This window comes from Oryx dammah, unplaced genomic scaffold (assembly GCF_014754425.2).
Source record: "Oryx dammah isolate SB20612 unplaced genomic scaffold, SCBI_Odam_1.1 HiC_scaffold_25, whole genome shotgun sequence".
Taxonomy (NCBI): Eukaryota; Metazoa; Chordata; class Mammalia; order Artiodactyla; family Bovidae; genus Oryx; species Oryx dammah.
Genome location: NW_024070209.1, coordinates 1,664,376 through 1,808,092, shown reverse-complemented (window position 1 = coordinate 1,808,092; position 143,717 = coordinate 1,664,376). Strand labels below are relative to the sequence as shown.

General features: G+C 46.2%; 3 protein-coding genes across 8 annotated transcripts; all 3 read right to left on the bottom strand.

The window, feature by feature from the left end:
- Positions 1 to 4,568: 4,568 nt before the first annotated feature.
- Positions 4,569 to 37,322, bottom strand: MALL (mal, T cell differentiation protein like). The gene is made up of 4 exons (XM_040267554.1): positions 36,992 to 37,322; positions 13,703 to 13,870; positions 8,657 to 8,779; positions 4,569 to 6,139 (listed from the first exon to the last, which is right to left on the bottom strand). The coding sequence occupies exons 1-4, from the start codon at positions 37,094 to 37,096 to the stop codon at positions 6,077 to 6,079; spliced, it is 459 nt and encodes a 152-aa protein (XP_040123488.1). The 5' UTR covers positions 37,097 to 37,322; the 3' UTR covers positions 4,569 to 6,076.
- Positions 37,323 to 50,827: 13,505 nt separating this feature from the next.
- Positions 50,828 to 116,290, bottom strand: NPHP1 (nephrocystin 1). Of its 6 annotated transcripts, none has more exons than XM_040267548.1 (20): positions 116,141 to 116,290; positions 112,924 to 112,997; positions 108,970 to 109,030; positions 107,668 to 107,792; positions 100,629 to 100,854; positions 100,199 to 100,300; positions 96,990 to 97,090; positions 96,622 to 96,664; positions 95,439 to 95,526; positions 93,553 to 93,647; positions 93,328 to 93,456; positions 76,901 to 76,975; positions 74,016 to 74,126; positions 72,535 to 72,617; positions 70,205 to 70,281; positions 68,897 to 68,996; positions 56,886 to 56,998; positions 54,802 to 54,875; positions 53,661 to 53,705; positions 50,828 to 51,650 (listed from the first exon to the last, which is right to left on the bottom strand). In XM_040267548.1, the coding sequence occupies exons 1-20, from the start codon at positions 116,207 to 116,209 to the stop codon at positions 51,378 to 51,380; spliced, it is 2,064 nt and encodes a 687-aa protein (XP_040123482.1). In that variant the 5' UTR covers positions 116,210 to 116,290; the 3' UTR covers positions 50,828 to 51,377. The 6 variants fall into 6 exon arrangements, with proteins under 6 accessions (XP_040123482.1, XP_040123485.1, XP_040123483.1 ...); XM_040267551.1 differs by having other exon boundaries at positions 93,385 to 93,456; XM_040267549.1 differs by having other exon boundaries at positions 95,439 to 95,523.
- Positions 116,291 to 121,048: 4,758 nt separating this feature from the next.
- MTLN (mitoregulin) lies at positions 121,049 to 122,100 on the bottom strand. The gene is made up of 2 exons (XM_040267547.1): positions 121,756 to 122,100; positions 121,049 to 121,157 (listed from the first exon to the last, which is right to left on the bottom strand). Exon 1 carries the CDS (start codon positions 122,061 to 122,063, stop codon positions 121,893 to 121,895), a length of 171 nt encoding a protein of 56 aa, XP_040123481.1. The 5' UTR covers positions 122,064 to 122,100; the 3' UTR covers positions 121,049 to 121,157; positions 121,756 to 121,892.
- Between the last annotated feature and the right edge of the window lie 21,617 nt (positions 122,101 to 143,717).

Here is a 143,717-nt window from a genome sequence, read left to right as displayed (position 1 = left end):
ACTCACTGTGGTCCAGAGCATGCTGGTCAGGGGAAGTTTCCACCCTGGTGCCCTCCTCAGAGCAAACCCCTAGCTCCTCGCTCAGTGTCTTTTCCCTGGTTTTTCAGAGTCTGTGAGCTCCTCAATAGCAGAGGCCATTTCTTATTCATCTCAGCATCCAGTGCCAAGACTGGATGCCGTAGGTGCCTCAGACTTGTCCAAGAGCATCTGAGACAGGGTCCTGGGTTGGTGGGAACACAGATGGTCCTGACTCAGTGCTTTGACCTTCCTGAGATTCAAACTCTTCTCACTCTGCTCCTTCACATCTCCAGTGACCTCCAATCAGAGCCTGCTGTGAAGAGCTGAATCATTAGAAAAGACCTTGATGCTGGGAAAGATGGAGGGCAGGAGGAGAAGGGGACGGCAGAGGATGAGATGGTTGGATGGCATCACCAACTCAATGGACATGAATTTGCACAAACTCCAGGAGATGGTGAAGGACAGAGATGCCTGACGTGCTGTGGTCCATGGGTCACAAAGAGTCAGATACTGTTGAGTGACTGAACAGCACCAAGGCCTCCCAGCCTCCTTGGAGACTCAGGCTCCAAGTGGACTTGGAAGAGGGCCATATTTGGAGCAACCCCCAACCCCCTTCTGAGCTGAAGCCTCCTGGGAGCTCCGATGTGGGGGTGCATCCGGGGGCCTTGGTGGTGTGGTCCTGGTGTGAGCCCTCACCTATACCTGGAATCCCCAGGCAGGGGATGGGACTTCCCACTCACTTGCAGTGAGGGTGGCACTTAATACCTGTCAGGTCTCCTCACAAGGAAGAGGCGGCCATGTGAGGGCCTGGGTCTACCAGCTTCCATGAGAGTGTTGGCCATTATTCTTAATTACTCGTATAAATGACCAATTTATTACTAGTATGAAGAGTGTGATCCTCCTTGTAGTTGTACCATGATGGGGAATCCAAGGTAGTTGTAGTGTTTTGTTTTTGGAAAATTCAAAGATACAGATTATTTTTTGTTTTGGTCACACCTTGCAGCTTGTGGGATCTTAGTTCCCTGCCCAAGGTTGAACCCAGGCCCTTGGCAGTGAAAGTGTGATGTCCTAACCACTGGGCTACCAGGGAATTTCCAAGGATGTTGTTGTTGTTTAGTTGCTAAGTTGTGCCTGACTCTGCGACCCCATGGACTGCAGCCCACCAGGCTCCTCTGTCCATGGGATTTCCCAGGTCTTAACACTGGGATTTCCCAGTGTTCTTAAGAACACTGGAGTGGGTTGCCATGCTCTTCTCCAGGGGATCTTCCTGACCCAGGGATCGAACCTGGGTCTCCTGCACTGGCCGGCAGATTCTTTACCACTGAGCCACCAGGGAAGCTCCATTCTCAAGGATATAGACTCTTAATGAAGACACGTCTCTAAAGATGCTCTGGTCGCCTCCTGAGAGGGTGGCCACTATGGACACAAGGATCTGTACTCCTTGCTTAACCCCCAGTTCTTCCCCCAGCTCTTCATCTCGGCAGGAAAATCAAGGTCACAGCTAATATCTGCAAGCCCAGGCTTGCTGATACTACCCTGGACCGGCTGCTGTTGGCTCCTGAACCTTGGCTGCTGTTGGACTCAGAGCCCTTCCTTACACTGTTGCCTGTGCTGACTGCCCTCTCCACCTATGACTGCATCTCCCCTTTAGACCCCCAGCCTGTGACTCCAGGCAGGGGAAGGGCAGGTGGCTGATGGCTCTGATACCTTCCTGGAGGTCCCATTTCCTGGGAGGCCTTTTGTAAATCCCTCCCTGCTTCTTCCAGTTTGGGTCAGTGCCCCATTGCTCTAAGACACGAACCCTCTCCCCCCAACACGCCCCACTCCCAGTCCTTGAGAGCAGAGCCCTGCCCAGGCACAGAGCAGACGCTCAGCAAACACTCAGGCAGCAGAGCCAAACCTGTGAGACACGCTTTTGGCAAACATGGAGGCTGTCCCGCAGAAGGCAGGTGCCCTGGCGCGAGACTCTCTGCTGCTCCCACTGGTGTCTGCTGCGTCAGCACCAGAGGAGCCTGGCTTGGACGGGAGGGCTTTGTGATCTACCCTCCCACTGCACAAAAGTGGCCTGGGGAATCCCTCCTCGATTTTCTCCTCCGCCTTCCCTACCTCTCTAGGAGGAAGCAGTGACCCCAGAGGGTCTTTGAAGGTATCTTTGCCACAGAGAAGCAGGCCAAGGCCCAGAGAGCAGGCAGGCGTCCAGGGTTGTTGGGTGTTAGTGCACTCTGGGGGCCCCTCTTCGGGTACAGCTGTAGAATTTCAGCAAAGGTGGGGCTACATAGCAGGCGTGTGTGTGTGTGTCAGTCACTCAGTCATGTCCGACTACTTTGCAACCCCATGGACTGTAGCCCACCAGGCTCCTCTGTCCATGCAGTTTTCTGGAGTGGGTTCTCCAGGGGATCTTCCCGACCCAAGGATCAAACTCACTGGGGCCCAAAACCCCTACATAAAGGTTTGGGGTACTGGAGGAAGCTGGGGAGCTGGGTGGGCAGGGTCAGGGGTGCCCCTGAAAGCTTCTGGAAACGTGGGCATATACCTGATGGGCAGAAGCTGATGAAAGGAAAGGTTGGGTATTAACACTGTGCCTTAGCCTGGGCTCCCCCACGCTCTGCCCCACCTCCTCAGTGGTCCCTGGGAGCAGTCTTGGGTCAGCTTGGGCCAGCTTGGGCCCTTCCCCAGCACAGGTGCATCACTCCAGGGCCCAGGAGTCTGTGTGTCCCGGTGAACTCGGCCAGGCAGAGAGGGTACAGTGGGTAGTGACGGCTGTACGGATACCAGACAGAAATCCCCCCCGCCCCCACTCCCCTTCAGGGGGAGCAGACCTGTGCCCTGGCTCGGGTCCAGCCATCACCCGGCCACAGCGATGGTGGATGGACCGAGGGCCCCTCCGTGTGACACCCGCCCCCTCACCTTCAGCCTCAACCCAACAAGCAAACTGTGCCAAGGCAGGACCCCGGGCCTCTTTTTCCACGGAAGCTCCAAGGACAGGGAGCATCCCTGTCTCCCCCTGTGGCAGGGGCAGCCTTCTCTGGCAAAAATCCCCAAGGACGCCACTGGGGTCGATCAGGATTTTCTGCCGCCTCCCGCCCTGACCACCTCCCACCACCAGGAAGGACCTCTGTCTCCGCATGGGAGTGGAGCCCGCGCGCCACCCAGTGGAGGGCTTGAATAACTGCACCGACCTCTCAGTTTCCCACCTCTATCTGGCCCCTTAATTATCTCCCCTTTAAAGGCGTCTTCGGAGAAGGCAATTGCACCCCACTCCAGTACTCTTCTGGAAAATCCCATGGATGGAGGAGCCTGGTGGGCTGCAGTCCATGGGGTCGCTAAGAGTCGGACACGACTGAGCGACTTCCCTTTCACTTTTCACTTTCCTGCATTGGTGAAGGAAATGGCAACCCACTCCAGTGTTCTTGCCTGGAGAATCCCAGGGAAGGGGGGGCCTGGTGGGCTGCCGTCTCTGGGGCCACACAGAGTCGAACACAACTGAAGCGACTTAGCAGCAAAAGGCGTCTTGGGCTTCCCTGGTGGCTCAGTTGGTAAAGAATCTGCCTGCAGCGCAGGAGACTCGGGTTCGATCATGGGTTGGGCGGATCCCTTGGAAAAGGGAACGGCAACCCACTCCGGTATTCTTGCCTGGGAAATCCCATGGACAGAGGAGCCTGGCAGGCTATAGTCCATGAGGCTGCAAGAGTGGGACACGACTGAGTGACTAAACCACCACCACCGCAAAAGGCGTCGTAACACTGAAAAGAGAAATAATTTCACGACCTTAATGGTGGTGGAGTCATTTCCTATGGTTGCTGAAGAAAAGGACCTTAACTCAAGGGGCCCCTGGTGTGTTCCTGCCAAGTTTGATGACACAAGTCTTTAATGATCCCACTTACAGGGATCACAGGGTCCATCCCGCTGCTGCACTGCGTCTACAGGTGCCCCAGAGCTGACCTACACCTTGCAATAACTTGCTATAAGTACACCTGAACACAGGTATATCTTGCTACAACTCCTCTTAATCCATCCGCACCTTGACATAACACCTCTTGACATATCTCAATCTTGCATAACTGCATCTTGACGTGATGCAGCTTAATGTTGCCCCACTTCCGCATACTTACACCTTAGCCCAGCTGTGCGTATGTTAGTTACTCAGTCGTGTCTGACTCTCCGTGACACCATGAACTCTAGCCCACCAGGCTCCTCTGTCCATGGGCTTTCCCAGGTAAGAATACTGGAGTGGGCTGCCATGCCCTCCTCCAGGGGATCTTCCCCACCCAGGAACTGAACCTGTGTCTCCTGCACTGGCAGACCGGTTCTTTACCGCCGAGCCATCAGGAAAACCATTCTTACTGAAGTGGAAATGATGCCACAAAGCCAAGTTCTGGGGCCAGATGTGGCATCGTGGGGCAGCTGCCCGTGAAGCAAGGCTGGGTGGGCTGGGCCTTGGACCCCTCCCACGGGTTGGGGGTGTGGGGCCTCAGTACAGCTGCCACTGGGACCTGTGCCGTGGTGGCCAGCCCCAGTGGTGAGGCCACAAAAGAGATGAGCTCCAGCCGTTACACTGTAGAAACCACTTTTATTTGGATGTGACTGCTCAGGAAATACTGAACATCCCAGACAGATGACAGGCCGGAAAGTCACAGATGAATGGTGGCTTTTAAAGCTATGGGGTGATTAGAAGGTGAGCCATCAAGGCATGAAGCCAATTTTCTCTCTGGTCATCCCCCTGCCTCCCTGACCCTCTCTCCCCCAGGAGCAGAAAAAAGTCGATCCAAAACTTTAAGCCCTCGAACCGGCTCAGACAAATCACTCCCACATAATAACTTATTGCATTTCAAAATGGCAGCAGGTCCACGCAGCTGGGGGCTGAGCACTGATTCTCTTCAGAGACTGAGCCAGACAGATGCCTGGACCCCCAGCTCAGGGCCAGAACCGTCAGACAGCACAGCCTTCCTTTGAAAACAGTTCAGTTAGGGATCCAGCACGTGAGTTTACGTTTCTCTGTGCCTTTTCTTTGAGAATGCCCTGGAGCACAAATGCCTTTGGACTTCCTGGCCCCCTGGAAGCCCTTCGCTGCAGGAGGCTGGCTGGACGGTCCAGGCCCCACCCAGCTGGACCACTGTGAGGAGGAGCCTCGTGAAAGAGCAGGGACCCTGGGATGGGGTCCTTTCCAGCCTCCTTGATATCCTCTGTGTAACCGGAGCCCAGAGGAGAATCCTGGCACGTAATGTCCTTCTTGCTTCCTTGATGGTCTTTTGTGAGGGACAAGGAGTGGGGTCTGGAGGCCTGACCCAGGCGTCCTGCAGCCCTGAAGTTCTCTGAGCAGCCTGACTTACTGAGAATCGGAAAAATGGGTTACAGCCTTCCCTGTCCGGCCCCTCCTCCCCTCCCTGGTCTTGGTATATAACAATGTTGCGGTCAGTCCCTTATTTTCCCCACAAACCTACCCTCAGATTTCCCCTGGCTCCTAAAACCATAGAGGAAAGAGCAAGGGGACATGACTTGGATTCAGGCAGTGTGGGAGGGGGTAGCGGGTTTGTACCGCTACTGCGATGAAGAGGCAGGATCCCGGGCCAGGAGCAAGGTCTGTGGTTCTTCAGAACTGAAGACATTGACAGCACCATTTTGATTTTAAGAAAATAATGAAGGTTCTCATCAGTCAGCTGTGGGGGAGCTCGTTGCCGAGGCAGACCCCCAAACGGGCAACATGGTGGTAGACCTGGAATTTTCCACATAAGATGTTAGTTTTCTAGAAGAGTGAGGGTCATTGTCAGATAATCCCATGAGACAGTTACTTTCCCTGGGCGAAACAAAACAAAATGAAACAGCAACCGAGTCCTCCCCCCACCAGCCTTTTCATATTCATCACAATGAATTAAAATGTCCAAACATCTGCCAGCGCGTGATTTCATCGCTCAGTCTGAAAAGACGGTCTGTGGATGCCGTGATGTCATCGATGGCGAGCTGTTTATCATCCAGATGGCGAAGGTTGAAAACCAGTTTTGGAAGCTGACACTCCTGGTTTTGAAAGAGCATCTTCCACGTGGCCTGGGCCCCTGCTTCTTCAGTGGTAATAGATGCTGAAGGCATGCAGGATATAGAGCAGGGTGGTGATGAAGGCAAAGAACTGGAAGAGCCGGGGAGTTACTGCCTTAGAGATGCTGGCAATCACTACCCACTCCCAAACCCCACACAGGCCCATGGCAGCCTGGATGGCCCTTGTTTTGACCCTGCTTCACCCGCTGTCTGCCCGAGCCCTGCCTGGCCTGAGGGCAGCAGCCATGGGGCAGCCCTTCCACCCGCCCTGAAGCACTCCACCCCCTCGTCCCACGGTGGCTGGGCAGCAGCTCTCTCACCTGCAGACCTGGGCCCCTCTACCTGCCATAAAGTGGGCCCGTCTCCATGCCCACCCTGGGTGCCCTCGCCTCTTTCTGGGCACTCTCCCCTTCCTCCACCTTCAGCCACAGTCTGTGTTCAAATGACAGTTTCACTCACAGGTCCAGAACTCGATTCTACGCACCACCTCTTAGATCTTCCGAGGCTCAGAGGCCCCACAAGCTCTATGGTCAAACTGAACTCCTGAGATTCCCTCACAAGCCCAGTTGATCCCAGGATCCTCATCTCGTCCAGCTACCTAAGCCCAAAACCTGTGCTCCCCCCGGCCCCTCCCTCCCCAACGGCCGGGTCCAAAGCCATCCCCAAAGACACCCGGCTGCACTGTCTAATGGTCTCTCGGTCCAGCGGAGGACTCCGTCTTCCCTTTGCCCGCCCCGTCCAGTCACACTCTGTTTCATCCATTCATTCAACACATATCTTGTAAGCATCTGCTATGGGCTTCCTCGGTGGCTCAGTGGTAAAGAATCTGCCTGCAAGGCAGGAGACGCAAGAGAAACAGAAGACGTAGGTTCAGTCCCTGGGTTGGGAAGATCCCCTGGAGGAGGGCATAGCAGCCCGCTCCAGTATTCCTGCCTGGAGAATCCCATGGACAGAGGAGCCTGGCGGGCTAGGGTCCATGGGGTCGCAAGAGTCGAACAAGACTGAAGCTACTTAGCATGAGCACACATGCTTCAGCACAACCACGGATCTAAAGGTGAACAAAAATTCAAACTTCCTGTCCTCATGGAACTTGCATTTTAGCGGCACATGCAGAAAAGACCCAAGATAAACCAGGAGAGAAGTAGGAGCTACCACTCTGCGTGGGGCCGAGTGGCGGCCTCACCGAGAGGTGACAAGTGAGAAAAGAACAGAAGGAGGTGAGGGAGCTGGAAGCCGAGGCCCAGGTGAGAGGGGTCCAGGGACAGCAAGGAGGCTGGTGTGACAGGGGCCCCTGAGCAGGGCGAGCAGCACCCCGAGTGGTGGGAGGCAGAGTGGTGCTGGGCTGGGGGGCAAGGAGGCAGACAGGCAGGAAGGGCGTCCTGGAGGGTCACCGCGTTGGCCTGGTATCTTTCTGACAAGGGCGGCAGCACCCCATATCACACCCCCTCCTGCTGCTGCCCGATCCCTGGGCAACCCGACTGACACAGGACTTTTCTGGCCACAGAGACTGGAGCTGATGGAGTGGGACCCAGCCTGGGCCTTAGATCTTCCTGAGAAGGAGTAAGGAGGGTTAGGAGCACTTGTGGGCTCACAGACTCACACTGGAGGAGCCCACCACCTGTCGTGTGAGCCACCTGCCACTTGAGGGCGCCATCCCCCCAAGAGAGGGAAACAGCCACACTCAGGCCTGGAAAGGCTGTCGGGCAGGCAGGCAGTGACCCCGGGGTCCAGAAGTTCTGCTCGGCCCACAACTCGTCTGGACCACCTTGCCTTGGATTCCATCAGCCAATATGTAACCCCATGGAAATAGGGGGACTGAAATAGAAAGACGCAGGAACTTGAGCAGTGATGAGGAACTGAGGTCCATTCCACCAGAAAAGGGAGCCCCTGAAAGATTTTCTTTCATTTTTTTAATAAATTTCTATGTGGACCATTTTGAAAAATCTTTGGTTAATTTGTTACAATATTGCTTCTATTGTTTACGTTCTGGTTTTGGGGCCATGAGGCATGATGGTCTTAGCTCCCGGACCAGGGATTGAACTCACGCCCCCTGCCTTGGAAGCTGAAGTCTTAATCACTGGGTTGCCAGGGAAGTCCTAAGGATTTTCAATAAGAGATGTGCATTTTGGAAAATTTATCTTTTGAAAAAACATATTCTGAGGGCAGTGTAATTGGTGTGAGTGAAGTGTTAGTCCCTCAGTCATGTCCAACTCTTTGCGACCCCATGGACTGCCAGGCTCCTCTGTCCTGGAATTCTCCAGGCAAGGATACTGGAGTTGGTAGACATGCCCTTCTCCAGGGGATCTTCCCTACCCAGGGACTGCACCCCGGTCTCCCTGCATTGAAGGCAGATTCTTTACTGTCTGAGCCACCAGGAGGGGAGATGACACCTACACGTGGGCTTGGCACCCTGTGAACTTGGGCACACCTGACTGCCAGTGCATCTGTGTGCACGCACACGCTCTCACACACACACACACACACCCCTCCCATCCCGCAAGGCTCCTTCAGTCTGAGGATGTAGGGTCATCTGTTCCAGAGGAGACAGAACTGAGCCCCTGGCTTCCCCTCCCTGGTGCTGCCCGCCGTGCCCTTGTCCAGCACTCACCGAGGCTGCAGTGTTTATATAGTAGTTCTTCAGGTCCTGGGTCTCTGACACGATGGTGGCGTGCACTTGTAACACGGCGGCACTCATGTACAGGATGCCCGTGGTCCCGTGATACAGGCTGTCCTGGAAAGATGCAGCAGAGGGCATGCAAGCGGTAACACCTTCTCCTCTGACTCAGCCTCTGGCCAGAGGGGGCCAAAGAGACAAGCCTGCTCCCGAAACTCCCGCTTTTTGCTTTCACAGTGTTCCTAATGCGATTTCTAGGTTGTGAGCAATAGTGGATTAAATAAATGTCAATACCAGTATGAACCAAGATTTATTGAGTGCTTCTTCCCGGTCAAAATGTAGGCTAAATCTTTTCCTCATTTATCTCATTTAACCTTGTGAACTATGAGGTTGGTTCTATTTATTGTTAATGACATTTTGAGGAAATAGAAGTCCAAGGTTAAAGTCAGTGACTAGAGGCTGAGCCAGGATTTGAAACCAGGCCACATTAACACCAAGCTTGTGCTCCCCAACTGTTAGTGCGATGAAGGCCTGCTGTTTGCTAGGTGTTTTCCTAACTGTACACACTTGTGTCATTTCATCTTCCCAGCTAATTTCATAAGGCAGCTACTATTAACATGCCCACTTTAAAGATGAGAAAACCGAGGCTTAGCTAACACATGGCAGAGTCGGGCTAATCTGACTCTAGATTTCCATCCATCTTTGAACCTTTGTGCTAAACTCTCAGCAGTGTTCTTTAACATCATAAGAATACCATAGTATTCTGGAAGGAATATCATAATAGGCAAATTGGCATTTTGCAACCCCTAAAGAATATTCATCAGAAGATGAAAGAGGACATTGGAGAAAAGAGTGAAGGGGTAAGGTTGTCACAGTGAAAGAAGGACCACCAGTCACCATGTGTGATGTGACTTGGAGACACTCATGAAGCATCCTTGCCAGAAAGGTTTAACCCATTTCAGTTTAGCCTTTAGATACTAACTTCTGGCTTACTGAAAATTCAGGGACTAGAGGAGCAAATCACACCAGGAAGAAGCAAACAAACCAAAATGTGGGACCTTCTACAGCAGTGGTCCCCAGCCTTTTCGGCACCAGGGACAGGTTTTGTGGAAGACAATTTTTTTTCAAGGACCATGGGTGGGGGGTTGGTTTCAGGATAATTCAAGTGCATTATATTTACTGTGCAATTTATCTCTATTATTATTATTGCATCAGCTCCACCTCAGATCATCAGACATTAGATCCTGAAGGTGGGGGACCCCTGGTCTACAGGACAGCTGACCACCCAGTTTTTTCATCAAGTCACTGGCAGGGAGAACCATGATAGTGAGAGGGTGCAGGAAGGCCAGGGGTCTCCAAACGGAGGAAATAGGCTGCAAGTGTCAGACAGTTGAAGGCAATGGCAACCCATTCCAGTACTCTTGCCTGGAAAATCCCATGGACGGAGGAGCCTGGTGGGCTGCAGTCCATGGGGTTGCTAAGAGTCAGACACAACTGAGCGACTTCACTTTCACTTTTCACTTTCATGCCTTGGAGAAGGAAATGGCAACCCGCTCCAGTGTTCTTGCCTGGAGAATCCCAGGGACAGGGGAGCCTGGTGGGCTGTCGTCTATGGGGTCACACAGAGTCAGACACGACTGAAGTGACTTAGCAGCAGCAGTAAGCGGCAGGAGGAAACAAACAAGTGTTAGATTTTTCCCCCTTCTCTATACAAATTTAAAAAGAGGTTTCTTTTAAAATTCTCTGCTGCCATGAAGACAACAGGCTCCACCTGAACTTAACTTTTCTCAAACCTGGAGCTGAGCAACGCGTTTTTCTCTTGCAAATGTTTGTCTTACGCTATGTTAACGAGCTATGTATTTATTTACCCTAGACTCCGTCTTCAAGTCGGTTCTGCCTAAGACTCAGAACTGACTTGACAAACCAGAATGTTTTACTCATGCAAGTGCTCTCTTAAGCTACGTTACTGAGACTGTTTTTGCTTGGAAACCTGCCTCTCTTCAAGATTCATGTCAATCATTTCACGGCTCGGGACAACTCACCTTGTGTCAATGTTCCCTCAAAATGCATGTTGGGGGTGAGGGGCCTGGCGCCAGTCTCTGAGTTTTGAGACACCTCCTTTCTCTAATTAACAGCTTGCTGATAGGCATATAACATACCACTTAAAGGCTAGCAGGGGTCACTCTTTCTGCCCCCTTCTGATGTCTATGTCAGAAGCGTTCTCTATCTCTTTTATACTTTAATAAAGCTTTATTACACAAAAGTTCTGAGCGATCAAGCCTCGTCACTGGCCCCGGATTGAACTCTTCTCCCCCGGAGGCCAAGAATCCCGGTGTCTTTCGTGGTTCGGCAACCACCTATTGAAAAATAGAGTAAAGGTACTCAAGAATCACTACTACCAAGTGCAAGTGGGCCTGGTGAGGACCCTGATTCAAACAGGTCGACTGCAAAAACATATTTCAGCCATAATGGGAAAGAAAGTGAAGTCGCTCAGTCGTGTCCAACTCTTTGCAACGCCATGGACTATAGCCTACCAGGGTCCTCTGTCCATGGGATATTCCCAGGCAAGAGTACTGGAGTGTGTTGCCATTTCCTTCTCCAGGGAATCTTCCCGACCTAGGGATCCACCCGGGGTCTCCAGCATTATAGGCAGATGCTTTTACCGTCTGAGCCACCAGGGTAGTGACTGTGTTAGAATGGGGGACAGTTATAACTTTCCAGAACTGTGACCTGTGCCTTTGATGATAATGAGGAATTACCATTAACTTTATGTAAGTTTGATAACGTAAGAAAGCTTGTGTATTTTTTGGAGGCATTCTGCAGTGAAGTGTGTATGAAGAAGGAACTCATAGTGCCTGGACTCCGTCTTAGGCCTACTCATGCTGATCATGCTCGGCCACCTTTCCAATGGACTCTGAACTTTGTGTTCAGTGCCTATGAACACAACAACAGAAGGATAAGACCCCCTCCAGACAGGGGAAGCTTGAAGATCGTATCTAGGTTACTCATCGCCTAAGAGAAAATATACACTAATCACCCCTTCCTCCAGACAGGCCATAAATTTTTCTGTATCTATCAGAGTGTAACCTCGGGCTTATTGATTATTGGCTAACTGTGTGAGCACATGAGCACATAGCACGTGGATGATGGGCTTATTGGGGTTGTATTTTCCTTGGTTTATGTAAGTCTCAAGGAATTTGGAACGGTGGGTTCAGACACGTACACATGGGGTATAAAAGATTTTCATAAATGCTGGTCGGGGTCCTTGGCTAAGAGGAGACTCTGCCTTGGGCGCGCCCGTGTAATAAACTACACTCTACTATCTGCATTGTCCTTGTGAGTGAGTTTGTTTCCCGGAATGTGTGGCTACAACATGTAGAATGGAATGACATGGTGTTGAGGATTTACTTTAAGATTCTTTAGGGGAAAAAAAGCTAGGTGAAGCAAATGTGATAAAGTCTTGAAAATGCTGGAATCTGGGTTATGGTTACATGAGGACCCATAATATCAATACAATCCTCCCTACTTCTGTTTTGAATTGTTCGATAGAGAAATATTTTAATGGTTGTCAGGATGGTGTGATGACATGAAAAATATTTAATGGATGGCATAATAATAAATGAAAGACTCTACATCTAAAATGATTGGTTCAGTGAGATTTATACATTTTATACGAAATTTGCCAGGAATAGGGAAGAACGAATTGTGATAGGTGATTGTGGTTAGACGTTGAGATTGGGATTATTCTTTTCCTACTATATTTCTTTCAATACTGCTCAAATTATTTTACCATAAATTAAAATCAGAGGGGAAATGCATCAGAATGTGCTTGCTACGGGAGGAGCTGGGCTGTGCGTGTGTACCTATAAAGGGAGGCAGTGGAGGGAATACAAAGCAGGATCCGGCAGAGGAATCCCATCTAATTGTTGTTGTTTAGTAGCTAAGTCGTGTCTAACTCTGCAACCCCATGGACTGTACTCTGCCAGGCTCCTCTGTGCATGGGATTTCCCAGGCAGGAGTCCTGGAGTGGGCTGCCATTTCCCTCTCCAGGGGATCTTCCCCACCCAGCGATTGAACCCAGGTCTCCTGCATTGCAGGCAGACGCTTTAACCTCTGAGCCACCAGGGAAGCCCCTTTTACTCCTGAAGCCCTTTCTAATAGTTGTTGTTCAGCTGCTAAGTCATGTCCACCTCCTTGGACTGCAGCATGCCAGGCTCCTCTGTACCTCACTATCACTTGGAGTTTGCTGAAACTTATGTCCATTTGAAGGAGGAAACAGACAGAACAGGCTCCACCTTGAAAGCAGGACTCCATCTTGGGTTGGACTGTGGACTTTGAGCTACATGCCCAGTATCTATAGAAACGACATACCAATGGAAAACTAGACGCCCCGGATGAAGGAGCCTCTGGACTCATACCTAGACTCTCTGTCACCTAAAAGAGTATGGTAATTATCTCTGTAACAGAACAAAGTCGTAAATCCCATTATGCTTATGGGGTATCGCCACAGGCCTATTGATAAAAGTCCACTGTTTAACTCTCTAGGCTTATGACACGTGAATCATGGGTTAACTTTGATCTTATCTCTCTTTTACTTTGTCCAGACTAGTTTCGGGGCATTTGGGGAGGTGGGTTTGGGCATGTACACTTAGGATATACAAGGTTTTACAAAAACTGGTCGGGGTCCTGGGCTAAGAGGAGACTCTGCCTTGGGCGCGCCGGAGTAATAAACTGCACTCCACTATCTGCATTGTCCTTCTGAGTGAGTTTGTTTCCCAGGATTCATGGCTACAATCCTTTGAGTCGATGGTGCCATCCTACTATTTCATCCTCTGTCGCCCCCTTCTCCTCCTGACCCCAGTCTTTCCCAGCATCATGATCTTACAGTAAACACATTCAGATGAAATGTCGAGATTCCCTAGGGGCCCAGCCCAGGAGGCCTCTCTGGTTCCTCCTCCCATCCGTGTTTGTCCTCAACCACGCCCAGGACGTCGGTCTGGGAGGAGCCTCAGGCCCTGGGTCTCTCTCCCGGATTCTTACCAGAATTTTCCAGGACTCATATCTTTTGTAAAATCCAAACACGTAAGACAACAGGAGCATCAGGGAGATGAGGAAAGAGGTGAGCGAGACGTACATCACCCATCCTTGTAGCAGCGGGCTGGCTACCTGCGTGGCTGCCACCAGGATCCAGACCCAGACCCCAAATATCTGTAAGAGAAAAGCACAGAAGAAGGCGCGTTATTGGCTGGTGTGGAGTGTGATGCTTTTTGCATATTTCCCATCTCTGTCCTCCTCTGGCTTTGGCTAAGCTCTCTTCAGGGGCTTCCCTGGTGGCTCAGATGGTAAAGAATCCACCTGCAATTTGGGAGACCCGGGTTCGATCCCTGGATCAGGATGATCCCTTGGAGAAGGGAATGGCTACCCACTCCAGTATTCTTGCCTGGAGAATCCCATGGACAGAGGAGCTGGTCCATGGGGTCACTAAGAGTGGAACATGACTGAGTGGCTAACACTTGCACTTTCATTTTCGGTCTTTTCCAGTTTGTGCAATGGTGATACAGTGTGCTGAGGTATGGATATCTTTTTACTAAATATGCTTGTATTCATTTTATATTCAATCTGATGATCCCTTTGTCTTGGTCCTGAGAGCCTGATTCTGCAGTTTGTGGCTTCTGTCAATGTTCATTCCTGTTCACCTTTTCCCTCCTATATTTGTTGAAGGTTGATTGTGATCATGACTGTAGGCTTAGCTCAGTTCTAAATGACTCTCTTGGAGACTGTCTGTATAAACGGCTCCACTTACTTCTGTCTAGCTCGGATGAAAGATACACAACTTTCAGGTCCTTCCTGGGACTAGCAGCTCTCATCTTATGAATAAATGACACATAGACACAGATATGGGCTTCCCAGGTGGCTCAGATGGTAAAGAATCTGCCCATAATGCAGGAAACCTGGGTTTGATTCCTGGGTCAGGAAGATTTTGCTAGAAAAGGGAATGGCTGACGACTCCAGTATTCTTGCCTGGGAAATGTCATGGACAGAGGAGCCTGGCAGGCTACAGTCCATGGGTTGCAAAAGAGTGGGACTTGACTGAATGACTAGCACTCTCACTTTCAGACATAAACAAGTCACCCCATCCCTTACGGGGCTCCCACTGCTGCTGTCCTGGAGGCAGAAGCACTTTTGAATTTATGGAGAATTCTCAGGCTCTTCCACAGCAAAAGGCAACAAGAGGAGGAGCCAGAAGAGACCAGGGAGTGGGGCCACAGGGCAGAGCTTCCCAGCCTCCTGCAGGGTTGGGAGCATCCCCGGAAGCCTGGCTGCCTCTGACAGCACGCTGCCCCAGGCCTCAGAAACAATCTCCAGGTGAACTGCGGATATCCTAGGCTGGACCCGGGACTGCCCATGAGCGAGCTGGGGCTGCCTCGTTCCGAGCAGGAAGAGGAGAGGGACAAGAGCTGCTGTCCTCCCGAGCCGGGCTCTTGCGTGTTGATTACAGTGGCCAGGTGGCTGATGCTGAGGGAGGTGCCAGAGCATGGCTTGGGGGCACCTGCCAAGCACCTTCCCCACCAAGCCTTGAGAAATGCCTGAAGATGCTGGCCCACTGCCAGTACCCAAACAATGCTGGTTGTTAGCGGCAACGGCGTTCAGGACTTGGTGACCGTGCAACCTATAAAATTTTACACTCACATGAGACCTCTGAGGGCAGAGAATGGTCTGTGCCATTCACCGATGTATTCCTGGTGTCCAGCCCAGGGCCTGGAGAAAAGCAGGCAGAGGGGGTGTCAAAGAGCATTCCTTGGAATGACTCAGTGATAAACCCAAGGGCTTCCCTGCTGGTAAAGAGTGCGCCTGAGGCAGGAGGCCCAGGTTCAGTCCCCGGGTGGGAAGACCCCCTGGAGAAGGAAATGGAAGCCCACTCCAGTATTCTCACCTGGAGAATTCCATGGACATAGAAGCCTAGTGGACTACAGTCCATGGGGTTGCAAAGAGTCGGACACAACTTGGCAACTAAACCCCCATGATGATAAACCCACCACCACTACCTCTCGTTCACGAGGGGCTTTAGAGTTTATAAAGTGCATTCACAGAGGTGCATTCACCCCTGGTGGTCCAGTGGTTAGGAATCCAACTGGATATTCAGGGGACATGAGTTCTGTCCCTGGTCCAGGAAGACCCCCAAAAGGTCTGAGTACCCCGACTCCTGAGCCCCATCTTTAGAGCTCGCACTCTGCAACAAGTGTAGCCCCCCATTTGTTGAAACTAGAGGAAGCCCTCACACAGCAATGAAGACCCAGCACCAAAAAAAATAAATCTATAAATAAAATGCATTCACTCACATGGCCTCATTTCATCTGTACAGGAATTCAAACTCCCAGGGGCTTTCTACAGAGAGCTTCCACTTGATACCTGCCGTCTCTTACTGCCAGCTTCCCTGCCTCAGCCCTACCTGGCCCATCAGTGCTGGCACAGGGTCTCCCCACCCCGGCTCCTGCCCTCAGAGGCCGCTCTGGGCAGACACTGCCACACGCACACCATCCATGTGTCCGCACTTCATTCTCGAAGCGTGTGAGACTCTGCCCTCCTGGGAGCATCTGGAGAAGGAAATGGAAGGAGGGACTGAGGTCTGAGGCCGCGTGGGACACAGAGCGGGGCACGGGTGGGGCTCTCCTCCTCACCAGATTCCATGCCCCAAGGGGGGGCCCCTGAGCATTTGGGAGAATCTACCCAAATTGCCCTTTCTTCTTGGCATAAAGGTTGCACAATCAGCTTTACGCAAAGGAATGTTATTTACTTTTTATTTCCACACCCTCTATCTTCTGAACATTAGAAGGGAACCAAGGCCAAGGCCAAACTCCAGGTGAATTTAAAACTGTTTCTGTCTCAAGCAGCCTCGGTTGGATTCATTACAGGGAAAACAATTTTGAATATTTGTCTTGACTTTTTTTTTCTAAATTCATATTTAGCTTTCCAAATTTGCTTGGCAACCTAAATCATTCTCTCCTTTTAACCCTCATTTTTTGTTATCTCAAGAGTTGGAGATATTTTTAGATGTTGAGGGCTGGCCTTCAACATGGAAGATTATATTAAAGGCAGATATTTCAAGCAAGTGTATTTCAGGTACAATTTTGGCAGTCTGTTTCTTAAGAACAAACACAGATTACTCACCTGTGTGTTTTCTAAAGGTTGAACTGAAACTGGAAGGGATCACTTAAGGGAGGGTAGAGCTAACAATAAATTTATTTATTACTCATTCTTCTCTAAAACATGGAGAATAGGCCCCTCACATTTAGAGAGCTGGTTATAGAGCTAGAAGATGAGAACTGGGGTAATAGCACCCAGATGCAGTCAGGAGGAATAGCCAGTTCCAGATCCAGGCTGGGGAAGCTGATATATCATCAGAGCAGACAGCAAAATATTTTCAAAAGCTCTTGGGGTTAGGTCAGAAGGATTCAGAAGGCTGCTGCTGACTAAAGATGGGGCAATTTGACCTTCAAATAAATATAATAACTACTGTGGATTGCGCCTAGTCGCTCAGTCTTGTCCGAACCTTTGTGACCTCATAGACTGTAGCCCTCCAGGCTCCTCTGTCCATGGGATTCCCCAGGCAAGAACACTCAAGCGGGTTGCCATTTCCTTCTCTAGGGGATCTTCCTGACCCAGGGATCGAACCCGTGTCTCTTGCATTGGCAGGCGGGTTCTTTACCACTGCACCACCAGTGGATTGGACTGTATCAACCAAGCTGAAATCCATGAATTGAAAATGACGCTTTTTAAAAGCCCTACTTTGGTCATTTTTGGAGGATGCTTATTATTTTGGAAGGCAGCCATGTTCACCACTATACTGCCAATAATTATTACTTTGAAAAATGCTTAATAAAGGAAAAGAATTATGCCAAAACCATGGCATAAGGGTAAGGTGCTTTTAAAATACATAAATTCCTGAGCCTTAACCCTCTGAGCCACACCCTGAGTCCTGCTACTCCTGAGACCTTCTGGGGACTTTGAGGAAGCCCCAAGGTCTGGATGTTGCCCCAGAGATGGTGAAGGAGGCTGCACTGTTAAAAATTTCCCAGATGAAGCAGTGAAGACTGAGAAGCCCCAGGGCCCATCCTGTTGCTTCCAGGCTCTTCCACTCCAGTTCATGCACAAGCAGTACTGATGCTTCCCGGTTCAAATCCTAGCTCTGCTAAAGGGGCAGATTATTTAACCCATGTCTGCATCCATGTGCTGGCTCATCAAACAGAGGAGGTGGGGAGGACTCCTCTTTCCTGGTTCCTGTGAGCATTAGATGAGTCTCTCATGCACAGGGTGAGTGTTGAGCAACCATTGTTGGCCGTGTTATTGGCTATAAGGACATGGGGTGGGGGGGAATCTTCCCCGAGAAAGACTCAAGAGAGGGAAAGTCCAAGGCCAGTCTTCCTGAGGGATAGGAGGTTGACTTCTGGAAGAGCTGGGACACCAATCGGCGAGGAGATAAGATAGCATTGAGGGGGCACAGACCCTTCTAAGGAGTCGATGAAAGCATTGGTCAACTAGAAAAATGTACCTGCGTACACGCGTGATTTTATCTACAGATGTGGGGACTCACAGTCCCTCCAAGCCCACCTGCAGCCCCCAGGTTGAAGTCCGTTACCATTTCCAGGATAGATAATGGTGCCATCAGCCAGTCTACTATTTTGATGATGTTGATCAAAATATTAAATGCATATACTCTTCGACCCAGTAATTTCACTTTGGGAATCTGTCCTACAGACAGCACACATGCACAAAATGGTGAAGGTACAATGTTGTTTGTTGAAGCCTGCTGGTTACAGAAAGACAAAGAAGCATCCCAGATGCTTCATCCGGTGTGAGCGGGGGTCGTGAGAGCAATTATGTCATACAGTGGAAAACTCGGCAGCCTTCAAAGAGAATGTAAAACTCTGTGTATCAGAATAGAACAAAGCCTAGAATTGTACAAGGCAGAGAGCAGCATGCCCAGTGTGTTCTGACTTACACAGAAGAAGAAGAGAATGTATAAGCGTATGTATGTATATATGTGCATTGGTTTGAATATTTCTGGAATGAGACCCAATAAACCAATCATGCCCTGACCTCCCGGGAGGAGGAATTCTGGGCTCAGAGACAAGATCTTTTAAATTAATCCAAATCAACATACACATTGAAAAAGAAAGAAGAAAGACACTGGGCTGGATGATGGGGGCTCACTTCAAAAGTCAAAAGATTTTGCAGCAAAATGAATGGACCTAGAGACTGGCATACTGAGTGAAGTAAGTCAGAAAGAGAAACACGAATATCATGACACCACTTATATGTGGACTCTCAAAAAATGGTACAAACGTATTTACAAAATAGAAATAGAGTCACCGATGTAGAAAAGAAACTTATGGTTACCAAGCGAGAAGGGGGAGAAGGAGAAATAAATCGGGAGATTGAGGTTGACACATGCGTACTACCATATATGGACAGCTAGCCTGGAAGGCTACAGTCCGCAGGGTCACAAAGAGCCAGACACGACTGAGCGACTGAGTGCAGGGCGCTCGACTCAATACTCTGTAATGACCGATGTGGGAAAATAATCTGAACAGAGTGGATATACGCTGTGTATAACTGATGCGCTTGGCTGTACACCTGAAACTAAGGCAACATTGAAAATCAGCTATACTTCAACAAGGACTTTTGAAAAGATTTTGAATGGCAGTGACAAGAAGAGAACTGCCTTTCCTTTGGGAAGAGAGGGTCTGTCCTAAGAGGACAGAGCAGGAGGGGAGCCAGGGGGCCTCCGAGGGGCTGGGGCAGGGGCTGGGTGCACTGCCCCCGGGGCTGGGAACTTCACTCTGATGCCTGTGATGACAGCTGCCCTTGCAATGACCCCGCATGAAGGGGGAGCAGCTGAAAGACACCAGGCTCAGGGCTGGGCTCCTGGCCACTCCCGGGAGGCGTGGTCCCGGTGGGGCCAGCCATGGGGCTGGGAATAGGAGGAGATGCTGGCCATACGATACTCTGGCTGATACCAGAGGCAGGTTTTTCTGCATAGCTGGGCGTTATTTCAGCCTGGCTGGTCCACTCACCACCTACACTGCATTCCTTTCCTTACCACTTGGCTTAATCTTCACAAAGCCTTGGTGGCCCCTCCTCCCCTTCACTGGTACTCAGGTGAACACAAGCTGCAGGAAAAAGATGTGACTCGTGGGACTTCCCTGGCAGTCCAGTTGTTAAGAATCCACCTTGCAATGCAGGGGACGAGGGTTCAGTCCCTGGCCAGGGAACTAAGATCCCACATGCTGTGGAGCGGCTAAGCCCACACACTGCAGCTACTGAAACTGCACACTCTGGAGAACCGCAGCTACCGAACCCGTGTGCTGCAACATGAGACCCAACGAGGCCAGATCAAGAAACAAACGTTCAAAAAGCGAAAACGAGAAGGCCAGACTCGAGACAGGGAGGCCCGGGAGGTCAGTGTGGCCAAATGAACTGGGGGGCTCCTGCTCCCTCTGACGGCCCGGGAAGAATGAGCTGAAGGGAGAACAAGGTCTGGCTTGTCCATGATGGGAACCAGGACCATTTCGGGGCCCCTTCCGATGCCGAGATGTTTCAAGATGAAGAAAACTATTGTCTCACACATTCAAGTAGCCACGGCCCAACACCGTGTGAGTCCAAGTCCCTTGGGCATTGTTTACCTTCCCAAAATTGTGATAAAATACACTGAACAAAGCGTGCCACTTTAACTGCTTTTAAATGTACAGTTCAGTGGCTTCCCGAGGGGTTCACACTGTAAAGAATCTGCCTGCAGTGTGGGAGACCTGGGTTCGATCCCTGGGTCAGGAAGATCCCCTGAAGAAGGGAATGGCTACCCACTCCAGTATTCTTGCCTGGAGAATTCCTTGGACAGAGGACCCTGGCGGGCTACAGTCCATGTGGTCGCAAAGAGTTGGACACGACTGAGCGACTAACACTTACCTTACTCAGTGGTATTAAGAGCATCCACAAGGTTGTGTACCATCTCCACCATCCATCCAGCCATCTCCAGGACACTTTTCATCTGGCAAAACTGAAACTCTGTCCCATTCAGCACTAACTTACTATACCCTCTCCTCCAGCCCTTGACAACCACCATTCCTCTGTCCCTAAAAGTTTGACTACTCTACTTTGTATGAATGGAGTAATAGAGTATTTGTGCTTTTGTTTCTAGCTTATTGCACTCAGGATAATTCCCTTCCTTTTAAAAGCTGAATAATATTCCATTATGGGGGCTGCTCAGATGACTCAGTGGTAAAAAAGTGTATATATATCTGCTTGCCGATGCAGGAAACACAGAAGACTTGGGTTCCATCCCTGGGTTGGGAAGATTCCCTGGAGAAGGAAATGGCAACCCACTCTACTATTTTTGCCTGGAAAATTCCATGGAGAGAAGAGCCTGGCAGGCTACAGTCCATAGGATCACAAAGAGTCAGAAAGAACTCAGTGACTGAGTGTGGCAACATTCCATTATATGAATATACCACATATCTATTTTATTTTATTTGCAAAATATGTATTTACTTACTTATTTTTGGCTGAGCCAGGCCTTAGTTTTGGCATTCAGGCTCTGGAGTGTAGGCTCAGTTGTCCCACGGTATGTGGGAGCTTAGTTCCCCAACCGGGGATGGAACCACTGGACCACCAGGGAGGCCCCCTCATATCTATTTTATTTACTCATCCTTTGGTGGACACATGGGCCGCTTCTGCCTTTCAGCTACTGGGGGTAGTGCTGCTGTGAACGTGAATGTGTAACTCTACGTTTGACGCACGTCCTTTAGAAGGGAAAAATAAGACGAGCCCCATGCAGGAGCTGCTGTTTGGAGCCCATCTGGAGATTCTGGTACAAAACGCCCCGAGAGTCACAGCCCCTTCAAACAGCACCCCCGTTCGTGTCACCGAGGCCAGCACGGGCATCCCTCAGGACTTTGGTAGTGCCCACTCAGAATGCTTCGACCCCAGGGTAATTTAATGGTTTAAATGGCACAACAGGAATTAGATCTCTGTCTTATTTTCTGATCGTGCGCCACGTGGAGTCTTAGTTCCTAGACCAGGGATCAAACCCGTGTCCGCTTTAATGGAAGCGTGGAGTCTTAACCACTGGCCCACCAGGGAAGTCCCTAGATCTGTTAATCATTCTTTCAATCCTAAGATTTTAAATCGATTGTAAAATTAAGGTTAATGTTATCAGCAGAGGAATTCTTTATTATGTTATGTTCCTTTCGGGGCCGAGTGCTGGTTGCAAACTGTGGGGAACATACATTTTGTATTCAATTTTTTTTGGTATTTTTTCCGTTTTGCTCCGTGGCTTAATGATACAGTCGATTCTTGTTGTTCGAGGTATGTCAAGTTGTCCTGAACACTGGTGTGTTCAGGTGTGAATCAGGAATCATTGCTCCTTGGGAAATACAGACTACATTCCTACAAGCTTGTGGTCAAAATATCGTCATCAACTGATCAACAAATAACTTTGTTTTATGTATCTTTCTGTTTAAAGACACATTATTCAATATAGTTAATATGTAATGTTAACCCATTAATATCGAGCTGTCACCAACAGCTCTATAACTATATGCTTACCTAACACTTACTTTCTAGGTAAGGCAAGTCACTGCCTTGCCAAACTTAGGAACACTAGACGTAACTTCAGCGGTGTACTTGGACTATTTTAAATACTGAAATCACCAACAAAAAGCCAAGCACAAAAATTAACAAGATGGGACACTAAACAGACTTGGGAAAGGACCCTGTTAACACTATGAGCTGTAAGAAGGCAAGGCCTTCCCCACTGGCTCAGTGGGTAAAGAATCCACCTGTGATGCAGGAGACATAGGAGCTAGGGATTCAATCCCTGGGTTTGGAAGATTCGCTGGAGGAGGAAATGACAACCCACTCCAGTATTCTTGCCTGCAAAATCCCACGGACAGAGGAGCCTGGCAGGCTCTAGTCCAAAAGGTCAAAAAGAGCTGGGCATGACTGAACAACTAAGCATGCGTTTAAGAAGGCAGGTATTGACCTCAGGTTGAAATGTGTGTGTCTCAGACTTGTGACTCGAATTTTTTTCTGCACTACCTCCAATGACACATGTCCTCGAATCTGCATGACAACACCTCAAGTATGGATTGTGGGGTTACAAATAACGTTTAGTGAGCAAGGGAACTTGGAAACGCAGAATCCGTGAGTAGTGAGGCCCGCCTGTACTTTCAAAGGCACCATTACATTCCATCACGATGATAAAACTTCATTTAGTCAATGAGGCCCCAGGGCAAAGAGGTGTGGATTTTCCCTGATATAGATGATGCCACAGTAGGTAACGTTGCAAAGAGAGTTGTCTTTTTTTTCATTCCTTCCATGGGGCTTCCCTGGTGGCTCAGTAGTAAAGAATCTACCTGCCAAGGCAGGAGACACGGGTTTGATCCCTGATCCAGGCCCGTGCACCACTACTGAGCCTGTGCTCCAGAGCCCGGGAGCCGCAGCTGCTGAGCTCACGTGCTGTAACCACCGCAGCCCGCCCACCCTGAAGCCCACGCTCCACAGGAAAAGAAGCCCCCACGAAGAGCAGCCTGAGCACCGTAAGGAGAGGGTAGCCCTGCTTGCTGCAACTAGAGAAAAGCTGGAAGAGAGACAAGACGAATGAATAAGTCTTCCCTACAGAATAAGCTGCCCAACTGGGCGTACTGGTGGGCAGTGGGGTGGAGTGGGGTAGGGGATGTAGCAGGTGACTTTCCAGCATCCGTTAGGCTCAACATATCTCTTGGCTGGTACACATACGTGACCACCCTGGACAATGAGATGCAAAGCTTCTGGGTCCTGGGAAGGGTTTCTTCCTGCCTCGGGGATGAGACAGTTCTGCCCTTGCTCTGACCGTGGCTTGTCTGGGTTTAGGCCTGGAGCTATGATGAGGAAGAGGAGAGATGGGAAGAGGCTGGGTTGGATGACACAACTGTGCTGCCAAAGAACCAGCCCAGGCAGAGCCCGCCAGCTCCTCCGGGCTTCCGGGGATGTGAGGTCTTCCACTTCCCTTCTGTTCCAGCCGTTCTGAGCCAGTGGCAGCCCTCGTCACAGCACTGCTAAGGACCTGTGATAAGAGTCTGCTCACATGACCTATGCCCTTCACCACCTCTTAGAACTCTCCCCAGTTGGCTTCCCGGAATCCCCAGGCCAAACCCGGCCAACACCCAGCAGTCTCCCCAGCCTGTGCAGTGCCCCCAGCACCCAGCCTTCCAAACGGCGGCTGAGATCTGTTAGTGGCTGATGAAATCCACCTGCTCACTACCGGCATTAAAAGGTTAAGTAGGGACTTCCCTGGTGGTCCAGTGGCAGGGGGCCCGGGTTCGACTCCTGGTCAGGGAGGTAAAGATCCTGCGTACCACGATGAAGACAGAAGACCCCACATGCCACAACCAAGACCTGGAGCAGCCAAATAAATAAACAAATAAATATTTTTTAAAAAGTGAAATAGACTAGCAGCAACATGAATGGACCTAGAGATGGTCATACTAAGTGAAGAGCGTCAGACAGAGACAAATGTCCTATGGTATCACTTACACGTAGAATCTTATAAAGATGCAAATGAGTTTATTACAAAACAGAAACAGACTCACAGACATAGAAAGCAAACTCACGGTTGCCAAAGGAGAAAGGGGTTGGGAGGGATACATCTGGGGTTTGGGATAAACAGATACACAGCACTATGTATGAAATGGATAAACAACAAGGACCTACTGTATAGCACAGGGAAAAACTATATTCAGGATCTCGTGAAAACCTATGATGGAGGGGGACTTCCTGACGGTCTAGTGGCTACTGTTCACCTTGCCATACAGGGGACGTGGACTCAATCCCCTGTCCAGGAAGATCCCACATGCCTTGAGCAGCTAAGCCAGTGCTCACAGCTACTGAAGCCGTCTCGCCAAGAGCTTGTGCCCTATGAGAGGAGCCACCGCTCGCTGCAACTGGAGAAAGGCCACCAGAGCACCAAACACCCCACTCAGCCAGAAGTAAATGAAAAACTCTATCTAAAAAAAAACATAATGGGAAAGAATCTGAAAGAATATATATGAATCACTTTGCCCTACATCTGAGGCTAACACAACATAGTAAATCAACTTTACTTCAATAAAAAGTAGTTTGTTTTGAAACAAACAGGTAAGTAGGCTAGTGAAGAAAATACAGCGCCTTGTTCATAGGAAAGGGCAATACTGTTTCCTGAATCTTTTGTTTTAATTAGTCACACACAGACACACACACACACACACAAAGTTGCCACGGAAATGCATTTTTTTCGTGCATCACAGCCAGGAGTGGACCCCTAACTCCAGTCTGCCTCTTTCCGTCCGAGAGCCTCAGTCCAGGCTGGTGCAGGCCCCCTGCCCCCCACAGCCCCCGTGCCCTCCCTGGCATCAGCTTGCAGCTGCGGTGGCTACGGCAGCAGGAGCCTCAGCCCTGGTCCTGGGGGATCACGCTGAGGTCTGTGGGAAGCGTGAGCCTCTGAGAGGAAGCGAGAAGGGACGAGGGGCTGTCAGACACTCGGAGGAGTTCGTGGAATGTCCTCTGTCTGCGGTGATGGAACTTGGCATAAAGGCACCAGGGCCTCCACAGCTGGAGGGTAGGGGCCCAGCCTCTTTCAGGCCCTCCCAGGGGTGGGGGCAGGCACCCCTGAAGTCCTCACCTAGCTTTGGCCCTCCCTGTGGGCGGCGCAGGAACCCCAGCGCCCATGTGGGTTCTGATTACCACCATCTCTGCAGCCTGTGAAGCTCTTTGGGCTGGCATGTCACCTCCTTTGATGGAGGAGGAAGCCAGTTCTGAGAGATCAAGTACCCATGAGCAGGGGGCATGTGGCAGGCCTGGGCTGCAATCCGGGACTCCCAAACCACCGGCTTTATGTGGAAGCTCTAGGCACCATAATTCAACCCAGGATCCTTCCAAAGACCAGTCACTACATACTGACTCTTGCAGTGAGAATTTTCTCTCTGCGGCTTTAAGGGTAACAGGAAATTGCCTGCCCAGGCCCCTTGAACTCCCACGAGGACCCCTGTCTTATCCGGTCCACTCCAGAAACAATGGTGTGGGTCAAAGCTCCGTCCACCCGCCCCCCGCAGAACAAGCCATATTATGAGCTCCTGGTACCCTCAAGGGCTCTCAGGCCTGGGCTGGCCCTGAGCCAGGGAAATCGGTGCCTGCCCTGGGGTGTGAGCCCGGGAGGGGCAGGATGCTGGCGGGAGGGGCTGGTGAGTCAGCGGCCAGGCCTCCATCGCTTCCTCCCCTAGGACCGCACCCGCCCATTTAGAGACCCCCGCCCCACTTCCCACTGGCCCAACTTCTCATTGACTCAACAGCACAGATTTACAATGTAGCATGAACTAGGATAATAAAAACATTCTTATTCCTCCAAAGTCTAAAGGGCTTTTCCTTCCAGTCTCAAAAAAAAAAAAAAAAAAACAAAACCGAAGCATTTTGGGGAACACATTCTCCCCCACGTTTTTAAAAAAGCTTGTGTACCTTAGAAAAGTTAGAAAGTATGGGAAAGATGTAAAGAAGCAGTATAAATGCGTACTGCTCCCCACAGTGGCCTCATAGACAGACTTCCCCATTCCCCAGCCCTACCACCTCTCTTGGCTCCACTATGCTTATTAACCTTGTGACCCTTCCATTGTCCCCAGGAAGGCCCCCAACCCTGGGCTCAGGGGAGGTCCCCACCTCCTCCCTCCCCCAGGAACCGCAGACATCTTGTGACCAGTGGCCGTATTCCTGCCCTCAGTCGGGCACTGAGGACCCAGGAATGTCACCATTCACTCTAGTCCCCGGGGACTCCTGCCCAGCTTGCTCCTTCCCTGCTAGTCTAAGACCAGATCCTCAAAATCAGGGGCTGGACCAATGTCGCCTCCTCCAGGAAGCTGCTCTTGTTCACTCCTCCCTAGGTCCTGGATGGAGGACTCTGCCCTGTGGTCTTCGAGTCCTTGGTGTGGGGCAGGGAGCCTGGCATGACCCACAGGTGCCCAGCATGTGCTGTTGATTGCCTTGAACAGGAGGCAGGAGGTAGCCTGCTGGACTCTCCACTCACTGGCAGCTCAGGCTCGCCTTTGTGGGCCTGATGCCCACTCAGCTGGCTGCCCCTGACGCCTCTGGGCCAGTGGCTGGCCCAGACACGGACCGGCATTTCTGCCAGGTTGCTGTTGTTTAGTCCCTAAGTCGTGTCTGACTCTTGCGACCCCATGGACTGTAGCCCACCAGGCTCCTCTGTCAGTGGACTTTCCCAGGCATGAATATTGGAGTGGTTGCCATTTCCTTCTCCAGGGGATCTTCCTGACCCAAGGGTGGAACCTGAGTCTCCTGCCCATTTCTGCCAGGAGCTGGGACCAAATGGGAACAAACACCCTTCTGTTTTATCCTCACCCTTACCCTCACACACAGGAAGGACTAGCCAAGAACGTGCTGTCCAAGAGGACAGTGTTCAGGGAATTCCTTGGTGGTCCAGTGACTAAGACTCTGAGCTTCCAATGTAGGGCACCTGGGTTTGCTCCCCAGTCAGGGAACTAGATCCAACATGCCGCAACTAAGACCCAGCGCAGCCAAATAAATTTTAATAAAAGAGAGAGGGGAGGATGTTCAAATAAACACATCACTCCTCCCACCCAGCATCAAGTGGGCAGAGAGAGAGAGTCAAATGGGCAAGTAGGGGCAGAGACTCCCTCCAAGGGAAGGGGCTGGGGGAGCGGGTGTGTGCGACATCTTTGAAATAGATCAGAGGACTCCGGAGCCCCACACCTGTGTTATCTGGCCCCCCTGGGTGGGAGTCCATGGAGACCCCACCCTGGGCTGCACTCTGGGTCCAGCCTGCGGCAGGAGTGACAGAGCTGGGCACCCGAGGAGCCGTGGGCCTGGGGTCTGCTGCAGTAGAGCTGGCGAGACAGAGAATATCTGACTAGGTAGCGGCAGCTGAGGGGCGGGTCGGCTCATGGTAGAGGAGGAAGCAGGGAAGGGCTGGTAAGAGCAGTCAAGGCCGGGAACCCGCGTGGGGCTCCTCCATCCCGCCCCATTCTGTTCTACTCCCTACCCCTGCCAGTCTGGACAACACTCTAGAAACCTCTCCTTGCCCTGGGGAAAGTCCTCCAGGCAGAGCACCCCTGGTAGGGCGCTGGCTGCAGGTGGGGCCTGCTTATCGCTGAGACTTCTTATCTGGGGCTCCATGGTCCAGGAGGACTTCGGGGTGCCAAGGCACCCAGGTGTTTCCTTCAGGGCATCTGCTGTGAGAGGAATTCTCTGGGGACTGGCCTTCCAGCAGCGGGCTTGGCCGCCTGTCTTGTCTGAACTGAGAGGGGCCACCAGCTCAGGGAAGGTTGCATGTGGTTCAGCTGAATTCTTGGAGGAAGAACAGGGCCTGAAGGAGGGGAGTGTGCAGAACTGACGATGGGCTGTTAGTTTCGAGGGTCCCTCAGCTCAAATCTGTCCTGCTGTGGTCTGCTCTGCCAAGCGGGTTGGACTCTGCCAGCCACAGCTCCCAGCTCCCTCCAAAGCTGGATTCTTTTTCAGTTTTTAAAAAATATTTATTTATTTATTTACCTGCCCCAGGTCATAACTAGGGGCTTCCCAGGTGGCACAGGGGTAAAGAATCTGCCGGCCAATGCAGGAGATGAAAGAGAGGCTGGTTCGATCCCTGGGTCAGGAAGATCCCCTGGAGTAGGAAATGGCAACCTGCACCAGTACTGTTGCCCGGGAAATCCCACGGACAGAGGAGCCTGGCAACTTATAGTCCATGGGGCCACGAAGAGTTGGTCACGACTGAGCACGCACGCACACAATTTGACTTGGTCCTTAGCTGCGGCATTTGGGATCTAACTCCCTGACCAGGGATCGAACCTGGGCCCCCTGCACTGGGAGCGTGGAGCCAGCCCCTGGCCATCAGGCAAGTCTGGAACCTGGATTCTTGCAAGGTTCTGGCACGGGGAGGACTTGAGGGGGTTCCTGTCACCATCACTCCTTGGGGTTTTCTCCAACCTTAAGGTCTCTGTGCCTCTGCTCTGGGGAGACCACTGGCCTCAGCACACCCCCTCCCCACAAGGCCCACAGCCCGCTGGGCGGGGCCCCCCTCACGGGACTCCTGGTTCGTGGCAGTCGCTTTGTGTACTCATCAGCGACTGGGGCTTCAGCTTCTTCTCTCTGCCCTTTCAGCCTTGCAGCAGTGGTGCAAACATCCCCTACGCTGCATCCTATCTGCGGGCAGAACTTCCTGGGCATTCCATTCTCTCCCAAACAGGACGGGCACCACTTACGGTCCTTCCCACCTAGCCTCCATCTGCCCCCGTCAGGCATCAAAGTCCCCAAGGCTTCCTCTTTATAGTCCTGTGGTTGCCATGGGGTGAAGTGAAGTCGCTCAGTTGTGTCCGACTCTTTGCGACCCCATGGACTGTAGCCTACCAGGCTCCTCCGACCATGGGATTTTCCAGGCAAGAATACTGGAGTGGGGTGCCGTTTTCTTCTCCAGGAGATCTTCCCAACCCAGGGATCGAACCCAGGTCTCCCGCATTGCAGGCAGACGCTTTACCATCTGAGCCACCAGGGAAGCCTTTTGTTGAGTAGATACATGGGATTTAAGTGGGATTGTCTTCCTCTTTCCTTGCAGTCTGAGTGTACACGTTTGTATACATTTCCTTACAGTCTGAGTGTATACACTCCTCTGAGTCCTGGGAAGCCCTGGTCTGAACAAGCGAATATCTAATCCCTTAATCCAAACCCTGGAAAGAATACCAAATTCTCACCCTGAGCAAGCTTGTCCTGACAGCATCTCTAAACTCCAGGAGCCTTTAACAGGTGAGGCTGTGCACCCTTACTTTCCCCCTGTCTTGGGGTGCTCTTTAGTATTCAGGCATCGCTCCTTTAAGACAGGATCCATGACTTACCATATCCATTTTATTATTGTCTTTTTATTCTTGTAACCCCCTGAGAGCAAAGCATGGGTCTAAAATAATAGTAACACCTCAGTAAATATTTCTTGGTTTGCAACTGAAATTTGTTCATGAGAGACTCACACTTTCTAAAAAATTGTATTTATTCATCTAACTGTGCCAGGCCTTTAGTTGTGGCACACAAACTCTTAGCTGTGGTGTGTGGGATCTAGTTCCCTGACTGAAGCGTGAACCTGGGCCCCCTACACCGGGAGTGAGGAGTCTTAGCCACTGGACCACCAGGGAAGCCCAAAGACCCGCGCTTTTTCGTAAGAGGTTTAGACAACCACCACCAATAGTGTGGTGCATGCTCACATTTCTTGTGCGGATGCTTCCAGGAAGGTCCTTACTGCAAGCCCAGGGTTGTCTGAGGAGACCTTTGCTGATGCTGCCCTGCCGTTGAGGCTCAGAGTGGTTAAGTCACCTGCCCGGGGTCTCACAGCCACTAGGCAACAGAGCCAGGCTTCTCCCTCTCAACTGACTCTGTGTGACTGAACCTAAACACATCGGGAGCCTCCGAGGGTAAGGGCTGGGCCTGGGGCCAGGAAGCCAAAGTGGATCCAGGCCCCTGGGGAGGTTGGAATCTGGGTCCTTCTTACATGGCCTGTCTTTGCTCCTGCCCCGCTCCTGCGCTTTTCTTCTCAGGAGCTTTGCTCTCCCCCAGCCTCACACTTTTTCCTCCCTGTTCTCTCTTCCTATTGCAGCTTCCCAGGGCCTCCATGGGCATCATTTCATTGGGTCTCAGTGGTGCCCTGGCCATGGAGGCCTTTGATCCCCGGGTCCTGCAGGGGCTGGGCGAGGTCAGAGGGGGCGAGGCCGGGGACCAGGCATGGAATGAAGCGAAGGACAGACGCCCCGCCGATGAAGAAAAGCTGGGGCAACCTGAGTTTACTTTGCTGCTTCCCGGAAGCATAGAAAATTGAGAGCGGAGCAGAAGGGAGCAGGAGGAACAACTTTTCCTTTTGGAAAACTCAGCTTCTGAAGAAGTGTTATAATAAAGAGGAAGGAACCTGCTTGTCCTAAGCCAGGCCTGAGCCGAGCCTTACCTCCCTCTCTCAGCCCCACGCAGCTGACAGATGGCTCCAGGGTCCAGGAAGTTCCCAAACAGGCTTTTACATACAGCCTTGCCTTACGTGTGTGCTCTGCTCTGTTGTGTCCAGCTCTTTGTGACCCCACGAACTGTAGCCCTCCAGGCTCCTCTGTCCTTGGGATTTCCCAGGCAAGAATACTGGAGTGGGTTGCCATTTCCTCCTCCAGGGGTTCTTCCCAACCCAGGGATCCAACCGCATCTCCTGCCTGGCAGGCGGATCCTCGACCGCTGATTGAGCCATCAGGAAGGCCCATTTACGTATAGACAGAGTAGAAAAAGAAACCGGCTGAACTGCAGGAGAAACTGGGGATGTGGATAAGACAGCAAGGTGAGCTTCCCAGCTGGAAGGTTCTGGAATGAGCTTCTGGGGGAGTGTGGGTTGGGAGAGGGGGTGGGGATGTCAGAATATTTCCTTTTGAGCATTGTGCAGGCAAGTTAAAAAGCTGAAAACATTGAACACTGAACAGAGTGTTCATCTTTTCTTTTAATCAGCTGACTCTAGAAACCTCAGCTGTTTCTTTATAATTAGTCAAGTATCTAATTAATAAGTGAACTAGTGAAAAGGTTAAACGACTTCCTAAAACTCTCCCTCAGTTGTAGTCGCTGGGGTCAGTTCTATGTTCACCCTTTCATCTTGTTAAAAAAAAGCTGATGAGCCAGCTTAGAGCAGGCAGGGACTCAGGGGGCCCCGTGCTCCCTGCCCCAGGCCGGACACAGGCACAGTGTTTGCTCTTAAGAGCCAGGCAGCGAGACTGTGAGTCACCTGGTCCCCTGCCCACCCAGCGCTGGCACCAGAAGACTCCCACACTAACAGAGAGATGGAGAGAGGAAATAAACAACGTCTGCTCTCACCTTAAAATGCACTGATTCAAAGCCTCCTCAAGCTTGGAATTTAGGTTTTGAAATTAATACTGTTTTCAGATGAGAAATCTGAATTCAACCATAAATCAAACAAAATGCAAACTTAAATATTAAACTCTCTAAAGGCTCATCCATTGCCCGTGGAAATGCAAAATGGTCCAGCCACTCTGGAAAACAGATTGTCTATTGCTTAATAAAAAATGAAGCAGACACAGAAATCATACTCACTCTGGCATTTACCCAGAAAAGTGAAAATTACATCAACCCAAAAGCCTATGTGTGAACGCTCATAGCAGCTTTATCAGAATACCTAAACATTGTGAAAGACCAAAATGTTTCTCACTGCGTCAGTGGTTAAACAAATTGTGGTAAATCCACACTGTGGAATATTACACAGCAATGAAAAGGGACCCACTACAGAAATGCACATGATTGGATGGACCTCAAAGGCATTATGGGGCTTGTCAGGTGGCACAGTGGTAAAGAATCCACCTACTGATGGAGGAGATGCAGGGGACCTGGTTCGATCCCTGGGTCAGGAAAATACCCTGGAGGAGGAGACGGCAACCCACTCCAGTATTCTTGCCTGGAAAGTCCCATGGGCAGAGGAACTTGGTGGGCTGCAGTCCATGGGGTTACAAAGAGCTGGACACAACTGGGCAATTGAAGCATTCATGCAGACATTATGGTGAGTAGAAGAAGCTAATTGTTAAAGACCATGTACTGTATAATTCTATTCATTTCTGTGACTTTCTTGAAATAAGAAAATTACAAAGATGGAATTAGTGGTTTCCAAGGGTGAGGAAGGGTGGTGAGAGAGGATAAGGTAGGGTGACCATAATATGGAAGCAAGGGTTGCCCTGTTGGTCCAGTGGTTAAGACTCCATGCTTCCACTTCAGGGGACACAGGTTCAGTCCCTGGGCAGGGAACTAAGATCCTGCATGCCACCCAGCGTGGCCAACAAAATTTAAAACAGAAGCAGAAGGGAGGTCTTCGTGGTGATGGGATGGTTCTGTGTCTTGACGGTAGTGGTTACATCAATCTACACGCGAGAAAACGGCATGGAATATGGACATAGCCTAAGAACATTAGTTACCTGGTCGACATTGTATTAAAAAGTAGAGAGTTATTATGAAAGCTGTGACTACTGTGTGGGAGACCTCTCTGAAATGTCTTTGCATTTGCCTGTTAATCTAAAATCATGACAGAAGTTTTAAAATGTGCATTTGAGGGTGAAAGACTCTAAAATAAAGTTATTTAGGCAAAGATCTGTAAAAGCAGTCTTCGGGGAGCAGAGCTAGCGGGGAGCATGCCGGCCCCCAGCGTCCACGCTGTCCTGCTCTGTCATCATCGCCGATACAGAAGAGCCAGAGATTCTTGGCCACAGAGGTGGTGCGAGGACTCAAGGACCCTTGTTGAACTCTGCACACCTAGAGTTTTTGGTCCCTCGCTCCATGGGAAGACCCTCGCTGTCTTGGGGTACAGTGGATGGAAGTACGCCTGCAGTCACCACAAGTGTACACCCTGGCCACCCCATTATGGACCACCTGTGAATCCAGGTCACGAATTTTGCCTTCTCTGCCCCTTTTTGCTGTCCTGAGCTCTCCATTTTAGAATCCACTCTCTGGAAAAATCCGCTCTCTGCCTTAGAAAAGCACATGGCTGTCTGTGATGCCTTAGGTCCACAGACTGAGAATCTGGGACCCCAAGGCCTGGGGCTCAGTGGTCAGCTCTGTGGGTAGAAGCGGCCAGCATACTCAGGGGGCCCAGGACAAAGGAACTTCTGCTAGGCTGGCCCTGCTCTCTAGCCCAGCACATCTGCTCATGGAGATCAGAATCAACCACCAAGGACTTCCTTGACCATCCAGTGGTTAAGATTCCAAGCTTCCACTACAAGGGGGCTCAGGTTCGATCTCTGGTTGGGGAACTAAGATACTGCGAGCTGCTTGGCGTGACCAAAACAAAACAAAACAGAATCAGTCACCAGCTGGAATTCTCCCCTCCTCTCCTGTTTACCTCTCCATCCACGCCCCAGATATGCATGCTTGGTCTTATATTCCATGCTGCTGCTGCTGAGGCTCTTCAGTTGTGTCCGACTCTGTGCGACCCCATAGACGACAGCCCACCAGGCTCCTCCGTCTCTGAGCAGAAGCAGGAGGGATCCCTGGGATTCTCTAGGCAAGAGTACTGGAGTGGGGTGCCATTGCCTTCTCCGAAGTTCCATGCTAGGAGCACTCATTTAAGGAGCAAGCAGATGCAGAAGAGCATGTACAGAATAAATCCATTAAGTACACACATATGCTTATAAATGGGCTTCCCTGGTAGCTCAGCTGGTAAAGAATCTACCTGCAATGCAGGAGACCCTGGTTTGGGAAGATCCCCTGGAGGAGGGTACCCACTCTAGTATTCTTGGACTTCCCTGGTAGCTCAGATGGTAAAGTATCCACTGGCAATGCGGGAAACAGGGTTCAGTCCCTGGGTTGGGAAGATCCCCTGGAGGAGGGCATAGCAACCCACTCCAGTATTCTTGCCTGGAGAATCCATGGACAGAAGAGTCTGGTGGGCTACAGTCCATGGGGTCACAAAGAGTCAGACATGACTGAGCACACATACATACATGCATATACATGGGTTATATTTCTTTCTGTAATCTTCTAAGTGTTCAATAATGCATAAGGATTCCTTGAGAATTAAAACTAAATTTGTGATGAGGAAACATCAGACAAGGCTGAATGGAGCGACATGGTACACCATAACTGATCAGTATTCTTCAAAATACTCAAGACAAAGATGGTGGGAATTGGCCCAGATTAAAATAGATGAGGGACTTCCCTGGTGGTCCGGTGGTTAAGACTTCACCTTCCAATGCAGGGGGTGCAGGTTCGATCCCAGGGAGACTGATTCCACATGACTCGTGGCCAAAGAGCCAAAGCATAAAACAGAAGCAATATTGTAACAAATTCAATAAAGATGTTAAAAATGCTCCACACCAAAAAAAAAAAATCTTAAAAAAATGGTCATGTACCCATGGCTATGTTTAAAAACGAAAACCACAAGGACCTATTGTGTAGCACACGCAGCTCTGCTCAGCGTTATATGGCAGCCTGGATGGCAAGGGGGCTTGGGGGAGAATGGATCCATGTACGTGTAGGTCTGAGTCCCTCACAGCTTGTATATGGCTATACCCCAATACAAAATAAAAAGTTTATTTTTTTTAATGAAATGCAATCAGAAAATCAAGTTAAAATTAAATCTACTTAATAATAATAATAATAAAAAAAGAGTAGATGAAGGAATTATGGCCACCAAATGCCACTCGGAATTCTGAGCTGGATCCTGGATCAGGAAGAAGACACTTGTGGGGAGTTCAGGACAATCTGAACAACTGATAGTCTAATACTGATGCTAATCCCCTGATTTTGACAGTTGTACTGTGTAAGATGTGGGCCTGAAGGGAAGCTAAGTAGGGAGTACCTGGGAGCACTTGTACTATTATTGCCAGCATTGCTATAAATCTAAAATTATTAAAAAAAAAATAAAAGAATGAAATGCAATCAGGGACAGTACCCCACGCCCTAAGATACTTAAAGCCCTAGAGCCCGGCACAGTCCTGCACTTTTCTCTCCCCAGAAATTCCATCTGCAGGAGCCCAGTATCCTGGGGGTGACTGACCAGATGGCCCTGCATTCCTTACTCTGGAAATCCCATCCCTCCAGCCTTCTGACAGCTGGCCCCTCCTGGAGTCCAGGCCCTTCCCCCTCCTGCCTCTCAACCTGGAGATTCAGCCTGTCCTTTGAGGTCTAACTGCAAAGTTGCCTCCCAGGGGATAGGCCGGGACTCCTCCTTGACTTGACAAGGTTGGATGGCCCCTTCTTGCTTGTACCCGGCCCAGCACAGCGGCCACCTGCCAAGCATCAACTGACTGTATCATGGAAGCGCTCATGGGCCTTCCTAGGCAGACGGGGAACCTGCGGGGCAGTGGTCCTGTCACCAGTGGCTGGTGTGACTGACACAGAACACGTGCTCCAAAGAAGTCGGGGAGCCCACCCCCACCCTGGCCATTCTTGTGGTTGTTCCAAGGTGAGGGGCACACCCGGTCCAGAGAACTCTCGGGAGCACAAAGATGCATTAGTCTGGTAGGATGCCCTCCCTTGCACACCCAGGCCTGGCAGAAACCTGTACTTGGCTGAGGTTTCAGCTGGAGCCACCCAAACGCCGGACCCACCCCGCCTGGCTTCCCTTTCTTATTGCCACCAATGGGCATCCTTTAGCCAGTTAATGTCAAAAGGTGCTCAGTCAGGCTGGCCTTCTGGGCAGACGACAGGATGAGAGGACCTTCCCGCCCAGCTGGAGGCTGGAACCACTCTTTGTCTTTTCCTCCCTGCCTAGGGCCAGCGCTGCCAATTCAGAGCAGCACCACAGAGGTATGGAGAGAGTAACACGGCGACATACATTGAAACATACATTACCATATGTAAAATAGAGAGCCAATGGGAACTCAAATCAGTAGCAACCTGCGGGGTAGGATGGGAGGCAGGTGGGAAGATGTTCAGGTGAGGGGGGACGTGGGTAAACCTGTGACTGATTCATGCTGATGTTTGGTAGAAACCAACGCAATACTGTAAAGCAATTATTCTTAAATAAATTTAAAGAAAGAAAGAAAATACCTTCCACAAGCTAGACGTTTCAGAATGTGTTCAAAGACTGAAATAAACTCTGCCCTAAATTGCTCACCAGGCCTGTGTCCCCGTCAGTGAAAAGGACGTGGTGACAACCGGCTCAGAGTGGACTCAGGTTCTGATGAACATGCTGTACTCGGCAGGCGCGGGGCCAGTTCGGCCATAGAGATCCGGAAAGGAAGGCAGTGAGAGGTCCAGAGAGCACCCAGGGCATCTCACTGCTTTATGGCCCATGTTGTCATAAACAACCTCCCCTGGGGAGTCCACGCAAGCCAAAGTTCACTGTCAATTAGGAAAATACTGGAAGGGTTACTCTCAGCAGAAAAGACAGAGTGCCCCTCCCTGTTTTGAACTTTTAGAAAGTACAGAAGGCAAGTAGTTGGAGGAAAGAAACCACAAAATAGAAGTCCATTCCTAACATCTTCTTGAGGATCCAGGACGCTTTAGCGATTCCTCCAGGCCTCCGATTACCAGGTGGCCTGCCCACTACCCGAGCTGGTTTCGTTTCGGGAGGAGGAGACCCACTCACTCTGCAGAAGCCCAGAGGTGCTCTGGGAGGGACTAGGGGACCCCAGGCCCTGAGCTCCACAGGAGACCAGAGGCCACGGCAGCTCTGGACCCAGTGCTCCTTCCCCAGGGGCCTACTTCCAGCTCCAGGCCAGCCCCTCCTTGCTCCCTCCCACCCCTCACCCGGCCACACTTTGTGCAGGTAGCCCCCGTGGCCGCACTCACCAGCTCGGGCAAGAAGAAGGCGTAGGGGATGGAGAGAAACAGCGAGACCCCGGAGGGCACGTCGGGGGGGGCATGGCTGGTGGCGGGCGGGTCCCGGGAGGCCATGCTTTCACCCTCTGCCTGGCGCCCTGGCTTGGCAGCCCGTGCCCGCAGCCCTTCAAATATCACCTCCTGCCCGACACACCCATCAGACGTCGCCTGGAAGGGAAAAAAAAAAAAACGTTCCAGCCAAGCAGGTCCTTCCACTGGCTGCGGCCAAGAGAATCCTCAGTGAAATGCGGTTTGTGCATCAGACAGGCCTTCCACCAGCTGCGGCAGAGCCGCTCAGGAAGGCGAGCAGGAGCCTCTTCCTAGACTTTTTCCTCCAAGGAAGTTCTGAATCCCAGGCATGCTATTCCAGGGGAGGCCAGCTGCAGGAGCTGCTTCCACCTGGTGCCCAGGACAGGCTGAGCTGCCCACTGTGACAAGGACCGTTTACTGAGGACCTACTGTGCACTGTGCTCAGTCGCTCAGTCGTGTCCGACTCTGCAACCCCACGGAGTCTAGCCTGCCAGGCTCCTCTGTCCATGGAACTTCCCAGGCAAGTATACTGGAGTGGGTTACCATGCCCTCCTCCAGGAGATCTTCCCAACCCAGGGATCGAACCAGGTCTCCCGCATTGTAGGCATATTCTTTATTGTCTGAGCCACCAGGGAGGCCCTGAGGACCTCCCAGGAACCACAGAAACTTCAGACACCTCTGGGACTCCCTACAGCCCGACTCGTGGCTGCTTTGCTTCTTTCCCAAGCACGGAGGCCCAGACTCTGCCCTGTCAGGTAGAGGTCACAGCTTGCTCTGCTTGCCCCTGCTCATCCTTGAGGACCCCACGCTGGTCCAACTCCTGCCCGGCCCTGGCAATGTGGTGCTTCCTTCTCTGTCTGGACTCTGGCACGGTCCGTCTCTCCTAGTTTTCTCACCCAGCAGATGGAGGCCTCCGTCTCTGGGATGAATCTACCCCAGTGGGAACCAGAGCCCTCCTCCCCTCCCTGCCCTGGACCCCCCACCGAGCCGGTGCCGGGAGCCAGGCCAGTTCCTTCCTGTCTCCTGCTTGCCTCCAGGGCTGTGACCCAGCAGCCAAGAGGCTCCTTCCCCACTAAAGACAGGGCCTGGAGATGTGGGCCCTTTGCCTGTCTGCCTTCCACTCGGCCACCCTGGAGAGTGGCCTAGCGCCCCAGAGTCCGATGGGGACACTCAGGGTTGGGGTGGGAGGCTCCTTCCCACTGGAGTGGAGGGCATGTGAGGGCCACCCTGCGCGCTGGGGTCAGGAGGCATCCACCATGAAAGGCTAGTTCCTGATCAAGGACAGTGCCTGCCGGGGCCTGCCTCCCCCCACCTCCCCTGGTCAGGGAGAGTTGGGAAAGAGGCAGGGAACAGGAGAGATGGATGAATGAGCCTACAGCAAAGGCACTGCAAAGACAGACAAAGTGTTCGTGGAGCAAACGTCGAACCAGTCTGGCTGTGCCCTCCTGCAGGCCTGCAGGGATCTGGCAGGGGAGTGAGGCCCTGATCCCACCGGCCTTCCAGCCCCAGCTCGTCTGCAAGGACGGATGCCGCACGCAGGTGCTGCCTAGGACTCCCACCTCTTGCCACCTCTCCCGACGGCTGTAACTCACCCTGGCCCCTGTCTTCAGCTATAGGATACCTTGTACTTGGCCACTGACAGCGCAGCATTCATGGAAACAGCTCAGGGAAGGCAAGAAGGATAAGAATCTTTCTCCGGCTCATTTCTCATCTGCAAAGTGAAGCTAATCCCTGAGGTTGGAGCTCCTGAGAGGTTGACAGAGCCTGAGCCACTTCTACCTTCAGAGACAATTCGTATGTTAAGAAGTGAAGATGTGACAATGCAAAGTTGTAAAAAAAAAAAAAAAAAGGCATATTTAAAATATTCTATAGTGCTTTCCTGGTGGCTCAGTGGTAAAGAACCTGCCTGCCAATGTGGGAGACGCAGGTTAGATCCTGGGGTTGGGAAGATCCCCTGGGGAAGGAAATGGCAACCCACTGTAGTATTCTTGCCTGGAGAAGCCCCATGGACAGAGGAACCTGGCAGGCTACAGTCCATGTGGTTTCAAAGAGTTGAACACGACTTAACAACTAAACCACCACCCACAAACATTTTATATTTAGCCAAGTCATGTTTTATTATATGCAACAAAGTATGTATGGCATATTCACTGGGATTATATGTATTATAGATGCATATGTTGAAAATCACTTCAGATAATGTTATGATTTTTGCTTTCAACCATCATACATATTTTAAGAGAAAAAAATAGGCTCATTTTAAGAGAAAAAAATATTTACCCGGAGAAGGCAATGGCACCCGACTCCAGTACTCTTGCCTGGAAAATCCCATGGATGGAGGAGCCTGGTGGGCTGCAGTCCTTGGGGTCGTGAAGAGTCGGACACGCCTGAAGCGACTTCACTTTCACTTTTCACTTTCATGCATTGGAGAAGGAAATGGCAACCCACTCCAATGTTCTTGCCTGGAGAATCCCAGGGACGGGGGAGCCTGGTGGGCTGCCGTCTATGGAGTCGCACAGTCGAACATGACTGAAGCAACTTATCAGAGCAGCAGATGTTTACGATTTCTGCTGCTATGCCTTCATTCCAGATGTTCCAAGCCCTTCTGCCCAAAGAACTTTCTTTATTAATAGCATTTCTTTCAGAGCAAGTCTGTTGACAATAAATTCCCTTAGTTTTCCTTCATCTGAAAATGCCTTTATTCCATCTTTGTTCCTAAACAGTATTATTGTAGAATATGGAATTCTGGGGTGTCAAATTTATGTTTTCTTTCGGCACTTAAAAAATGTTCTACCACCTTTGACTTCTGGTTTCTGATGCAAAATTCTCAGTAATTCAAACTGTTGTTCCCTATATTGAAAGTACTGTTTTCCTTTGGTTGCTTTCAAGACTGTTTTTCCTTTGTCTTTCATTTTATGCTGTGATTTTGTTATGGCTGGGCATGGCTTTCTCTGAGTTTATCTTGTTTTGGTGTTCACTAACCTTCTTTAATCCATAACTCTAAGTCTTTTACCAAATTTTTAAAGTTTTCGGCTATTATTTCTTCAAAAAAATTTTTTTTTCTGCACCACACTGTTTCTGTTCTTCTACCGAGACTCTCGTGATGAGAATATTAGACCTTTTGGAATTGTCCCACAGATACTTAAAGATCTGTTTATTTTTTCAATCTATTTCTTTTCTTTTGTTCAATTGGACAATTTGTATTTATCTATCTATACTGATTTATATTTATCTATTGAACTATAAGTTTACTGAGTTTTTTTAATCATCTCTATTCTGTTGTTGAGCCCATCCAAATTGATTTTTTCACTTTGGTTTTATTTTTTATTTCTAAAACTTCAGTTTGGTTCTTTCTGTATCAGATGTTTCTCCAATGAGACTGTCGATCCATGTATTCATTTTGAGGGGTTTTGCTCTGACTTCTTGGCGCACGATTCTCAGTATCTACTTCAGTGTCTCAACTCGACTGTGTCATCTCAGAGCTGTTGTCTCTTACTTTTCGTTGCTTCCTTTTGAAAGATATTGAGATTTTCCTAGGTCTTCAAATATCAAGTCACTGTGGATTGTATCCTGGAAAATTTGAATATTATGTTATGGGATTACGGGTCTTCCTTAAATCCTATAGGAAATGTTGGGACTTCCCTGGTGGTCCAGTGCTTAAGAATCCACCTGCTAATGCAGGGGACATGGGTTTGGTCCCTGGAATGGGAAGATCCCACATGCCACAGGGTGGCTAAGTTCATGCGCCACAACTGCTGAGCCTGCGCTCCCCAACGAGAAAAGGCGCCACAACGAGCAGCTCTTGCGCTGCAACTAGAGAACAGCCCCCACTCGCCTCAACTAGAAAAAGCCCGTGCGCATCGACGAAGATCCAGTGCGGCCAAAAAGTAATTAATTTTAAATACATTGTTTTGTTTGTTTTAGCAGCAACGGGCCTGATTAGATGCAGGCTGCAAGTTCCTGCCTACCTTCTCTGGTATGAAATCCTAGCAATGTCAGTTCATCTTTTAAAGTTGTGCAGTGCTTTTCAGATCTGTTTGGTGTGTGTGCTAGTCTTGGACCTGGGATCAGTCTGGGCTGTGCTGCTCAGTTATAAAGTCCTCTGGTGTGTTGTTTAGGGGCAGCTATGCTTCCCTGGTTGCTCAGCTGGTAAAGCATTTGCCTGCAATGCAGGCCAAAAAGCAGTAAGATATATTTATACAGAGAGAAATCGAGAGGGGGAGAGAGAGGGATTTGCCACCATGCTATGAGGACCACGGTCCCTTTGGTCAGAGAGAAGGGCTCTCCTCCTCAAAGTTTAGACACCTGGGCTGCCACTGCCCAACAGTCACTAGATTGCCTAGGGTTGAGGGCAGGGGAAAATGTGGGAAAAAATACAAATAAACAGAGGTTTTCTGTACTCTGACCAGTGGTGGTGGTGGTGGTGGTGGTGGTTTAGTGGCTAAGTCATGTCTGACTCTTTGTGACCCCATGGCTTCTCTGCCCATGGGATTTCCCAGGCAAGAATACTGGAGCGGGTTTCCATTTCCTTCTCCAGGGGATCTTCCTGACACAGGGATAGAACCTGGGTCTCTTGCATCACAAGCAGATTCTTCAGCGATGAGCCACCAGGGAAGCCCCCATCTGACCAGCACAGGCTCTTTCCCAGCCCTCAGCCCAGAAATGGAGCACTTTTTTGGAGATGTGTTTTTTCTGTATCCCACGCACATTCTGGACTTCATATTGCTCTGAGCCCAGGCCTGGAGATACTAGAGGGGAAAAAAAAGGGGATACTACCCACCACTGGTTTGGTAGTACTTGGGGTTCTGTTTTCCTTCCCGAATCTTCCCACTTCTACTTACTTTCAGAGTCCTCAGAAGGCTGTTCCGTGCATTGCGTCCAGGACTGCTGTTGCATTCAGTGGGAAGAAAGCGCTGAAATACTCATCTCTATTTGACCAGAACCCAAACTCCACCCAACCTGTTTTGATTCTCTGCATAGCACTTACTCAAAATTTTTTCAAAATTTATGTTTTTATTTATTTGGCTGCATTGTTGCAGCATGGAGAATCTAGTTCCCTGATCAGGGATAGAACCCAAGCCGCCTGCATTGGGAGCTCTGAGTCTTAGCCCCTGGACAACCAGGGACGTCCCACTCCCTCATATTTTTGTTTATTGATTCATTTGCTTATTGCTTATCTCCCAACCTGCCCCTTCCTAAGATGTTAGCTTCAGAGAAGTCATGACTTTATTCATATTGAATATTTCTGGGCACAAAGTAAGCACTCAATAAAGGCTTTCAAATGACTGACCCTACCCTCTTGGTCAGAAAGACTTTGAAGACTACTGCTTCTCTCTCTCTTTTTTTGTCTCTTCTTCCTTAAACTGTCTCCCTGTAAGTAAGCTACCTTATATATTTTTCAGAAAAGATTTATTGGTTGCCCAACAGATAAGGGGCAGGTCAGGAGAAAGTCAGAGATGCTTGGGGAAAGAACAGACATTGTACCCATTCCTCCTACTACAAATGTTAGAATAACCCATGCCAATTGGTTTTAACAACCAAGGAGACTTATTACCTTGGGTAGGTGAGAAGTGGAGGAAGTGTTGGCTTCAGGTGAGGCTTGATCCAGTGGCTAAACAATGCTACAGAGGACCCAGCTCTTCTCTGTTTGTCGACCCCGCCTGTTGCTGGCATACCGTTGGCTTTCTTCTTGACCTCACTCGGTGCACCTCCCACGTGCACAGCTCTAGGCTCTGGATTTCTGGAAGTGAAATTGCTGCAGGGACACTCATGTCCCGCAGGCTCTGGCCTGTTCACTCAGACACAGTTGCATTGCAATTACTCTCTCAACCAATCAAGGTCTCTTCAACCTTCAAATGAGGGAGTTAGAATACACATGCCTAAAGGACCAGGCTTGCGAGGAGGCTGTGGTTACTGCTGCGTCTGGGGCCATCTGGTTCCCAGTGCCCTTTCGGTCTGGGCAGACACAGAATTCTTCAAGGTCAGAGGGCAGCTGGCAGGAAGAGGACAGACTCATGGGACAATTTTGGGGTTACCCAGAGAGCCCTGCCCGCTGAAGAGCTCAGAAAGCCCTGAGTCCTTTTTGTTATCGCCCCAAGTGGCCTCTTCAAAAGGACAAAGGTCTGCAAAGTTAATCTTCATTGGCAAAGTCAGGCGCAAATGAGATTAAGGTTCAGTCTGTCTCCAGAGCATGAGAAACGGACTGCACGTTAGCCGTGTTTCCAAAGTCCTGAGTTTAAACTGTCACCCCCCCCCGTGATTTCTGATCCCCACCCCGCACACTGCCTGCACCCCGACGTACTCTCATTCAGTGTCCGCCACTAAGGCGTAAAATCTGAGGCTTCCATTGTCTCACCCGACACAGCACAGCTCTTCACGCACCGTTCATTTATCACTTCTCCCACTCCTCCCTGTCCAGATCTGAACGATTACTCAATTACTGCCTTCAAATGTCAGAGTTTCAGAGGATGAGATGTCTGGATGGTATCACCAACTCAACGGACATGAGTCTGAGCAAACTCAGAGAGCGAGTAAAGGACAGGGAAGCCTGATGTGCTGCTGCAGTCCATGGGGTCGCAGAGTCAGATACGACTTAGTGACTAAACAACAATAATCAGAGAATTTCAGCCAGCAGGTCTGGCTCCTGTTAGTAAATCCATGTATTCCTGAATTTCAGACAGCGAATGGTGGGAGTTCAGAGAGCGAGGGTTTCATTCAAACTGAGCAGATGGTGGTCCCCAACATGGGATGGTGGTGTTTGGAGAGCGAGACTGCAGTTTAGAAGGATCACCTATGCTGACCCTTACTTAGCGCCTATTGCAGGGCTCTTAATACCCCAGCTACAGGACTGTTAGGATTTTAATGCGTCAGCAACAACAGAAAGACACAGCGGGAGGCCCTCTGGCAGCCTGTGCCCTTCTTCACTTCTCACGCACGATCACTTCCACACTGTGCATAGTCAAGTCAGGACAGGGATCCCATTGGGGGCTGCTCCCACCACGTCGTCAGAGCCAAATGCTGTGCCTGAAGGGTAGTGTGTGCTGAGTCATTTCAGTCGTGTCCGACTCTCTGCAACCCATGCACTGCAGACCCCCAGGCTCCTCTGTCCCTGGGATTCTCCAGGCAAGAATATTGGAGTGGGTTTCTAGTCTCTTCTCTAGGGGATCTTCCAGACCCATGGATTGAACCCAGGTCTCCTGCATTGCAGGCAGCTAGTAGCTGTTCAGCAAACACGGAGTGAATGAATGAATGAATGTACAAATGAACAAACGGGCGATTGTAAACCTCAGACACGAGGTGTCTTGAGTTAGTAGGCTTCTGCCTCGGATTCTCAGCTTTGAAGAAACAGAACACAAAGCAGCTAGGTGACAGCCAGCTCTAGTCACCTCCACGCCCCGAATAAACCTCCCAACTTGGAGCGCTTCATGCCAGAGGAAGTGAGCGAGTCCGCGGTGAAGGACGTCTTGTAGCACTGTGAACTGCCAAAGCCCTGGGCTGGCAGCTGACGCCTCCAGCGCCCACATGGTTCCCTTGGGGTTACCCAGATGCTGACTGCATTGGCAAGTCAAACCTAATCCGTTTGTATGAGGTGTCACGTGTTTCAACCAGCCCCTGGTGAGTTGTCCTGGCCTCAATCTTAGACCATAAAACCCACTGGGACTGAGGTGGTACCTGCTCTGAGGTGCCCCACCCATCATCGTGCAGCCCAGGCGAGGGAACTGCGGTATTTCCCAGCACCTCCAGCAGACCCGTTGGATGTGACGCTCCATCTGAGGCTGGAGGTGGGGCGGTGGGTCGCATCGTTTACAGTTTAAACCCTGCTCCCCCACAACGGTTCTGATGGGGGGACTCCCCTCACAGGGGCACCCTGCACCGGGTGTCCCTCCACCTTTCCCCGAGCTGGGTTCACAGTTACCTCGCTGTGTTGCCGAGTCACACTCCTGGACACAACCCCCCGCCCCAGGACTCGTTTCCAGGATGTTTTTGGCTCCTTGACAACCTCTTCCTGTTTTGGAAGCTAAAAAGTGGTACTGGAAAGCCAGAGAGGTTTCATTGTTTTGTTCTCTTTTTTTAAGAATCCTCCGCCGACTGAAGCGAGAACTTCAGCCTTTCCCTGGCACAGCCGCCCTCGCCCCTGCGGAACCGGCACCTCCGCGTAGGCTGACCGCCCCTGAGTCTCGCTTCTGGGCCCAAGCCTTACTGAAACTGTTTGCTCTCCTCTGTTTTTCTTATGTGTCAGAAACACTAAAGTTGGCTACATTCGTCAGTCATGACACATTTCAAATGAACACAGAAGACGGTCTGTGAAAACACCCTCTAAAGAAAGCTCCCTCTCTCTACGTTGTGCATTCATTGAAAGGAATTCACCGGCCATCATTTCTTTCATAAAACGCCCCATCTTTGACTGGATGCTAAGAATAACCTAAATGATTAGAAAGATGAAAATGTGGCCATTAGGAATGAAAGATTCTATACAAAAATGACCTTCACGGTGCAGTGATGGGGTTTCATGTTCTTGCATATAATAGGGGCCTAAGCTGAGACGACCCTGACAGGATGGGAAAACTCTGTACACCACCTCCATTTGCAAAGGTGGGAGCCCCTTCTTGTCACAGGAGCTGGGGAGGGTCATAGTCTCAGAGCGGGGCAGGCATAGCCTAGGGAACTGGAGAGGCAGCTAGTTATGTTAGACAGATGAGTGGTGCCTGGACACGCTGCTTCCCACACACCACCGAGGGTGGGGTTGGGGGGTGGAGACATAGTGAAATCTCTTTTCCAAGGCCACATTCTCATGACATCTGTGCCCCTTTCACACATGAACATCTGAGATGAAGGCCCAGACTGTTTCTCTTAAGGGTTTAGCAGAAGCTAACTGAGATGTTAGCTTCCGAAATCAATGTAGATGGTGACTGCAGCCATGAAATTAAAAGACCCTTGCTCCTGGAAGAAAAGCTATGACCAATCTAGACAGCATATTAAAAAGCAGAGACATTACTTTCCCGACAAAGGTCCGTCTAGTCAAAGCTAGTCATGTATGGATGTGAGAGTTGGACCATAAAGAAAGTTGAATTGATGCTTTTGAACTGTGGTGTTAGAGAAGACTCTTGAGAGTCCCTTGGACTGAAAGGAGATCCAACCAGTCCATCCTAAAGGAGATCAGTCCTGGGTGTTCATTGGAGGGACTGATGCTGAAGCTCCAGTACTTTGGCCACCTGATGGGAAGAACTGACTCATTGGAAAAGACCCTGATGCTGGTGAAAGGTTGTTGTTGAATCACGACACCGGGATTCTTGGCCCTGAAGGAGAATTCAATCCGGGGCCAGAGACAAGGCTTGATCACTCAGAGGTTTTGTGTAATAAAGTTTTATTAAAGTATGAAGGAGATAGAGAAAGCTTCTGACATAGGCATCAGAAGGGGGCAGAAAGAGTACCCCCCTGCTAGTCTTCAGCTGGATGTTATATAGTCACTATTAGTCTGTCAATGAAAGAAAGGAATGTCTTAAAACTCAGAATGGCACCAGGCCCCTCACCCATAAGATGCATTTTGGGATAATCTTGGCACCAAATGGTTCATCCTGGGCCATAAAATGCCCTTGAAGAAGGGCAGATCACCATACAAATAGTGTCATTTACACAGATTAGAAGAACAATATCTGAGTATAACATACTGGTTTGTCAAGTAGGTTCTGGGCCAAAAGACGGAACCGACTTGAAGACAGTTTGGGGTAAATGCATAGTACATTAGCATAGCTTAAGACAAACATTTCCATAAGAAAAAGGCATTGGTTAACTTCAGGTGAAACCAGGTGTCATTATGGCAACACAGAATTTTAAGAGAAACCTCCCTTTAAATTTGTATAGAGAAGGAAAAAAATACCGCTAGTTTGTTTCCTCCTGCCGCTTATGAGAGATAAAAATGTCTGACACTTGCAGGCTATTTCCTCCCTTTGGAGACCCCTGGCCTTCCTGCCTGTTACCCTCTCACTGGGAAAGACTGAAGGCAGAAGAAGGGGATGACAGAGGATAAGACGGTTGGATGGTATCACCAACTTAATGGACTTGGGTTTAGGTAGACTCCAGCAGTTGGTGATGGACAGGGAGGCCTGGCATGCTGCAGTCCATGGGGTCACAAAGAGTCGGACATGACTGAGTGACTAAACTGAAGTGAGATGCAGCCCAGGAGTTTTGTAATACAATGGAGCTCTAAAAGTAACCCCCTCTTTGGTTCAGTGGTTAAGACCTATGCAGGCAACCTGAGTTCGATCCCTGGCCAGGGAACTAAGGTCTCACATGCTGCGTGGTGCAGCCAAATAAAATGAAATAAAAAAAGTAAATGCTTCCTTTAAGGCAGTATGTTTCAAGACAAGTTCCTCAGTCAGCACTCTGATAATTTAGATTAAACTCTAATTTGATTGTATTTTTCTTCCAACAGACTTCTCACGTTATATTTCATGTACAATTTTTAAATGTCTCCACTGAGGAGGGGGACGTCTTTGGTTGTAGAAAGTTATACTTGACGTCTGTATGCAGTGTATTAGCTGTGCCACTTACTACCTCTGACCTTAGACAAATTACCAAATCTGCTTGGCCTGTCTCTTCAGCAGCAGTATTGATAACACTGGAAACCCAGTAGTGGCCTCCTATAGCACTTGTGAGCGGTAACCTCGTAAAAGAGGACGCCCACAGCAGGCGCCCAACAAATGCCAGCTGTACTGTTATCATTAACATGAAAGGCTTGGGACGATTCACCAGCAGTCACAGGATTATTTGAAAGGTAACAAAATCTTTGTTCTTTGACACAGAGGTAAGTCAACACACTGTCCGAAGCCTGGAAGTGTTTTTGTTTGTTCTTTAATGAGCACTAATTATACGGACTTGAAAAAGAAAAACTGGATTTTGTTTTTATTTATTTATTTATTTTTGGATTTTGTTTTTATATCTAATTAGAATAAACCTGGGCTTCCCAGGTGGCTCAGGGTGAAGAATCCACCTGCCAATGCAGGAGATTCGGGTTTGATCCCTGGGTGGGGAAGATCCCCTGGAGGAGAAAATGGCAACCCACTCCAGTATTCTTGCCTGAAAAATCTCGTGAACAGAGGTGCCTGGTGGGTTACAGACCAGAGGGTTGGAAAACAGTCGGACATGCCTGAGCCACTGAGCAAAAGAAAGCACGTTCAAATGTTAGACTGAAGTGAGTGATCAATGACACAGCTTTTTCAAACAGATTATCCTGATTTCCTCTTCATTTCACAACATAAATTTTATTAGCAAAAATCACACGTGCGTGCGTGCTCAGTCACTTCTACTGTGTTCAACTCTTTGCAGCTCCATGGACTGCAGCCTTCCAGGCTCCTCTGTCCATGGGATTTTTCAAGCAAGAATACTGGAGTGAGTTGCCATGCCCTCCTCCAGGGGATCTTCCCAATTCAGGGGTCAAACCCACGTCTCCTGCATTGCAGGTGGATTCTTTATCACTGAGCCACCAGGGAATCCCCATTCTGGATTCTAGACACTTATCAGATACATTATTTGTAAATATCTTCTCCAATTCTGTGGATTATATTTTCACTTTCTTGAATAATCATATATTTGACTTTTGATAAAATCTTGCTTTCATACAAATGTATAGATGCAGTCAACTTAAATGTTAGTTGGTGTTACATATAGAAGGGCTTCCCTGCTGGCTCAGTGGTAAAGAATCTGCCTCCAGTGTAGGAGATGCAGGTTCAATCCCTGGGTCGGGGAGATCCCCTGGAGAAGGAAATGGCAACCCACTCCAGTATTCTTGCCTGGGAAATCCCATGGACAGAGGAGCCTGGTAGGTACAGTCTTTCAGTTCAGTTCAGTTCAGTCGCTCAGTCGTGTCCAACTCTTTGTGACCCCATGAACCGCAGCACGCCAGGCCTCCCTGTCCATCACCAACTCCCAGAGTTCACTCAGACTCATGTGCATCGAGTCAGTGATGCCATCCAGCCATCTCATCCTCGGTCGTCCCCTTCTCCTCCCGCCCCCAATCCCTCCCAGCATCAGGGTCTTTTCTAGAGTCAACTCTTCACATGAGGTGGCCAAAGTACTGGAGTTTCAGTCTGTGGGGTTGCAAAAAGTCAGACATGACTTAGTGAGTAAATAACAACAAATTATATATAGAATGGACAACAGGTCCCACAATATAGCACAAGGAACTATATCCAATATCCTATGATAAACTGTAAGGGGAAAGAATATTAAAAGAGAATGTATATACGTATGTGTAACTGAGTCACTTTGCTCTACAGAAGAAATTAACACAACATTGAAATCAATTGTATTTCCATTTAAAAAAAGAAATAAACACAGAGAACAAATGTGTTACCAGTGGGGAGAGGAAAACAGGGATGGGAAAGTGCCGGGAGCCAGCGCAAGGAATCTCACCCGTGACAAGGTCATGAGGGAGGAAGCTGACATACGCAAGGATGTGATCAGGCTTCAGGGGTTCCCCCTGGAATTTCCTGAGCATGTACCCCCAAACCAAAAATCTGCCAGCCTTTGTACTCTGCTTTTCCACTCTTCTGATATTCTCTGGAAAAAGTCAACTCAGGGCTTTAGTCTCCTGCATTTGAAAGGGATGTTTCAGTTAAACCCCCTCTGATAGCTCTCTAGCTTGCCTTAGGTTCCCAGGACCTCTTACAGCTTGTGAATTGCTTACAGCCCTCCCAACCGCGAGAGGCGCAAAGCTTAAAAGCATCTTAAAGATACAGAGCCTTTTCTAGAGAGTTAAAAATCACATTGGTGATGGGTTTTCACTGTTCACTCAGTGATTGCTGCCAGGCCTCCATATTCTTTATCTTTTAGGCACCTGGGAGGATGTTAATCAATGTAAACGGGATATGGAAAAAGATATATAGTAGTTTTGATATTAGCAACACTAGACTTTTGAGTTAATTACTTTTCTTTTGTTATAAATCACTGTACTCCTTTTACTTGTTATAAGTTGCTATATTTTTGCTATGTAAGAATGTAACTTTATTTAGTGCTTTCTGAGAGTGGCACCAGACTTTGGGAAGATCAACACAAATAAGTCTTCTGGTTGACAAACCCTTATCAGAAAAAGGCTGTAAAATGTTAATTGGCCCTTTTGGCCGGAAGATGATGTAAATTACCTAAGACTTGTGTATACAACTAGGTATGCAGAGAGAAAAGCCTGGTTTTGATAACAGTCTAGGCTGCTAACGCTGCATAACTTTGTGTTACCCATTGATCTCCATGTTTTATCAGAAGTATAAAAGACCTTCTGAACAATAAAGGATGGACCAGTTTCTTGGACTAGTCTCTCGGCCTAGTTTCTTGGGAATCTGGCTCCCCCCGTGTTTCTCTCTCTCTTTTTCTCCCTCTCCCTCCCTCTCCTCTTTACTCTAATTTCAGGCTGAATTCCCATCTGGAGTGGGGCGGCTCACCAAGTCTACTTACTTGTCCTGGCTTCTAAGACCCGCGCGAAAGGGAGCCTAAGGCGGGGCACCCTTCTATATTCAAGTGGGCGCTGGTGGCCCAACATAGATGGTGCAAACCTCTTGTCCTGAGATTTTACTGGTCTTCCCCGTAAGCCAAGTTATTCAGCCTCCTTTCTCCACTTAATTTTCCTACTACACTATTTCTTCCTAATCTAATCTTATATTAATAAATAAATAAGTCTTTCCTCGCCAACGCCGTCCTCGCTTCAAATTCCCTGGATCCACCAGGGCTGGACCCCGGCAGGAAAGATAGAGGTAGGAGATTAAGAGATAAAGCTATTAAGTATAAAATAAACAGTGCAAGGATATATTGTACAACACAGGGAATATAGCCAGTTATTTTTTTTTTTTTTTTTTTCAGTTATTTTATAAAGCTTTACATAGAACATAATTTTTAAAAAGTGTTCATCACTATGTTGTATACCTGAAACTTTCATATTTCACATCAACCATGTTGCTGTTGTTCTGCCACTAAGTTGTGTTCGACACTTTACGACCCCACGGATGGCAGCATGCCATCAGTCCATCATGTCCATTCAGTCAGTGATGCTATCTAACCATCTCATCCTCAATATACTATACTCAATTTTAAAAGAAAAGTAGCAGTTGTTTTTTGAAAAAAAAAAAAAAAAATCTCTTTAAACTTATACAATTTTACTCATAAAAATTTGTTTTACTGTAGTGACACACGTTCAAATTATCAGATAAATGTTTCCTATAGAATGTGGCCTGTACAGAAAAGTGACAGGGCCGTTAGTTCCGGTTTGGCCACGTGACGCAGGGCACCGTGGAGGGTCTATCAGGTTCAGCGGGAAGCTGAGGGTCAAAGGCCACTGCTGTCAGGCTAGGTTCTTTCTTCTTTCACCCAAGAAGTCATAGGTCTGCTCGGAAATGTCGAAAGGTTCATGGACCCCCTCCGGCGACAGCAGAACCTGGAGGGCGCCCTCATTTTCCTGGTTTTGCTTGAGGAAGTCGGCGATGCCCTTCCACCGGGCAGCCTCAGTCTCCTCCTCTGCCCATCTAGACGGCGGCAGGAGCGCAGAGTGCAGCAGGGGGAGCGCGCAGTCGTGGTAAACCAGCAGGAACGCCGCCTTCAGGAGCTCCCTGTCTCCCTGGGAAAACACCCACAACAGCCACTGGGAGCGGACCCAGGCCGTTACTTCTCAAGTGTTACATTCTAGGGATTCTGCAAACTAGAAGCCGTCGAGGGAGGGGATGGGATGGAGGGGCCAGGGATGCCTGGCAGGTAGTGGGCTCTGAACCAGCTGCTCAGTCAGGACGTGGACACAGTGGGAGTCACCTCGGGGACAAACGAGAGGTTCTCTCTGAGGGTCTGAGAGGGACTTCTTCAAGCCAGGGCGCCCACTGAGCTCCCCTAAGGATCTCGCACATTCCATCGAGGAGACTGGGGCACTGGAGTCTAACTCTGGGGACAAGGGTGCGGTTCCAGGTAAGACACAGTGCGAAGCCAGCTGGAGCACTCAATCAGCTCAAGGTGTTACAGGAGAAGGGCAGCAAGGGCCCTGCCTGAAATCCAGAGGAGCCCAAGGAGTAAAGGATGCGCCGTCAACCCCACCTCCCGCACAACAGGGGCCAGGTGACATCCCAAGGGCAGGCAGCCAGCTCCACAGCTCAGGTGGGCACTGCAGGGAGGCAGGCGGTTTGCACTGGGATACGACCCCTCCAGGGGGAGCCGGAGAGGCCGCTTCTACAGGCCCGAGGCCCAGCCCCTGTCCACTACTGACCAAGAGCAGCATTAAAGCTGCCAATTTAGGTAGAATGGAAGCTCAAATAAGGATACAATATATACACCTTTTTTTTTCCTTTCCATTTTTAGTGTCTTCCTTTGTTCTCCCATGTTCCTTGAGGAAAAAGTCCAAAAACCATGGACCATGGGCCCCAGGCAGCCCACCTCCCTCTCTTTTTATAAACAGTCTCATAGAACCAGCCCTACTCAGATGTTTAATACCGCCTGTGGCTGCCTTGCATTACAAAGGCAGAGCTGGGTATTTGAGACAGAGAGCACGTGGCCCGCAAAGCCAAAAATATTTACTCTCTGGCCCTTTACCAAAAAAGTTTGTCAGTCTTGGACTAGAGAAGTCAAGCCGCTGCACACTGATCGCTGCAAGTCTGCCTGGTAACGACACGCGCTGGGCTATGGACGCAGCCATGCGTGCTCCCAAAGTGAGGTGCAGCTTAGGCCCATTTTCCTTACTTCTCCGTACCTGGTGTGGACTTTGAGAGCTAGGGATTCTTTATCTTTTAATGAGAGAAATTTGATAGGCAGCTGGAACGTTTTGGCTTAGAAACTTCCCCTCAATTCAATAAAACTCAGTGGTCTGACTCTCTCGGTAAATGTCACATTGCACTTGAAAATACGTGGGTTATTTTCAAAGATTTTTGGTATTGATTTCTAATATAATTCCACAGTTAGAAACATAAGAGAACAGAGTCTGTATGATTTCAATACCTTTAGACCATCACATTTTTGTACTTGTTTTATGTCTCTGGATATGTTCTAGTGTCTCCTATAGTCTATGGGAAGCTGAATAGAATTTGTAGCCTACTGTTGTGGGAAAATTGTATACATCTTAATTACGTTGAATTGGTTCATGGTGTTTTTCAGGTCAACTATATCCTTCTACTTTCCTGCATATTCATTCTATTAATTTTTGAGAGCTTGATATTGAGACACCAACTAAAAATCTTAATTTATCTACTTAAAAAAATAAATGTAATATACAGTGAAATTGTATGTAACTTTGCTCTATATTTCCAACTTTCCTGTAAATGTGTTATCACACTTTCATAATTTAAAAAATAAAAAAGAAACAGAAAAAAAAATCTTCCCAAGGAACATGGGAGAAGATAAAGACACTAAAAATTGAAAGGAAAAAAAAAAGTGTGTCTGAAATGACTGTGTTGATCAAGTATTTTTTTAAATGCTTAGAATCGATCACCCGTGCCCTTCTTCGAAGGAGTCTTTGGAACCATAATAATGTGGTTGAACTGTCAACAGGGATTATGAGTATGGCTACTCCAGCTAAAGAAGTCGTGTGATTAGGACGAGTAGCAAACACTGAGCACAGAACTGTGAAGTTCGGGGCGGACCGTCACGTTACCTTCTCTGATCTTTTTAACGTACTCTCTTTCTCAGCCCAGGAACTCTAAAAAGCAAACAGAAATACTAGATTAACCTGAGTATTCGCAGGTCTTTGCCACATCTCTCTAAGTAAGCTTACATCAGGGTTAAACACGATATATAGGACCGGCACATGTAAGAAGTGGGTCTCTAGTTAGGCATCAAGTCCTAAGGGCCCAGAACCAGATGGAGTAGGCGGGATGGATCAGCAAGCGATCCTTCCCAAGCTACAAGTCAGAACTAATTTAACACGTTTCCCTGGTGGCTCAGTGATAAAGAATACGCCTGCCAGCACAGCAGTGCAGGAGACAGGGGTCCAATCCCTGCTGCGGGAGGATCCCACGTGCCCGGATCAACTGAGCCTGTGCTCTAGAGCCCAGGAGCCACAGCTACTGAAACCCGTGCACCCAGAGCCTGTGCTTGGCAGCAAGAGCAGCCACTGCCACGAGGAGCTCAGGTGTTAAGAGAGTGCTGCAGTCAGAACAGCCCCTGCGCACTGCAACTAGAGAAAAGCCCATGCAAGCACCCCGCCCAGCCAAAAATAAATAAATATGTAAAATTTTTTAAAAAGTGAGAACAGAATCAGTGAAACACTAACACATCCATACAAACTGCACCAACGTAGCACTTGAACAGTAAGATATCGTTAAGCTTTTAAGGTAAGACAGTCACAAAAACAGAAAACTCTGCCAAATGCCATACTTTTGTACAATTGTATCTGCTGAGGTGAGGAAATGGTCAGAGGGAGACAGAATGAAGTGCAGGCTCCCCTGGGGGCTCAGACAGTAAAGACTTCCCTGCAGTGCAGGAGACCGGGGCTCCATCCCTGGGTCAGAAAGATCCCCTGGAGAAGGGAATGGCCACCTACTCCAGTATTCTTGCTGGAGAATCCCATGGACGGAGGAGCCTGGCGGGCTACAGTCCACGGGGTCGCAAAGAGTCAGACACGGCTGAGTGACTAACACTTTCATTTGCACGTAAATATTTCTAATCTGGGCACAAGGTTTCAGAAAAGCGTCTTTAAAGAAATAAAACACCCAGAGTTCAACCAGCCCCATGAAAGTATGAAATGAAGACCTTCTGGGGCCCAGCAGGCCTCCATCATGACACATACTACCCACCCTGAGTGCGTCCATTACGTCTGTCTCCTCCAAGAGCTTGGGGAAGGTGGCCAGCACTGGATTACTAATTAAATCTGAAATACAAAAGAACAGGAAGGATCTTATATAAGCTTCATCCAACATAACTTAGGGCAATAGACATACAAATATTCATTCAGATTGAAATTACTGTGCCAGATGATTTGCTGACTACACACTCTACCCACTTCAACCTCTTGGGGGACTGGAAGCTGTCCCCCTCTCATCCCCACCTCTCCACATCCACACTCCGGGGGTTCTGAAATGAGTCTGGTATCAAGTAGAGCCTTCAGGATGGGAGTAAGGTGGCTCTGAACAGAGTAAGACTGGAAAATCCTGATTTTTTTTCTGTGTTTTTTTCCCTACCTCCCTTTCCTCCTCATGCCTGAAGTGTGGTGTGGTAAGAGGAATCTTCCAATTATAAGGCACCCATGCTCTTGGAAGGCTGAGTGGGAACCAGGAGGCACCAAGGTAATGGTGGCAGAGGGCGGGCAGGTCAGGCCTGACTCCAGTTCCCTGTTGCTTGGGGAGGACCTCAGCCTGGGGCCAACAGACGGTGCTGGTGACACTGAAAGGACCCGGGAGATGGCCATGTGCCTACTTACTATGCAGGCGAATACTGATATCTCACAGTCAATAAGGGTGCGTGCCAAGACACACAGCAGGAAGGACACGCACACCAGGAAGGACATGCCACCAACGGCCAGGGCAGTGCCTTCTACAATCTTGTTCTCAGTTGAGAAAAATCCTTCCTCTAGGTCTTAGTAGGCTTATTCAGATGCTCAGATCCAAATAAAGTCAACAATTTTGAGTAGCCTTCTTACCTATTAAAAAACCGAATAAGCCTTACCCTCTTTAAGGCGTCATGTCGTTCAGGAAGTCTTTCTAGAGGCACCGAAACAAATTCAAAGGCAAGCGGTGACCGAAAGGCTTAGACTGTGGCTCCTTTAGAGTTACAATTATTCCTTGAGGGATGCTGGTGCTTCTCTGAGTTCCATTTCTCCTTGCCTACCCAGGTAGTGCGTCTCCGGGAGGGAACGCGTGTCTAAGCGCGAGCTTCGTTTGTCCACGACTGCTGAGCCACCCCGGGGTTCTCTCTCCTTACTCTCTTCCGGCCACGCTGGCCTGCTTTCAATTTCAATTCATCCAGTGCACTCAGCACTTTCTTGCCTTGGGTCTTCAGGCGTGCTGGTCCTTCTAGCCAGAAGGGATCCAAGCCCGCCCATCTCCCCTGTATGTCTCCCTCCTGTCTCAGGTCTTGTCTTACATATTCCTTGCTTGGAAAAGCCTTCCTTCATCCTACACATTAATGCAGGTTTTCCTAGTGTACACCCTTGTTGTGTATTTCCCTTCAGAACACTTAAGGGTAAAAAGGATTATTCACATAATTTTGTGTCTGAAGTTTGTGGCCCCACCAGGATAAGGATGACAGTGCCTGTCTCATTCATGACAGGGCCCTGGCGTATAGTACCCACTCAGTAACGAATATCCAATAAAACGAAACGTTTTTAGAGGCAATTCTTACAACACATGCCAACCTCTGGCCAAGTTCAATCATGTGTGACAGCTCACTGATTTTTTTTTAAAGTTACTTTTTAATATTTTACTGGGGAAGAGTTTCAAGCTGACGAAAAAGCTGCAATATAGAGCCCTTGAATACCTCTCACGTGGTCTCACCAATTTTATTGACGTTTAAACTTCTTGCATTAAAACCAGTTATCTGGGGGTAATTTGGTCTCTTCCCAAAAAGAGGATATGTATACCAAACACCCAGTAAAAACATTATTAAAGACATTAAGGGAAAGATATGATGATATATGAAATTTGGATCTCAAGTCTCCAGAATTTAAGATGTGAAAAGCGTATATGGTAAAGAACAGAACACACACTGAACTCAGGACGCACACTGAGCAGAAGACTCTGCATATGAAGCCCCTGGCGGCCCCTGATGCTCTTCTGAATATTTCACTCCAGCTGTCACCATCAGAAGCAGAAGACACAGGCTGGCAGAGGCCACGTTCACTCAGGGCATGGGACACTGTTACAAAATGACAAAGACGTCTCACCTGCACTGTTCAGGCTCATCCTGTCTTTCAGGAGAACATCTCCAAGAATCTGGCGATAAAATATCAACAAATGAACGCAGCACATGCTTCCGATTAATGTTTCTGGTAGTAGACTATTAAAGAAGAAAGAATACATTGTTTAATGTACTCGTTAAACAATCCCCTATGACCCAACCTAGGGTGCTGAAGCTGAAGCTCCAATACTCTGGCCACCTGACACAAAGAACTGACTCATTGGAAAAGACCCTGATGCCGGGAAAGGTTGAAGGCAGGAGGAGAAGGGGAAGACAGAGGATGAGATGGTTGGAGGCATCACCAGGTCGACGGACAAGAATTTGAGCAGGTTCTCGGAGTTGGTGATGGACAGGGAAGCCGGGTGCGCTGCAGCCCATGGGGTCACAAAGAGTCGGATGTGACTGAGCAACTAGATGTGACTGAGCAACTAGATGTGACTGAACTGACCTGACTGTGCTTTTTAAATGTATACTCATCACTCTAATGAAGAGCACTGAGTTTGGCTTAATTATTGAAAAGAATGTTAAGGAAAATTTCCTTAATGTTAAGTATAAGTTAATGTTATATAAGTTAACTATAACATTAACTATAAGTTGGCCATGTTAAACTTCAAAAATCTTTTATTTTTATGTATGTACTTTCAAGTCACAACTTTGAGTTACACTTTCTGTTCCACGTTTGCATATACATCCATGTCAAATGTCAAATAAAAAATAAAAGTCATCAATTAGAAAGAACGGGACTAGTCAGCTGCAAGTTTTAACAAAGCCATCTTGCCACCCCCACCCGATGTGATGAATGCAGAGGAAACATGAGTTCAAGCTTTTTACAGTGCTGGGTGGAACATGGGAGGGTGTGACAGATCAGACTGAATTCTGACTTAGCTACTTCCAAGCTATGTGCTTTGGAGTTAATTTTATCCTTGAGTTTTGGTTTCTTCATTTGTAGAATACAGACAGTCATGCCTGCATCTCAGGTTACTAAAAAGATTAAAATGAGGTAAATGTGGAAAGCTTAAGGGAATGCCTGGTACATAGTAAGTGTTCGAGAACAAAAAACTTTCAATATTGAAGGTAAGTTGATAACAGTTTAAAATAGACCGTAAGAACTTTAGGATATTGTATGTAATTTTCATAGTAACCACAAAGAAAAAAAATCTATACACAAAAGGTAATGAAAAGGGAATCAAAATGGATCACTGTGAAAAAGTCAATTAAAAACAAAAGATGGCAGTAAGGGAGGAAATGAGGGACAAGAAAAAAAAACTTAAGATGTACAGAAAATGGATAACAAAATACAGTTGAGTCCTTCCCCATTAGCAATTACTTTAAATGTAAGTGGGTTAAACTCCTCAGTCCAAAGACACAGATTGGCAGAACAGATTGTTTTAAAAGTAGGATCCAATTGTGTTCTATCTACAAGACCCACTTTAGATGTAAGGACATCCCCAGGTTGAAAGTAAAAGGATAGTTAAAGATACTCCGTGCAAATAGTAAACAAAGAGAGAAGATACACTGCTCAGATATACTGATATCAGACAAAACAGACTTTAAAACCAAAAAGCTGTTACAAGAGAGAATGAAGGATGTTATATGAAGATAAGAGGGCCAATTCATTAAGAAAACATAGCCATTATAAATGTATACAATAAACATCAGAGCTCCTAGATATACGCCGTGACCACCGACAGGAGTGAAGAGAGAAAAAAACCCCGGTCGCAGAGGAGACCTCAGGACTCCACCTCCAATAAGGGGCAGGACAGCCAGCGCGCATGCGCATCGCTGCAGGTGTGTTGGACTCTGTGAGACCTTGGGGACTGCAGCCTGCCAGGCTTCTCCTGCCCGGAGGACAGCCAGACAGATCAGTAAGGAAAGGGAGCCTGCAGTGTGCTGCAGACCAACTGTAACAGACAGGCATGTGCACAACACTGCTCGGTAGCAGAATACACATTTTCCTCAAGTGGTCAAGGAACATTCTGCAAGACAGCCATATGCTGGGCACAAAATAAGTCCTAACAATTTAAAAGACAAGTTATATAAAGTAGGCTTCCTTTTTTGCCTCCAAAGTATCTTTTCTGATCTCAATGGAATGAAGCCAGAAATCAACAGCAGAAGGAAAACTGGAAAATTCACAGCTATGTGGATATTAAACCTGGAGCCTGGGGCTTCTCTGCTGGTCCAGTGACTGAGCGTCTGTCTTGCAATGTAGGGAATGTGGGTTCAATCCCTGGTCGGGGAACTAAGACCCCACGTGCCGAGGAACTAAGTCCACGTGCCACAAGTATTGGAGCCTGGGCCACAATTGGGGGGGCCCACAGAGACCCCAGATGACAATGAAGACGCCGCAAGCTGCAGCCGAAGGGGTAATCTCAAAGCCAGACACCTGCTGCACACCAGGCTCTCAGTGGGGATACTGAGCACCGGAGGCAACCTGAGCAGACACTCAGGAAGACGTCCTGAGTCACTCCAAACATACATTTTCTGAGTGTTATTTTCAGAAACACACGAACTCTGTCACTAAGCATGAAGAATGACCACAGAAGAAATCTCAAAAACCTGGCAAACAATGTGCTCTCTTCAAAGGGGAAGACGTCTTTGAGCTAAGAAAAACCACTTCACGTTACAGAGCAGATCTTAATTTCAGAAGTCAATTATTCTAATTTCTAGGATGAGAATTTTAGAAGGGAAAGTTAATCACACAGGTAACATCCAGGCTTCCAGCCAGTTGGAAGAGAACAGAATGAATGTGACCCCCACGGGGAGTTTCACATAATTTAGATAAGAAATCTTGACCACTCCATAACCCTTGAATTTCTAGAAATGTCAAAAATGCAAGATAGATTCTCTTACCACACTTAAATTCATACACCACATTTGGTACATAGAGTCAGAAATCATCTTTTTCCAACCCTGCTAAAATTCTGATCTTGTATATACCTGACCTAGATTTCAAGGACTGGCTGCAGAGGAACATGGAAGCTGCCCTGATGCCACCACATGCCTTCTTTGTCCTACCTCCCACCCTCTGCTCTGTGGCTCATGTGGGCAGTGTTTCAGATGCATGCCCAAACTCGTCTCATGCTGAAAAACAGCCATTGATTCTGCGAGGGGAAGGGGTGGAACCTTCCTTCCATTCTCCCCTCCCCTTCTCTCCCAGACCAGCCTGCTCCATCTGGCAGGCACCGCAGCCAGCCTGTAGGAGAGGCCTTCAGTGCCCACTATGTGGGCACTCCTTTCCTTCTGGCACCTCACCATGACACAAAGCAATGCTGCTGGCTCTTTATCAGAGTTTCCTTTAGGGAAATTCTTTGATTTTTCCCAAACACAAGATGGCCAGAAAGCTCTAAGCTGAAGAAGTAAAGATATACCTTTCTGACCTCACAGACAGACCAGCAGAAGTACAATAAACATGATAACAGGCCCCGGGCAAGTAACTTCCTGGTGCTTCCCTGGGGGCTCAGATGGTAAAGAATCTGCTTGCAATGCAGGAGACCTGGGTTCGATCCCTGGGTCAGGAAGATCTCCTGGAGAAGGGAATGGCAACCCACTCCAGTATTCTTGCCTGGAGAATTCCATGGACAGAGGAGCCTGGTGGGCTATAGTCCATGGGGTCGCAAATAGTTGGACACGACTGAGCAACTAACACACACAAGTAACACTACTATTTCCTTTATTTTTAGCAACAATACAATGGAAGTAAAGGAGAAAAAAAGATGAGATACATCAAAAAGGCAAAGGAAAATAAATTTATAGCAAATTTATACCCAGGCACGTAGTCTACTCCCATAGACCAGGGTTTCTCAGGATTCAGAACCCATGCACTGGGAGCCTGGGTCTAAATATAGGGCTTTCCCTCATCAGGAGTTTAAAAATATGCCTTTGGTTTAGGATTTGACATGTACACATGGCTATGTTTAAAATGGATAACCAACAAGGACTTACTGTAAAAAAAAAAAAATAATATGAAAAATTAAAAGTCATAAAGCAGAGAGAGAGAGAAAAAGCATGCATTCAGTCAAATCGCATCAAGTTACATCCCATCAAAACACAGCTCCAGAATCAGAAAGCCAAGTCTTGGTGAAAGGCAAGGATCTGTTTGCTCCTTCTTTTGTCTCAGCTGACGTGTACACAATCACAGCTGCCTCTGTAAAAGGAGCTCCAGGCCCAGGATTCCGGTGCTGCTTCTCTGGTCAAGAAAATGAGTCCCGGGCTTCTCCGGTGGCTCAGTGGTGAAGAATCCGCCTGCCAATGCAGGTGACATGGGTTCCGGGAGGATCCCACGTGCAGCGGGGCAACTGAGCCTGGCGCCACTACTGGGCTGTGCTCTAGAGCCCCGAAACCACGTCTGCTGAGCCCACGCCCCAGAGCCCTTGCTCTGCAACAAGAAAAGCCATAGCAATGAGCAGCCCAGGCACTGCGACTAGAGAAGAGAAAGCCCGTGTGCAGCAATGACGAGCCCGTGCCGCCAAAACCAAACAAACAAAAAGAAGACGGGTCCACATCGGCTCACCTGCCCCTGACCCAGGGAACACTGCTGGCTGGTGAGATGGCAGGATGAAGCTGGCCCGCAAGGATACTGGGGAACCTGGGCACTGATGCAGATGATAACTGGGCTTCCTGCCCTTGGCTCTACCCACATTGGTGTATGGCCCTAGGCATACCAAAAAAGAGTCCCTGTCCTTTCTGTTTCAGGCAGAGAAATCTGACTAAACAAAGATGAAGGTGTTTTTTTGTTTTTGCAGCATGTAGGACTAGTTCCCTGACCAAAGATCAAACCTGTGCCTCCTGCAACGGAAGTGTCGTGTCTTAACCACAGGACTGCCAGGCAAGTCTCAAAAGATGAAGTTCTTAAGCACCAGGGAGTGGGGACAGAGGTGGGGTAGACTTTTGGAGCAGAGAAGTAGACTGGCTATTGGTAGCATTGTGTGTGTGTGTATGTGTGTGTGTGTGTGGGTGGGTGGGTGTGTGCGTGCGCACGCGCGCTCAGTCATGTTTGACTCTTTGCAAACCCATGGACTCCGTCAGGCTCCTCTGTTCACGGAATTTTCCAGGCAAGAATACTGCAGCAGGTTGCCATGCCCTCCTCCAGGGCATCTTCCCGAGCCAGGGACAGAAACCAAACCTCCAGCATCTCCTGCATGGCAGGCGGATTCTTTACCGCTCAGCCACTGGGAAAGCCCCGTTGGTAGCATTAATGCCTTCTTTTTCCACCCACTATGAGAGGCATGTCAGGGAGAGGAGACTGAGCAGGGCTAGCCCCACCTCAAGGTCCACCTCCAGGGCGCACCTGAACCCAGCCTCTCACCTTGAACCCAAAGCACAGCCCTTGCACCACAGCCCATGGCTCTGCAGCAAGGCCTGGGCCTCTGGCTTCTCCGTGCCCACGGCCTGTCTCTGGGACAGACTGCCTGAGGCCACAGTCCTACTGGCAGGTCCCAAGGCCCACAGTGGACACTACAAGGAGTGCACATTTCTGGGTCCTGCAAGTCAGTCAGTCAGTCAGTTCAGTCGCTTAGTGGTGTCTGACTCTTTGTGACCCTGAACCACAGCATGCCAGGCTTCCCTGTCCATCACCAACTCCCGGAATTCACTTAAACGCATGTCCATTGAGCCAGTGATGCCATCCGACCATCTCATCCTCTGCTGTCCCCTTCTCCTCCTGCCTCCAATCCCTCCCAGAATCAGCCTCTTTTCAAATGAATCAGCTCTTTGCATCATGTGGCCAAAGTATTGGATTTAAGCTCTGATCAGCATCAGTCCTTCCAATGAACATTCAGGACTGATTTCTTCTAGGATGGACTGGTTGGATCTCCTTGCAGTCCAAGGGACTCTCAAGAGTCTTCTCCAACACCACAGTTCAAAAGCATCAATTCTTCGGTGCTCAGCTTTCTTTATAGTCCAACTCTCACATCCATACATGACCACTGGAAAAACCACAGCCTTGACTAGACGGACCTTTGTTGGCAAAGTAATGTCTCTGCTTTTTAATATGCAGTCTAGGTTGGTCGTAATTTTTTTCCAAGGAGTAAGCGTCTTTTAATTTCATGACTACAATCACCATCTGCAGTAATTTTGGAGTGCAAAAAAGTAAAGTCTGACACTTGCCGGGAGCCAGGGTGAGGAACTCCGCCCATGGCAAAGGTCATGAGGAAGGAGGCTTCGGCATATGCAAAGGTGGGATCGAGCCTCAGGAGACCCCCTGTTCCCAAGCGTCTACCCCCCAAAACCAGAGTGCCTACTTTACTGTTTTATGCTCTCCCCTACACCTCTGACTTTACGGGGGGCTGTTCCCCACCGGTTCTCTCGGAGAAGAGTAAACTTGCAGCTCCAGTCAATAAAAATTCCTGGGCGTGACAAGAGTGTTTCGACTTACGAACTCCTCTGAAGGTTACCTAGCCTGCCTGTACAGGTTCGTCCGGCCACATGTGATTGTTTACAGCCTCCCACCCGTGAGAGGCACAAGATGTTTTAGACTTACTAAAGGCAGATTCTTTTAGGAAGTTAGAAATTATTAGTATAGTGGGTTGATTAGGAATTATATTGGTGAAGGGTTTTTCATTTGTGGTGCCAATAACTGCCGCTAAGTCTCCATATTCCCTGCCCTGGGTGTGACAAGGGTGTCTCAGGTCAAACCTCTCTGCTGGCAGACTAGTTTGTGTGACATGATTATCCATACTCCTGCCACTATGCACATGATTGTTTACTACCTCTCAACCATAAACAGCACAGAGAGTTTGGAGTATTTTGAAAATCTTAATTAGCATAGGGCTTTTCTCATTGTTGAGTCAATGGTTGCCGCCAGGCCTCCATATCCTTAGGCACCTGGGAATATATTAATGTATTTGGGATATAGAAAAGGAAATATAGTAGTTTTTGATGTTAGCAATACTAGACTTTTTGAGTTAATGAATTTTCTCTTTTGTTATAGACCACTGTACTTTGTTATAAATCACTGTGTCCTTGCTATGTAAAAATGTAACTTTATCACTATCTTAAGACTAAACAGATCTTAAGGGGAACATTGGTGAAGGGTATTCATTTACTGGGCCAATGTTTGCTGCTAAATCTCCATATTCCCTGCCCTTATAATGAATATAACTAGCATATAGGAGAAATAAGTATTAACCTTTAAGATTAATCATGTTAACATTAGGTTAAATAAATTCCTTTCTTAGTTGTAACCCACTACACCCTCACCCTATAAGAATGCAACTTTATCTGGTACCTTCAGAGGGTGGCGCCTGGTTTAAGAAAAAACACCCTTGGAAAAAATAAGTTTTCTGGTTAACTGACCGTTATCAGAAAGAAAGGGTCATAAAATATCAGCAGGCCTCATGGCCAGAAGATGATGTAAAACCCCTAAGACCTTTTTTTATACATTTATGTGAAGCACCTGATTTTGATAAAGGTCAGGACTGCTGACCCCTGCGTGACTTTAAAATTTCCATTTGTCTCTATGTGTAACAAAGGGTATATAAGCAAACCTAAAAAATAAAGAAATCGGATAAGTTTCTGGAAAGACTGATTCCCCCATGTCGTTCTTTCTTTCCCCTTCTGGCTGAATTCCCATCTGGAGCGTGGGTGCTCGCCACGTCTACTTACTTGCCCTGGCTTCTAAGATCCATGAGACAGGGAGCCCAAGGCGGAGCACCCTCCGATATTCAAACGGGCGCTGGTGGCCCAACATAGATGGTGCAAATTCCTTGTTTTGGAGTTTTATTGGTATCCCACGTAAACCAAGTTATTCAGCCTCTTTTTCTCCACTAATATTTCCTACTACACTATCCGTTTCTAATCTCTCTCTCTATCTGTAATTAAATAAGTTTTTTCCTAGGACACTGATTCCGTCTCCCCTTCGAATTACCCTGGATCCACCGGGGCTGGACCCCGGCAGACACTGTTTCCATTGTTTCTCCATCTATTTGCCATGAAGTGATGGGACCGGATGCCATGATCTTTGTTTCCTGAATGTTGAGCTGTAAGCCAACTTTTTCACCCTCCTTTTTCACTTTCATTAAGAGGCTCTTTAGTTCTTCTTCACTTTCTGCCATAAGGGTGGTGTCATCTGCATATCTGAGGTGATTGATATTTCTCCCGGCAATCTTGATTCCAGCTTGAGCTTCATCCAGCCCAGCATTTCTCATGATGTACTCTGCATATAAGTTAAATAAGCAGGGTGACAATATACAGCCTTGACGTACTCCCTTTCCTATTTGGAACCAGTCTGTTGTTCCATGTCCAGTTCTAACTGTTGCTTCCTGACCTGCATATAGTTTTCTCAGGAGATAGGTCAGGTGGTCTGGTATTCCCATCTCTTGAAGAATTTTCCAGTTTATTGTGATCCACACAGTCAAAGGCTCTGGCATAGTCAATAAAGCAGAAATAGATGTTTTTCTGGAACTCTCTTGCTTTTTCCATGATCCAGTGGATGTTGGCAATTTGATCTCCAGTTCCTCTGCCTTTTCTAAAACCATGAACATCTGGAAGTTCACGGTTCATGTATTGATGAAGCCTGGCTTGGAGAATTTTAAGCATTACTTTACTAGCATGTGAGATGAGTGCAATTGTGTGGTAGTCTGAGCATTCTTTGGCATTGCCTTTCTTTGGGATTAGAATGAAAACTGACCTTTTCCAGTCCTGTGGCCACTGCTGAGTTTTCCAAATTTGCTGGCATATTGAGTGCAGCACCGTCCCAGCATCATCTTTTAGGATTTGAAATAGCTCAACTGGAATTCCATCACTTCCACTAGCTTTTTTCGTAGTGATGCTTCCTAAGGCCCACTTGACTTCACATTCCAGGATGTCTGGCTCTAGGTGAACGATCTCACCATTGTGATTATCTGGGTCATGAAGATCTTTTTTGTACAGTTCCTCTGGGTATTCTTGCCACCTCTTCTTAATATCTTCTGCAATTAGGTCCATACCATTTCTGTCCCTTATTGAGCCCGTCTTTGCATGAAGTGTTCCTTTGGTATCTCTGATCCCTTGGTGTCCCTTGGATCCTCAAAGTGGAGCCCAGTTCATGATGGTCCTCAGGGCTCTCTCTGGGCTCTGGGAGGAGAATGGCATGCACACAGAGATGAGACAAGGGAGGCCAGGGACCACAGGTGGCAGGGCAGAGCTTTTACACTGGCAGGAAGAGCTCTACCTTGAAATAACTTCACAAACATTTTTTGGGTGCCTACTATGTTCTGCAACCAACAAGGGCCTCTATTCCTGAGGTCGGGGCTGAGGGCTGGGGGCCCTTCTTTGAGAACCCAGTACACAGAAGAACATTAGCGGCTTTGGGAGAATGGGCCCATTGATCTGACCACTGCTCACCCAGTCAGATTGATCTAGATTGTAAAGCATATCTCCAAGCCAGTATTTGAAGCCAAAGAAACACTATTAAAAGCTGTACTTGAAAGATATGCTTGGAAGTGCTTTAGACTCTGGAAAGCTTATCAACCAGAGAAGCAGCAGGTAGTTGAAGAAGTAGGAAGAATGAGGCTGAACAGGATTCTAGCTTTCCTTTTACAAAGACCACTCCTGTGCTGCTGCTTCTTTTTTTATCTTGAAAAATAAAAATTGTCCAAGAAAAGACTGGCCAGAAAGGGGGAGTTTATAGGCACTATAGACATCCGGGGAGGTGGGCAGGGTGGGGGGCAGCCAAGAGTGAATACTACCCATGAGTACACAATTAATGGTTGTTGAAAGATTGAACTGTTAACACTATCATTATAAAACACATTTCAGTACTAGTGATAAGAGCCAGGGATATTAAAACTGGGAGCATGATCTCAGGTGAGGAAAGCAACCACTCACAGAGAGCTCCAAGTCTCCCTGAGCCTGAGCATCCGCCAGCAGTCAGTGTCCCGGTGGGGCTGCCCCGCTGCTTCCGCCCCTGTTCGCGAGCCACGTGCTCCCGCCCACCTCCTGCGCCCTGTGTCCTCCACAGCCCCACGTCGTCACATGGCACCTCCTTCCAAACTTCACAGCCCGATGTGAATTTCTCTGATCTTACCAGCTACACAGCACATCCTCGTGACAGCGCTATCTGCTATTATATTTACATTTATCTGCACACATGATATTTACATTTATTTATACATATGACAATACTAGGGCTTCCCTGCTGGCTCGCACAGTAAAGCGATGCAGCAGACCCGGGTTCGATTCCTGGGTCAGGAAGATCCCCTGGAGAAGGCAATGGCAACCCACTCCAGTATTCTTGCTTGGGAAATCACATGGGCGGAGGAGCCTGGCTGGCTATACAGTTCACAGGGTCACAAAGAGTTGGACATGATTGATCCACTGAGTACACATACACACATATGATAATAAGAGTAACAATTATTGTGATACTTATTGTGTATTACTGTGAGGTGTGCACCATAAATACTAGGCAAATGCTTTATATGTTTTCATTTCCTTAAACCCTATTAGAGCTTGATGGGCTTGATATCATTATGTCCATGTAAAAGACACAGACCTTGAGACCCTGAGAAAGGTGGTAAATGGCTTGTCCAGGAGACTCCTGGGTTGGGCATGGATAGACCTGGGATGCTACCCATGTAAAAGCTCCCTAAAGAAGATGCAAACTAGAACCACCATGAGATACCACTGATCACTCATTAAAATGGGCAAAACAGAGAAAAAACAATCATACCAAATGCTGTCAAGAATACTGGAGTAACAAACTCTCATACGTTGCTGGAGAGAGTATAGAATAGCCTGGTCATATTGGAAAACAGGTTGGCAATTTCTTATAAAGTTAAGCAAAGGCCAGATGGTCCAGTAATCTCACAAGAAAGGAAGATATAAGTCCACACACACAAAAAAAAAATCTTATGCAAATATTTAGAGTAGCTTTGTTCATGACTGCCCAAACCTAGAAACAACCCAAGTGTCTCTGAACTGGTGAATAAATAAACACATTGTGTATATCCACCAAATGGAATACTAGTTAGAACAAAAAGGAACAAACCACTAACACATGGGGCTTCCCAGGTGGCTCAGTGGTAAAGAATCCTCCTGTCAATGCAGGAGACACAGGAGACTGGGTTTGATCCCTGGGGATCTCCAAGACCCCCTGGAGAAGGCAATGGCAACCCACTCCAGTATTCTCGCCTGGAAAACCCCATGGACAGAGGAGCCTGGCGGGCTACAGTCCATGGGGTCACCTGAGTCAGGCACGACTTAGCCACTGAGCACGCAGGCAGGCACACACTAAGACACACGACCGCATGGATGCATCTCCGTTATGCTATGCTAAGTGAGGAAGCCAGACTCAAAAGGCTGTACCTTGTGTGACACCATTAGCAGACCATTCCGGAAACGGTAGAACTGGGAGAAGAAAACTGATCAACTGTTGCCTGAGACCAGAGCCAGAGACCTGATTACAAAGGGCATGAGATCACTCTTCAGAGTGACAGAAATATCCTTTATCTTGATTTTGTGTGCTAGCTACATGACTGTATACACTTGTCAAAACTCAAAGAACTTAAAGTAAAAGGGGTAAATTTTACTTGCGTGTAAATTATACCTCAGTAAACCTGACATTTAAAAAAGGTCCCCAGGGAATTTCCTGGCAATCCAGTCGTTAGGACTCTGAGTTCTCACTGCTGAGGCCACGAGTTCAATCCCGGGTCTGGGAACTATGACCCCACAAGCCATGTGGTGTGGCCAAAAAAAAAAAAAATTCATGATGATTTTTTTTTAAAAGTTCCCCAAAATTCCCTAAGGGAAGGATCATGGATGATAAGCCCTGCTTAGTCAAAAGCTTCTATACTACTTTGGACCACGTCTACCATTTGTACTAACTGGTAAACTGAAGAGTAAGTTAATCTGAAATGTATTATTATTCCATTTCCCTACTGATCCTTGGCTGAAGAATCAGTGAGAAAAAAAAAAAAACTAACAAATGGTGACTGAGCAGGAAGAGAAGCTGGAAGCAGAGAAGGTCCATAAATGCTGAATGAGCCCAAGTTCGCCAGACAGGTCACAGCGGGTACTAACCTTAGCGTGTTCCGTGATCTTCTGTTCAAAGATCTCAGTTTGACTAGAAGTTGAGGCTGCCTCTTCATTGTCATCAACTGATGGAAAACACTACCATGTGCTTTTAAAAAAGAAAAAATAAATATCAAAACTTAGTGCTTAGGCAGTGAATGTGATAAAACAGTATTTTACATAAAATTTTATAATAAAAATAAGACAAAGTTTTTTCAGCACCAAGAGTGCTGAATTGTATGAAAGGCAGCAGCTGCCCATACACCCTAAATGAACTACTGCAGTACGATATGCCCTAAAGACCTTCAGAGGTCTTACCTGAGAGCTCAGCTGGTAAAGAATCTGCCTGCAATGCAGGAGACCCCAGTTCGATTCCTGGGTCAGGAAGATGCCCTGGAGAAGAGGCAGGCTACCCACTCCAGTATTCTTGGGCTTCCCTGGTGGCTCAGCTAGTAAAGAATCTGCCCGCAATGTGGGAGACCTGGGTTTGATCCCTGGGTTGGGAAGATCCCCTGGAGAAGGGAACGGCTACCCTCTCCAGTATTCTGGCCTGGAGAATTCCATGGACTGTATAGTCCATGGGGTTGCAAAGAGTGGGAAATGACTGAGTGACTTTCACTTTCATTTTCAAAGACCCTCAGAAGGTCCCCAACTGGCTGACCCTTGGGGCTGCCACTACAGCAGAGAGACCGCATCATCGCTGCTAGATTACAGAGGAAAGGAGTTTGAAAAGCATCTCTGACTTCAAGTGGAACTAACTGTATCCCAGACCCCAGGACCTTCCTGTTCCAAGATGGTGGGGCTGGCATTGCTGCGTGTCCTAAATCATGAAACAAGGAGACGGCTGTCTGAGGAGCCAGAGGGGAGTTTCAGATCTGTCAGGCTCTGAGATCCAAGAGGCAAGTACCATAACTGTTTGCCTGGCTCTCCATGTTCCCATTATCTAGCACAGCGCCTGGTCAATGGACACATCAAGAGATGCTCAGTGCTTTTAGAGGGTAGCCTGGCATGTATCCCAGTGACCAAGCAATAGGAAATCACTGAACTGGCCTGTTCCGTCAGTTCTGAGGCCGTGTGCTCAATGAAAAGGAGCCAATACAGAGTCGTTATGCTTCCTAATTTCCTATGTTAAAGTCTCACATGTGCCACCGAGGAAATAAAATGATTAAGATTTTCATATCAAATGACATACTTTTAAAAATGTGAATTCAGGTGAAAAGTGTTAGGCTTTTTAGACTGTAGCTGTCTTCTTTGATGTATCGTCTGCTTGTGTAATCTTTAAGGAAAGGGAAGAAAGCAACAGAAACAAAGTGGTACCTCTTCTGGATACTGAAGGGTCCACTTCAATGCCTTTTTCATAGGGGGTGCCTCCGTTCAAGAAGAGCTTGTAAGTCCTACAAAAGAAAAGCACACAGTGCACGCGCCGCCATCACAGTGGAGTCGGCGGGGGAGCATCATTTCAGCACAAGCATATTCACAGACATTTTATTCATGTCTCATTCATTGGTAAATGAGGACGAAAGCTGGTATCCTTCCCTAGGGTTATCCTCTCAGTAAACTGAGTCTCCTTCTTAACTATGACCTATAGAAAATACATTTTCCACATTAAAGTGAGAAAGATTAACTGATGTCATTTTGAGACTTTAATGACTTGTGCCATTTAAATGTTTTTCAAAAGTTTTGAATCATCATTGGAAATAAAGCTATTATGAATTTATACTACTTTTAAAATGCAAAAGTAACACGTAGATTGTTGTAAAAACTTCAAATGACATAGAAACGATCAATAAAAACCCGGAAACTCCCTCCCTGGCCTTTCCCGCCTAGTTTGGTAAGCCCCTTGTCCTATCTTTTTCTGTACAAATTATTTTGAAACAAATTCATACCCACAATAAATCTCAAACTGACACACATTTCCTTCTAAAGTTGCCTCTTTAACCCTGTGGCACTGCCTCCCCAATTCTGTCCCCAGAGACAACCTCCGGGAACAGTTTCCACAGGCACACGAGCACAGCGCTCCGTGAAAAGAAGGGGCGTCGGCACACGCATGGTTCCGCACCTTGCCGGTTTCAGCTAATAACACACACTGGAGATGTTTCTGCATCAATACACAGGCCTCCGTCTCATTTTAAAAAAATAGTTTAAGACTTTAAGAAAGATTGGATAGACGCACTTTTCCCTCCCAGTAAGCACAACTAAAAACCCTGAACATTATTAAAAACAGAAAAACAAAAAACCCACAGGAAGCCTGGGCTTCTACATCTACAGGCAGTTATTGGGTTAGGGGGTGAGGGGTGATGGGTGCCCGCCCCCTCCCACCAGAGTGCCATCAGGAGGACTTTTACTTCTGTTCTGTGGTAAGGTCACGCCCACCCCTGTGGGGTCAGTAGAGGAGGAAGGGGGCAGCATTATCTGAATTAAACCTTTGGGATAGGAACTATTATAATCCCATCTTTAAACTGGGGGATATTGAAGCTTGGAGACATTAAAGCACCCATTGACAGTTACACGGACAGAGTCCAGGCTATGGCCCTGAATTCTATCATTCCAAATCTAGGGTCTCCATCATCATCCTACTGACTGCCCATCTTGCATCCCTTCGGTGAGTTTCTTGTTTATATCCTAGACTTAGACTTGTGTGTGTGCACCCACTTTCAAATTTGGATTCTCTTCTTAGTTTTTGAGAGCTCTTCTTATATTAAAGATAATAATCTTGTGACTGTTAAATACTGGATATATTGCAAATACATTACAAACATTTGCTTTTGGTCTTAAATTTTAAATTTGTTTACAGCGGCTGCTGCTACAATTTCCACTTACCACCTATGGAAGAAACGTGGAGTCACAGAGACCTGGGGACCCCTCACCTAGCTTTCCCACTCTTTAGTGAGAATTAGGCTCTATTTCGGGCTTCCCTGGTGGCGCAGGGGTAAAGAATTCACCTGCAATGAAGGAGACTTGGGTTCAAACCCTCAGTCAGGAAGAGGCCCTGGAGGAGGGCACGGTAACCCACTCCATGTTCCTGCCTGGAGAAGCCCATGGACAGAGGAGCCTGGTGGGCCACCTCCCACGGGGTCGCAGAGTTGGACAGGACTGAAGTGGACTGAGCGCGTGTACACGCAGGCTCCGTCCTGGCGCCGTGAAGTGTGCTAACACCACAGGGAGCTGCTCAAGGAGCGTTCTCGGCAGACGACTGGGGCAAGCATCTTCTCAAGTACCTTTGCTATTTGTGTTCTTTCTCCCCTCCTAGGATGAGATCATGTATGCCGTTTTCATATTAAGGTGAAAGTGAAAGTGTTAGTCACTCAGTCATGTCTGACTCTTTTGCAACACCATGGACTGTAGCCTGCCAGCCTCCTCTGTCCAGGAGATTTCCCAGGCAAGAATACTGGAGTGGGTAGCCGTGCCGTCCTCCAGGGGATCTTCCCGACCCAGGGGCTGAATCTGGGTCTCCTGCATTGCAGGTGGATTCTTTACCCCTTCAGCCACCAGGGAGGCCCCCAAGGAACATTAGAATCAACATTAACAAGCCCTCTCCCCTCAAGCTACTGAAATGTGAAGCCTCTGCAAACCTGAGGTGTCTAGATTCTAGAAAACGAATTTCCACAAAATTATCCACTTGGAGGGAACATGTAAACCCAACTTACTTTGCTGGAATAGGAATTCCAGTGGCGTCAAAAAGTTTCAGAAACACCCAGCCACAGCTCAACTCTCCTCTTTCACCAGTGGACTAGAAAATAAAACGGGGTATGAACCTTCATGTCTGAATCAGTCAAATCTATAAGCACATACCAAGTTCTCCTAAAAGGAATAAAACTAGTACTTGCCTTTAGAACTAAAAAGTTCTTCACAAGAAAACAAAGTGAAAGCCAGGGGAGGCCTACTGGACTTGCAGGGCAGATGGTAAAGGCAGGATGTCAAGTGAAAATCTTACTTTGTTAAGTTGCTCCTGAAAAAAACCCTAAGCCTGATGCTAGGACAACAGCTGCTGTTGTTTCTTGAGTGATATAAATATGCTGGGAAATGATCCCAGATCACATCAACGCTACGAGCGAGCAGGAGGCTTTGGGTCTCAGTGAGAAATGGAATGAGTCAGTTAAGTCACTGAAGGGGCTCCCTGCTCAGAACTTCACCCCCTGCCCCCGTCAATCGTCAGAGGCCAGTGCATTCACCTGGGGGTCCCGCTCGTCGCTCCTGTTCCTACACAGCAACACACACGGATGAATGTGCCTTAAAGAAATGCAAGGGCAGGACTTCCCTGGTGGTGCAGTGAGAACCCGTCTGCCAATGCGGGGGACATGGGTTTGATCCCTGCTCCGGGAAGATTCCATATGCCACGGAGAAACTGAGCCCGTGCGCCCCCACCGCTGAGCCCACGCGCTGCAGCTACTGAGCCCGTGTTCGGCAACAAGAGCAGCCGCCCAGGGAGAGACCGGTCACCAAACGAGGAGCAGTCCCGCCCGCCACAGCTACAGGAAGCCAGCCCGCAGCACCGGAGACCCAGCGCAGCCAGAAATAAACAATGAGTGAGTAAGTTTTTAAAAAAGAAACGAAAGGACAGCGTAACACCATTAATGGAATTTAACAGCCGGCTCTCTGGGTCACCATGAAGCCAAGCGCACATACCACACCTGTGAAGCTATTATTAAACTATGGAAACACGTTACCGCAGACCCACATCCACTGATTCAAGAGCTTATATGATGTAAGTTAATCCAAGTTTCTGATGTTCCCTTAATAAAATGACCTCTCTGCCAGGCCCTTTCATTAGAACCCCCATTTACAAGGTTAAGGGCACTCTGACCCTCAAGGACAGAGGCACAGCTCTGTGCGGGAAAGCCACTCAACAACTGTCACTTCCTGTAAAGTCCCATCTTTTTCAAATCTTCCTTCTTACAAAGCACTGGAGTTCATTCCAGCTATAAATGCAAAGGAAAAGACTTGCTTTAAACGCTGCTGAAAAAGCAGCGTCGTAAAAAAAAAAAAATTACAATCACTGCCATTCCCATTCCTCAAGAGGTTTCTCTTACACAGAAAAATCTCAGTTACTGTTGCTAAGGACAGACATTTAGGAAAAAACTTCCCTTTTAACTGATAATCAGAAAGCTTTATCTTTCAATTGACATACATTGCGAATATAAGAAATTCCAAGTTCAAATAATATTCCAAGATCTGGAGAGGAAGAATTGGATCTGATGAAACAGTCGCCATCAAGCAGGCAGGGCAAGATGCCAGTAACCTGAAACAACGCAGAAAACGGAGGTTACTAAGGAACATGGAGAACGGAGGGAGGAAAAACACCGAGGTCCTGTTATTGGGCAGGGTGCCAGAGTCCCTACCCTGTGATAAACCATAATGGGAAAGAGTATGAGAAAGACTGAATATACATGTGTAACCTAGTTGCTTTGCTGGACAGCAGTAACTAGTCCACATTATAAATCAACCACACTGCAATAAAATAAACTTTTTAAAAATGGCAGGACAGTTCAGCTCTATCATCTGCACCATAATAAAGGTCTTTTTTCTTATAAGATCTTTAAAAAGTGTAGACCACTTTTAAAGTCTTTATTGAATTTGTTACAATATAGCTTATGTTTTATGTTTTGCTTCTCTGGTTGAGAGATCTGTGGGGTCCTAGCTCCCTGACCAGGGATTGAACCCCCAGCCCCCGCACTGCAAGGCCAAATCTCAACCACGGGACCATCAGCGAAGTCCTCAAGGTCTTTTAAAGGAAACAAAAAGCAGATGGATTGGACTCATCTATACCAAAGGCTTGGAATTTTAAAATGTAATTTTTGTGCTAAAGAAAAGTACCTTTACGTTCACTTACTCTTTGCCCAGAGAAGCTAATGCAAAACAAGCACTGTCCCGAGGTCTTCGGAGGTACTACAAACACAGTGTGATATGCGATAAGATTTTTGGAGGGGAGGGGTCATACTGCATGGCACGCGGGATCTTGGACCCCCAACCAGGGGTCAAACCTGTGCCCCTTGCAGTGGAAACTTGGAGTTCTAACCACTGGACCACCAGGCAAGTTCCTGATGAGATATTTATATTAACCGCTGTCCTTTGCAGACAGGACTAAAATTATAACCTCCATACACACTTGCCCAGCTTCCCTGAGGCAGGCCTTGGAAATTTTCCTTTCCTTTCACTCTCCCTGGACCACAACATCCCTCTTCCTTGCCTATGAAATCCCACACATCCTACAAGATCAGTTTCGCTTCTATAAAACCTGCTTCTCTATGGTTCCACAGTACCAGGAGCCCCACAACCATTACACTCTGCCTACGTCATAGCTGACAATAGCACCCACTGCACGGAGTGACTCTAAGGATTCAATGAGAAGACGCACCTAGCGGCTGCCTCGGTGCCCAGCACGCGGTCAGAGCTCCACACACAGAGGATATTGGTGCTGTATATGTGTCTGTCTCTTCTGCACCAACAGAGAAGCTCCCACAGTGTCCAGGAAGCATGCCTCACACCTAAAGGACGGACGGTTAATTTCACTCACAAAGGAACCTATACGTACTAGTTATCCCTTCCATCAGTTCATCTTTATATCCAGGAGAACATTAGAAAAGTTGTTGGGCCAAAATGAATGCGGAAGGATGCTTAAAAGACCAAACTGGAAGACTTCTCTGGTGGTGCAGAGGGTTAAGACTTCACCTTCCCATGCAGGGGGTGTGGGTTTAATCCTTGGTCGGGGAGCTCAGACTCACATGCCTCTCGACGAGAAACCAAAACAAAAATCAGAAGCAATGTTGTCACAAATTCCATAAAGACTTTAAAAATGGTTCACATTTTAAAAAAAAGATCACACTGGACTTGGTGGGGGGGGTGGTGCTGTGGACAAGTGTGGACCTGTGCAGCCCACAGGTGAGGTGGCCGGGCTCCTCCCTGTGCTGTGCCCACGTGGTGAGCCTCTACCTTGCTGTGAGATCTCTTGATGCAACAGGAGAAGTTTAATGAAGGGTTCTTGGGGTCAGTGACACAAGGGAGTGAACCGTGGGAAGGAAGCAATGAAACTGGAGGTGGAAAAAAGTAAACAGAGCTATAGACGACTAATATTATTAAAAGAACATAAAGACATCTTCATCTCCCCGGCACCTATATGACACTGACTCAGTGGCTTGAAGCCACTTAACCTCATTCCTGTCCTTGTTTGTCTCAACCTTGACAGTCTCTGGATGTCAAGGGACGATCGGCTCCCTAGCCGTCACCCATGAGTTTATCTGAAGAAAGCACAGCTCTCCTAAACACAGCTGGAGACTGCATTTTTTTGGAAAAAAAAAAAAAAAACTCTTCTTTTTTGCTAAGAGTCTCTTTTAAGGTTTCTCTTTTTGTTTTCATTTTCCATCAGACAGAATTTTCTAAAATTGAACCTTGTGATTCATTGAGTGAGATGATTCATAGGCATGGTAACTTTGGTGAGGCAGAAACATGAGTGGTTTTTATCAAAGTCCTCCGAGAACATTAAATAATCTAAAGGTTCAAGCCTGGCACCATATATTCCGTGTTAGATAAAAACACGTAATTTCAGGAATCTGTTGTTCTTTTCAGTCACTCAGTTGTGTCCTGCTCTTTGCAACCCCATGAAAGGCAGCACGCCAGGTTTCCCTGTTCTTCATTATCTCCTGGAGTTTGCTCAAACTCATGTCCATTGAGTCAGTGATGCCACGCAACCGTCTTCTCCTCTGTCACCTCCTTCTCCTCCGGCCCTCAGCACCAGGGTCTTTTCCAAAGAGTCAGCTCTTCACATCAGGTGGCCAAAGTACTAGAGCTTTAATTTCAGCATCAGTCCTTCCAATGAATATTCAGGGTTGATTTCCTTTAGGATTGACTAGTTTTATCTCCTTGCTATCCAAGGGACTCCTAAGAGTCTTCTCCAGCAACACCAAATACGCCAAAGTGCATTACCAAATACATGTTGATAATCTTACCCTAATTGCATAATACTTAATGGGTAAAAGAAACTCATGTTTCACTCAATTCACTCAGCAGATTCCTTACCTGGGGAGAAAAGGTCCATGTTTGGGGCTTCTTAGGTTGCCACGTGGCCCTGACTGTGTGAATGTTGCTCAGAACCTGAAATGAGATTTTCCTATTTGGAATCATATTGTTGGAACTTCACCACCTCCATGCTCCAAACAGTGAACAGTGGAGCAGAGGGAAAGGTGGGTATCTTTCTTCTTTGGGCGATTCTGTATTTCTTTTTTTCCTTTTTACATCAGCTACATACATAACTTTTTAAATGATTAACAAAAGGGAACACGTGAATGCTCCTGGAATGGGACGGGGTGTGGGTGGGTCCATGGGGCCTTGGGTAACCAGCAAGCTGAAGTGTGGCCCCATGGACTGTGCCCTAAGTGTCCCACGCTGAGACCATCCCACATCTTCACAAAAAGGAATATGTTGGGCTGAAGAGCTGGGTGACTGGGCGGGGCAGGGGCCCAGTGGAGGGAAACAAGGGAGAAGGATGGGAGAAGGTCAGCCTGGCAGGGCTTCCTTGAAGAGTAAACTTGTGTTAGTCACTCAGTCGTGTCTGACTCTTTGCAACCCCATGGACTGTAGCCCAGGAGGCTCCTCTATCCATGGCATTCTTCAGGCAAGAACACTGGAGTAGGTTGCCATTTCCTTCTCCAGGGGATCTTCCTGACCCAGGGATTGAACCCACGTCTCCTATATTGCAGGTGGATTCTTTACTATCTGAGCCTCCAGGGAAGCCTTTGAGGAACAAACTAAAGTGAAAGCGAAAGTTGCTCAGTCGTGTCTGACTCTTTGCTACCCCACGGACTATACAGTCCATGGAATTCTCCAGGCCAGAATACTGGAGAGGGTAGCTGTTCCCTTCTCCAGGGGATCTCCCCAACCCAGGGATCAAACCCAGGTCTCCCTCACTGCAGGCAGATTCTTTACCATCTGAGCCACGAGGGAGGCCCAAGAATACGAGAGTGGGTAGCCTATCTGTTCTCCAGTGGATCCTCCCAACCCAGGAATTGAACCGGGGTCTCCTGCATTGCAGGCAGATTCTTTACCAGCTGAAGGAACTAAGCCAACAGTAAATCACACTAATCCTCTACACACCTCATTATGTTAATAGTGCTATTTCAAACATATCCTTATACATAACCATATACAAGCAGCCTCGTGAGCGGTCCCGTCTGCTCCAAGCTTCAGCATAATCCTCGAGCACTTCATTATCCCTGTGAAATACCCATTTGTTTGTTCACGTAACATACAATGGAGATATTTTTGTAAACCAGTACTGTTCTAGGCACTGGAAATATACAGCAGTGAACACAGCCGACAAGTATCCCTTGTTCATGGAACTGGCAAGAGAAATAACCAAACAGACTCACGAAAAGTGAACAAATCTGCCTGGCGCTGAGGAGCACAGCAAAGTAAAAGCTGAGGAGGGTAAGAAGTGTGCTCGGGGGTAGGGGAATAGTGATTAACAAAGCCAAGTGTTACAGCACTTACAAAACAACAAAAGAACTGACAAATGAATTCAGACTCAGATTTCTGCACTAATAATAAACTGTACTAAGTGAAATACTTAATATCTGAGAGAGATTAACCAGAAAATTAGGAGAAACTTTAGGTATAACTGACCTTTCAAGAAACATGGCCCACAGGAGCATGTTACGTGCCATGGTAACAAGATGGGACAGTGGGGAGGTTAAAGCATGTGAGTATCTTGGTGTGTTAATGAGGAATATAGAAACACAGACTGATTTTAGATTTATGAGAATAAGCTACAGCTAAGTAGGAAGCCTAGAAATTTACATACTGCAAACTGAGAGGTTTCAAAAGAACTAGGTGACAGGGCCATGGACAGCTATAATTTTTTTTCTGCATGTTTCTATGTATTTGAAATAGTTCCTAATTTAACAAATATTGCTAATTTCAATAAAAGTCAGATTGTAGTGTAAAATGCAGGTAAAAGGAAAAAGAATAAGCAAATTGGAAGATTATAATGTTCAAAGATAAGAGTCTAAACGTCAGATTTAGATTTGTTTTCTGTTTCTCTTATTATTGGCAAAATAGGTATATAGTTTGTGGATGTATTATTTCTTACTGAGTTCTTAAGGCTTTTCAATCACTGTTTAAGGATGAAACATACAATGATGGTTGATTATAAAACGTGTCAAATATACCAGGCAAGTTAAAAGAAACTTACAGTGCACCCAAAGCTTATCACCTAGACTCTGCCATCAACATATCTAGCCATCCATCAATCCATCTTATTTTTTGATACACTACAAACTTGCAGACATAAGTAAACTTTTCTCTAAATGTGTTAACATGCATAGCATAGAGTTCATTATTTGATCACAGTTCTCTTTTTGATGGAAAATTTAATACAGTGAAATTCAGAAACCTTATTTTTATCCTCTTGTAATGTCTAGAGTGGGGAAAGGAAAGTGGGCTGGCTAGGGACCACAGGTCCTAAGGAATGATGCGGCTAGTGCTGTCACTGGAGGCCTACAGAGGAGCCTGAGCCTCAGCAGGGTCCCCACCTAAGGAGACACGCCTTTCCCCAGAGGGGTGTGCAGAGGCCAGGAGGCGGCTCGCTCTCGCCTGGCAGGAGTGGTGTCATTGTGTGTGCTGCAATAGGGCAAAACTCATCAAGATCCAGACTCCCCGCTCTCAAATGTCTAGGATACAATTGTTAAAGAAAAAATCATTCATTATACCAAATACCAGGAAAACCTCAACTTAAGTGAGAAAAGAATCAAAAGATAACAACACTAACTCTGCTCAATGTCTTGTGGCAGCCTGTATGGGAGGGGCGTTTGGGGGAGAATGGATACACGTGTATGTATGGCTGAGTCCCTCTGCTATCCACCTGAAACCATCACAACATGGTTAATCAGCTATATTCCAATATAAAGTTAAAAGTTAAAAAAAAAAGATACCAACACTAAGATGACTGATGTTAGAATTATTTGAAAAGCATTTTAAAGCAGTCATCTAAAAATGCTTCAATAAACAACTATGGAGATGCTTAAAATAAATTTAAAATATAGAAAGAAATGTGGAGTTTCAAGAAAGAAATAAGGAAATTTTAACAAAAAAGAAAAAGAAAGAGGACCCTAATGGAAATTCTAGAACTGAAAAATACAGTGAAAGTGAAAGTGTTAGTCACTCAGCCAGCCAGGCTGCTCTGTCCATGGGATTTCCCAGACGAGAATACTGCAGTGTGTTGCCATTTCCTTCTCCAGGGGATCTTCCTGACTCAGGGATTGAACCTGGGTCTCCCGTGTTGCAGGTAGATTCTTAACCGTCTGAGCCACCAGAGAACCCCAAGTCTGAAAACAGACACACGCACACACCTACACAAGTCACTGAAATCGACTCAGCCACAGAATAGAAAAGAGAGAAAAGAATCAGTGAGCTTGAAGACAGGCAAACAGAAATTACACAGTCTGAACAACTGAATAGAACAGATGGAAAGAAAATGGTCACAGCCTCAGGAACCTATGAGATTATAACAAAAGATCTAATGTTCATGCTGTCTGAGTCCCAGAAGGGAAGGGAGTTTAGAGCTGGAAAAGCAGTTGAGAAAATAATGGTTGAAAAATCCCCCAATCTGGCAGAAGACATAAGCCTACAGTTTAAGAAGCTGAGAAAGCCCAGAACAGCATAAGTCCAAGAAACCCATGACAAAGTATATAAACTTCTAAAAACTAAACACAATATCCTGAAAGCAGTGAGAGAGGAACACCACCTAGATTCACCCCTAAGGGTAAAATCAACTCCAGTGAAGCGGAACAATATTTTTTAAGTGCTTAAAGAAAAGAACTGGCAACCTAGAGTTCTATATCTAGTGAAAATACCCACCATGAATAAAGGGAAAGCAGGCTTTCTCAGATAAAGAGAAACTAAAGAGAATCTATAGCCAGCAGACCTACCCTAAAAGAATGGTTAAAGGAAGTTCTCTAAATAGAAAAGAACATGGTAAAAGAAGGAATCTCTGACTATCAGGAAGGAAGGAAGGAAGAACAATGGAAAGAGTAGAAACAAGGGCAGGGCTTCCCTAGTGGCTCAACGGTAAAGAATCTGCCTGCCAAAGCAGGAGACACGGTTCAATCCCTGATCCCGGAAGATCCCACTAAGCCCACGCGCCACAGCTACTGAGCCTGAGCTTCAGAGGCCGGGGCCGAGACTACTGCGCCCATGTGCAGAAACTGCTGAGGCCCCAAAGCCGAGAGTCTGCGCTCTGCAATGAGAGAAGCCACCGCGACGAGAAGCCCACACACTAGAGTAGCCCCTGTTCTCTGCAACTGGAGAAAAGCTTAATGGTTGAGGCAAAATTATCATACTGTGTGATGCGGTTCTCAATGTATGCAGAGGAAATATTAAGATAATTATAAAGCAGTGAAAGGGTTAAAGTTTCTCCTGATCACTTGAACTGGGATGTTGACAAGCAGACTGGGGGAAGTTATGCAGATATAAAATAATACCTACTTTATTTTAGTTCAACTACTGAAAAAGCTGTACAAAGAGAGCCACTCAATAACACGGCAGGCACTTCAGAATGGAGTTCTAAAAAAAAAAAATGTTTAAGTAACATACAGGGAGACAGAAAAAAGAAAATATAGAGGAATGGAAAAGAAAGAGAAGGAAGGGAAAAAATAAAACAGCAGACTCAAGAGTTAAGATTCCCCTCCAGGATCCACCTGCTCTGGGATGCTTGTCAGAGACTTGAGGGAGTGGCTTTTTGTATATTACCCAAAATTTACAGCTGTTATCACGAGGTTAGTTATTTGGAGAGGAGCTTATTCAGTCATTATTGGAAGCAGTGCTTTCTATTTGTGACTTGGCTTAAATTTACTAAAGAAGTATTCTTAAGTAAATAGATTCTCCAGGCAAGAATACTGAAGTGGGTAGTCATTCCCTTCCCGAGGCGATCTTCCCAACCCAGGGATAAAACCTGGGTCTCCCACATTGGAGACAAATTCTTTACCAGCTGCCAGGGAAGCCCAAATAAATAGAATGAGCATGTAACTATTAAATACGTTCTATAACTCCATGATTTGGAAAATTTGACATAAATTTGCTTCATAAACTAACCTCTATTATTTTTATATAAAATAACTTCTATTATTTTGATATATTAGTCAAAATAAAATTCCAGTCTTTATTTTATGTTGTCATGTGTAAGAACAGCGAGAGAGAGCAAAAAGTATGGAACCAGATCTTAGAAGAAAGCGGTTCATCTCTTCTTGAACACTGACGACACCTAGTGGTTCCTCATGGCAGTGGTTTTGTGCAGTTCAGATGAAGCAAAGGCGCTTTCCTCATGCTGTGAGTATACTCTTAGCTGAGGTGTGTGTGCTCGTGTCTGACTCTCTGCAGCCCCTTGGACTGGGGGGCCCCAGGCTCCTCTGTCCATGGGATTTCCCAGGTAAGAATACTGGATGGGTTGCCATGCCCTACTCCAGGGGATTTTCCACACCCAGGGATCCAACCCACGTCTCTTGAGTCTCCTGCATTGACAGGTCGATTTTTTACCACTGCGTTGCCTAGGAAGCCCAATAAATGCTGGAGAAAGTGTGGAGAGAAGGGAACCTCCTACACAGCTGGTGGGAATGTAAATTGGTGCAGCCACTATGGAGAACAGTATCAGTTCAGTTCAGTTCAGTCGCTCAGTCGTGTCTGACTCTTTGCGACCCCATGAATTGCAGCACGCCAGGCCTCCTTGTCCATCACCAACTCCCGGAGTTCACTCAGACTCACGTCCATCGAGTCAGTGATGCCATCCAGCCATCCCATCCTCTGTCGTCCCCTTCTCCTCCTGCCCCCAATCCCTCCCAGCATCAGAGTCTTTTCCAATGAGTCAACTCTTTGCATGAGATGGCCAAAGTACTGGAGCTTCAGCTTCAGCATCATTCCTTCCAAAGAAATCCCAGGGCTGATCTCCTTCAGAATGGACTGGTTGGATCTCCTTGCAGTCCAAGGGACTCTCAAGACTCTTCTCCAACAACACAGTTCAAAAGCATCAATTCTTCAGCGCTCAGCTTTCTTCACAGTCCAACTCTCACATCCATACGTGACCACTGGAAAAACCATAGCCTTGACTAGACGGACCTTTGTTGGCAAAGTAATGTCTCTGCTTTTGAATATGCTATCTAGGTTGGTCATAACTTTTTTCCCAAGGAGTAAGCGTCTTAATTTCATTGCTGCAGTCACCATCTGCAGTGATTTTGGAGCCCAAAAACATAAAGTCTGATACTGTTTTCACTGTTTCCCCATCTATTTCCCATGAAGTGATGGGACCAGATGCCATGATATTCGTTTTCTGAATGATGAGCTTTAAGCCAACTTTTTTACTTTCCTCTTTCACTTTCATTAAGAGGCTTTTGAGTTCCTCTTCACTTTCTGCCATAATAGAGGTTCCTTAAAACTAAAAACAGAGCTACCATATGGTCCTGCAATCCCACCCCTGGGATATATCCAGAGAAAAACATGATCTGAAAACATGTGTGCACCCCAGTGCTCACTGCAGCTCTGTTTACAATAGCCAGGACACGGGAGCAACCAGATACCCACGACAGTGCTGTCTCTCAGTTACGGCCTGCTGCCCATAGCCCCAGGGACTGCAGCCCACCAGGCTCCTCTGTCCACGGGATTTTCCTGGCAAGAATATTAGAGTGGGTGGCCATGCCCTCCTCCAGGAGATCTTCCCAGCCCAGGGATTGAACCCAGTCCTCCTGCATTTCCTGTATTGTGGGCAGATTATTTACTGGTGAGCCACAGAGAAAGCCCCACCAACAGAGGAATGGATAAGGAAGACGTGATACATATACACAATGGAATATTACTCAACCATCAAAAAGGAATGAAATAATGCCATTTGCCGCCACATGGATAGACCGAGAGAGTGTCACACTGAGTGAAGTAAGTCAGACAGAGAAAGAGAAGTGTTGTATGACATCCATCCTATGTGGAATCTGAAAAGAATCATACAAGTGAACTTACAAAACAGAAACAGACTCACAGACTTCGAGGACGAGCTGTGGCTGCTGGGGGGAAGGCAGGGGGAGGGGATGGTTAGGGAGTTTGGAAGGTACGTGTGCACACTGCTGTATTTAGAACGGATCACCAACAAGGACCTGCTGTACAGCCCAGGGAGCTCTGCTCAAGATCATCGGCAGCCTGATGGTAAGGGGGTTTGGGGGAGAATGGATGCATGTCTGTGTATGGCTGAGTCCTTTCGCTGTTCACCTAACGCTGTCACAGCATTGTTAACTGGCTACACCCCAGTACAAAATAAAAAAGTTGTTGTTGTTGTTGTTTTTAATAAGTATACTCAGCAGGGACCAAGATAAACCCAAGAACTCCTCCATACCTGGCCTGCTATCACTGCTCTCTACCTCATGGCGGGTCCCTGCCATCCACCCAGACATGGGAGTCAGAGACCCGGCTTCATGCCTGACACCCCCCGCTCCCGCACTCCCCACTCAGCCCGTGACTAGCGAAGCCTCCTGAGTGTGCCTCCAGCCACAGCCCTCATCTCCACTTCTCTCATCGAGTCTCCATCATCACTCTCCTCTGGTGATCTCACGGTGTTGCATGGGTTGGTGTAAGGGCTTTGTTGTGTTGTTGAGTCACTCAGTAATGTCCCACTCTTTGCGACCCCATGAACTGCAGCACGCCAGCCTTCCCTGTCCATCACTATCTCCCAGAGTTTGTTCAGATTCATGTCCATTGAGTTGATAATGCTATCTACCCATCTCATCCTCTTCTGCCCCCTTCTTTTGCCTTCAATCTTTCCCAGCATCACGTTTTTTTCCAATGAGTTGGCTCTTTGCCAAACTCAGGTGGCCAAGTACTGGAGCTTCAGCATCAGTCCCTCCAATGAACACCCAGGACTGATCTCCTTTAGGATGGAGTGGTTGGATCTCCTTGCAGTCAAAGGGACTCTCAAGAGTCTTCTCCAACACCACAGTTCAAAAGCATCAGTTCTTTGGCACTCAGCTTTCTTTATAGTCCAACTCTCACATCCATACATGACTACAGGAAAAACCAGAGCTTTGACTAACAGATCTTTGTCAGCAAAGTGATGCCTCTGTTTTTCGATATGCTGTCTAGGTTTGTCATAGGTTTTCTTCCAAGGAGCAAGCGTCTTAATGTCATGACTGCAGTCACTGCCTGCAGTGATTTTGGAGCCCAAGAAAATGAGATCCGCCACTGCTTCCACTTTTTCTCCTTCTATTTGCCATGAAGTGATCGGACCAGATGCCATGATCTTAGTTGTTTAAACGTTGAGCTTTAAGCCAGCTTTTTCACCCTCCTTTTCACCTCCATCAAGAGCTCTTTAGTTCCTCTTCACTTTCTGCCTTTAGAGTGGTATCAGGTGTATATCTGAGGTTGTTGATATTTCTCCTGGCAATCTGGATTCCAACTTGTGAGTCAACCAGCCCAGCGTTTCTCATGATGTACTCTGCAGATAAGTTAAATAAGCAGGGTGACAATATACAGCCTCGATATACTCCTTTCCCGATTTGGAACCAGTCCACTGTTCCCTGTCTGGTTCTGACTTGCTGTTGACTGCACACAGGTTTCTCAGGAGAGGTAAGGTGGTCTGGTATTCCCATCTCTTTAAAAATTTTCCACAGTCTGATGTGATCCACACAGTCAAAGGCTTTACCATAGTCAATGAAGCAGATGTGTTTCTGGAATTCCTTTGCTTTCTCTATGACCCAGCGAATGTTGGCAGTTTGATCTGTGGTTCCCCTGCCTTCTCTAAATCCAGCATGTACATCTGGGAGTTCTTCATTCGTGTTCTGCTGAAGCCTACCTTGAAGGATGTTGAGCATAACCTTTCTAGCACATGAAATGAGCACAATTCTGCGGTAATCTGAACATTCTTCAGCATTGCCCTTCTTTGGGAATGGAATGAAAACGTCCTTTTCCAGTTGTGTGGCCACTGCTGAGTTTTCCAAATATGCTGACATATTGAGTGCAACACTTTAACAGCATCATCATCTTTTAGGATTTGAAATAGCTCAGCTGGAATTTCATCACCTCCACTAGCTTAGCACTTAATTTCACACTCCAGGATGTCTAGCTTTCAGTGATTTACTTACACTAACTTATCTAGTCTTCACATTGACCCTAAGGAAGGTACACCAGAGAGAGCAAGGTAGAGTCATTTGGTGGGCATCCCACATTCAGCTGGTGGAGCCTGGGTTTAATTCCAGACAAAATGGCTCCAGATTTCAGATTTCATTTTCTTGGAGGCGTGGACACTTGCTGCCTTTTGACCACCATATTGTGACACCATATTGTGACAAATGGTCTACTGGGGTCCCTCTGGCCACCCCTCCAATCCATCTCCAGGGAGGAGCCAGAAATTACCCCTAGATGTACATCTAAGTCATGTTACTCTCTTCCAACAGCTTTCCTGTTTTTAGGACAAAGATGAAACTCGCGGCTTACAAGCTCTTACACAGCGTCCCCCACCTCGTCCCACCCTGCACTTCCTCGCTCCCTCTGCTCAGCCATGCCAGCGGCCCTTCCCACACCTTTCCTCCCAAGGCCCTGCCTGCGCTCCTGTTCAGTCAGGAACACACTGCCGTCTCCTTATGGTCTATTCACCCCTCAGACCTCACAGCAAGCCTCACCCCCTCCAGAGTTTAGATTATGGAAGTGAGGATTCTTTTCTAGTGTGACAAACTTCCCTCTAAGCAATGCTTTTCTTAACTCATGGATTATTTAGAAATCAGTTGCATAATTTCCAAGGATTTTTTCCTGTTCTCTTTCTGGTTTTGGTTTCTAATTCAACTCCCTGTGATCAAAACCCCACACTGCATGATTTCGAAATCAGTTCAGAACCATCTGTTTTGGTGAATGTTCCATACTCACTAAAAAGAATGCAATTGGGGGTGAAGTGTTTTACAAACGTTAACTACATCCAGTTTGTTCATGGTGTTATTCTGTTCTTTTATAATCTTACTGATCTTCTGTTTGACATGACGGAGTGACATGACTTAGATGTACATCTGGGGGTGATTTCTGGCTCCTCCCTGGAGATGGATTGGAGGGGTGGCCAGAGAGACCCCAGTAAACCATCTGGAAGCTGTGTCATGATATGGTGGTCAATCTCCTGTTCTGTTACAGTATTATAGAGAGAAGTATTAAAATCTGGAATTATAAGTACGGCTTTGCCCATTTCTCCCTTTAGCTCTATCCATTCTTACCACATGTATTTTGAAGCTCTGATGTTGAGTGTCTACACATTGAGGACTGTTGCGTCTTCTTGCGGAATGGTCCATCCTATCACGTAATGTACCACTTTGTTCCCAATAATGATCCTTGTTCTGAAGTTTACTTTGTCTGATATTAACATCTTTTGAATGGCATGTCTTTCTCTACTCTTCAGCTTTTAACCTGCCTGTGTTATTATGTTTGAGGTGGTTTCTTAGTCTATAGTTGGATCTCTTTCACTCTGGTTTCCATTTGCATTTCACAGATAACTTATTATGTGCTCAGTATCTTTTTAAATGCCTGTTGGCCTGTCATATTTTCTTTTTTTAAGTGCTTGCTCAAGTTTTTTGTCAATTAACAAAAAAAAAAACCTAGGCTATCTTCTTATTTCTTGGGTATCTTTGAACTGTTACTGACCGTAGCGGATAGTGTTCAGTATTTTACATTAACTATGATGATAGCTTTGCTTTAGTTTTCTCTTGTCGCCCTTCAACTCACATGACCTTTATATCTACTATTGTGGGCAAGAATCCCTCAGAAGAAATGGAGTAGCCATTAGAGTCAAGAAAAGAGTCCAAAATGCAGTACTTGGACGCAATCTCAAAAATGACAGATTGATCTGTGTTTGCTTCCAAGGCAAACCATTCAATATCACAGTAATCCAAGTCTATACCCCGACCAGTAATGCTGAAGAAGCTGAAGTTGAATGGTTCTGTGAAGACCTACAACACCTTCTAGAACTAACACCCCCAAAAGATGTCCTTTTCATTATAGGGGACTGGACTGCAAAAGTAGGAAGTCAAGAGATACCTGGAGTAACAGGTAAATTTGGCCTTGGAGAACAGAATGAAGCAGGGCAAAGGCTAATAGAGTTCTGCCAAGAGAACGCACTAGTCATAGCAAACACCCTCTTCCAACAACGAAAGAGAATACTCTACACATGGACATCATCAGATGGTCAACACCGAAATCAGACTGATTATATTCTTTGCAGCCAAAGATGGAGAAGCTCTATACAGCCAGCAAAAATAAGACCAGAGGCTGACGGTGGCTCAGATCATGAACTCCTTATTGCCAAGTTCAGACTTAAATTGAAGAAAGTAGGGAAAACCACTAGACCATTCGGGTATGACCTAAATCAAATCCCTTACGATTATACAGTGGAAGTGACAAATAGATTCAAGGCATTAGATCTGATAGATAGAGTGCCTGAAGAATCATGGAATGAGGTTCGTGACATTGTACAGGAGGCAAGGATCAAGACCACCCCAAGAAAAAGAAATGCAAAAAGCCAAAATGGTTGTCTCAGGAGGCATTACAAATAGCTGTGAAAAGAAGAGAAGCCAAAAGCAAAGCAGAAAAGGAAAGATATAACCACTTGAATGCAGAGTTCCAAAGAATAGCAAGGAGAGATAAAGCCTTCCTCAGTGATCAGTGCAAAGAAATAGAGGAAAACAATAGAATGGGAAAGTCTAGAGATCTCTTCAAGAAAATTAGTGATACCAAGGGAACATTTCATGCAAAGATGGGCTCAATAAAGGTCAGAAATGGTATGGACATAATAGAAGCAGAAAATGTTAAGAAGAGGTGGCAAGAATACACAGAAGAACTATACAAAAAAAATCTTCATGACCCAGATAACCACAATGGTGTGATCACTCAACTAGAACCAGACATCCTGGAATGTGAAGTCAAGTGGGCCTTAGGAAGCATCACTATAAACAAAGCTAGTGGAGGGGATGGAATTCCAGTTGAGCTATTTCAAATCTAAAAGATGATGTTGTAAAAGTGCTGTACTCAACATGCCAACACATTTGGAAAACTCAGCAGTGGCTATAGGACTGGAAAAGGTCAGTTTTCATTCCAATCCCAAAGAAAGACAATACCAAAGAATGCTCAAACTACCGCACAATTGCACTCATGTCCCACGCTAGCAAAGTAATGCTCAAAATTCTCCAAGCCAGGCTTCAACAGGACGTGAACTGTGAACTTCCAGGTGTTCACACTGGATTTAGAAAAGGCAGAGGAACCAGAGATCAAATTGCCAACATCCGCTGGATCATTGAAAAAGCAAGGGAGTTCCAGAAAAACATCTACTTCTGCGTTATTGACTATGTCAAAGCCTTTGACTGTGTGGATCACAATAAACTGTGGAAAATTCTTAAAGAGATGGGAATACCAGACCACTTTACCTGCCTCCTGAAAAATCTGTATGCAGGTCAAGATAGCAACAGTTAGAACTGGACATGGAACAACAGACTGGTTCCAAATCTGTATTTGGAAATGCTGTATATTGTCACCCTGCTTATTTAACTTCTCTGCAGAGTACATCATGAGAAATGCTGGACTGGATGAAGCACAAGCTGGAATCAAGACTACCAGGAGAAATATCAGTAACCTCAGATATGCAGATGACCCACCCTTATGGCAGAAAGTGAAAAAGAACTAAAGAACATCTTGATGAAAGTGAAAGAGGAGAGTGAAAAAGTTGGCTTAAAGCTCAACATTCAGAAAAATAAAATCATGGCAACTGGTCCCATCACTTCATGGCAAATAGATGGGGAAACAGTGGAAACAGTGGCTGACTTTATTTTTCTGGGCTCCAAAATCACTGCAGATGGTGACTGCAAGCCATGAAATTAAGAGACCCTTGCTCCTTGGAAGAAAAGCTATGACTAACCTAGATAGCATATTCAAAAGCAGAGACATTACTTTGCCAACAAAGGTCCATCTAGTCAAGGCTATGGTTTTTCCAGTAGTCATGTATGGATGTGAGAGTTGGATTATAAAGAAGGCTGAGTGCTGAAGAATTGATGCTTTTGAACTGTGGTGTTGGAGAAGACTCTTGAGAGTCCCTTGGACTGCAAGGATATCAAACCAGTCCATCCTAAATGAAATCAGTCCTGAATATTCATTGACAGGACTGATGTTGAAGCTGAAACTCCAAAACTTTGGCCACCGGATGCGAAGAGCTGACTCATTTGAAAAGACCCTGATCTGGGAAAGATTGAAGGTGGGAGGATAAGGGGATGACAGAGGATGAGATGGTTCGATGGCATCACTGACTCCATGGACATGAGTTTGAGGAAGCTCTGGGAATTGGTGATGAACAGGGAGCCCTGGCGTGCTGCAGTCCATGGGGTCGCAAAGAGTTGGATACGACTGAGCAACTGAATTGAATTGCTGCCCTTTACCAACCTGAAGTTCCCTTCTGTTCTTAATCTGCTGAGAACTTTTTAAAGAATCGTAAATGGGTGTTAATGTTTGTCAAATGCTTTTTCCATGTCTATTGAATAATCACGTTTTTTTTTTCTTCTTTAGTTATGTTAATATGGCAAATTACAATGATCTATCCTCAAATGGTAAATACTGGCTAAACAGGAGGGTACCTTTGAATTCCTGGAATAATCCTAATTAATCATGATATATTGTCCTTTTTTATCTTCCCAGGTGGTGCAGTGGTTAAGAATCCTCCTACCAATGCAGGAGGTTCAAGAGACACACGTCTGATCCCTGGGCTGGGAAGATCCCCTGGAGTAGGATAATGGCAACCCATTCCAGTATTCTTGCCTGGAAAACCCCGTGGACAGAAAAGCCTGACAGGGTACAGTGGTTGGGGCCGCTAAGAGCCTCCATGACTGAGCACGCACATGCGCCTGTACTTCAAGGGAGAGCTGCATGCTAACAACGCTAACTAATGTCAACAGAGGAGCAGATACGTTAAGAGTGGTATAGATTTGAGCTGGATAATCATCAGTTAGGTTCAATTCACTCATATTTTGTTTAGGATTTTAGTTCATTATATTCGTGAGGAACACTGGTCTTGTAATTTTTCTTTTTTGTAATGTGTTGTCTTATTTTGGTAGCATGTTTTTCCTGGCCTCATGAAACAAGATGGGAAGCATTCCCTCTTCATCTGTTCTCTGGAAGGGTTTGTGTACTAGTGGTATTATTTCTTCCTTAAATGTTCAGCGGAAACCACCAGTGAAACCATCGGGGTTCTGGAGTTTCTTCAACTGGAAGAGCTTTAATTTCAGTTTCAATATCTTTAACAGGGGGTTATTCAAATTGTTCTAGTTCTTCTCAGGTTGGTTTCATTAAACTGTGGTTTTTGAAGAATTCCTCTGTTTAGCGATGTTATCAAATTTATTGCCATGAAGTTATTTATAATATAAAAGCCCTTCTCTTCTTTCAGGCTTCCCAGGTGGCACTAGTGGTAAAGAACCCACTTGCCAATGCAGGAGACACAAGAGACATGGGTTTGATCCCTGGGTGGGGAAGATTCCCTGCAGGAGGGCATGGCAACCTGCTTCAGTATTCTTGCCTGGAGAATCCCATGGACAGAAGAGTCTGGCGGGCTGCAATGCACGAGCTGGCCACGCCGTGGTCCTCTAACACTGTAAGACTTCTCACTGCCCCTCTTCACTACCTCACCTCCAGGGTGGGACACACAGTTTTGAGGGCCTTCGCCAGCTGTGGAGCCCTTTGCCTGGCAAAGCAATAAAAGCTACTCTTTTCTACTTCACCCAAAACTCTGTCTCTGTGTTTTCATTTGGCACCAGTGAACAGAGGCTGAGTTTTGGCAACAATCATTTGTTTTCTTTCTCTCTTTTTAAAATTTATTTTTTAAAATTATTTATTTATTTTTGGTCCCATTAAGGCATCCCAGGGGATCCTGGTTCCCCAATTAGAGGTCAAACCTCTGCCCCCCACATTGGAAGGTGAAGCCTTAACCAATGGACCACCAGGGAAGTCTCTCTTTTAAAAATTTCTTGATCAGTCTCACTAGGCATCTCTCAATTTTATTAATCTTGTTAAAGAATAAGCTTTGCCTTTTCTGACTTTCTCTTTTGCTTTCTATTTCATTAGTTTCTACTCTTTACTAGTTCCTCCATTCTACTTTCTTCAGGTTTCACTCACTCTTCTTTTCTAGACTCTTGAGTTCGAGCTTAGATCACTGATTTAAAATCTTTCTTCTTGCCTGTATATTCAGTCATAAATTTCCAGCTCAGCATTGTTTTAGCTGTATCTCCTAAACAAATCAATTAACTAAGAGTCATTCAAATTCTTTGGTTGGTAGTGGGTGGGTGGAAAATATTCTCTTAGGCATTAGAGAGGAAGGGGGTGGAAAAGGACACAAGGAAACTCTCAGGTGATGGTGATGCTCCACAGGTTGACTGGAATGTCGGTTACTCAGGTGTGTACACCTGTCAGAAACGCAATACCCAGATTTCCCTGGTGGTCCGGTGGTTAGGAATCCACCTGCCACTACAGGGGACACGAATTTGACCCCTGCTCCAGGAGGATTCTACACGCCGCAGAGCAGCTAAGCCAGAGGGCCATGACTACGGAAGCCCTTGGGCTCGAGGGCCCATGCTCTGCAAGGAGCTGCTGCGAGAGGAGCTGCAAGAGGAGAAGCCTGCACACCACAGCTAGGGCGTAGCCCCCACTGGCCTCAACTAGGGAAAGCCCAGTGCAGCAGCAAAAGTCCAGCACGGCCGTAAGTAAACAAATGTTTCAAAATGCAATCCTCTATACTTAAAACCTGAACTGTATATAGTACTAGGAGGTAGGCATCAGTACCTTTTTGTAAGTGAAAAATCTACGGCTCACGGGAGCTAACTGTGATATATAAATGTCATACATTTATTGAGCCAGCGAAAGAGTCTGGAGTTAATAAACCTGTATTATCAGAACCCTTGCTGTTTGCATGCTACCATACATTATTTGGGGCTTCCCCGGTAGCTCAGATGATAAAGAATCCGCCTACAGTGCAGGAGACCTGGGTCTGATTCCTGGGTCGGGAAGATCCCCTGGAGAAAGCAATGGCAACCCACTCTAATATTCTTGCCTGGGAAATCCCAAGGACAGAGGAGCCTGGCAGGCTACAGTCCATGAGGTCGCAAAGAGTTAGACACAACTGAGCAACTAACACTAACAGTACACATTATTTTATCCAGATACTTATACACACAGAGAGATTGAGAGAGAGAGAGACAGATCCTGCGCAGCATGCATTTAATATGTGGTTGGGAGGGAGGGGGGTTTGGAGGAGAATGGGTACATGTATCTGCATGGCTGAGTCACTTCACTGCTCATCTGAAACTATCACAACATTGCTAGTCAGCTATATCCCACTACAAAATGGTTTTGGTGTTAAAAAAAATTAAATTAAAAAAATGCACGTGGCGGGAACTAGTTGGACTCCCCAGCAAGCTCACCTCACTGCCGTCAAACAGACAGAGGCGCACGTGTCTGCTCAGAACTTGGATGCTCACCCCTGGAAGAGGAATCATCTTGCAGCTCCAGAGAGTCAGAATCAAGGAGACACGGCTCAGTCTTGACCTGATCTGCAAGAACAATCAGTTACAAGGAAGGTCTGCTTTTATGACTTATGAGCCAAATTCACTTTCCGAGCACCTTTTGTAAAGAGTAACCATACTTACAGAGCCGGTTTTTGCATCCCACATTAGATCTCTGAAGGCCAGTTGGGAAGGTGTGAGCTCTGGCTGTAAGAAGTAACTTGCTCGAAATTGATTCCCTGCAAAAACAATTTTTCCTTTACATTCTTACAAAGAATGAACAAAGTTCAAAACCCCAAATCCATGATGTTACGGTACAAACTTAGGAAACAGACATCGAAAATACCATGCATGCTGTTTGCTAGAAACTTGCCTCCTGAGACAGACATACCAGCAGAGATAAGAACAACAGGAGGAAACGAAAAGACGGAAGCACATAAGAGCTGATCTTAAGCGGCCTTTGGGAAGACCTTAAAGACTGTCAGGCTGGTAACATGCCCCCTGATGAAGATGACCCATTCAAATATTTTTGTAAAATGCAGAAAATCTATAACCACTTTTTGGACATTCTAGAAAAAGTGTATCATCATTAATTTTACTTCTTTACATAAAAGTATTTTAATGCTGTTTTTCCATAATTTAGTCATGAATACTTATTACAAAATCTATTCCTCAGAGAGTCCCTTAACAGCAAGGAGATCAAACCAGTCCGTCCTAAAGGAAATCAACCCTGAATATTCATTGGAAGAACTGATGCTGAAGCTGAAGCCCTAATACACTGGCCAACTGACGCGAAGAGTTGATTCTCTGAAAAAGACCCTGATGTTGGGAAAGACTGAAGGCAAGAGAAGGGAGTGACAGAGGATGAGATGGTTGGATAGCATTACCCACTGACTCAATGGACATGAATCTGAGCAAATTCCAGGAGACAGTGAAGGACAGGAGAGCCTTGGCATGCTGTGGTCCAGGGGATTGCAAAGAGTCAGACATGACTTAGTAACCGAACAACAACCACCAATCTGCTAGGAACTGGAAACACAAACGTGAATCAGAGAAATACGTCCCCTGCCCCCATGAGCTTACAGCTCAGTGGACGAAAGTAATTAAGAAAAATAAGTAGGCAAAAGACTAAATAAAATAATTATAAGCTGACTTAGACCTACAAAGGGTACCGACATGGATGAGCGCAGGAGAACCTACAAGGAAGGTGTCTCTGGGAAGGTGGCGTTTTATCCTGAGACAGAAGCATGAGGAAGAGGTGGGTGCTGAGGGGGCACTGGGGAGAGCCCCCCAACAGAGGAGCCTCAAAGCAGTCCTTACATAGATAACGACTCAGAGAATACAGGTGAGCCTCTCCCCCAAATCGCTGCTCTTTAAAATGAGCTAAGACTCCAAATTCCCAACACGGGGAGTCTGCGTTCAATCCCTGGTCAGGAAACTAGACCCTGCCTGCTGCTACTGAACGTCTCACGTGTCGAAACAAAAAAGATCTTGCGTGTTGTAATGAAGATCAAAGATCCTGTGTGCTGCAACGAAGACCTGGTACAGCCAAATAAATGAATAAATATTTAAAAATAAAATAAAATGAGCTTATGAACAAATGGTGACGAGTGCAGGCAATCCAAGAATGAATAAGAAAACGGAAACAGTGAATAGAGGTAACTCTTGGGAAAAGTCTTGATGTGAAGAAAAGCAGAGAAAGGGAGGCTTCAGCTAGAGTGGGACAGGGCTGGGGGGGCTGGTGCTAGGAACTACTGTGAGGCAATGAGCCGACGGGCGAGGGGAGAGCAGCGCAGGAAAGGGGCGATCGCTGAGAGTCCTGCTTCCGAAATGAACGAAAGGGGGCTTGGCGTCTGATAGGATCAGGCTCCCTCCTCCTGTCACAGGCAAGATGACGGGCAAGATGAGCATCCAAGAGATGTGAGATTCAACATCTTTATCAACAACCTTCTCTGGCTGTGCCAGAAAAGTTAGATGTAAACCATGACGGCTTCGCTAAAAGTCTGTGCTGGGCGATGGACACCTGCTACCTTCCTCCAGGAGCTGGAAGAGGGTGGAAGGCCTGAACCCGGCAGGAATAGCTCCCATTGCAGCCAGCACGTCGACGGTGTTTATCTGCTGAAGAGAGTAAAACAAAATTGACTTGTTTGCTTTCATTCAGGTTTTCTCACCTCTAGAATACTCTCTTTATCACTAGAGCAGCTACAAGTCCCAAAATGAAAATACAAATGTCCAGACTTTAGTGGGAGAATACAGCAGTTTAACCCCCAATTATGAGAAGATGCCATCGCTGATACCTGGCCTTTCCCAAGCCTCAAGCAGTGCTCCGGGCGCCGAGCTCTGTGCTTTAGACTGGCTGCTTCTGCGTGGCCCCTATCAAAACGGCCTGCCCTGCTCCACAAGGGAGTGTGCCACGTCACAGATGAGTTGACACCATCAACTGACGTGTGCTGAAGAGTGAATGGCTGTGTGTGTGTGTGTATATACATAACATACATACACGGGCATGTGCACCCATGTCCATAAACGATGAATAAAGTTAAAATCCCAGAAAGGATACATTGACTAAATGGTTAGTGGTGATTACTTATGAAAGGAGTGGAGTTTCATTTCATTATGTAACTTTTTAAATGATAGGATTATGGGTAGTTTCTTACTTTTTTGAGCTTTTTGGAATTTTTAAATGTTACAAAACTAAAATTTAACAATTGTCTTTACCCAAATGACAGAAAATTCAAGCAGAATCAAAGTGAGACATTTCCAAGCCCTCAAATCTACCCTTCTGAACAGAAAAGACCTAATGGGAAGTGTTACTCGGAGTACAGACTTACTAAACCAGAGGTATGTTTTCATGTTCTGTGCATTCCAGGCCCTGTACCCACTTAAGATCCAATGCTTTCATTTAAAGTTGTTTTGAATCTGAACTCTTATCAGAACTATTAGGTAACAAAATGAGATGTTATTAATAAGATGAAGTGAAAAGGGCAAGTGTTAGTCGCTCGGTCGTGTCCGACTCTTCATCACCCTATGGACCACAGTCCTCCAGGCTCCTCTGTCCATGGGATTCTCCAGGCAAGAATACTGGAGTGGGTTGCCATGCCCTTCTCCAGAGGATCATCCCAACCCAGGGATAGAACACACGTCTCCTGCATTGCAGGCAGATTCCCACTGAGCCACCAGGGAAGCCCCATTAATGAGACAGGAGATACCAACCTCTGAGATGGCTTTCCGGACAGCACTCCAGTGAGAATCGGTTCTAGGGAGACAGAGTGGGTAGGTGAGTCCACAGAAAGTTTATGCCTGTTCACTCAACCAGAGAACTTCATTAATCAAAGAACAAAGCATATCACTGTATCTTCTGACAATCTAGCACTGCCTACATGAAACTGAGAATAATATCACCTGCTCAAAGTAACCACAAAGTTAAAGTTGTAATGACCTTTAAGCGAATGCTCATGAGAAAAGCTCCCAAGCTATAAGTTGTTTCCATTTCAAGAAATTCTTCCATTATTTATAACAGTAAAGATAAACAAATGAAACATCTCGTGAGCCCACTTTTGCGTCCCCTCACACCCTTTTACCTTTGCTTGACCTCTGCTCCTTCTGCTGTTTCAGCCCCTAAGTCTGTATCCTCTTCACTGCCTTCTTCACTTGATTCCTGACCTTCTTCTTTATTATAGGGCTGGAAAATAATATGAAATATGAAGTGCCTTTTACCTAATGGGAAAATCAACCAATAAATGTACTTTCAGAAAGATTTGAGTGTAGGTAGGGGTTTAGTATATGACAGACGTATTAAAAATCAGTGGATAAAAGCTCAAATAATGATGTCATTATTTGAAAAAAGTACAAGGATAAAGGTAGAGAACAAGTTTACTCAACATAAGTGCCAGATGGAACTGATTCAAATGTAAAAAAAGAAGAAAAGATATAAATAAAAGAACTACAGAAGTGTTAGAAGAAAATAATCTTGAGATGGGGGAATCCTTCCCACTCATGATACCAAAACCAAAACTCATAAATGGAACACTGACAGATTTAACTACCTAAAAGTAAGTCTGGTTGAAAGTCAACAAAGACAATATCTGGCTCAAGTTTCCAAGGCTTAATATCCTTATTATTAAGATAATACAAAAACTCTTCCAAAGCAATGCAATTTTCAAAAATCCCTTTGAAAAATGAATTTAAAAGGCAATTTTCAAAGAATAAATAGAAATAAATAAAGCAAATGAGATGACACTCAACCTCACTAGCAATACAATAAACGCAAGTAAAAAACAATAGTGAGCCCCTCTGTTTTCGGTCGTCACTTTGGCAGAAGACTGATGACAACCATCAGTGGCAAGTGTGCAGACAGACAGATATTCTCAGCTGCTGGGGGTGGGAGTCCAAAGAAGAATAACTTTCCTAATTTGCAAATTGGCAAATTCGACCAAAATACCAAGGTGTAAACCCCTTTCAGCAGCAATAAGCATCTAGGAATTTATTTAAGGGGAATAATGCGACAAGGTTGCGTGCAGACTGAGCACAATGCAGGTTCTTCTTTTCCAAGAGTCCCTGATTATAGCAATGAATCAAGCTAAAAGGGGCTTCACAGGTGGCTCAGTGGTAAAGAATCCTCCTGCCAATGAAGGAGAGATGTGGGTTCAATCCCTGGGTCAGAAAGATCCCCTGGAGAAGGAAATGGCAACCCATTCCAGTATCCTTGCCTGGGAAAGCCCACAGACGGGGAGCTTGATAGGTTACAGTCCATGGAGTTGCAAAGATTCAGATATAACTGAGCACGCACGCAACCTAAGAAAACTACATTTTCCAAGCCCTCCTCACAGCTAGGTGTTGTCAAGAAACTAAATGCTGGTCCAGGAGATCTAACTGTAAGCTTTTTGTGTAACTTCCAGGAAACCTTTTATAAAAGACTGCAGCTCTTGCCTTTTGATTTCTTCCCCACTTCTCTCTCTCTGCTTGGAATTGTTAAAAGATACAGCTGCCAACGTAAAGAGATAACAGCCCTAGGGAGAGCTGATGGCACCTAACCACAGAGTAAAATATTGCTTTTGTTGTTATTTAATCGCTGTCATGTCAGAGTGTTCTGCTACGCTATGGGCTGTAGCCCACCAGGCTCCTCTGTCCTTGGGGTTTTCCAGGTAAGAAAATCCCACGGACAGAGTGAGTGGCCATTTCCTTCCCCAGTGAACCTTCCCGACCCAGGGATCGACCCTGTGTCTCCTGCATTGGCAGGTGGGTTCTTTACCACTGAGCCACCAGGGAAGCCCCGAGTAAAATAGGAGGTAGGGCCTTGCCATGCCCTGACTGCCCATCTCTGCACTTCCTCCGCACACAAAAGAAATGTGCGTCTACCTTACGTGGGCCACGATTTCAAAGCTCTTTAGCTCATAATGGAAGCTAACCCGAGCTCCCACGAATGTCACTTCTAGGTATGGACTGCTGCTGCTGCTCTGCTCAGTTGCGTCTAACTCTTTGCGACCTCATGAAGGAGCCTGCCAGGCTCCTTTCTGTCCAAGCAATTTAAAATTTATTTTATTTACTGATTGATTCGTCGATTGAGTGAATTTTGGCCGGGCGGCGTCTTCACTGTGAGCGGGGGTTAATCTCTCCGTGCAGTGTGTGGGCTCCTCACTGGTGGGTCCTCTCGTTGCAGAGCACGGGCCCTCAGCAGATTCGGTTTTCAGGTTCATGAGTGTGGGTTAAGTAGCTGTGGTGTACTTTACATATACGTTATATATAACTTAAACAGAAGTTGAGGCGTAGCTTGAGCCTGCATCCCCAGCATTGGCAGGCAGACTCTTAACCACTGGACCACCAGGGAAGTCCCCAAAGTAGGGCGGTCTTGCGGGCTGTGCCCTTATCTTGTGGGGTCTGTGCTAAATCCAGGAGTTAGTGCTAGAGTTGAACTGCGTTGTTGGACACCTGGTTGGCTTCAAAGAAACTGTGTGAAAAACAACATGTATTTGCTGTCAGAAAAACAACCCTCACACACCTAATGTCAGAAGTGGTATGGGGAAAAACAAGACATCTCAGTGTGGTTACTAAACAATTTTCAATTACACTTGTGGTTTGCATTATACTGCTACTGAGCAGCACTGATCTATATATACTGGACAGCAAATGACCATGCCATATTACGAAATAAGAAAGAACTAGACAATCAACATGCGTATACACTATGCTCACATCTTAGTAAAGGATCATGTATTTGTGGAACGTAAGACAAAGTTAACTGCAGTTTTCTTTCACAGCAAACAATAAATGTCTACTCATTTTTATGATCGACACGGACCCACAGAGCATCTTCAGTGTGCGACGGCACTCTAGAGCTCACCGGCATACGAGCAGACCACTGTGCTTTCTGCGCAGCCAGTGCGCTAGAGCTCACCTGCAGAAGAGCGGACCACTACAGTCACTGCTGAGTCACTAAGCTGCGCCCGACTCTTTGTGGCCCCGTGGACTGTAGCCCGCCAGGCTCCTCTGTCTATGGGATCTCCCAGGCAAGAACACTGGAGTGAGTTGCCATTTCCTTCTTCAAGGAATCTTCCCAACCCAAGGATCAAACCCGTGTCTTCTGCATTGGCAGGCAGATTCTTTTACCACTGAGCCACCAGGGAAGCCCCCATTTTTTCTCATGCTCTGATCCTCCAAAACTGAAGCAAATTCTATACCTTAAGTCATTCACTAGCCAATTGATCAAAGAGTACAACTTAGTGTTTTATTATAAATGGAAAAAAAAAAGTCTTAAAGGAGAAAAAGGAAAGAATAAACAAAAAAGACTAACCTCCAAGTAGGTTTTAGGAACAAGGCCTTTGTTTCCTTTGGCGTTCTTAGCCATCCACCAACCATCAGAGTTTTTTTTGATTATACAGAGAATTTCTCCTTTCTTAAGGCAAAATAAAAGTAAAATGTTTTAATTAGAATTTACCCCTAAGCTCAGAATTATCAACATTAAAACTACTGTATTTTCAAAACCAGAGGAGCATCTACTCTTTTCTTTGTTTTCTTCCCATTTTACTACCAGGTAACTTTGATAACAGAATTTTACGACTACTGCTTGTAAATCGTAATTATCACTTATTTTATTTAAACAGACTGAGTCTTTAAAAAGTTAATATCAGGGCTCTCTAATCCAGATGTACAGGTAGAGTCTTCTTACTCTGTTAGGTATGCAAATTTATCCTTAGGTTTGCTTCCAGTTTGTTTCCACTTACTTTAAATGTGAGGTCCCCCACTTGCTGAGCCGTAAAATCTCCCAGCGCAATGAATTCTCCGCTCGCGGCCTCTGGGTGAGATCCACCTTCCTGTTTCTCTTCCTCTTCCTCTTCTGCTTCTTCATCCTCGCCCCTACTTTCTTCACTTTCTTCGTCGTCGTCGTCTTCTTCCTCATCTTCTTCAGCAGAATTCTCCTCTTCCTCTCTTTCAGTGAGTGCCCCAGTTCTGCAGAAAGTAATTGATGAGGATCACCAGAAATAATGCAGAAGAATAGATCAAGCATAACTTCTACATACAGAAGAACTGGCCCATATTTATAACAGGCAAATTAAAAAAAAAAAAAAGGGAAAGTACAACCAACAGTTTTTACCATTTAGCAAAGACTATGTGACCTGAGAGTAATTAAGGAGTTAAAATATCTGAGCAATGTGTTGACATGGTGGAGCAAGTGCTGGTCTTGAGGCCAGGACACTTGAATTGAAGTCCTGGATTCATCCATTCAGCAAATGCTGCTTGAGCATTATTGCACAGCGGTTAGAGCATGGATTCTGAGATGAAGTTCTGGTTCTGTCTCCTCTTTGTTGATTGGTCTTGGGTACATTTCTTTTAGACTCCCCATTTCTCATTGGTAAAGTAGAGATAATAACAGAACCTGCTTCATAAGGTCCTCACGAAGATTAGAGGAGTTACAAACTTGCAAAGTGTTTACAACAGTGTCTGACCACAGCAAGTTCCCGATAAAAGCTGGCAGTGTCGATGATCATGACGTTACCTGTCAGTTTCCATGTCAGACACAGTAGAAACAAAGGTAAATCAGACAGTTCTCTGTCCTCCAGGAGGACAATGAGGCAACCTAGCAGACGGATGCTTACAATATAGTTCAGCAGATACTGCGGTAGAGGTAAACACAGCGTGCTAAGGAAACACACAAGATGGGCACCTAACCAAGACTGCATGGGTGGGGATCAGGAAAGGCTTAGAATTAGGACTTGATGGATGAGCTGAAATTAATCAGGTAAAGGGGCGGGGGGGGGGGTGGGTAAAAAGGTAGGGAAAGGAGTGGAGGAAGAAAGCTGGAAAAGAGGGACCCTCAAGTAGCTCATGAATGGTAGAAAGAGGTCTGGGAGAAATGAGCAAGAGATGAGGCAGACAAGAGACGAGCAAAATGCAGCCCATGCGAGCTTTATCTTGAAGGTGTTCCCCAAAAATGAAGGCAGGGAAGGGTGTGATCGGACCTGCTCCGAGAAAGATAATCACGCTCCATGGAGACTGGAAGAAAGGCTAAACACAAAGATGGTTATTAAAAGTGAGGCATGAAATATATAAACTAAGGAAGCCTGAAGGTCAGCTTCTCTGTATATCGGTGCCAAATGGAAAGACAGAGTTTTGGGCGAAGTATAAAAGGGTAGGGCTTCCCAGGTGGCGCTAGTGGTAAAGAACCCGCTGGCCAGTGCAGGAGACACAAGAGACTCGGGTTCAATCCCTGGGTCGGGAAGATCCCCTGGAGGAGGGCATGGCAACCACTCCAGTATTCTTGCCTGGAGACTCCCGTGGGCAGAGGAGCCTGGTGGGCTACAGTTCATGGAGTCTCAAGGAGTCTGGACAAGATGGACACAATGGACAGGACATAGTGACTAACAATACTTTGAAGCAAACAGACATTGCTAACCATAAAACTAGCCAAATGACTCTTCTTTATTATGCTAATACAGTAAATTTCAATTACTGAGTTTTTCAATGTTAATCTAATCCTGCAGGGACTTCCCTGGTGGTCCACTGGGGTGTTCCCAATGCAGGGTGCCGAGGTTTGATCCCAGGTGGGGAAACTATTGATAGATCGCGCATGCTGCAACTAAGAGCACACCACAAGGTAGACCAAAGCTCCCTGAGTGCTGTAACCGAGACCCGGCACAGCAAATAAGTAAAAATAAATACTAAATTAATCTTGCATTCTAGAATACATTCCACTTAGCCGTGATGTATTGTCATTTGTATGTGCCCTGGATTTTATTTGCTAACACTTTATATTGAGTTTGTGCATTTGTTCATTATGGCTTTCTATTTATAATATTTTTATCAAGTCTTGATATTGAGCTTCCCTGGTGGCTCAGACGGTAAAGAATCTGCCTGTGAGGTGGGAGATCCAGATTCGATCTCTGGGTCAGGAAGATCTCCTGGAGAAGGGAATAGCTACCCACTCCAGTAATCTTGCTTGGGAAATCCCATGGACAGAGAAGCCTGACAGGCTACTGTCCAAGGGGTCACAAAGAGTTGGACACAACTGAGCGACTAACACTTTCACTTTTCATAATGCTCATAAAATGATTTGGAAATGTTTCTTTTTCTGTTCTCTGGAAAGATTTCATAATACTGGTACTATGTCTTACTGAATTGCTGCAGAAATTTGTGTCAGTGAAACAACCTGAGGATTTATTCTGTGGAAAGGGTTTTAATTATGCATTCAACTTCTTTAGTAGATATTTTGGTAGGATTATTAAGATTTTCTATTCATCTCGTGTCAATTTGAGTACATTTTATTTTTTGAGGGACTTATTTCACCTGTATTTTCAAATTTATTGGCATAAAGTTTTTCACAGCATCTTCACGGTATCTTTTAAATTTCTGTAGCCTCTGAGTGGTTTGTTTTCATCCTTGTTTTTTGCTAGTGTTTTCCCTCTTCCTCTTTTCTGGATCAGTCTTGCTAGGAATTAACTCATTCAATTACTTTTTTTAAAGAACTAACTTTTGGCTTATTGATTTTATCTACTACACGTCAGTTTATTATTGTTTTCTCTCTTATTTTTATTATTTCCTTACTTCTATTTTCCCTGGGTTTAATTTGCTGTTCTTTTTCTGGCTTCTTCAGTTGGAAACTTTAGTAGACGATTTTCAACTTTTCTTCTTTTCTAAATGTTGCACCTAAAGCCATAAATTTCCCTCTAAGCACTGCTTTAGCTGCGGCCCACAGCTGCATTTTTATTATCATTCAAAATATTTAGTTTTCCACTGTAATATTTTCTTTGATCTTTAGGTTATAGAGAAGTATGTGATTCTTTTTTAATTATTTATTTATTTTGCTGCACTGGGTCTTAGTTTAGGCACATGGAATACTTTGGTATGCTATACGGGACCTTTTGTTGAGGCACGTGGGCTCTGGAGCATGTGGGTTCAGTAGTTACGTATGAAATCTTAGTTCCCCGACCAGGAGTTAATCCCACATCTCCTGTGTTGCATGGCAGATTCTTAACCACTGAGCTACCAGGGAAGTTCCAGAAGTATGTGATTTAATTTGCAAACATTTGGAGATCTTTATTTATGTCTCTGTCATTTGAGTCTTTCTTTTTTTACCTGAGATACAATTGACATTCACCACTGTATTAGTTTTGGATTGCCACTGAGTTTTAATGTAACTCCAAGTCACCAGAATTGCTGCATGATTTCAATCCTCGGACATTTGTTGACAATTGCTTTATGGTCCATTATGATTCATTTTGGTTAATGTTATACGTGCACTTGGAAGAGATGTGCATTACCTAGTGGGATACAGTGTTCTACAAATACATTTTTAATTAGGGGGCTAAGGTTTGTGGATTATATTGTCAGCTTCCCGGTAGTGCTGACAATTTTTGCTTTATATGTTGTAAAGCGGCTATTAGATGCCTACACATTAAGGATAATTTCTTCCTACTGAATCAGTCCTTTTATTACTATAAAATGTCTTAATCTATTAAATTAGTTTTGACCTTAAAGTCTATTTCACCTGATATTACTGTAACTGCATCACCTTGTTTTGGTTAGGGTAAGCATGGAATATCTTTTTCCAATCTTTTACTTGCAACCCATTTATGCTATCTTAAATGGCGCCCAAACACAGTGCTGAAATGGTATGTAGTGGTCCCAAGCAGAAGAAAGCTGTGATGTATCTAATGGGAGAAAATTAGTGTGTTATTATTAGATTTCTTCAGGCATAAATTACAGGGCTGTTGGCTGAGTTCAATATTAATGAATCAATAATATACATTAAAAAGGTATCTTTACACAGAAACACACAAAGAACAAGGACGTATATTACTCAGTTGACAAAAGACATTTTGTTCACTGTTTCATAGGAACCTAGCTTCTCCTAGAAGCTACAGGGCAGTATTCACTATTCAGGTCTGCAACAATTTTGTGGGGTATAACTACTGCAAATAATGAAAACTGACTGTATATCATAAATTCTCAAATTTACATTTTGCTTTACACAATCAAGTGTTTTTTTAAAAGACATTTAGAGAAGAAAAAGAGTCTTTTCTGTCTACCCACAGACCAGGGCTTTTCACTCCTTTCTGCAGATCCAAGTTTTCCTTGGGGTTATTTCCTTCCAGCCTGAAGGACTTCCTATAGCAAATGCCTCAGTTCTTGTCTGACAGATTTCCTCAGCTTTTGTTTGTCTGAAAATGTCTTCATTTCACTTTAATTTCTAAAAGATGCTTTTGCTCTATACAGAATTCTGGGTTGACAGATTTTTTTTTCCTTTCAATTCTTTCACGATGTCACTGCATTGTCCTCTGACCTGTATTTTTTTCTAACAAGACGTCAACTTTAATTTGAATTGTTTGTCTGTACATGTTTATTTCTCTGGCTGCTTTTATGATTTTCCATTATGTTTAATTTTCGGCAGTTTAACTGACACACCTATGTGTAGTTTCTATATATTTATTGTTTGGGGTTGTCTGAGGTTCTTGGATCACTGAATCAATAATTTTTTTTTAATCTCAATTAAAATTTTATTTACATATTTCCTGTGCTCCATCCTCTCTCTCCGCCCCTTCTGGGACTTCAGTTATATGTGGGTTGTCACTTTTGACCATGTCCTAAACCATTCCTATGTTCTGTTCTTTCCATTCTTTTTTTCTTTTTGTGCACGAGTTTGAAAGTTTTTCATTGCTCAGTGTTTGGGTTCGCTAATCTTTTCCTCTATTGTATCTAGTTATCTGTCAAACCACCAATTAAAAAAAAAACATTTTTATATACTGTGTTTTTTAGGTTCAGAGTTTCCATTTTTGGTCTGTATTAGTTTTCATTTCTCTCCTTAAGATCCTCTCTAATCAACCAATCTGCCTATCTATCCAACAAATTCCTTAACACACTGAAAATAGTTCTTTGATAGTTCTGGTGTGCTAATTTTCACATCTGGGTCACCTAGGTTTCCACTGACTATTTTTTCTCTTTATTACAAGACATTTTCTACCTTTTCGAAGCTATATATTGAATCAGACTTAGAAAGCTCCCAGCCAGTATTCTATCAGTTATTATATTTTACTGTTGTAGAATGTTCATTTGATTATTTTCTATATTTGAATTCTCTCAAAATATTCTTTTTTTTTCCCATTTCATCCATCTTTTCTTCTATTTTCTTTAACATATTAGTCATATTGTTTAAAAATCCCAGTCAGAATACTCTACGATCTAGTTCAGATCTGGGTCTGTTTTTATTGACTGTTACTGCTTAATTATCTATTATTTATTTTCCCCTACTTTTTTTGCATTTCTAGTCATTATTTTTAGTAATTACTGCACATTGTGGCTGACATATTTAGAGACTCTGGATTATGTTGACATCCTTTAATGAGCAGTGAATTTTGTCCTGTTATCTTTTTCCTGTTCAGGTCTGGTTTTAGGTTTTGTTGGGAAAGATTTCCTTCAGTTTTGTCTGTATTTCAAGATCACAGTTTTGAATATCAGGGTGTACTCTGTACTCCTTACTCCTAGACATGGGTCTTATGTGCTCTCTAGCATGGAGTATTCACCGAGGTCTCTTTGCTCTAGCTGGGTATAAAGCCCAGCATTTTTCCAGGATTCTGTGACCCGCAGAGTCTTTTAAGCTCTGTTTCCCAGCAGGTGCTTCCTGCCAGGCCTTCGGGATTCCAGCTCTGCGTAGCCCAGGAGTCCCCTCAGATTTCTGGAGTTGTCTCTCTGCAAGTCTTTTCCCTCTCCCCACATGTCCCAGGAGCCTCAGCAACTGCAGAACTTTTAAGACCTTTTCTTTTTTATGTGGATCATTTTTAAAGTCTTTATTGAGACTGTTACAATACTGTTTATGTTTTATGTTTTGGGGTTTTGGCCCCAAGGCATGTGGGATCTCAGCTCCCTGCATTGGTAGGTAAAGTCTTAACCACTGGACCACTAGGTCCCAGAAACTCCAGAATTTGATCTCTGGAGCCCAGAGAGACTGCTGCTCCCTGTCTGGGATCTACCTTCCTGCATCACACACAGCTCATAAACTATCGCCAAGGAGGGGGTCTGGGTGAATACAGGAGTCACCTCTTGTGTCTCTCTGTATTAAGGATATCAGACCGCTCAGCTGATGCTCAGTAAGTTCAGAAAGCCACTTTGTATATTTTGTCCAGATTCTACAGTGTTTTTTTGGTAGGAAGGTTAAGTCTAATACCAGCCACTTTGTCATTCTCAGCACTGGAAATCAATGGAAATTCTAGAAACCTTCTAATAATATTTTCTTTAGTGTTTTTTTCCCCCAGAATACAGTGTAAAAGTATGGGAACAGCATTTGAAGAGTCTAAATAGTTGACTTTTCTCTTTCTATCTCCCTATGAATTGGGGTTGTTTACACTGTCAAGTTTTCTTTCCACTTTACAAAGCCTATTACTAACATCCACTCCATCAGGAAAAGAATGCATATTTCTGCTTCCATTTTTAAAAGAATATTTATAAAAAGGAAATAAGCAAATAGATAATTCAGATAATTTTGTTTTTACACATCAACCCTGACATTAAAAGCATGACCCTTACTTTCTAATGTCTGTTTATTGAGCTTTTCACATCTCTATTTTGCTCCCCCAACTAGCTTATGAGCTACCTGAGAGATTATGGCTTTTACTTTACATCTCTCCTAGAAGTTCACACTTTCTTCTATATACAATAAGTAACTGTTGACAGATTATACTGTCACGGTTTTATCTATATGCAACTTTATTCTGAATAAAACATTTAAACTGTTGGTGATATAATGGGAAGAAAGAAAGGAAGGGCGCATACTCAGTGACATTTTCTCTGCTGATGGACACAGCAAGCTCCTGCAGTTGGTGGGTAAGCTTATCCAAAAGATTGTGCTCCTCTTCTTTCTTCTGATAGTAATTTCCCACAGGTGCAGGTTCATCAGCCTATGAGAGAATAAAAGTCTACTTCACTAAAAAAAAAAAAAAATTCCATTTTTATTGCATTTATTGTAATAGAAAAAAAAAAACTCCAATAAGTGACATAAGACAAAGCAAATATCAATACAAGGCTGTGCCTATCTTAGATAAACAAGCTTAAAAGAAATTCAAGATTTCTTAAATTGTGATTATGCTGGAACATGAATCAAATGGCATAACAAAGCTTAAAAGAAATTTAAGATTTCTTAAATTATGATTATGCTGGAACATGAATCAAATGGCATAACAAAGTTAGGCCTCTAATTTGCTTTGCTTTGTTGCTAGGTATTGCAGACCCTCTACAGCCAGTAAAGGGACAGGTTCCAGACAGAGGACTGGCTTTGGAGTTAAAAAGACAGGTGCCAAGTCAAGGTTCTGTCGCCCGCTGGCAGCGAGACACTGGGACAACTGCCAGACCTTTGCAAGCCCCAGGGGTCAGCGTTTCCAATTCAGGGTCAGTCAGTCTCCTGATTTACAGTTTCTCATCCCTGGAGAAATTCAGAAGAGATGCTTAGAAACCACCTGTCTCCAATGCAGTAAAGGAGACTCACTCACGGGCAGGGCGACCACTCCTGCACGCCTTCCACCCTACATGCTCTCTGAGTCTCTGGCCCTGAACACTTCGCTCAAGTTCAGGCTCATATTAAAAGATCCTGATGGAATTGCCAAGAGAAAATTCTGCTGCTGCTGCTGCTAAGTCGCTTCAGTCGTGTCCGACTCTGTGCGACCCCACAGACGGGAGCCCACCCAGTTTCTCTGTCCCTGGGGTTAGTTCCCCCTGTTTCTGCAGAGTCACCGATCTCAGAACTGCTGTGTGATTCAGGAAGCTTCTCTACCTTGTACCCTCTGGGCCAAATAATCTACTTCCCCACAGTGTGATTAAAATAAAAATAATTGTAAACTGTAAAACATAAAACTTACACAACGCAATAATAAAGATAGCTTCTTTCAAGTTCTTCCGCGTCCTCAGTGCTGGGTGAGTTCATCACAGCTGAACTTTTATCAGTATTTGGGGCCCTGGTTCACACTTATATGAACCCAGGAACCTACCCACTCTAAGGATAGGAACTCCCACTTAGTAAAATATTTGGGTAAAAACAGATTTAAAAAAAAAAATAGTAACGTGACCAACTATAATACTTACTTTTTTTAATTTTTGAAGAGCATTTTTATTTTCATCTATTGCCTGTTTTAATTGGATACATCTAAATTTTCAAAAAAGAAAGAAAAATATTGAGTTTTTAATCGTCATAACCAAAAAAGCTATTTTATAAAATCATATGTTCAGTCTTTAAGCAGGCAAGGCAATTTCTATCATATGAATGATATTTAAAAACTCATATGTAAGTGTCTCTCCACTCATTAGCTTGGGTGATTCTCGCAGCAAGATCTAGGGTATGAGGTATGATAATCAAAACTCAGCAGACAAGTGACTCTGGGCTTCAGTCTCCTAGTTCTAAAATAAGGAAAGCACTGGGCTTTTAACTGCTTCCATAGCTCTGAAGTTCCATAAACCCAGGATTTAGCCCAGAAGACAATACGATACGCCTCATCAGAGAAAGAAGAGACAAAAGCCACGTGATCATCTCAACAAATGCAGAAAGAGCATTTGATAAAATTCAACATCCATTCACTATAAAAGCCCCTACCAAAGCGGGTGTAGAGGGAACATATCTCAACATAATACAAGCTACTTATGACAAACCCATAACCAATACAATACTCAACGCTGAAAAGCTGAAAGCCATCCTGCAAAAATCTGGAACAAGACAAGGATGCCCACTCTCACCACTCCAGTATAGTACTGGAAGTCCTAGTCATAGCAATCAGGTAATAAGAAGAAATAAAAGGTATCCAACTTGGAAGAGACGAGTATGCAAATTACATGATTCTGTATATAGAAAACCCTAAAGACTCCACACAAAAACTACTATAACTGATAAATTCAGCAAGGTAGCGGGATACAAGATTCACAGGCAGAGATTTCTTTATCCTAAAAATGAAATATCAGAAAGAGAAAGTGAAAATAATAATTTCTTTATCCTAAAAATGAAATATCAGAAAGAGAAAGTAAAAATAATAATACTTTATCCTAAAAATGAAATATCAGAAAGAGAAAGTAAAAATAATAATTCCTTTTAAAACTGCATCAGAAAATAAAATACTCTATGTGGAATCTACAATACAATACAAATCAACATGTCTATGATCCAGACACAGCCTCACAGACACAGAAAACAGACTGTGGCTGACAAGGGAAGAGGGGAGGGAAGGACTGGGGGTTGGGATTAGCAGAGGCAAACTATTATATATAGGGTGGATAAGCAATAAGGCTCTACTGTATAGCACAGGGAGCTGTAGTCAATATCCGGCAACAAACCGTAACAGAAAAGAATATGAAAAAGAATGTGTGTGTGTGTGTGTGTGTGACACTGAGTCATTTTGCTGAAGAGAGGAAATTAACACAACAGTATAAATCAGCTATACTTCAATAAAATTAAAAAAATAAAATACTTAGGAACAAAAGACCACGGACGTGAAAGACATATGCTGAGAACTATAAAACAATGATAAAGGAAACTAAAGATAATTCAGAGAAATGGGAAGACGATCCATGTTCTCGGGCTGTGTGCATGCTTCGCTGCTCAGTTATGCCCCACTCTTTGCAACCCCGTGGACTGTAGCTGCCAGGACCCAGGGGATTTTTTCAGCAGAAACGCTGCAGTGGGTCGCCATTGCTTCCTCCGGGGACCTTCCCGACCCAAGGATGGGATCTGCGTCTCTTGTGATTCCTGCACTGGCAGGTGGATTCTTTACCACTGAGCCACCTGGAAATTCCAGGTTCTTGGATTGGAAGGATTATTATTATTAAAATGGCCATATTATCCAAAGCAATCTACAGATTTCATGTAATCCCTATCAAATTACCCATGGTATTTTTCACAGAACTAGAACCCATAATCTTGAAATTTATACAGAACCCGAATTGCTAAAGCAACCCTGAGGAAAAAGAACAAAGCTTTTGTTCTCTGGCATAGCCCTCCCAGATTTCAGACAAGAGTACAAAACTACAATAATCAAAACAGCAGTACTGGCACAAAAACAGACATAGATCAATGCAACAGAATAGAGAACCTAGAAATAAACCAATACACCTAAAGTCAATTAATCTTTGACAAAGGAGGCAAGAATATACAATGAAGAAAAGACAGTCTCTTCAGCAAGTGGTGTTGGGAAAGCTGGACAGCACATGTAAATCAGTGTAGTTGGAACACACCCTCACACCAAACACAAAAATAAACTCAAAATGGCTTAAAGACTTAAATATGACACGACACCATAAAACTCCTAGAAAAGAGTATAAGCAAAACATTCTCTGACATAAACCATACCAATGTTTTCTTAGGTCAGTCTAGTAACACCAAGGCAATAGAAAATAAAAGAAAATAAACAAATGGAACCTAATCAAACTTATAAGCTTTTGCACAGCAAAGAAAACCATAAACAAAATGAAAAGATAACATATGAACTGGGAGAAAATATTTGCAAACAATGTGACCAAAAGGGCTTAATTTCCAAAATATACACACAGCTCATAGAAACTCAATAACAACAACAACTGCAACAAAACAACAACCACTCAGTCAAAAAATGGGCAGAAGACATAAGTAGACATTCCTCCAAAAACGACATACAGATCGCCAACAGGAACATGAAAAGAGGCTCACATGGCTAATTACTAGAGGAATGCAAGTCAAAACTACAAGGAGGTATCACCTCACACCGGTCAGAATGGGCATCATTAAAGTCCGTAAGAAAACAAATGCTGGAGAGAGTGTGGAGAAAAGGGGCAGCCTCCTACACTGTTGGTCGGAATATAAATTGGTGAAGCCATGGAGGAAAACAGTACAGAAGTTCCTCAAAAAAACTAAAATTAGAGCCGGCCTATTGATCCAGCAATCATACTCCTGGGTATGTATCTGAAGAGAACTCGAATTTGGAAAGATACACCTTATGCTCACAGCGGCACTATCTGCAATAGCCAAGACATGGAAACAACCTAAACATCCATTAAAAGGCGAATGGATAAAGCAGGTGTGGCACACGCACGTTAATATGATGAAATACTACTCAGCCACTAAAAAGAAGAAAAGAAGGCCATTTGCAGCAACACGTATGGCCCTGGAATTATCATACTAATGGAAGTAGGTCAGAAAGCAAAAGACAATTGGCATGATATGAGATCACTTACGTGTAAAATCTAACATATGACACAAATAAACCTCTCTAGGAAACAGAGACACAATCACAAATGAAACAACAGACTGGCGGCTGCCAAGGGCGGGGAGGGGAGGGGAGGGTGATTGGGAGTTTGGGATTAGCAGACGAAAACTGTTATATAGAAGATGGATAAACAACAAGGTCCTACTGTGCAGCATAGGGAACTCTATCCAATATCTTGTGATAAACTATAATGGAAAAGAATCTGAAAAAGAATATATATATATTTATAACTGAATCACTTTGCCTTACGCCAGAAACTAACACATCATACTAATAAATCAACTGTACTGAAATAAATAAATAAATTCTGCATTTCTTGTTGGTTTTAAAACATTTTTATTGCCTTCCCACTTTGATGTTTTATAGCTGAGTAATATTAGACATATTAATTAATCACTGTAAACCTTAATTTTCTCATCTATATTAATGAGTAGTTCACTAACTTTCAGTAACTTTCAGATGTTATGAAAGTTAATTAAGAAAAAATTCTTAGAGCGCAGACCACACTGTCTGGTATATACAAAAGTACAAAATAAATGTAAGCTACTTCTTTTTAACATTTGTCATCCTCTATTTAACCTTATTCCAATATTTAGGCTTGGTAGACGTAGATAACTGTAAGAGAAATATTTCAAAATACTTTTGGAAAATTTCATTCATTTTTACCTCAGTATTATTTCCTATTATTACTCTGTCTTTTCAGAAATTATATTAATTTTAAAAAATAGAGTGCCTCAATTTCTATGCTGTAAATACTGCTCACTGAAATCTAAGTACAGCCTCTACAAAGCTTACACAACTTAGCATACTTTACCTTTGGTACATATCTCTCCTTTTACTTGCTTCTAGAGCTCCTTTCAGTTGACTCTCAAAAAGCAACCCATCGACCTACAATAAATGGAGACTGTCTAAAGTATCACACTGTTAAATACCATATAACCTTAGGACACAAACTTTTAATTTTTCCCCAAATATTTTGTAATGAACACTTTGAAACACACAATAAAGCTGAAAGAATCGTACAGTGAACATCCATATACCCGCCACCTGGATTCGATCATTAGCATTTTACCCTACTCTTTTGATCCATCTATTCATCAACCCATCTAATTTTTTACATATTACAAAGAAAATTACAATCATCAGTATATTTTCCCTTAAACAATACATCATGGGTATCACTAACTAGAGTTCAGTATTTGGTGTGAATTTTACATACAAGGAAATACACATTTCATCTTAAGACTGTATTTGCTAAGTTCTGGCAAGTGCCATGTAATCCAAACCGCTATCAACCTATAGAAAATTACTATTACTCCAGAAAGTTCCCAGAATGTACTGTTTTGTGTAATCATTTCACACAGCATGTTTCTGAGATACTTCCATATCGGAAGTATACTTCCATATACACTGCTGTCTGTATCGTTAGTTTATTCTTTCTTATTGCTGAGTAATACTCCCTGTATGAATAAACCACAGGTTTTTTTCTTTCTTATCCTTATTCTTATATCTTATACTGTGACTTAGCAATTTCCAAATACTACCTGTAACTTTGCCAACATACCCACAAAAGAGGCACATACATCTTTTGGGTTCTACAGATGTGGAAAAGATAAAGTGATTGAAAAAACAGAAATAAAATTCTCTACTCTTGCCATTCTGCATCTGTTATTCACAACGTTTACACACATGGTGAGTCAGTCATCACGGGCGTAACCCAGATGGGTCCTTCATAACTTGTCCCATGGATAGCAGGGTGGAGGTCTGTGCCACGTTTTGCTTCACGTGTCCTCTGTGAAGGCCTCCCTGGTGGCTCAGACAGTGAAGAATCTGCCTGCCAATGTAGGAGAAGTGGGTTCGATCCCTGGGTTGGGAAGATCCTCTGGAGAAGGAAATGGCAAAACACCCTAGTATTCTTGCCTGGAGAATTCCATGGACCTGAGGAGCCTGGAGGGCTACAGTCCTTGGGATCCTGAAAAGTCAGACATGCCTGAGCATGAGCAGAAGTACATTCTATATGGGGTCAGGGAAGAAGGACCCCACAATATCACAGAGCCCTTCCCAGACACACAGGGTACCAAAAGGCTCAGGAGCCAATTGGGTTCCAGCTTGAACAACCCTGGTGACTGTTTTGTTTCATCTTTGTATCAGTAACAATTGTTGTGGCTTACTTCTACAACTTTTCCTGGTTCTGTCAATGTCCAAGTAAATTTAAAATTGAATGCAATATAAAGCATCTGGCCAAAGCTCAGCTTAAGTTAGTGTCTCATTAACTTTTATTTTTATTTCTACCAGAAGAGTATTCTATTTTGTTGTACCACTATAATTCCAATAGAGTTCCTTAAGAAATATTTATCCACCCAATCTTTTGTACTTTTTAAATGAAAGTCCAAAACTGGATAAAATATGAGCATTCAGTACATCTTCTGTCTGCTAAAGATTATAAAAATCATTTTATTTAGTGGAAATAATACTTGGTAATATTAACAGATCAGTTTAGTTTAGTTACTCAGTCATGTCTGACTCTTTGCGACCCCATGAACTGCAGCATGCCAGGCCTCCCTGTCCATCACCAACTCCCGGAGTCCACCCAAACCCATGTCCATCAAGTCGATGATGCCATCCAGCCATCTCATCCTCTGTCGTCCCCTTCTCCTCCTGCCCTCAATCTTTCCCAGCATCGGGGTCTTTTCAAATGAGTCAGCTCTTCAAATCAGGTGGCCAAAGTATTGGATTTAAGCTTCAACATCAGTCCTTCCAATGAACACCCAGGACTGATCTCTTTTAGGATGGACTGGTTGGACCTCCTTGCAGTCCAAGGGACTCTCAAGAGTCTTCTCCAGCACCACAGTTCATAAGCATCAATTCTCCGGCCCTCAGCTTTCTTTATAGTCCAACTCTCACATCCATACATGACCACTGGAAAAACCATAGCCTTGATTAGATGGACCTTTGTTGGCAAAGTAATGTCTCTGCTTTTTAATATGCTGTCTAGGTTGGTCATAATTTTCCTTCCAAGGAGTAAGCGTCTTTTAATTTCATGGCTTGCAGTCACCATCTGCAGTGATTTTGGAGCCCAGAAAAATAAAGTCAGCCACTGTTTCCACTGTTGCCCCATCTATCTGCCATGAAGTGATGGGACCAGATGCCATGATCTTCGTTTTCTGAATGTTGAGCTTTAAGTCTACTTTTTCACTCTCCTCTTTCACTTTCATCAAGAGGCTCTTTAGTTTTTCTTCACTTTCTGCCATAAGGGTGGTGTCATCTGAGGTTATTGATATTTCTCCCAGCAATCTTGATTCCAGCTTGTGCTTCCTCCTGGAAATGCAATTACACAGTCTAGGAGCATAAATATCTTCTACATCTTGTCAAGGTGCTTTCCAGAAATGCTGTGCCTTATACCCTGGGGCAGTAAAAGTGCCTGTTTCATCACAGCCTCCCCAGTACTGAGCATGAAGATTTTTAAAGTGTTTTTGGTATCTTATTTTCTTTGCAATTGCTTATCTTAGAAGCCAATTTTTCTCATGTTTATGTGACTAGTATCTCTTCTTTAGTTCATGTCCTTTTCTCACTTGTCAGGTCTTAATATTTTTCTTATATATTATTCCTTGATGCATATTTGGCTTGGCTTTATGGGAAGCAAAAACACTCAAGAGCCTCCACTGGATGAGAGATAAAGGAAAGGAAGCATGGAGAATGGAGGAAAGTGATGTTGAGTGCAGAGATGGTTGGAATGGTATCATTCGTTTAGATTTGGAGGTGAGATGGGATAGAAGAGTTGTTAGGTTGCAGATGGAGCTGTTAGGTGGGGTGGAGGGAGAGGAGGACAGCACTTAGTCGAGCATCCCATTTTCTAGCCTCCCCGGGGTTGGGTTGGGAGCGTGAGGGGTTAGAATCAGGCTTTGGTCCCGGGACGTTGCGGGTGGGGGAGGTTACCACCTGGAAAGGGTGGGTTGGGGTTGACTCTCAGAGTTAGGGTGCGCCCCAGAGCTCGCCCGCCGCCAGAGCCCAGGTCTCTCACCAGACGGTACCTGCTGCTTCAGCTCCTGACTGCGGCGCTGCAAGGACTGGAGTGGGTCGCGCTGCCGCCTCGCCAGCATCTCCGTCGCCTAGGCGCGGAGAGCACAGCGGTCGCCAGGGAAACCATGGCGGCTGCAGCGGGACGTGACGCCATCACTACGCGTCCGCCGCAGCGCCCGGCAGCCCGCCGGGAAGCTGATTCTGGAAGAGTGTGGGGTTGGTCGTCTCCTGAGGAAGCGGCTCCTTCAATCCGCAGGGCCGGAGCTCGCTTCTCAGGTCCACTGCCCAGCAAGTCACTTTTTCCTGGCCAGTCCCAAAGGATTGGGGTGGAGGTCGGGGAGAATATGCCGCTGCGTCCGAAACTACAAGTCCCATAATACTCAGTATTACCACGTTCCTGCAGGGTTACTCGGAGTCCCCAGTGGCTCAGCGGTAAAGAACCCGCCGGCAATGCAGAAGCCAGCAGGGTGGGGAAGATCTCCTGGACGAGAGTATGGCAACCCACTCCAGTATTCTTTCCTAGAGAATCCCATGGACAGAGGAGCCTGGCGGGCTACAGTTCATAGGGTGGGAAAGAGTCGGACACGACTGAAGCGACTGAGCCTGCACGTACCAGTTTTGCTAAACTAATCTTGTGTTAGTCGCTCAGTCAGTCACGTCGGACTCTTGGGATCCCATGGCTCCTCTCTGTCCGTGGAATTCTCTAAGCAAGAATACTGGAGTGAGTTGCCATTCCCTTCTCCAGATCTTTCCCACCCAGGGATGAAACCCAGGCCTCCTACATTGCAGGTGGACTCTTTGCCGTCTGAACCACTGAGGTCCTTAAATGAACTGTACAAATCGTTTTCTTACATGGCTTATACGGGATACGTGGTTCTGCTGCATACTCTCACTTCACAAAGGCAGTATTTAATTCTTTGCTATTTGGGATATTGCTGGAGTATCACTTAATTGTAGTTTTTGCATCCTGAATTCTATGGTCTAGGGATGGTCATTCTGTTCTACAGGAAGTCTATAAACCATGATTATGCGCTGCATTTTACATTTCTCATGGAGGTTGTAATAACATTTCCTCAAGTGGGACTCATTCCTATAAATCCAATTCCCAAACTTCCCACTACACGGAAGCTCACTTTTTAAAAAATGAACCACATTGATACCCGTTTACAAGTTAATCCCACAGGCCAAGAGCCATGCTATTTGTGTTCTTTCTTCAACAGAAGTGACAAGAACCACCTCACTTAATTTTCACTTTGAACCCAGCTCCATGTAACATCAACCAGATTTGGATACTGGTGGTATCCGACATCCTAGCAGTCTTCCCTTTTTTCTAGTCCTCGCCCACCTCCACTCCTACACTCAAAGTAAACACCACCCCAACTCCACAAGTTGGAATCAAGATTGCCAGGAGAAATATCAATAACCTCAGATATGCAGATGACACCACCCTTATGGCAGAAAGTGAAGAGGAACTCAAAAGCCTCTTGATGAAAAAGGAGAGTGAAAAAGTTGGCTTAAAGCTCAACATTCAGAAAACGAAGATCATGGCATCTGGTCCCATCACTTCACGGCAAATAGATGGGGAAACAGTGGAGACAGTGTCAGATTTTATTTTGGGGGGCTCCAAAATCACTGCAGATGGTGACTGCAGCCATGAAATTAAAAGACGCTTACTGCCTGGAAGGAAAGTTATGACCAAACTAGATAGCATATTCAAAAGCAGAGACATTACTTTGCCAACAAAGGTCCGTCTAGTCAAGGCTATCGTTTTTCCAGTGGTCATGTATGGATGTGAGAGTTGGACTGTGAAGAAAGCTGAGGGCTGAAGAATTGATGCTTCTGAACTGTGGTGTTGGAGAAGACTCTTGGGAGTCCCTTGGACTGAAAGGATATCAAACCAGTCCATCCTAAAGGAGATCAGTCCCGGGTGTTCTTTGGAAGGAATGATGTTGAAGCTGAAACTCCAGTACTTTGGCCACCTCATGTGAAGAGTTGACTCACTGGAAAAGACTCTGATGCTGGGAGGGATTGGGGGCAGGAGGAGAAGGGGACGACAGGATGAGATGGCTGGATGGCATCACTGACTCTATGGACTTGAGTCTGAGTGAACTCCAGGGGTTGGTGATGGACAGGGAGGCCTGGCGTGCTGCGATTCATGGGGTCGCAGAGTCGGACACGACTGAGCGACTGAACTGAACTGACCCCAACCTCTACCTGTAAAAATTTGTCTTGCTTCCTTTTGAACTGAATAATGGATTCACACAGGGTACTGGCATCTTGTCAGGCTTCTTTCACGCAACCTATTTGTGCAATGCATCTATATCATCGTGTAGGCTGTAGGTTGTTCCCTCTCATTGCTCTGACATTTCATTGTGTGACATATTCTAGTACACTCAACTATTCTACTGTTGCTCTGCTTTAGTTATAGCTCCTGTCTTTATTTTGAATAAACTTCTTCATTACAGCTCATGATACTTAAAATTCACTTAGCCAGTTTTTCCACTAAAATTCCAACAACTGAGTAGTGTTATATTGTCAGATGGACTGACAAATCAGTACTTCTAATGATCTTGTAAGAGGTAAGAAGAAAAAAAAACTGCACTAAAAACAGTCTGTCATTTAGGAAATCCTTATTTATTTTACATATGTCTCTAAATAAATTAGGACAACTTTCTGTTTTATAGGGAGCTCCATATTTTAAATGAAAAAAATTACAGGGTCATGAAGATGATACAATTCTATGTTGGTAAAAATAAACAAATAAACCCCTTACATATGTGTACATGTATGAGGAATGCTGCTGTTGCTGCTAAGTCGCTTCAGTTGTGTCCGACTCTGTGCGACCCCAGAGACGGCAGCCCACCAGGCTCCCCCGTCCCTGGGATTCTCCAGGCAAGAACACTGGAGTGGGTTGCCATTTCCTTCTCTAATGCATGCAAGTGAAAAGTGAAAGTGAAGTTGCTGAGTCATGTCCGACTCTTTGCGACCCCGTGGACTGCAGCCTACCAGGCTCCTCTGTCCATGGGATTTTCCAGGCAAGAGTACTGGAGTGGAGTGCCATTGCCTTCTCTATGTTAGCCACTAGTTCTTCACTATAAGTCTCTCTGAAGCTGTTAAATTCTTTTTCATCTTTTTAAAAGTGAGCTCAGATCATTGGTGTAGGGGGAAGAGTTTGGGAACTGGATTTATAGGAATGACCTCCAGGTGGGGAAATGTTATTACAAACCTCCCTGAGAGATGTAAAATGTAAAATTTTAAGTTTCAGAGGCTCATAGTGGACTAGTTCTCCACTACAAGCCTCTCCCAAAGCTGTTAAATTCTTTTTCAGTAGCTCCTATGAGGAAGCCATACAAGGTTGATGTTCGGAAAATCCCATGGGCAGAGGAGCCTGGTAGGCTGCAGTCCATGGGGTCGCTAAGAGTCAGACATGACTGAGCAACTTCACTTTCTCTTTTCACCTTCATACACTGGAGAAGGAAATGGCAACCCACTCCAGTGTTCTTGCCTGGAGAATCCCAGGATGGAGGAGCCTAGTGGGCTGCCATCTATGGGGTTGCACCGAGTCGGACACGACTGAAGCAGCAGCAGAAGCAGTGGCTAACGGAAAAAGTAACATCTCCAAGTAAGGTAGTATTTTCAAGGAAAAAAAAAAACACATTTAAGTAGGGCAAGGGGTAGACATAGAGGAGAAACAGTGAGAGGCAATGTCAGAGGTAGCTGTCCACCACAGGGATGGGAACACCTGGGCATGGGGTAAAGATGCAGTAGGCAGAAATCAAGGGGCAGATGAGGAGTGCTGTGGGCCGGCTTAAACCATGTAAGGACGAGGCGAAACTTGGGGCTGAACAGCACAGGCACTGGGGGGCAGGGATATGGACACTGAGGTGAGTTAGGAGAGGGAGACGAGTGTGTCCAGGGGCTACACATCAGCACTAGAAAAGGAGTCAACATTGGAAAAACCAGGTGCACCAGGCACCTGGCACCAGAACAGCCCCAGAGAGAACCAGTCATAACCCAGATGCTTAACTGGGCACATACCGATAGTCTGGAGGCACCACTGTCTTCCCAGGTGGTGCTAATGGTAAAGAACCCACCTGCCAGTGCAGGAGACGTAAGAGAGCTGGCTCGGGAAGACCCCTGGAGGAGGAAATGGCAACCCACTCCAGTGTTCTTGCCTGGAGAATCCCATCGACAGAAGACCCTAGTGGGCTACAGTCCATAGGGTCGCAAAGAGTCAGACACGACTGAAGCGACTTAGCACATAGGGACTTGGTCACTCACTCTTGATTTTTAGACACAGACGTCCCTTGGTACCACTGGAGGACTGGTTCCAGGAGCTGCGACGGATACCAAGCTCTAAGGATGCTCAAGTGGCATAGCCGACTACTCCTGTCCACGTTTCCACATGCATGGACTCAACCAACCACGGACAGTAAGTGGACAGTGGGTCACTTACATGGAGACTTATCGAAAAAAGTCCACACGTAAGTGGACCTGTGCAATTCAAACCCATGTTGTTCAAGGGTCAACTGTTTTGGGGATTTATCACTAAGCTCTATTCAGTGAGTTTTCTCCTTTACATGTATATTTTGTTAACAATACAAAAGAAATTTCTGTCAATAAAAACTTATACTTTGTTACCCTCATACCCTTATATGTTGTTACCCTCAGAAGTGTAAAGGTCTTACATATATTCCCTTACCTCAGGTATTTTTACACAGTTGTTTGGTTTCCAGAATAGCTCCAGCAAATCTGCTGAGCAAAGGGACTGGTAATGGTTCCTAGACCGACTTTGCTTTGCAGTTGTACCAACGAACCAGCACAGATTCCTTAGAAAACATGGTATGTGATCAAAACCAGTAATTATCAGTTTTGAGGCTCCAGCTCTCTTAATGCAATGATACTCTTTTCCCTTTTAATAAAAGGTTCAAATACGTTTACATTTTTTTTATTTTAAAAATAAAATTGATTCATAAAGTGCAAGGAGAAATTATTTCTGTCCAGTTCTCCATATCCACCTTCAATGAGCTGTTGGAAACATAAAAGAAAAATAAAAATTAGAAATACGTAATGGATAACTTCAAATTATTTTTACTGTTTAGTTAAACCATGACCAACAAGATCTGGTGTTACAGATAAGAAAACCTGTAAGACCCTGGAAGTTTGCAGAGCTCTAATGAAAAAGCCAAGACTGGATTCAAAGCTCCTGACTTACAAGCCACTGTTCTTCCCACTTTCCCAGCCTGCCAAAAAGCTAAGAATTTAGACTGGAGATGACAAAGCATGAATGCAAAGATGTACTACGGTGCTATCAAAGATATTTTAAAATATAAACTGATCAGGGAGAGAAAAGAGTGGTAGGAACACCTCCACGGTCCGTCTTTTTTCTATTCTTTCGAGTGTTTTCCATTTAGAAGCTTAATGTTGTCAAGGTGCAATGACTTTGCTCGTGGTTAAGGCAGTCCCATTAAACACGCGCAGGGGACTGATCTATGGCACCAAAGTGTGCGTTACCACGGAAAACAGAACTTTCTCTTCTTTCTGGGGCCCTAGAAACCCCCTTGCCGCAAGATACTGGTCTATCCCCAAAATCCCCCCTTAAAGCGCTGCTATAAATACTGCTCACCAACTCCAAGACAAGCCTGGCACTGCGGGCGGAGGGCGTGAGACGGGCCTAGCTATGGCCGAGGCCCCGCACGGGACAGGCTAGATGCCCTCGAGGTGGTCGCGCGGGAGTCGGCGCGGACCAACAGGGCGGGGATCTCAGGCCAGATCCAGCTTCTTCTGCGTCGCCGCTAGCTTGTCTTGCAGCCTCTTCTTCCTCCAGTCCAGGTAGCGCCGCCGCAGCCGGTTTGCCTGCCAGCCCACGAGCACTCCGGAGGCGAAAGCCACCAGTACAGACAACTGCAGCGTCCTCTCGGACACGTCCGCCATTGCGAACCCGGGGCGTGAAGCGCGGCTACGGCGGGGCGGCGGGGTCAAAAGACCCAGCGCGTTCCGGGCGGGGCACATCCTGCGGTGCATCTCTTGAATCTCATAGGTGTGTAGAGAATACGCCCGCAATGCAAGAGACTGGAGTTCGATCCCGAGGTCGGCAAGATCCAGTGGAGAAGGAAATGGCAACCCACTCCAGTATTCTTGTCTGGGAAATCCCATGGACAGAGGAGCCTGTCCATGGAGTCGCAAGAGTCAGACAGAGAAGAGCGACTAAACCACCACCACCTGTTGAAGACTTGCTTGGCTCTCCTACATCCCATCTTTTCCTCCTCAGAGCACTTACGGCACATGTTGTTTGGCGTTCATCAGATATTTCCTTGCATTATTACCTAACTTCAGTGGTGCCTCTTTCTAACCCCATGGGCAGTTCAACCCCTTTATATTTTCTCGAAGCAGTAGAATGTGAACCAAGGATGTGACTTTAAATTTTCTGGGGAAAAAAAAGAATTTTCTGGTAACAAAATTGTTGTTAATAATGCATTTTACTTAGTTTACATAGAAGAAGTTATTATGAGGTTTTTTAATTCTTTTTTTATATTGAAAGTCTATGAAATCTGGTGTAGATGTTATAATTAACCGAACATCTCAATTTGAACAGTAAATTTTTAGTGCAGATATTTGATCATTTTCTAGAATTTGTCGGTTAGTTGGAAAGTTAGATTCATATACCCACATCGTTCCAAATACGTGTAAAAATTTCTCCAACGATTGAGTTGAATATTGGTTTTTATATTTAAATTCATTAAATTGTTTTTATAGATTTATTTTATTTGGCTGCAGCAGGTGTTGGTTGCAGCACACAAGATCTTTTCAGGTATGGCCTGGTAGCTTTTGGCCTTTCCTGGTAGCTTAGCTGGTAAAGAATCTGCCTGCAATGCAGGAGACCCTGCTGGAGAAGGAATAGGCTACTACCCACTCCAGTACTCTGGCCTGGAGAATTACATGGACTGTATAGTCCATGGGGTTGCAAAGAGTCAGACAGGACTGAGTGACTTTCACTTTCACTTGTGAGCTTTTAGTGTGGCATTTGAGCTCTTAATTGCAGCCTGTGGGGTCTAGTTCCCTGACCCGCTATCAAACTTGGGTTCCCTGTCCCGGGAGTTTGGAATCTTAGCCACTGGACCACCAGGGAAGTCCCTAAACTGTTTTGAAAAATTCAAACATTGGTTCTTCAGTCACGCTAATCACATAGGCAGCTTTGTTGTTCAGTCGCTGGTTGTGTCTGACTCTCCGGGACCCCGTGGACTGCAGCATGCCTGTATCCACTGTTTCCCAGAGTTTGCTCAAACTCATGTCCACTGAGTCAGTGATGTTATCTAGCCATCTCGTCTTCTGCCGTCCCCTTCTCCTCCTGCTCTCAGTCTTTCCCAGCATCAGGGTCTTTTCCAGTGAGTCAGCTCTTCACATCAGGTGGCCAAAGTATTGGAACTGCAGCTCCAGCATCAGTCCTTCCAATGGATATTCAGGGTTGATTTCCTTTCTGATTGACTGCTTTGATTTCCTTGCAGTGCAAGGGTCTGAGAAAACCAAAATTCAAACAGACACATGCTCATTGTTTATTGCGCTCACTAGGCAGGGTGCTACCTGAGAACATTTCCAGGTGCAGTCTTCCTGCTTGGTATACTTTCCCCCTAGATACCTTCAGGACTAACTCCTTCACCTCCTTTAGGTTTTTGTCAACTGTCACTTTCTCAATGGGACCTATTTAAAAGTCACAAGCCCAACAAATCCCCGCTCTCTGCTACTTCTGCTCTCTGTTTTCCTGCTTTGTTCTCCTACTCCATCCTTACCACCCTCCACATGCTGTAGAGTTTATTGGGCTGGCAAAAAAATTCATTCAGGGTTTCCATAATACTTTACCAAAAATCCAAACATTTTGGCCAACCCAGTACTTACCTAATACAAAAACTGTTTATCTCCAGCTCCCCTGCTGCTATGTAAGCTACTTGAGGGTGGGTTTTTGGGGTTTTTTTTGGTCTCAGTTTGTGTACTGATGAGTCCCAAGTGCCTACAGTAATGGCTGGCACATGGTGCTGCTTGCTCAGTCATGTCTGACTCTGTGTGACCCATGGACTGTAGCCCGCCAGGCTCCTGCATCCATGGGATTCTCCGGGCTAGTATACTGGAGTGGGTAGTCATTCTCTTCTCCAGGAGATCTTCCTGACCCAGGGATCAAAACTGGGTCTCCATCATTGCCAGCGGATTTTTTAGCGTCTGAGGTTTGCAGACACTAAATAAACTAAAATCGTAACAGACACTCAGTAAACATTTGGTGTTGAGTGACAGGCGGGGAGTGGTTACAAGAGGCTTATTTGTGGGTGACTGAATCCAGTACTTTGGCCACCTCATGAGAAGAGTTGACTCATTGGAAAAGACTCTGATGCTGGGAGGGATTGGTGGCAGGAGAAGAAGGGGACGACAGAGGATGAGATGGCTGGATGGCATCACTGACTCGATGGACGTGAGTCTGAGTGAACTCCAGGAGTTGGTGATGGACCGGGAGGCCTGGCGTGCTGCGATTCATGGGGTTGCAAAGAGTCGGACACGACTGAGTGACTGAACTGAACTGAACTGAACTAAACTAAATCTTAAGTGGGATAGATAAATAGGATAATCCAAAGAAAAAACGTAATTTTCCTGAATCTTCGTTTTCTCAGTTGTGAAATGAACAGTTTGGTATGATTCAGTAGCTCTGAACAATGTTTAAAAGCCAGTTTGGGCAGCCTGACATTGTGTACTTGGGCCACTGCTGATATTGCAATTTGAACTTCACTTGGAATCCATGCCTCATCCCTAAGTGGCCCTTGGGTTAAAAATAAGCCAGATCATGTACACGAGAGCCTTGAATATGGGAGAAGCTTAGACACGTAGACCTGGCAGAGACCGTAGAAAATTGCCCTTGTTTTATTTTCATAATATTTATTTTTTTATTTGGCCGTGCAGGGTTTTAGTGTGGCATGTGGGATCCTTGATCTTCACTGAGGCATGCAGAATCTTAGTTAGAGCATGTGGGATTTAGTTCCCTGACCAAGGTCCCTGCATTGGGAATGCACAGTCTTAGCCACTGGACCACTAGGGAAGTCCCCAGACCCTCTTGTTTTAGCAAGACGTAACTTGAGCCAGAAGGATGAATAGAGCTGATGGGAAGGAGTTCAGAGGTATAAGATTTAAATCCCTCTTAAAAAGCTAGTGTGCCCCTGACTTGAGATTTTGTATTTTTCTCCCAGGTACATTGTTTCAGTGGGGCATTTTAGTAGACTTGATAATGGTCAACTGGCTTTGAGGTGATGATTACTGGGGATTTACAGGCTGAATAGTCAAGTGTAATGAGTTAAATGAGTTACAAGAGTGTATTTTGAATGATACATTAACTACCACTGTTGAGTCTGCATTTCGAAGTGCTTGCCAAGCGAAAGATATTACCATTTACAGTGTTAGACGTACATTTGTTGTAAGTTCATTTAATGTATGTATGCAAATAGAATTGGTTTCCTCTACACTCTTTTTGTCGTTACCTGTGTGTTCTGTATTATACCAAGAAATCATTGCAAGTCCCATGTCATGAAAGTGTTTCCCTATGTTTTCCTCTAAGAATTGTATAGTTTTCAGTTCAATTCAGTTCAGTTCAGTCGCTCAGTCGTGTCCGACTCTTTGTGACCCCATGAATGGCAGCATGCCAGGCCTCCCTGTCCATCACCATCTCCCAGAGTTCACTCAAACTCATGTCCATCGAGTCTGTGATGCCATCCAGTCATCTCATCCTCAGTCGTCCCCTTCTCCTCCTGCCCCCAATCCCTCCCAGCATCAGAGTCTTTTCCAATGAGTCAACTCTTCGCATGAGGTAGCCAAAGTATTGGAGTTTCAGCTTTAGCATCATTCCTTCCAAAGAAATCCCAGGTCTGATCTCCTTCAGAATGGACTGGTTGGATCTCCTTGCAGTCCAAGGGACTCTCAAGAGTCTTCTCTAACGCCACAGTTCAAAAGCATCAGTTCTTCGGTGCTCAGCTTTCTTCACAGTCCAACTCTCACATCCATACATGACCACTGGAAAAACAATAATCTTGACTAGGCGGACCTTGGTTGGCAAAGTAATGTCTCTGCTTTTGAATATGCTATCTAGGTTGGTCATAACTTTCCTTCCAAGGAGTAAGCGTCTTTTAATTTCATGGCTGCAGTCACCATCTGCAGTGATTTTGGAGCCCAAAAAAATAAAGTCTGACACTGTTTCCACTGTTTCCCCATCTATTTCCCATGAAGTGATGGGACCAGTTGCCATGATCTTCATTTTCTGAATGTTGAGCTTTTAGCCAACTTTTTCACTCTCTTCTTTCACTTTCATCAAGAGGCTTTTGAGTTCCTCTTCACTTTCTGCCATAAGGGTGGTGTCATCTGAGGTTATTGATATTTCTCCCGGCAATCTTGATTCCAGCTTCTGCTTCTTCCAGCCCAGCATTTCTCATGATGTACTCTGCATATAAGTTAAATAAGCAGGGTGACAATAGACAGCCTTGACGTACTCCTTTTCCTGTTTGGAACCAGTCTGTTGTTCCATGTCCAGTTCTAACTGTTCCTTCCTGACCTGCATACAGATTTCTCAAGAGGCAGGGCTTCCCTGGTGGCTCAGAGGTTAAAGCGTCTGCCTGGAATACGGAGACCTGGGTTCGATCCCTGGGTCGGGAAGATCCCCTGGAGAAGGAAATGGCAATCCACTCCAGTACTCTTGCTTGGAGAACCCCATGGAGGGAGACGCCTGGTAAGCTACAGTCCGTGGGGTCGCAAAGAGTCAGACACGACTGAGCGGCTTTACTTACTTACTTACTTACAAGAGGCAGGTCAGGTGGTCTGGTCTGGTATTCCCATCTCTTTCAGAATTTTCCACAGTTTATTGTGATCCACACAGTAAAAGGCTTTCGCATAGTCAATAAAGCAGAAATAGATGTTTTTCTGGAACTCTCTTGCTTTTTCCATGATCCAGTGGATGTTGGCAATTTGATCTCTGGTTCCTCTGCCTTTTCTAAAACCAGCTTGAACATCAGGAAGTTCACGGTTCATGTACTGCTGAAGCCTGGCTTGGAGAATTTTGAGCATTACTTTACTAGCACGTGAGATGAGTGCAATTGTGTGGTAGTTTGAGCATTCTTTGGCATTGCCTTTCTTGGGATTGGAATGAAAACTGAACTTTTCCAGTCCTGCGGCCACTGCTGAGTTTTCCAAATGTGTTGGCATATTGAGTGCAGCACTTTCACAGCATCATCTTCCAGGATTTGAAATAGCTCAACTGGAATTCCATCACCTCCACTAGCTTTGTTCGTAGTCTTGGTTACTTTTATTTAAATTCTGTGTATATATTTTAATCCTACAAACAGTTCTTATTATTGTTTTACACAACCGATATTTATTAAGATTCAGTCACGTTTTTATTGGGGTGAATAAATTGCTTTTATTACTCTTCATACCTCCTTGTGTCTCTGTGCTTCCATGTAGAATTATTTTCCTTCTACCTAAAAACCCCACTTAATATATTCTATAGCAAATCTGCTGCTAAAGAAATTTCTCAATTATAATTTGCCTAATTATCCTTATTTCACTTTTGCATTGGAAGGATAATTTTCAGAGCATAGAATTCTAGGTTATCGGTTATTTTTCTTTGTTGCTTTGAAGGTATGATTACCTTTTCTTCAGGCTGAGAAGTTAATCATAAATTTTGCTTTTGTGTCTTTCATGGTAACATGAATTTTTACCTTTCTTCTGGCCAATTTTAGCATTTTCTCCTTTATTTTTTGGTAATTTGGTATGCTGTTTTTAAGTGAGTTTTTATTTGTATTGATCTATCTTGTGTTCATAGTTTCTTGGATCTGTGACTTGTTGTTGTTGTTTGTCTTGTTTTGGCAGTACCACAAAGCTTACAGGATCATAGTTCCCTACTAGGGATTGAGCCAGGACTCCTGGCAATGAAAGCACTGAGTCCTAACCACTGGACCACCAGGAAATTCCCTAAAAAATTTCTTGATAAGTTGAATCTTTGGACAATATCATAACCCAGAGAGAATTTATCTTGCTTCCAGGGCACAACTTATTATTCCCTTTTCCATCTTTATTAGTTCATTAATGATGCATTCTTTTACTTTTGATATTTTCCCTAGACATTATGATATTCATCTTTGACTTACTAGAGACTAACTGTGTCCCATTAGGGACTGAGTGAGTTAGAAGGTAGGCTTCAGTCCTTATAAAGGTGGATCTATTTCTACTTCATACTTCGTTATAGACTGTGTACCTTTAGGGTCCATCCTGAAAGCCTGTTCTTCTTTTGGCAGGTCCTGAACCCGAGTGTTTGTTGGTGCACGTGTTCTTAGTCGCCTCAGTTGTGTCCGACTCTTTGTGACCCCATGGACTGTAGTCTGCCAGACCCTTCTGTCCATGGGATTCTCCAGGCAAGAATACTGGAGTGAGTTGCCATGCCCTGCTCTAGGCGAGCTTCCCAATCCAGGATCAAACCCTTGTCTCTTCCATCTCCTGCACTGGCAGGCGGGGTCTTTACCACTAGCGCCACCCGGGAAGCCCCCGAGTGTTTGTTCTGCCAGCTCTGACACATCACCACCTCTGCCTTCAGCATCTCAGCATCACATCTGCTGCTCTTGGCTCAGCCTGTCAGTCCCCACTTGCCAACTGGCAAATGCCTTGAAGGGAGAAGTCCAGCCAAGTTCAAGCTCACTCTCTAGGTTCCTTTTTTTCCAGGATCCTGGCTCCCTGAGGTTCCCTGTAGCTCCTTGCTGCCTTAGATTAAAAAAAAAATTTTTTTTGTCAGGATTTTCTAGTTATTCTCGGTGGGAAGTCTGCCTGAAACAAGCCATGGCCAGCAGCAAAGTGACATATTAAAATTTGACATATTAAAATCAAATTACCATACCAATCCCTCTCTCAGAGGGATTCATTGGCATTCAAATACTACCATCTATCATCCATTCAAAAACTATGTGAACAAGCCCTTCGGTAACAGTGTCTTCCCAGATTTTATCTTACTTCAGTATGTATTTTTATGCTTATAAGTAATTTGTTCCTACGTCCCCCATACACGGGGCTTCCCTGGTGACTCTGTGGCCTGCCTGCCAATGCAGGAGGCACGTGTTCAATCCCTGGATTGAGAAGATCCCCTGGAGAAGGAAATGGCAACCACTCCAGTATTCTTGCCTGGAGAATCCCATGGACAGAGGAGCCTGGTGGGCTAGTCTATGGGGCTGAAAAGAGTCAGATACAGCTTAGGGCTTGAACAGCAGCAGCAGCTGCTGCTACATGATAGGGGAATACATTTAATTTCCTATAAGAAATGTATTCTAACAAATATAATTTTCAAAAACTTTTCAATATATTCTAACAAATATGTATTTCCAAATATAATTTCCAAACTAACTTCCAGAATGAGTTATATTTACTCATTCTGTAAATTATATTTGTTAGCAGAGAACAAATAATATATATATTATATTGTATACATATATATATAATGTTTTGCTCAGTCACCCACCAGACTCCTCTGTCCATGGAATTTTTCAGGCAAGAATACTGGAGTGGGTTGGTATTCTCTTCTCCAGGGGAACTTCCTGACCCAGGGATCGAACTCGAGTCTACTGCATTGGCAGGCAGATTCTTTACCACTGCACCACCTGGGAAGCCTAGCAAACACCTACTTGCTTGCCATCAGCCTAGATCAGTTTAATGCAATCTCAGACCTCCTGTTACTTTATCTATCAACATTTTGGTATAAGGACTCTGAAAAATAATCTAAACACCATTGTCACATCTAAAAACTGAATAATGCCTTTATATGACTAAATATCTAGTCAGTTCAAATTTCTGTTTCATCATTTTCTTCTTCAATTTATTTGTGAAAGAAATCAGGTGCTTTATAGAAGTAACCTGATATTAATACAGAAATATTAATAAACTCAGAATTTTGTTAGTCACATCCCTTTGGTGTCATTAAACACATTCCTTAGTGCTTTATGCAGGCATAATGTGTTTTATTGTACTTCGCTTTATTTTGCTTTGCAGAAATTGCATTTTTTACAGGTTGAAGGTTTGTGGCAACCCTGCATTGACAGATGATGGTTGATATTTTTAAAGCAATATCACAATTTAAAATGAAGGTATGTACATTTTTTAAAGAAATAGTGCTATTGCACACTTAATAGATTACAGTATCAACATAACTGAGAAACCAAAAAATTCATGAGACTTGCTTTGTTGCAATAATCACTTTATTGAGGGGTCTGGAACCAAATCTGCAGTATTGAACTATGCCTGTATTCCTCAAAACTGATAGTTTGATCTAGAGTTTTGATCGTATTAGATTCTAGTTTGGGGCAAGAGTATGCCGTAGGCAGTGGTATGTTCTCGTATAAGCATGCAAAAGACGTCTCTTCTCTCTCTTTACATTAGAAGTCATGGATAATCATTGACTGAAGTCATTGACTCATCATGGATTGCAAATGGTCATATTTTAATTCTACAGTTCTTCATTATTCAGCTGGAATACTTCAGTAAAGAGAAACTTCCCATCAGCCATTCTTTAAAAATTTTCTTTGTTTATTTTTGGTCTTGCTGGGTCTTTGTTGCCGCACGTGGGCTTTCTCTAGTTGGGGCGTGAGGGCTTCTCATTGTGGAGCAGGGCTTCTAGGCACACAGGCTTAGTTGTTCCACGGCACGTGGGATCATCCTGGGCCAGGGATTGAACCTGCATCCCCTGCATCGGCAGGCAGATTCTTAACCACTGGACCACCAGGGAAGTCCCTGTCATTCACTGTTAATTACTCTGAGTATCATTTGATGGAGAAAGGTGAGACATCTTCCCTTCTGTTTACCAGTTTTCCAAATAATGATTTAGTTTCCTAGCAGTCTGTAGCTATCTTTTAAAAGGACCATTAGAAACGCAGAGATTTTAACACACATGATATGTTTCTATCTATTGCATTGTATTCCTCACTAGTGTTCAGATCATCCCATTGTCGGCCAGTGGAAACTCCTCAGTCATCTGTGCTCATTGCCATGCATCACAGCCAGGAGGCCACCGTCTAGGACTCCCCCAGATCAGGTGACTGGAAGCTCTGCGTCCCAGAGCGCTCTGCTCCATGGACTCTGTCCTATGCACTCTGCCCTTGGCTGGTTTTCATCTGTATCCTTCGTTGTAATAAACCATAGCTATGAGCATAACAGCTTTCAATGAGTTCTGTGAGTCTTTACAGCAAATTATTGGTGGCCTTGGGAATGCCCCAAATTTGTGATTGGTGTTGGAAGTGATGGCAGTCTTCTGGGGACTGCTTCCTAGACTTGGCAATTTGGCTCACTTCTCATACCAAGAAACTAAGGCGAGAACTCCTTTTTTTAATATAAAGAAGTTGTTCTTTGTTGTTGTTGTTGTTGTTTATAATTTATTTATTTATTTATTGTGGCCATGCGGCATGTGGGATCCTAGTTCCCCAGCCAGAGATTGAACCCTCGCCCCACCCCCAGTGGCAGCTCAGAGTCTTAACTGCTGGACCACCAGGGAAGCCCTTCAAAAGCAGAGACTTCACAAAAGAAGAAATGACTCCAACAAAATAGAACTATAAACAGCTTTTATGTGAAATCATCCACAGTGATGCTTCATTTCATCCATTGCTTTAATAACTCAGTTTTGTTTATAAAATGTTCAACTTGGAATAGATCAACAGTTTAGGCTGAGAACTATTTTTGGACTCTCATGTGGCTTCAAAGGATACCTAGGTAGTTCAGATTGGAGTTCTGGCCCTGAGCCTTCAGCTGGGGGCGGGGGGAGGGGGAGACAAGCCATCACCCCCAGTGAGAACACAGGCAAGATGCCAAACGGGGCTGTGGGCTTCCCACGGGGCACAGGGAGGGGGCCAAGGAGCCCTGAGAAAACTGTGTCCTCTGGGAACCGAAAGCACAGAATAACCTCCTACATCCTCTTTTCTGTGGTTAATTGGAAGGTCTTCATGAAAGCCATTCCACACTACTTCCAGAAATTTCCATTCAATATACACTATTGAAAACCTTTTATTTTCCAGATACGGTATCAGATGCTTTGAGAACTGTCTGTGGACAAGATCAAGATTTTTACCCTTGTGGACATTACATTAAGCATAGCCCCTTCCCTGGTGGCTCAGAGGTTAAAGCGTCTGCCTGGAATGCAAGAGACCCAGGTTTAATCCCTGGGTCGGGAAGATCCCCTGGAGAAGGAAATGGCAACCCACTCCAGTACTCTTGCCTGGAGAATCCCATGGAGGGAGGAGCCTGGTGGGTTACAGTCCATGGGGTCGCAAAGAGTCGGAAATGACTGAGCGACTTCACTCTCTCTCATAGATAATAAACAATAAACGTGAGAGATGAGAAATTGTGTCCTAAAGTTGAAGGTGATAAGGGCAATGCAAGAAAGTAAGAGACAAGGAAGAGGGGTCATAAGGACAGGAATGGGTAGGAGAATTAAGTGGGACAGTTAGGGTCCCCGAGAAGGTGGGGGCTGAGCAAAGAGGGGCAGGGAGCTGGATAGGTGGGTGTGGGGGAACGAGCCATCTGGGCTGAAGGAATGGCTGAAGCGAAGGCCCTGAGGAATGTTTGAGAAACAGAATGGAAGCCAGCGAGGCTGGAGCAGAGCATGTGAGAAGGAGGAGATGGATGGAGTCCACGACAGCAGGATGGCAGTTGGGTTGTGCTGCCAGAGAAATATGTTTGAGAAGGGCTTTTGTTGTTGTTGTTCTTTTACAATTTATTTACTCACTTTGGCTGCACAGCATGTGGAACATTAGTTCCCAGGACCAGGGATTGAACACACAGCCCCTGCCTTGGAAGTGCAAATTCTCAGCCACTGGACCAGCAGGGAAGTCCTGTTTGAGGTTTGCCCCCTTCTGTCCCTAGTGGCTCCTTCAGTAAAGAATTTGCAGGAGGCGTGGGTTGGATCCCTGGTTGGGGAGATCCCCTGGAAAAGAAAATGGCAACTCACTCCACTATTCTTGCCTGGAAATCCCATGGACAGAGGAGCTTGGTGGGGCTACAGTCCCTGAGGTCGCAAAGAGTTGAATACGACTGAGCAACTGAACCACCACCACCAGCTTGTCAACCATGACCACCTGTCAACCATGTGTCCTAACTGGCTGCCTTGCAGTGTTCAAAATACTTCTACAAATCTCATGGGATTTTAGGGGATAATTGGCAGATTCTTTGGTTAGGCAGAATTAGGCAGACTTCTTTGGTAAAATATGAACTTTTTTCATTTTCTCAACTGAAATTCCCCAGGAGCTATTTCTGGACAGAGCAAAGTGAGTGGAGTGGAAATTCCACAATGCTAGTAGCTCTGGGTTTGTGATCCAGGTGTTACACTTCCAAGCTGTGTGACCTAGGACAGCTTGATTCTCTTCTCTGAATTTCTTTTTTCTTAATTCTCAAGTGGGGTGCTGGCACCCTTGGTCGCTTGGTTGTGACCAACTCTCTGTGATCCCATGGATTGCAGCCCGCCAGGCTCCTCTCTCCATGGAATTCTCCAGGTAAGAATACAGGAGTGGGTTGGTATTCTCTTCTCCAGGGGGCCTTCCTGACCGAGGGATTGAACTCACGTCTTGTGCATTGGCAGGTGAATTCTTTACCACTGAGCCACCAGGGAAGTGTAACCAATACCTGAATGGGCCTAAGTATGTCCCCCATCACTCCAAATTCATATGCTGAAGAGCTAACCCCCCAGCATCTCCAAATGTGAAGTTTATTTTTTTGCTGCATGATCTTTTGCAGCATATGAGCTTCTCTCTAGTTGAGGCTTAGTTGCCCTGCAGCGTATGAGATCTTAGTTCTCTAACCTGGGGTGGAACTCACATCTGCTGCATTTGGAGGCAGATTCTTAACCACTGGACCACCAGGGAAGTTCCAGAGTTAGGGTTTGTTTGTTTTGTTTTGTTTTTTGTTTTTGTTTTTTTTTTTACAAAGGTAATTAAGTTAAAATGAAATCATTTTGGGTGGATATTTGCCAGCTTCTCATACAGTGTCTGAAAAATAAAAGGTTTTCAATAAGTATTTATTGAATGGAAATTTCTGGAAGTGGGGTGGGGTGGTTTCCATCAACAGCTTGCAAGTAATCATTGTTCTTGTAAGAGAGGGAAATTTGGACACGGACAGGCAGAGCAGGAACCTATGTCAAGACACAAGGAAGAGAAGACAGCAATTTACCAAGCCAAAGGGAGAAGCCTCAGAAGAGACCAACCTGCCAACAACTGGAACTTGAAGTTCTAGCCTCTAGCACAGTGGGAAAACACATTTCTATTGTTGAAGTCCCCCACCTCCCTGCCTGAATTGGTAAACCAATTCAGTACTCCAAAAGGCTGTAATGGTGTGCTTTGTTTCAGCTGGCCTCTAAAAGCAGTGCTTTCTAAACTGAATTCCTTCTTACCCTGCAAAGGTATATTTCCCTACTAGCAGAGATGCTGCCAGGAACAGGCATTTTCAGACATACTCATCAGTTTTAATCTTTTCCATTACAGAAAATATTTTTTCATTAAACATCCAAAACTGCTACTTAAGTTCCATCCCTCATCCCTGTGAATTTTATGATGTGCAAACACATGATAGTAATAGAGTGAAAATGAAACCTTTTTGAAAAGTGTAAAATGAGAGGAAATAAGTTCTTCTCACTTCATGTTTCTATTCCCTGTTGTTTCAGTTTTGTGCCCAAAGGCAAACTGATTACAGTTTCCTGATGTATCCTTTCAGGAAAATACTTTATGCATTTATCAGAAAATAGAGGTATATGCATCCTTTTAAAATGGTATACAGAAGAGATCAAACTCCTTGCAGCATACTACCACCCTTAACTCTCTTGCTTTTTTTTTTCTTTCCCCCTATCAGCCATAGAGGTCTACCACATTTTGTCTCCTGGATCCTATGATACAGCTCACATAATTCTCAGGGCCTGGCCTTCCCTGGTGGCCCAGTTGGTAAAGAACCTGCCTGCAGTTCAGGAGAAAGACCCACATTCGATCTCTGGGTCAGGAAGATCCCCTGGAGAAGGGAATGGCAACCTACTCCAGTATTCTTGCCTGGAGAATCCCACTGACAGAGGAGCCTGGTGGGCTACCGTCCATGGGGTCACAAAGAGTCGGACACGACTGAGCGCCTAACACACACACATAATTCTCAGGGCAAAGGTCATGTTAGGGGAGGCACCCTGACTGAAGCCACCCGCCCTGGCCAGGCACCATAGTAACCATTTGCATGAGTTTTATGACAGGAGGTCCTGGTAAGGAACACAGGACTAATAAGCCGCCATCCACCGGAAGAGTTCAGGAAAGTTCAAAAGGAGACACCACGTGTCAGACCACCTCCCAGAATCCTCTCTGGCATCAATCTTGGCTGAACAGGGCGTGCACCACCAGGAAGGACTCTGAGTCAAATGATTGGCTAAAGACAACTGGGAAACTAATCCCATCACCATAAAACCCGAGACTGTGAGCCACGTGGCAGAGCAGTTCTCCTGGGTTCCCTTACCCTACTGCCCTCCACCCGGGCGCCCTTTCCCAATAAAATCTCTTGCTTTGTCAGCACATGCTTCTCCTCGGACAATGCATTTCCGAGTGTTAGACAAGAGCCCAGTTTCCGGGGCCCACCTTCCTGCAACAGTTGGACAGTTGTAAGGAGGGAGGTACCAAAAAGTGGTCTCTCCACAAGGTCCTCAAAGACCTGGATGCCTGTATGTATCTCTCTGCTCTTCCATCCAAAGCATCCTCCTTACCCAAGGCTGGCTGGAAGATGGTTGTCAGTGGCCATTAGGAAAATGTGTTTCTTGAGTTTTAAAAGTTTACATTTATAGAAAAGGAGGGAAGAGAGAGAAAAAGTCTTCGCTCTCAAGCCAATAGCTTTTTTAAAAAAGTATTTTCAGGCTGTGTGTGGGGTTCTTCATTGCTGAGAGTGGGCTTTCTCTAGGTGTGGTGAACAGAGGCTTCTCTCCAGTTTTGGTGTTTCTCTTGTGGTGGAGCATGGGATCTCGGGTGGGCAGGCTTCAGAAGCTGTGACTCTTGAGCTCCGGAGCACAGGCTCAGCAGTTGTGGCACACGGGCTTAGCTGCTTGGCAGCATGTGAGATTTTCCCAGACCAGGGATCAAACCAGTGTCCCCTGCATTGCAAGGAGGATTCTTAACTACCAGGGAAGCCCAACCCACGGCTTTTTAAAAATGGGTTGAGCTACCTTAAGTTACATTCTTCCCTTGGAAACTGTTGGCAGGAAGCACCTTGTATAGATTAGCCTGTATAGATTCTCTTAGTGAGAATCCTCATTAAGGATTCTCCTCTAGTGAGGGTGGAAGCCTGGCCTGATTCTGGGTTCCTGGGTAGGAAGGATGTAGATAGAAGATCAACAGCATCTGCAGGGTAGAATATAATCTCTATACACATGTTTGTGTGCACAGGTAGAGAGACGTGGAGAAGGCTGCTTGCCGAAATGCACTAACCATGGTTATCTTTGATGAGTTGTTTCTACTTTACAATGCACGCATTTACACTGTACTGATGAAAAGCCATTTTAAAAGACCCCACCCATAAAACAACCATTCCATACATCATGATTTTGGATAGAAACAGAATCACTGTCTTTTCTCAAGAGCACGTAGAGAGTTTTAGGGTAATCCACACAATAAACAGTGACAATAACTCATTATTGCGGACACCCTGTAGACAAGAACCACTGGCCACAGCTGGTATGAATTCCGTTTTTGCATTTCACTTAACTACCACGAGCCTGCTCTGTGCCAGGAACTGGAGATTCAGACAGCATGGTTCCCAGTCCCTCCTCCACCAGGTGCTGGTGGCCCAGTGGTGTGTGACGACGTATACAAATAGAAGAACTGAGGTACCACATGCCTGTTTTCACGAAGAGCATGGGGCCACACAGAGGAAGTGATCCACTGGCTGGGAGAAGTTGAGGAAGGGCCTCCCAGAGGCTGTAAAGCTTGAACTGAGGGGGAACAACCAGAAGAGGCAGATGGTGTCAAATGCAGTGCCCAGCATGCCTACTAAGGACCTGGGGCCACCCGCCCTTCTCACTGTGGGCCAGCCTCACCGCAAGAACTTGACTCTGGCATTGAAAAGCAGTCTAGGGTCCTGTATTCATTTTCTCTTGCATGTAACCAAGTTCCACAAACTTAGGGGCTTAAATGAACATCCATTTATTAGCGCGGTCTGTGGTCAGAAGTCCAGGAAGGCATGGCTGGATTCTATGCCCTGAGTCTCAAACCACTGAAATAAAGTTGCTGTGTTCTTTCCTGGAGATTCTGGGGGAGAATTCCCATTCAGGCTTATTTAAATTGATGGCAGATTCGGTTCCTTGTAGCTCCCCTTCAAGACATCAACATTCCCACCAGGCACACTGAGTCCTTCCAGGACCATCATCTCTCACCTCCCCTTCTGCTTTCCTCTTCTGCTTCTAAGGGCTCACGTGATTGCACTGGGTCACTTTAGATAATCCAGGACAATCTGTATTTTAAGATCAACTGATTAGTAACAGTACTGTGCAGTCTTTTTAGAGCAGTTGTCCTCAAACTTTTTGGCACCAGGGACCAATTTCATGGAAGACAACTTTTCCACAGATGGGGTGGGGGGATGGTTTGGGGATACATTTATTGTGACTTTATTTCTATTATTACATCAACTCCATTTCAGATCATCAGGCATGAGATCTGGAAGGTTGAGGACTCCTGCTTTTGAGGGGTAAAGTAACAGATTCACAGTCCTAGGGATCAGGATCTGGAATCTTGGGGTGGGTGGGTGATAATTCTGCCCACCACAGTACCCTGCCTGGACCTTGGCATCCATCAGTAGCAAGCACAGAGTAGTCCTGATGAGCCCAGAGGAACACTGTGCCTCTTGCTAGGTGACCAGGGTCAGTCCCTGCCCTGCCAGGCTTCTTCCTCCTTTGAGAGGTGTTAGTGAATTTCATGGGCTTTCCTGGTGGCTCAGTGGTAAAGAATCCACCTGCCAACGCAGGAGACAGGGATTTGATCACTGGTCTGGAAGAGTCCCCTGGAGGAGGTAATGGCAACCCACTCCAGTATTCTTGCCTGGAGAACCCCATAGACAGAGGAGCCTGGCAGGCTACAGTCCATGGGGTCACAAAGAGTCAGGCAGGACTGAGCAACTAACACTTTCACTTTTCAGTGAAGTTCGTTGGTGCAGGAGCCCAGCACTGCCTGCCCTACAAGAAAAAAAAAATTAAAAAACACATTTAAAGATTTATTATTTTTTTAAAAAATTCATTCCAACATTAAAAAAAATCAGGAATAGTCTCAATGAAAATCGAATCTGCTTTCTTTCCAAATTCAGCGGCTCTGGTAACCCCAAGTTCCTGGCCAGGCTGACACTGGGGTGCACCAGGGAAGGGAGGAGGGTTCGCACACTCCTTCTCAGAGGTATCTGCCCCAGGAGGCCTTTCTCTGGGTCCACACCCAGCTCTCCAGGGGGTTCCACTCGGAAGGAAACATAATTTGCCGGGCACCTGCCAGTGGCAGCCACTGAATACAGTAAGTCCTTTAGTTCTTGCAACAACCCTGGGAGGAAGGTCTTGTTCCTATTTTATCGATACAGAAAGCTAGGCGCAGTCACGCGCCCAGGGCGCACGGCTGGGACCCTTCGTCAGCTTGGCCGCTAGCCCCTCGGATGCGCTCAGCCCCTAGCATCCCGCCCTCTACCGCCCCCGCCCCCGCCCCGGGCGAGACCGCGTCCCCGCCCCCGGCTCCAGCACTACTCCGGGGGCAGGGCGGGAAGGGGCCAGAGCCGGGGACGCGCCGCGCCCGCCGCCAATCCTCCACCCGTGGAGCCCCGCCGCAGTGGCGCGAAGGGCCGTGCGGAGCGCGCCAAGCCCGGGCCTCCAGCAGCCCGAGGGCTGAGTCCGCTGCCCGGGGCCCCGGTCTGCCCCATCCCCGCCCCGCGCGTCGCCGCCGCGATGCCAGGGGACAGCCGAGCCGCGGGGACGCATCACTCGCGCCCGTCGCCCTCCGAGGAGCCCCCAGACCTGGAGGTAACGGCGCCCCGAGGGTTGGTGGCTGCGCGCGGACGGCAGCGCCCGCAGCCCCGCGTCCGCGGTCCTCGGGACTCCTGGGTGGAGAGCGACCTCGAGCCCGGCCAGTGCCAGCCTCTGGGAACGAGGGCCCCGAGGTGGAGATGCGGCTGCAGAGTGCCGCCGCCCCCGGGCTTCTTCGGTCCTCCGGGTGCTCGGGTGCGGGAGGCGCACCGCCGCTGGAGCGCAGAGGCGCCGTGCCCCTGGCCGCAGCCCCGCGCGTTCGGGTCGTTACTGGAGCTGTCAAGCCCGTACCCGGAGGCCGGGGCCAAGCTGGGATCGGCGCTCCGGCTGCGTGTTGGGGGTCCTGTCTCCATGTGGCGCGCCCCCGGGTCTGGGTGGCCCGTGCCCGCCGCACGGCGCTCCATGGCGGAGGGTCCCGCTCAAGGGAAACGCCCGGGAGGCTGGAGGATGTGGGGCGGGGGAGCGCTGCTGTCGCCCTGGCTCTTCGGATCCCTGCGGCCGGGCAGACGCGCTGCGCAGTCGCTCCGCTCCGCTTTGACCCAGACCGCCTGAGCTTGGGAAGACTGGCAACTGGAAAGAGTTCTTCTCGGGCTGTTTCCTTTCCCTGGACAAGAACTCAGTGGAAAGGCAGGCAGGGCGCCAATGGAAAGAGCCTCGGCTCTGATTCAGGAAATTTTAGCTGTGAATGACAAGACGCTGGAAGTCTCTGGTTTCCCACTTTGTAAGGGTGGCGGTGATAAATCACACCCGTCTCGAGAAGACGGTGTCGGTGAGGCCCAGGGCACCTTGCTTGGCACACGGAGGCGTTTCCTTTAGTCCTGCAAGTGTGTGGGAGGTGATAGGTGTTGTAGTCCTTTGTCTCCTCGGGTGTATGGAGAAGTCTTCCCCTTCCTCCCCCCTCCAGCTGTGTGGCCCCTGCAACCTGCTCAGGATGGTCCAAGGGGCAGGCTTCTGGGTGGGGCTAAATGCCCCGTTCCCCCAGTGCTCCCTGGGCTACTGGCCTCCCGGCCTCCCAAAGGGGCTTGGCAACTTCCAACAGGCAGATTCACTATGTCCCCTGTCCCTTAAAGGATTAAGCAGAGAAAAGCAGGTCAAGGAGGAAGAGAAGAAAAAGGATTCTTGGTCCCTGGCTCCAACCCAACCCAGGTCTTGCTCCCCTCATTCTGCAAACTGATGACGCTGGCGGTGAGCACCAGTCTCCTGAGGCAGGAAAATCTTTTGAGACTGTCAGGTGTCTCACTGTGTGTTTAATGCTTCTTTGTCAAAATTAAAGAATGTAGAAAAGTAACTGCAGGCCTCCAGAAATGCCAGGAGGGCTGAAAACAGCCCAGAGTCCCGGCTGAGTCCTGAGTGAGACATAAGCTTAATGCATGCCTGCAGGGGTCGGCCTGGGAGCAGGCAGAGTGGATGAAGAGCCTGGTACCAACAGGTCAGCAGACCCCTAGTTTCTGAGATAACAGTATTGACTAAGTCATTGAACTGCAGCTCAGCCCTCAGCCACTTGGTACCAATCTGACCTGGTTAACCTTTTTAAACGTTAGTTTGGGGTCACTTAATAAGAAACTGCCTAGTCACCTGAATTGCATTTCTGCCCTTTCCTTTGAAGCAGTTTTTTAGAACCCCTTTCAACCTGGTGTTGCTTTTGGCTGCCAAGCCAGGCTTCAGCAATATGTGAACCGTGAACTTCCTGATGGTCAAGCTGGTTTTAGAAAAGGCAGAGGAACCAGAGATCAAATTCCCAGCATCTGCTGGATCATCGAAAAAGCAAGAGAGTTCCATAAAATCATCTATTTCTGCTTTATTGACTATGCCATAGCCTTTGACAGTGTGGATCACAATAAACTGTGGAAAATTCTGAAAGAGATTGGAATACCAGACCACTTGACCTGCCTCTTGAGAAATCTGTATGCAGGTCAGGACGGAACAGTTAGAACTGGACATGGAACAACAGACTGGTTCCAAGTAGGAAAAGGAGTACGTCAAGGCTGTATATTGTCACCCTGCTTATTTAACCTATATGTAGAGTACATCATGAGAAACACTGGGCTGGAAGAAACACAAGCGGGAATCAAGATTGCCGGGAGAAATATCAATAACCTCAGATATGCAGATGATACCACTCTTATGGCAGAAAGTGAAGAGGAACTAAAAAGCCTCTTGATGAAAGTGAAAGAGGAGAGTGAAAAAGTTGGCTTAAAGCTCAACATTCAGAAAACGAAGATCATGGCATCCAGTCCCATCACTTCATGGGAAATAGATGGGGAAACAGTGGAAACAGTGTCAGACTTTATTTTTAGGGGCTCCAAAATCACTGCAGATGGTGACTGCAGCCATGAAATGAAAAGACACTTACTCCTTGGAAGGAAAGTTATGACCAACCTAGATAGCATATTCAAAAGCAGAGATACTACTTTGCCAACAAAGGTCCATCTAGTCAAGACTGTGGTTTTTCCAGTGGTCATGTATGGATGTGAGAGTTGGACTGTGAAGAAAGCTGAGCACCAAAGAATTGATGCTTTTGAACTGTGGTGTTGGAGAAGACTCTTGAGAGTCCCTTGGACTGCAAGGAGATCCAACCAGTCCATCCTAAAGGAGATCGGTCCTGGGTGTTCTTTGGAAGGAATGATGCTGAGGCTGAAACTAATACTTTGGCCACCTCATGCGAAGAGTTGACTCATTGGAAAAGACCCTGATGCTGGGAGGGATTGTGGGCAGGAGGAGAAGGGGATGACAGAGGATGAGATGGCTGGATGGCATCACCGATGGCACATGAGTTTGGGTGAACTCCGGGAGTTGGTGATGGACAGGAAGGCCTGGCATGCTGCGATTCATGGGGTCTCAAAGAGTCGACACGACTGAGAGACTGAACTGAGATGGCAAGCCATTCTGGTGCTTTGACCAACTTCAGTTTTGAAATAGAAATAATCTGATGCTAGTGATTCTCAGCCTTACTGTTGGGCAGAATTACCCAGGGAGTTTTTAGAAATGTGTCTAGGTTTGGTGGGAGGTGAGAGGGAGATTCAAGGGGTAGGGGATATACGTATACCTATACCTATGCCTGATTCGTGTGGATAGATGACAGAAACCAACACAATATTGTAAAGCAATCACCCTCCAATTAAAAATAAATTAATTAATTAAAAAAAGAAATTATCTGGGTTTAGACTCTACCTTGAGATTCTGATTTAATTGACATGGGTGTGGCCTGGGCAATAGTAATTTTTTCTCCTGATTTTGGCTGCACTTTGCAGAATGCAGGATCTTCCCAACCAGGGATCAAACCCACACCCTGTGTATTGGGAGCGTGGAGTCTTAACCACTGGACCACCAGAGAAGTCCCAGAAAAAGTAATTTTAAAGCTGCCAAGTATTGAAAGGGCAGCCAAGGCTGAGAGCCCATGTCCTAGGCTGTTTCCTTGTGACTCTATGTGATGACCTCTTGATACTTTTGTAATCTTGTGCTTCTTTTTTTGTGTTCTTCTTAAACCTGTTCATCCAACTCTTAGATCACCCTGTGTGGGGGCTCTTGGTTCACTGGTGTTCCCTTATAGCAATTTTCAGCGAGGTTCCTTGCAGGAGGAAAGGGCAGTGACCAGGAGGGCTTGAGAAGGTGTTAATTAAATCAGGTAGAGATCAACTCATGCACGTGTCTGCAGTCCTGTCTCGTTCTGCGCGACCCCATGGGCTGCAGTCCGTAAGGCTCCTCTGTCCATGGGATTCTCCAGGCAAGAACACTGGAGTGGGTTGCCATTTCCTCTTCCAGGGAAACTTCCCAACCCAAGGACTGAATGTGCATTTCTTGGGTCCTGAACTGGCAGGCAGATTTCTTATCACTGCGTCACCTGGGAAACCCTAAATCAGGTGTGGTCACAAGCTGAAATGTCCACAGGGGCCAGAGAGCAACCTAAAAGTAGTGACCTGGATGGGAACAATCCAGCTGGGGAGGGGACTGGGGCTTGTGACCCGGGGGGCACGTCCTCTGGACAATGGAGACCACAGCTACCCACCTCCAGTTGGTTGTGCTACACGGGCTATCAATTGCAAAAATGGCCACACACTCCATCTTGGATCTGCTCCCCCTCTGCAATGGGCCTTTGCAACCCCTTACATCAGGAGGTGGAGTCTATTTCTCCAACCCTTGAGACCACTGGCCGTGAAACCTGCTCTGGCCAGTGGGAGGTCGGCAGATGTGATGCAAGCAGAGGTATGAAAATTACTTGAGCGTTGGTGTGTGTCCTCCAGATGCTTCTGGGGACCCACTGACCACCTAGCAAAGGGCCCTGGCCAGCCTGCTGCGTGGTGCACACAGCCGAGATGTGTGAGCACAGCTGGTTCCAGACCATCTAGCCCCAGATGACTGTAGAGACCAGCTAAGTAGCTAAGTTGGCCCTGACTAGAAGGACTGCCTGGCTAACCCATAAAATTGGGGAAAATACTAAGCGTCCCTTCAGGTGGCCGAGTACCAGGGCGGGTTGCAAACACTTACTGCAGTGCAACCCCGCATGGCCAGATGTCACGATCTTTTGAAGAGAAACCAGAAGTTCA

What these genes read in the sequence shown, in the direction of transcription:
- MALL (XM_040267554.1), bottom strand. Translation starts at nt 37,096, where the DNA reads ATGGCCTCCCGGGACCCGCCCGCCACCAGCCATGCCCCCCCCGACGTG. An exon ending in CCTTCTTCTTGCCCGAGCTG is followed by an intron (nt 13,871 to 36,991) that starts GTGAGTGCGGCC and finishes TTTCTCTTACAG; the next exon opens with ATATTTGGGGTCTGGGTCTG. An exon ending in ATATAAACACTGCAGCCTCG is followed by an intron (nt 6,140 to 8,656) that starts GTGAGTGCTGGA and finishes CGGCTCTTCCAG; the next exon opens with TTCTTTGCCTTCATCACCAC.
- NPHP1 (XM_040267548.1), bottom strand. Translation starts at nt 116,209, where the DNA reads ATGCTGGCGAGGCGGCAGCGCGACCCACTCCAGTCCTTGCAGCGCCGC. An exon ending in GGAGCAGAGGTCAAGCAAAG is followed by an intron (nt 96,665 to 96,989) that starts GTAAAAGGGTGT and finishes CTGTCTCCCTAG; the next exon opens with AACCGATTCTCACTGGAGTG. An exon ending in GTCTGTTTGACGGCAGTGAG is followed by an intron (nt 76,976 to 93,327) that starts GTGAGCTTGCTG and finishes ATCTCATTTCAG; the next exon opens with GTTCTGAGCAACATTCACAC.
- MTLN (XM_040267547.1), bottom strand. Translation starts at nt 122,063, where the DNA reads ATGGCGGACGTGTCCGAGAGGACGCTGCAGTTGTCTGTACTGGTGGCT.